Below are 138,282 nucleotides of genomic sequence, written 5' to 3'. Positions count from 1 at the left end.
TTTCTGCACACATTTGCTGTTTCAGGAATCAAAGAAGTTTTCATTAGAAAAAGGAGAATTCTGTTAGACTTCCTTACATTCTTGGGGGAGGGGAGTTAGGTCTCTCAAGGTTTCAATGCAGCCTTTTGGAATGAGATCATGAGTTCATAGTCCTAAGGTGATTCCAAGAGGAAAACAAAACGATCTGGGCAGGCTGGAGGAGACAGCGCCCGCCTTCGGGAGCAGGGGTCGAGTTCGGCTCGGGGAAGGAGCAGGAGCAGCATGGGGAAGAGGAAGGGACCACCCTGCGGTATGAGCCACAAGTCTGGAGGGAATAAGGGGGCTGAAGCTGGGAAAGGAGGGCAACGAAACTGCAGACAGTTTTGAGCTGGAACGATTTGGAATCCTTGTCTGTTTGGTGTCTAATGATCGGAGCTGTGCTTACTATTCCTTCTTCCTTCTGGACCCAGGGCGGAATGAGAGATGCTCTGCTATGGAGAATAAAGGCGATCATCTTCACAGGAGACTGCTACCGTGGACTAAGTCTGGTGTGTTTTTTATGACAAAGGAGAGCATTATAGGCAATATGCCAGTTATTTGTTTCATTGTATTGGTAGGGCTTTTTTTTTTTTTAATCTTCACCCGAGGACATTTTTACATTTATCTTGAGATAGAGAGGAAGGGAAAAAGAGAGGAAGAGAAAGAGAGAGACATCGATGAGAGAGAGACCCACCAACTGGTTGCCACCCACAGGATCCCAACCGGAGCTGGGGACAAACTGCAACCGAGGTCCATGCCAATAGTGGGAACCGAGCTGGGACTCTCCGGGCCACAGGCTGACGCACTAACCACTGAGCAAAACTGGCCAGGGCTTGGGGGGATATTTTTTATACTAACTCAAAGATTCCATATTTTATCCTTCGATTCAGTCAACAACTCTGTCATCTATACCCTCATTTTTTTTTTTTGTTACATATAACATTTTCAGATATCTAAAAAGATTTGATCACTCCAAGGAATTTAGCTGGGAAACAATATTTAAAAGTTATATTTTTGTCGGGAGACATTTTTATAAGTGTATATGATTTCCTATCCATCAAAAAAATGTGAGAAAAAATTCAGAGCTGGTGTTTAACTGCGCTTGATTTCTTTTTCTGGAGAGTGGGAAAAAGAACCTCTTTTTGTTGTGATCATTGCCAAGTCTCCGAGGAGCGCCCCAGCCGCCGAAGAGACCCACTTGCCGGGGACTTGGCAGTGTCAAACAAATGTTCAACTTTTATTCTGACACTTCTTGAAGAATTTGATTGAAACTATATATGTCCAGATAACACTCAGCAAAGTGCCCTTCTTGCATTTGTTTCAAGATATATTTGGAAACAAGAGAGATGACCTTGGACTCTGCTGCTTTTCCAATTTAGGACTTCTCTCGGGTCCACTGAATAATATTCCTCAACGTTGAAAAGTCAACGAAATGGAGAAACATTTTAGTTACTACATGCCATAAGTCCTGTGGTAGAGAGGTTTTTTTTCCCCCTTCAGCAATATGTTCTGCCTCTAAGAAAATGATATATTTAGACCACAAACTCCACATTAGCTTTCTGACCATCTACTCCCAAATACATTCAGGAACACATTTGCTTTTCATCAGAGTGCCTTTTTATAATCTAAATTGAGCTGTCCCTGCTTTTTAAAACATTTTAGCATCTAAGAAATAAAAAAAATAACAAGCACTTAACCCTTCACCTTTGCTTTCTGGCATTCAGAATTTGTTTCCAAGCCAAGGTTCATTGTAGCCTGATGCAAGGTCTAAAAGAAGACTTTGGAGGCCGACAGCCCCGTCTAAGGTTGTTGCCACCTGCCCAGATGACAATAGAAGTCCTCCTAGTCTAACCTCAAGCCTGGAAGCCAAGGTTAGCTTCCAGCTGTATCTACATTTAGCCCATGGAGGTGGATGGTTTTAACTATCATTAAAGTGACATTCTTTCAGTTACCATTTTGCGTACTTTGAAGGGTGTAAGCAGTTCCATTTTTAATTTGTTGTCACAGTCACAGGACAAGGCTTAAGTAACCTTTTTGATAAAGTGACTTTACTTTTCAGCAAATAAGTGACTAAGAATTATAGTCTGGTCATTATCCTACATGGCATATTACTAGGAATAGTAATATTTTCTATTTTCATGTTTCCTAGGATGTTATAATCGATCAGAGCATTGATAAAGGTAATTATGTTGTTGGCAACAGTCTCCAGCATGCGCAATACATTAATTCCCAGTAAAATGTTGTGTTACGTGCACATACCTACGAGCACACGTAGAAATAAAAAAACACCATATTAAAATACTTCAGAGGATAGCTTGTTGTCGAGGATTGGAAGCAAGTGTTACATCAGCTATTAGCAGCAAGGTGAATGATGTCAAACAGGTGGTCAACAGATTTTAAAACTTATTGACGTGCCCTGGCCGGTTTGGCTCAGCAGTTGGAGCGTTGGCCTGTGGACCAGAGTCCCAGGTTTGGTTCCCGCTAAGGGCATGTACCAAAAAAATAAAACTTATTAACTTAATATACTTTTTTTTTTTATCCTCACCTGAGGACATTTTTGCATTTATCTTCAGATAGAGCAGGAGGGAGAGAGGGAGGAAGAGAGAGAGAGAAACATCAATGTGAGAGAGACACATCAAGTGGCTGCCACCCGCACAACCCCAACTGGGGCCGGGGACAAACCGCAACCGAGGTACATGCCCTTAGCGGGAACCGAACCCGGGTCTCTCCGGTCCGCGGGCCGACACTCTAACCGCTGACCCACACCGGCCAGGGCTAACTTAAGATACTTTTATTTGTTTTTTATCCTCACTCGAGGACATTTTTCCATTTTTTGTACAGATAGAGTGGGAGGGAGAGAGAGGAACAGAGAGAGAGAGAAACATCGATGTGAGAGAGACACATCGAGTGGCTGCCACCCGCACGACCAACCAGGGCCGGGGACAAACTGCAACCGAGGTACGTGCCCTTAGCAGGAATCGAACTCAGGTCTCTCAGGACCGCAGGCCGACGCTCTAACCGCTGAGCCACACCAGCCAGGGCTAACTTAAGATACTTTTAAAGGTGAGCTGTCCTAGCAGATAACACTGATCTTAAATTTTTAATTGTGATAAATTATTGCAGCTGCATCACTTTGAAGTTTTCTAATTCAAAGACTGGTGACTTTTATTTTTTAATCTGACATTCACACCTATAGAAAAACAGGTTTTGCATGGGCGTGGCTATCCCTGTACATTCCCATTATTTTACTGATGTCGAACTGGCACAGTTGTCGCCGTCACCACGTTGCCCTAGCACAGGAAAGAGCTCCTCCGGCCCGAGCTGACGGATTTTACAGGCTAAGCAGTGAAGTTTCGTTTTCCTGGTGTCGGGGGCTCCTCCAGCTGCACCACTTTTGAAGTGTGCTTTTTGAAGATGAAAAGGGGAGATAAGGTGACAATGCTACAAACTGTCCCTGAGACCCTTGGTGCTCAAGGAAGATTTTAATGAGGGAATGTCTCAGAGGAAATGTAATTTTACTTTCACACAGATTGTGACCTTTGCTGACTGTTTTCCTAAAACCTTATCTTTCAAATGCATGTTTTCTCATTCTTCTTCTACAAACGTATACAAAACTCTGAGCCAGAGTCAGACTATTTCTGCATAGTTTGTGCTTCAGTTTGTCTACGTTTCCGGAGTCCTTGTCTCTCCCGCTCTCCCTGTCGCCTCGGACGCTCTTACCCAAACCAGCATTATTGATGTCCAGTAAGTAGTCTTTGCTTGAGAACTAGTATCCTCTCTGTCAACCTTCCTAAGACAGGAGATATTTCTAGCAACTACAAAGTAAATATATTTCTCTAAACTCCTTTTATCCGTGTCTTTTGTAGACAGACTTCATATCCAGCTGTCTGCAGATTTATCTGGAATTTGATTTATCCAAATATTTGCAGTAACATCAAATCAAGAGATTTTCTTTTTCTTTTTTTCTTATCATACTCAAGTATCTCACCTTGATCTATTTATTACAAAACCCAGCTGTGCTTATTTAGCAAAAGCAGATCTAAAATGTTCCTAGTTAAAATCCATTTTAACATCTTTGTGTCTTTCTTTCTTTCTTTTTTTTTTTTTTTTGTCTCTGACCTTCTCCATCTTCCTTTTTCCCTTTTTTTCCCCCTCCCTGTTGATGTGTATCATTCTCTTACTGTTCAAACTTTTTCTGGTCATAGCGCATACACACATTCTCTTGCTACTTTTGGAGCATCTCTCAAAAAATGTTTGCCACGTTTCAAATGCACGCTGTGGTGATGACTGCAGAACTCTGTGACTATGCCGAGGGACAGCAGTAATGTGTGAAGGTGGTGGGTGAGCCTGGAGCCCTCTCCAACCTGACTGTCGAATTATTTTTACAGAGCTAGATTCGGCTGCCATTCAAGCTGTAGTCAAGGAGGCCCTACTGTAGGAACTGCCCAAGTGTCATCTTCTTGGTTAACCAAATGGAGAATAAAGTGAATATAATACAGCTTGATAAATAGAAATAATCACCAGTGTATTCTGAAGACTCTGACATTTTAACCACCACCTCATTCTCAGTATTTAAGAGTGTCTTATGTAAATTTAATACTGGAACACCCATTAGGCCTAGGATCAAGTTGATGGAAAATGGATGTTACCATGTCTTTAACACGCACATGCATCTGTACGATTCTTGCTTAGAAACAGGGATAACTTAGGCAAGCACATGGCATATGTACGGAATAGTAGCTCTTCTCAGTTACATGATCATGATGAACATCTGTCCTTTTTGGCTCACCTTGGGTCAAATTGTCAGAGACCATTTTAAGCAGTGGTTCCATTTTGGAGTTAAAATGTGACGAAATAAAAATTTATGAAAGACAATGTATTACGCAAGGTAGTTTCTATGACCTTTAAAGTTTGTTGAAAGAGGAAGCAAGTGTATATTGCAGGACCAGTTAAAATAAGAATACACTTGGGAATATAAAATAGCATCAGTTCATAGATACCTTACCTCGTGGCCCAGGCCCCCAAATTCCAATTTATTGAGAAGTAAGTTTTTATAAAAACTTGAGGTAAGTAGAACTCCTCCTCAGTCTAGTCCTTTGTAATGCCATGCCATAAAAATAACAGCCGAGCACATAAACTTTCCTTTTTTTCTATTTGCGACCAAAAGCATTACATAACCAGGAAGGAACCAGGAAGTAAAAATAATCACAAAATTAAACCAACCGATCTGTTTTCAGGACTCCAGCAGGAATGAAAAGTCAAGACAAAACACAGCCAGCAAGTTTCTTCGTCACTTTGGAACATTCTTTCCATGTCAGTCCTACCTTAATAGAATCTTTATCAAGGCTTTTATTCAACACGGTCCTTCACTTTCTTTTTTTTTTTATTGTCGTGAAAATCACATAATCTAAAATTCGCCATCTTTAAGTGTACAGTTCGGCGGTGTTAATATATTCGCAGGGTTGTGCAACCCGTCTAGGACGTTTTCATCTTGCAAAACTGAAACTCTACCCATTAAACAACTTTCCATTCCCCTCCCCCAGCCCCTGGCAGCCACCATCCTACTTTCTGTCTCCATGGATCTGAGTGTTCCAAGGCCCTCACCTCAGTGGAATCACACAGTATTCACCCTTTTGTGATCGGTGTATTTCATTTAGTCAGTGCCCTGAAGGTTCATCCACGCCGCACATGTGACAGGACTTCCTTCCTTTTTTTAAGGCTGAACTGTCCTTTTTAATATCATTTTTATGGTACGGTCTATTCTACTCTCCAACATTTTGTCAGTACCGTCTATTAAAACGTCCCCGGGGCAGGTTCAAGTGCAGAATGACGGACGAGCAGCAAGCTGAAATGCACGTTTGACCTTCCGAATCCTCTTCTGGAGAAATCAAGAGGTTAGAAAGTAATTCAACCATGTGGGGCTTCCTCGGTGTGAGAAAAACTATTCGATTCTACATGAGGAGTCAGACCTACAAGACCTTTGGCAAGCCCCTCGGATTGAAGGTTTTGAGTTGCTTATCTGGAAATGTATTTGACCTATTACAATTTTTTTTTTAAGTACCTTCTAATATATCTCTACCCTGTGTCAGAATTGCCTTCCTTCCTTTATTCTCTTTTACCACTGAATAATATTCCATCGTATGGACAGACCACATCTTGTTTATCCAGTCATCAGTTGATGGATATTTGCGTTATTTCTACTTCTTGCTTTTTTTATGAATAATGCTGCTATGAACATTCATGTACAAGGGTTTTTTTTTTTTTAAATATGTTTTAATTGATTTTTTTAGAGAGTGGAAGGGAGAGAGAGAAACCTCGATCGGCCGCCTCCTGCACGCCTGCGCTGGGGGTCGAGCCTGCAACCCGGCATGTGCCCTGACCGGGAATCGAACTGGGATGACGCTCCATCCACTGAGCCACACGGGCTGGGCTTTGTACAAGTTTTCTGTAGATATGTTTCCAGCTGTCTTGTGCATAAACCCTGGAGAAGAACTGCCGAGTCATATGGCAACTCGGTTTAACTTTTTATCAAACTGCACGACTTTCTCGAAGCAACGGCGCCACTTTACGTGCCCACCAGCAAGGCGTGACGTCCCCAGTTTCTCCACCTTAGACGCGTCCACTCAACTATTTTTATTGAATCCCAGACACTGTTTCAGGCACGGGGACCCCTTATAGAAAAGACAAAGTCCCCTGCTCTTATAGAGCTTACCTTCTAGTGGGATAAGACACTAACTTATTAAATGAGAAAAAAAAAAGGTGAGATGTTTCTCTCCAGAGAAAGTCTCTCTCTAGATGTGTCATTTAAGCCAAAATACGTCATAAGGAGTCAGCCGTGGACAAATACGTGGGACGAGCATTCCGGATACAGGGAGTGCACTGGTGTGGGGGCCACAATGTGTTTGAGGGCAAACGAGATGGCCCGTGTGGCCAGAACAGAGTCGGGGGGCAGGATACAGATGAAATGGGGGAAATAGAGTCCAGACCATGCTGTGCTTTGAAGTTAGGGTGCGATTGCTTCTTAAAACAGTGAGAAGACCTTGGAAACTGTTGAGCGAGGAAGGAAGTGACGTGATCTGATCTGAACTTTAACAGATCGCTAACTGCTGGGTAGAAAGTGGACTGTTGGGGTTGGGGAAGGGAGGCAGGGATGTCGGTTGAGGAGGGCAGGGTAGTGGCCCAGATGAGAGATGGTGATGGCTGAGATGAGGGTGGCGACAGTGGGCACGGAGAAGAAGAGACAGATCCGGGAGGTGTTTTGGAGGTAGAGTCAGGAAGACTTTCTGCAGGTAGGGGTTCTGGGAAGGGGTGTCAAGGATGACTTTCAGATTTTTGTCACGTGCTGAGTCAGGAAAGATTAAGAGAGTAGCATGATTAGGTAAGTTGGGTCAAATGAAGAGATCTGCTTTGTCCACGTTAAGTCTGAGGTGCCTGTTGGACATACAAGAGAAACTTGTCAGGTAGGAGCTACATGTAGGAGCCTGGTGCAGATACAGATTTGAGAATCAATTTTTTTTTTTTTTTTGGTACGTGCCCTTAGCGGGAACCGAACCCTGGACTCTCTGGTCCACAGGCTGACGCTCCAACCACTGAGCCAAACTGGCCAGGGCGAGAATCAATTCTTATCACCCTTTCCCATCCATTCCTCCATCCAGTTATGCTCTCTGGTTCCCTCAACTGTCTTTCTCAAGTTATTCCCTTAACAGCTTCGTAGGTGCTCCAGACCAGAGGGTTTTCCCCCCTGTTGGCATTCTTTGAAAACCTTTCCATATGGACTGCACACACACACACACACACACACACACACACACACCAGACACACAGAGCAATTCAAAGCTCTGGCTGGAAAATCATTCCACTGGGGCGTTAGGAGCTTGTCTTGTGAGGACAGGCTTCGTGGTTTCACATCTCTGCATTCCACGGAGACCCCCTGCCCAGAGGCCACACCCTACTGACCGGGGTAGCCAGGGCCCAAGCCTAAGCATGAGAATAGGAGGGCAGTGCCCGCCTAGGAGTCAGGAGAGCTGTGCTCTGCGTTGGGCGAGTGGGTCTGACCTGCAGTGTGACTGTCCACGGGGCGTGCTTGCCCTCTCTGTCGCTCAAGGTCCCACGTTATAAAATGGGGCCTTGATGGTTCTCGTCTCCTAGAAATGTCACGAAACAGAGTGAATCGTGATCTTCCTAAGTGCTGATGCTTCCAGGATGCCAGGAACTAGGGAAATCCTGTGTTTTTCTCCTTGTTTTAAAATTGAGACAGGGTCTCCTAAGCTCTCTGATGCAAGCCCTTAGCAGACATTGAATCTGAAAATAGTCTGGAGGAAAAAAGCAAACCTGCTCACCAAAAAGCCTTGCAGTCTCGTAAGTGTTTCCACGCGATTCTTCGGTGGTTTCTGGCTGGCAACCTGGAGTAGGAGGACAGAGGTGATTTATTTGTCTTTCTTCCAGTTTCCCTTTCTGGTCTGATCACTCTCTGAGTGACGGTGGGTGGGGTGGAGCCACAGGTCATGAGAGAAAACAATGTCCTGAGTCTGCCTGTTGTGTAAATACATTGATCAGCTTGCCTGGTCAGTAGGTAGGAACAGGAATAGCCTTTCTATTGATTTGTGTGTATTTGACTGTTTGTTTAAAGGAAGCCATGATACACGGTAACGAGTCAGCCCAGCGGGTTCAGTGCTCTCTGATGGTCTGGTCATCCGTGGTCAAGGAAGGAAATACCTTGGTGTCCCAGCATCTGCCGGCAATACTAGAGAACGGGGTGCCCGAGAACTAGCCATCGGCTTCTTGTGAGAGGGTTTTCCGCTGCTGTATTAGTCTCCTGTTGCTGCTCTCACAAATGACGGCAAACTGAAAACAACACGAAAGTACTTTCCGACATTTCTGGAGGTCAGAGTCTAGGCGGCTAAAATCAAGGCGTGGGCAGGGCTGGTCCCTGCTGGAGGCTCCTCGTCTCTTCCAGCTTCGCGAGGCCGCCCACATCCCTTGGCTTATGGTCCCTTCGCCTGTCTCCCAAGCACATCACTTCAGCCTCGTTTCCATCGTCGCATTTCCAACCCTGACCCTCCTGCTTTCCTGGTACAAGGACGCTGGTGACTGAGTTGGGCCCCAGCCCTCTCCTTTCTTGGGACTTCTCAGGAATAGGCGTCCCTGTCATTGCCAGGGCTGGGAACCAGTGGGAAATACATTGATGAGAGTGTTTGGAACTTTCCCCAGGTCGGGAGGCAGCCCAACATAACAGGCCATGTGAGCCCTACCCCATCCCCCACCCCAAGGTGCTGAGGATAAGAAACTCGGTTAACAAGGGTCAAAGCAGCTTAGCTGACAACATTCTCCTTCACCCCGTGTTGGAATCACTTCACCAGGGCACCACCCTGCTTTCCACCCTTGAATGCCTTTATTTTTAGTTTAGAGTATTTTCTATTGTTTGAAGGTTGCCTTGCAACCCATTTGCCTGGAGCATTCAAACAATATAGAGTTTCTTTGCTGAGCGGCAACAGTAGCCAAGAGAGACCAACCGAATATAAACTTTTAAGTCTCGTTTCTCAGAGTTCGGCCATCAGCGATGGCTTGAAACAGAATGGCTCACCCCCCTGGCCTGCCTCTCCCTCGGGGAGGGGAGAAGGGCCGCCGGCGGAGAACATTTTGTGTTCTCTTATCTTCCATACTGGTGGAAGGGGATAAGCACCAGAATAGGAAAACAAAATATCTGGCTATTAATACACCCTAAGTCCTCTAGCACATGGATTGGGTTTGTTTATTTGTGAAGGACAAAGATGCTTCTCTGTGGCCACGGCCCCGCTGCCAGCTGGAAGGGAACCGGCAGGCCTGTGCCCTCCGTTAGGTGACGGGGACAGGGAACCGGGGCCTAACTCCCTACCTAAGAGAGCAAACCCTCAGACTTGCCGCAGTAAGAGTTGCTCTTCCGGCTTGTCCCGCCTCAAGCTGCAGCAGCAGCATTCAGAGAAATTAAGGAACAAGAAAGGAAGAGGAGGATTTACCATGAAAGAACCAGCGAGTGCCCCTGCTCCCCACCGGACGTGAGTGTCTGTCACCTCCTGTGTCCAACCTGGGCAACCAGGGGACCAGAGAACCTCGCAGAGAGAGAGAGGGAGAGAGGGAGAGGGAGAGAGAGGAGAGAGAGGGGGAGAGAGAGAGAGAGAGAGAGAGAGAGAGAGAGAGAGAGAACACGGGTCCCTTGGGACGACCACTGCATTGGCAGCGAGCAAGGCAGAAACAGGAGGGTTTGCCTCCCCAGAGGACGATCCTTGCAAAGAGGACAGCAACCCAGCCGAGCTCAGATTCAGCCATATTGTCCTTTAATACGTTCCCTTGGACCCCTTAGGATTTGGATGCAGTGCCCCAGAGTAGACAGAGTTTTCTAGAGGGGAAGGTGGCTAGTGAGGAATGATACGCCCTCCAGCTGGGACAAAGCCAGAAGGGAAGAGATTGGGGGTAGGGCGACATGCCAACGACCCCTGAACCTGCCATGCCTCCAACGAGGCTCCGAGTGCCCTTTGACGGCCTGAAGAGGTCTCTTCTTGCCACCTCCAGGGTCAGGCCTCCTCAGGTCCCCGAAAACATGCCGGAGAGAGGCCAGCACGTCGGCAGAGCCCGCCCTCGCCAAGAGCAAACAGGGACAAAGGTTGGTGTACTCAAGGCTGCCTCTCCCAGCTTGCCCGCCGCCTGCCAGGCGAGATGCCCAGGTTGTCCCGGCATTGCCGCATGATGTATGAACTTGTCCTCTCCGCCTGCTGGGTCACCCATTAGCCCAGATCCAGTTCCCGGGCTGGGAAGGTTAGGGCACCTGGGCGGAAGCAAAGCATCGGTACTGACGAGCTTTAAAATCCCAGGCGTGTCTTCGCCTGTTTCTCCCGCCTGTTGTGACGCTACCGTGGAAGCATGTAGGGAGGAAAGCATGTGCGAGCTAGCTCCCCTGCCCGTCTGAAAAGGGGGTGCTCCCTGTGTGAACCACCGCCCTCTGGGCACTTCGAATTGGAATGAACTTCATGATGTTTCTCGCACCGCGTCTCGCTGTCTCCCGAGCACGAGTGAACCGGTCTCTGCTCCAGCAGGTCCGAGTGTCCCCGAGTGTCCCGGGATCCGCTGTGAGAATTGAAACAAGTTGGAGGCCACCGAGGTTGCCAAGCATAACCAGGTCGGGCACGAGTTGGCACGAGAGCCAGCAAGAGGAAGAAGCCCCGTGCGTGATGAAATCACCGAGGCCCTGGCCCACAGCCCTCCTCGCTGGATTAGAATTAGACGTGGTGTTTGGGGGTTTTGTTTTCTTTCCTTCTGTGTACGTGAGAACGGCCTTCGGCCGACAGCCACGGAGGCGCTGTCCTAAGCACGGTCCCTGAACGGTCACCGACAACCTGCACCTCAGACCCTTGAGGTAGACGTGACAGGGTCCCCACAGGGAGGCGAGGATCTGGGCTCAGAGGAGTCGGGCAGCATCCTCCAGGGGTCTGCCATCCTCACCTGCGCCTCCGGCTTGCCAGCACCGTCTTCTGAACGTAGAGGAAGGGAGGACGTGGGGGCGACATTTCTGAGGCCGCAGTTGTGTACAAATGTCTTAGAGGCTGAGCCCTCCCGGTTTATACTCCACGGGGCCATCTGAGGAGGTTGTTTAGCTTCGGAGGTGACAGATGAGGCCGGTCACTCCTGTCTGAAGGGGAAGTCGGGACACCATTCTCCTCTGGCCCACGTCAGGGACTCTGTGGATGCCGTTTCGAAGGCACCAGAACAGGGGCCCTGAGCTCTCCCTTCCTTCAGCCAACGTCCCTGTGGAAAGGGGCCAAGTGGGAGAACTTCCCCAACCATTTCCCCTCCGTGCAGCTGGTACCAGCTTGAAACCTAAGACACGTGACCCGCGGCCGGGAGCCCGCTAGGCCGCGTTTCTTCAGATGCGCGGGAAGCGGTCCCTGGGGCTCAGGGCCCGGCAGGCTCGGCCTCCTTGCTGTGACCACGCGTCAGCTGGCCCACGAAGTCCGCCGTAGGGATGCCGTACACTGGGACTGTCCGCAGCAGCTTATGGAAGAGGGGAGAGGATGCCCAGGATTCGCGTGTTTAATTTGGGGACTCTTCTAGAAGAGTAGCCTGGAAGAGAGGATGGGAGCGTCAATACAATGCCTTGTCCCACCCCAACTAGGAGGCCTCCGGCCGCCTTCAGGGGCATTCACGTCCTTCGTCCTGGCTGATGGAACCCTTCTGTGGCCAGCGGTGTTGGGAGTGAGCCCCTGGCTCTCCTGGCCACCCCCAAAGGTCACAGGACCCTCCAGTGTGATGCTCCAGCACGGGGACCAGCGTCTGGTTCCATCCTGCCGGGCTAGTTCTGTTACGCTGAGGACACCTCCCCTCCCCCCGTTTCTGAATTACACCCCGCGGCTCCCCGCTCCCAGTGTCCTGCCGTCCCCTGGTTAATAAGCAGCTCACATAAAGACACCAAGAGCTGTCGCAAGAGGGGAGAAAGGCTGAGGCTGTCTGGACACGGGCCAGGAAGCCTGGACTTGGCCCAGGAGCTGGGTGGCTGTTTCTGTTCTCTGTCCTTTGGTAGCCTTCCTCGGGTTGCAGGAGGAAAGCGAGCGGCTCCCTGCGCAGTGCAGTGGCCCTAAGGCGGCGGTACTTATTCATCCGCGACGCTCCCGCTGCGGCCTGCCGTCCGGGATGGGTTCTCGCCCGCGGAGGCCCGTCTCGGCCCTGTATTCTTTCCAACCTGATTGAGGAAGCGTCGGAGGCCGCTGTTAACTAAGCACTGATTTCCCGCTTCTCTCTCCTGTCTTTCCGTGCTGCCTGGCTGGCAGCTCCCCTCCACCCCCACCAGACCCCCCATCTCCCGGACCGTTTATCCCCCAGGGTCTGGAGGTGTCCTTGAGATGTCCCTGTGGAAGGAACCAGTGCAGAGTGTGTGCCAGATACCCCTCCCCCCTCACCGCCTTCCCTCATCCCTTGGGTCTGAATCCAACCCCACGAGGGAGCCGGAGCCCTGGGCCTGCCATTGTCAAGGCCCTGGCCACCTTGAAGGCCTCCCACAGGGAGCCCATCGCCAGCCAAGCCTGTGGAGCCTTTCCCGCAGCCCTGCCCGGTGACATTTTCAACTTGGAAATCCCTAGACAAATGTCTCCGTTAATCCTCACCACGCTGGCCCCCGGCAGACACTCTTGGCCACATTGATCAAGTGCCGCCAGGTCCCCCAGCAAATGTGCCCTTCTCTGCAGGCACTGTGTTCAGGGCCGCAAGCTCAGGGCGATCGAGGCAAGGTCCCTGTCCCCAGGGGAGCCGGGGTAAAACAGGCGTCCCTGTCATTCGGACACCTCCTACCCAACGCCCCTTTCCTCCCCCAGGCTCCCCGAGGCCTGCACGCGCGCTCTGACTTCAGCTTAATTGCTTATTCTAAGCCTCAGGTTGCCCATCTGCAAAATGGGGTCATTAATAGTATTTGACCTCATGGAGACATTGTGAAGATTAAACAAAACCACTTAACGCAAGGCACAGAGGGCTAAATAAATGCCGGCTGTTACTCTTTTCCTCCCGAGGATTCCCTTTGTCAGGGAGAATGGCAGAAACTGGCAGAGCTGGACCTGAACCTCAGTTTCCCCACCCGCTAACACTGCCTGCCTACCAGCAAAGTATTCTCTCTGAGCATTGGCTTTAGGGTGGTAATAATTCCCATAATTGGAATGAGTTAGTCCACATCCGTGCAAGTCCCGAACACATAGCTGGAGTTCAACACCTCGACCTCTTGGAACTTCTTGAGGAGCTGAAGACCCTAAGGCTCCAAGAAACCAGAGACGTCTCAGAAAGATGCCAGAGCCTCCTTCAGGAAATGTGCCCCTTCTCCCGGTTAATCGTCAAAGCCTGACCCTCCCTGATTTGCTTTTCATTCTCCCGGAGAGGCGGCAGGGCGGGAGGCGAGCTCCGTGTTCAGCTGTGTCCCCTCCCTCTGTCCTCTGAGCTTCTGTACTAAGTACCTGGAGGCCCTCGGCCTGTCCACACTCAGGCAGCACTCGGCCCGAGATAGCCATTCAGCTGCTGTAATCTTTCCCCGTAACCCAATCTCCCCTCTCCTCACCCCCCACTTCATCCCTTGTTCCCCTAGCTCCTTAATCAAATTAAGGGAAAGAAGAGGATTTAGATAGGGTTACTAAATATATTTCTGTTCAGGGTAGGGAGACAAAGAGAAGAGTTTGGAGGAGGAGGCAGAGTGTGAAATTCTTTAATGGAAGGTGCTTTGAGCGCCTCCTTTCTCTAGAATAAGCCCCAGAATCACCTATCTGGACAGAGTTTTCTCTTTGGCAAAGTGCTTCCATAGACACTATCTCATTACGATACAGGCCCGGGTGGCAGAGTGCCCACCCCCTCGAAAGGTCTGCCGAGGCCACCGTGCCTCATGGGCTGGTCTGACCCTGGTCTGTATATTTCACAGGACACCCTGGCCCCGCAGGGGTGACTCTCGGCTTTCTGTAGAGCATGACACCAACCCAGGGGCCGCTAACAGCTGGAGGTCACAGTTTTCCCTTCTGTGTTCTTCCCACCGCAGAGACGGAATCTTCTGAAAATGTTTACTTTTATTTTGTTTTACTTTTTCATTCCTAACCCAAGGATATTTTTCTATTTATTATCAGATAGAGTGGGAGAGGGAGAGAGAGAGGAGAGAGAAACATCGATGTGATAGAGCCACATCAACCAGTTGCCTCCCGCACGACCCGGCCAGGGCTGGGGACAAACCGCAAATGAGGTGTGTGCCCTTGACAGGAATCAAACCCGAGACTCATTGGTCTGGGGGCCGATGCTCTAACCGCTGAGCAACCGGCCAGGGCTGAAAATGTTTACTTTTTTTTTTTTTATCCGCATCCGAGGACATTTTTCCATTTTTTGTTCAGATAGAGTGGGAGGGAGAGAAGAGAGAGAGAGAGAAACATCGACATGAAAGGGACACATCGAGTGGCTGCCACCCGCACGACCAACCAGGGCCAGGGACAAACTGCAACCAAGGTACACGCCCTTAGTGGGAACCGAACCCGGGTCTCTCTGGACCACAGGCCGATGCTCTCACCACTGAGCCAAACTGACCAGGGCTGAAAATGTTTACTTTTAAAAAACTATAAAATGCTGCCCTGGCTGGCGTGGCTCAGTTGGCTGGGTGTCATCCTGAGCATCGAAAGGTTGCCAATTTGATTCCCGGTCAGGGCACATGCCCTGGTTGTGGGCTCCATCCCTGGTAGGGGGCATGCAAGAGGCAACCGATTGATGTTTCACTCTCACATTGATGTTTCTCTCTCCCTCACTCTTTTCTCTAAAAATAAATAAAATATCTTTTAAAAAACAACCAAACCAAAAACTATAAAGTGCTTATTGTAGAAACCTTTGAAAATATACCAACATATAAATGAGAAAACAAAAATCACCCATAATCCACATTTTAACTACTGGTAATATTTTGAGGTTTCTTTACGTGTTTTTGAAATACATGTTTTTGTATACGTGTGTGTGTTTGCAAAAAGTGGAATTATAGGCACATGTGTTGTTATATTCTGCTTTTATATTTAACATGTTATTTTTGTGATCAAAAATTCTCCTGAAATATTATTTTAAAATAACATGCATTAGTATTCTTTTCCTTTATTAGAAAATTATACATGCCCATTATGAATAATCATTGCTTACATTGATGAAGTCTTATAATAAGTCAGGAACCCTGGTGAGGGTTAAATTATTATCCTTGCCCTGGCCAGTTTGGCTCAGCAGTTAGAGCATCGGCCTGCAGTCCAGAGAGACCCAGGTTCAGTTCTCACTAAGGGCACGTACCTCGGTTGCAGTTTGTCCCCATCCCAGTTGGGGTTGTGTGGGTGGCAACCAGTCGATGTGTCTCTCTCACATCGATGTTTCTTTCTCTCTCTCTCTTCCCTCCTCTCTCCCTCCTGCTCTATCTGAAGATAAATGCAAAAATGTCCTCTGGTGAGGATTAAAAAATAAATCAAATCACCTATGCCATATTTAATAACTACATTATATTCTCCAATATAGATCTATCATGATTGACCATTCTCTTTTGAACATTTAAATTGTTTCCCCCTTTTTTTGCTATTAAAATGAAGCAATGACCATCTTTGCATAAAATCATGTGTTCACATCTCTTGTTATTCCTCTAGAATCATTTCCTAGATGTGAGATGACTGAGTCATCGTTTTTATTTTAATTTTTTTTTTTTTTTTGGTGGTACGTGCCCCTAGTGGGAACCGAACCCGGGACTCTCTGGTCCACAGGCCAACGCTCAACCGCTGAGCCAAACCGGTCAGGGTCTGAGTCATCGTTTTTAAAGTCTTGCTGCTTATTACCAAGTGGCTTTCGAGAGAGCCGACACACACTGCCACCAGCTTGTTCTTTAAGAACAACCCAGTTATGGCAGTAAAAACTGAATCTCTTTGTTTCCATTTCCTTGATTACTAGTGAGTTTGACCTTTCTTTCAAGCATTTATTAGTTGTGGAACCATGAGTAATTGTCACAGATTTCAGTTTGTCATTGCTGCTGGCACACTCTCTCGCTCTCTCTGTCTGTTGATTTTGAGTGTCGGCCTGGACCCACATCACATAGGTGCGTTGGCAAGGGAAAATTCTTTCTTATTTCACATTGGTAGAACTTTGGTCTTGGGGAGGGCTTGTGTCCCCACTTTGCCCCCCTCTCCCTCCTCTCACCAGAGTTCAAGGTTTTCCTTCAGACAATGGGAAGCTCAATCTGCAATCTCAGATTGTCCCAGGGGATCAGTATAGCTGTATTCAGGTAGTAGCTGAGCTATAGCCAGAGGCCCGTGAACTTTGCTCTCTCTTCCCAAGAAACTGCAATTCTGCCCTGGCCGGTTTTGCTCAGTGGTTAGAACATCAGCCTGTGCACCAGAGAGACCCGGGTTCGGTTTCTGCTAAGGGCTCGTACCTCGGTCGCAGTTTGTCCCAGGCCCTGCGGGAGGCAGCCACTCTATGTGTCCCTTTCATGTCGATGTTTCTCTCTCTCTCTCCCACTTTATCTGAACAAAAAATGGAAAAATGTCCTCGGGTGAGGATAAAAAAAAAAACAAGAAACTTCAATTTGTGAGAAAGGGACAGGAGCCAGAAGAAGACACTCAATTTCTCAAGAACCCCCCAGCTGAGGCTGCATGAGTCCTCCTCTCCCCCATCTGCACAGCTTCCTGACAGGGACGCTGTCTCTCTCTCTCTTTTCAATACATTAAAAAAATTTTTTTTCTTTATTGACTTTAGAGAGAGAGAGGAAGAGGGAGAGAGAGAGAGAAACATCCATGAGAGAGAACATCGATTGGCCGCCTCCTGCATGCCCCCCACTGGGGATCAGGCCCACAACCTGGGCATGTACCCTGACCTGGAATCTGAACCGGCGACCTCCTGGTGCAGGGTCGACGCTCAACCACTGAGCCATGCCGGCTGAACAGGGATCCTCTCTTTGAAAAGCCCTGCAATCCTTTGAGCTAGACAGGGATGCACCGTCATCTCTGACGGGTTAGGTAACCCCTTCTTCTGGCTGGAGCACTGGGCGATCCGAAGGTGCTACACGGTTCGTCACGTGCCCCTCCGAGTCCAGAAGGAATCTGCACAGACCTCCCGGCGTTCGGCTCAGCCTGAAGTGCCATCCCGACGAAGTGTGTTCACCTTGGGTGGGGCTCCTCCTGCTGTCACTGGAGAGCTTGGGAATGTCCCTTCTGTGGACTCCTCCCTCCGGCAGGCTCCAGTTTTTAGCCCCTATATCGTCCCTCCACACCTCCACCCAGGATCTTTGGCCCAGGTTGTTGGACGTTCAGTTCTTTCAGGTTTTGCCTGCATGGAGCCAGAGGGAACTTCCAACCTCTGCAGGTCTGGGAAGTGGAGAAAGTAGAAGTGTGGCCTGAGGACTGGACGCGGCCTCACGACATGACTCCTGTGTATTTTCACATCAGAATCATGTCCTTGGCCATGTTGCAAACGGCCCCTTCTGGTAGTCTAGCATATCCGAGCCCCAGAAGGCGGGGGGTGCTCCATGCCATCTCGAGCTCCACACACAACGCTGGCACCTGTGAAGGGACAGAACGATGAGCCGCGAGCGCAGAGCTGAATCGGCAGGATAGAGAGCACGGGTGAAAGGTGGGCCCACCAAACAGGGGGGACAAAGCGGGATGATACAGCCAAGGCCAAAAGGGGGTGGGCACTACCGTTGGTGGGGATGTGAAATGATGCAGCCTCTGTGGAAAACAGTATGGAGGCTCCTACAAAATTAAAAATAGAATTACTGCGTCTGGCCGGTGTGGCTCAGGGCTTGAGCGTCGACCCTGCACCAAGAGGTCGCCAGTTCGATTCCCGGTCAGGGCACATGCCCAGGCTGTGGGCCCGATCCCCAGTGGGGGGCATGCAGGAGGCGGCCAATTGATGTTCTCTCTCATCGATGTTTCCATCTCTCTCTCTCCCTTCCTCCTTCTCTAAAATCAATAAAGAAAAAATATTAAAAAGACAAATACTGCCCTGGCCAGTTTTCTCAGTGGTTAGAGCACTGGCCTGCAGACCGAAGAGTCTCAGGTTTGATTACGGCTAAGGGTACGCACCTCGGTTGTGGGTCATCCCAGCTCTGGTTGGGGTCATGCAGGAGGCAACCAGTCGATGGGTCTCTCTCACGTTGATGTTTTTCTCTCTCTCTTCCTCTCCCCTACTCTATCTGAAGATAAATGGAAAAATATCCTTGGGTGAGGATAAAAAGAAAGAAAAGAAAGAAAGAAAGAAAGAAAGAAAGAAAGAAAGAAAGAAAGAAAGAAAGAAAGAAAGAAAGAAAGAAAGAAATATTTAGGAATCTAAAGTATTTGCACTCTTAGAAACAGAGAGTCGCAGGGTAGTTGGGGAGACAGGAGAGAGGGGAGTTGTTTGTTGTTCAGTGGGGTTGGAGTTTCAGTTTTGCAAGATGAAAACGTTCTAGAGATCTGGTGCACAACAATGTGCATATGGCTAATACCATCCTGCTGTCCACTTAAAGATGGCTAAAATAGTACGTTTTATGTTGTGTGATTTTGACCACAGTAATAATAAGGAGGTGGGTGCTATAAAATCCAGTTACACGTGTGCTGAAGGTTAGCTCACTAATGATTCTTGGGTGGAAGCCTGGCTGCTGAGTGGGTGTACCCCACCCACAGGGCATGGCACACTCCCCTGTCAAACCTCACCGGGCCACCCGGTCCACCCTAGAACCCTCACGAAAGCCACACTTGACCAACTAGAAGCTAGGAACCTGGGTTAAGTCCTTACCAGATGGCTGCACTTTTCTGAATTTGTTTCTCTACAATTTCCAAAAGGTGACCTTTGGAAGACCTGGGATAAGATGGAGCCACGCAGCTGGAAGAACAGAGGCAATCCCAAGTGAAAACACCTAGAGTCTCCTCTGATAGAATCATTAGCCCAAAGTCCGAAGTTTAGGTCTCTTTCCATTTCAGTGCCTACAGGGGCTGATCTTGGCAGACTGGGGGAGCTACCTCCATCTTTTCTTAGATTTCCACTGACTTCTCAGATTTTCATCGCTGCTTACCATGGGCACCTCTTGCTCTATTTCCCTTTTTTTTGTGTGCATACGGTTTTAATTGGGCAATCTTAGAATGCCTTTCTCCTATTATCATTGGTGGAGAAGTGAGTAATTGAAGTCTCCCTTTAAAACTTGGGTAAGATAAGGTCAGCAAGATGTGTGGTATTGAGATGGCACCCCGCAAGGGAAAATGACTCTCCGTGGCTCACATTGTTTTGGGACTGGTTTACGTTGCTGTGCAGTTGTAATGGAAAACGAATAAAAATAAAAATCCTGGGGCCCATTTTGGCCAGCACTTGGGAAGTTAATCCCATTGTCCTGGCCAAATTCCAACTCAGGTCACCGCATTCTGCTGGCGGAAGCCTCCTTGTGCAGTTTTCAGTGGATGTGACTTTCTGTTTTGCCTCTTTCTCAGCTCTGTGTGCAGTGAATTAAACAGCTGTCCCTTCCCCACCCAGGGGAGGCTACAGTTCTGTGGGACTCGGGGTGATCCCCTCCCCTTACCGCAGCAGGAGGAGGAACTGATCTGGGACCAGGAAATTAACCTGGTTCAAGGACCAGCCTGGGAGATGTCAAGATCTACGAGCACCCCCGTGTCATGGAATCACAGACTCCTTGCATTCAAGGTTTTTCAGGAATCTAGTTTGTTTCTAAAACTCTATGTATCTACTCCCTCCATTTGTTCTGTAGCATTTGTTATGCAAACTAAAAATGTTTCTTTATCTGAAACATTTTTATCTGAAGTACTTAGAAATGTATCTCCTTTCCAAACATAAATGCTTTTGTTGCTTCTTTTGTTTTCCAGATTGTTTTCCTAATGTGTAACTCTTTCCTGTATGAAATGTATTGCATTTCATGGTGTGAGGAATGGATCCAGTCTAATTCTTCTCCTTACAATCTATTCTCAACACTTTATTGAATAGGGATTTCTAATTGTTTGACTTCAGCCACTGACAACCTTTCTGAGAACCAACTTTCAGGATCCGTAAACGTAGGAATGATAATGATACCTACCAGACAGGCTTATCCTGAGAGGATGGAGACAACTCGTGAAACGTTCCTAGCACATTGCATGCCTGGCAAATACACGTTTAATGAAGGATGTCTTCCTTTTTGTCTCCTTTTCTGCCTTTTTTATCTGCATCAGCCTTTTTTCTTTTTTTTTTTCCCTAGAGTCCTTTTATGTACCGCTGAAATCAAGCCTCGCTGGAATGATCCAAAGTTGCCTAGCCCAGGTTTTCCATTAGGAAGTTGCCGAGTAGAAAGGTTGGGAGAAGCGTTGGGGCGGGGAAGGCACTTTTCCTGAAAAGACCCTTCCTAACAGCCGAGCACTGTCTTTGCTTGCGGCTGAGCAGGCTGTTTCTGCAGCTCCCTCTCTCCCCAGATCAGAGCATGCTTTGAGAAGCTGTTCTTCTGGGACCTCAGGATGTCCCCCTCCCCAAGCAACCATGTCGGATCTTTGAAGGAAATGTGATTTTGGAGGACAAAGCTCTGCGCGTGGGTTGTTTTATTTTGGGGGTAGGGTGGTGGTAGGAGTTGGCCATCGGTCTGCTGCATTCCAGGAAGAGGGAGGACTCCACTCTCCCCTGATGAGTCATGGAAGAGAAACGTCTAATGTTTGCAAACATCTCCAGCCAAGCCTAGGCTTTCTTGTACTCCACCCATCCCCCACCTATGCAGATTGGACCCACCAGAGAAGATTCCGATGTTAGGCTTGAAGGCTAGAGCACAAGACATGGGTTTGAGATGGAAAGCAGCTGAGAGAAGGGGAGGCTGTCGTCTTAATACCTCTGGACTCCAGCTTGTGAGACACAGGACAGGAGCTCCCAAGGGGTGGATCTGCCTCCCAAGGAGGACATGATCTACATGGTGTGGGAGGACTGAGTAAATGAACAGGGCTGTCCCAAGGGGCTTGCGTGAGAGACCTTCCAGTCAACTCCACTTCTGCAGAGGAGTGGAGAAAGGAGCAGAACAGAAGGCTGGGAAGAGAGAGGAGTCATGCAACCGAGAGAAGCCATGATTCTCCTTCAGGAGAAGACGAAGGCTGAGCAGGTTGGAGAGGGACCAGAGCGGGCAGGGTGAGCGGGACAGGCGGCCATCCCCTCAGCCTCGGCCCAGCCCGATGGCGCTCATGAGTGTTCCTCCCAGATGGAAGGGATCAGGCTTGTGAGACATGCTTCCCTCAGGATACAGTGTCCCCCTTCCTCCCCTCTCCAAAATCAGGAGAGAATCACAAGGTGACTAGGGAGGGCAGCCAACCTCCTGGGACCTTTTGTGAACTATCAGGTAACTACAGCAGGATCGCAGTAGGAGACCTCACAAGCCTCCCCCCCTCCCCCCACCCCCTTTATTTCTATTGTGGGACATCAAGGGAGCGAGCTGGTCAGCTTAGGAACAAAGATCCTATTCTAGGAATCTGTCCACTGCAACCCTATCCACTGTATTCACAGTCCTTGAATTTCTGCCCGAAGGAAACTCTACCTGCTCACTGTGCCACCACGTCGGCGGGAGCAGCGCCCTGGCACCCAGCAGGGAAGGGAGCCTCTGCGGACTCATCGTTCCAAATTAAAATCACATTTAATCACGGTTCAGCTTTCTACCAGGCTCAGGAAGCCCGGCCATCCCTGCATTTTAAGCATTTCACTATTTAAGGTCTGGGCACCCTGTCGCGGGGTGGCGGGTGAGGACGTGCAGTGGTGGGGGAAGACTTTTGAAATCTTCCCACAAAAATCTAAGAACAAACTGACTGGAGAGAAAAACAGCTGCTGTATTTAAACTACATTATCCCACCAGGGAACTATGGTTTTGAAAACCATCCACAGGACTTGAGCACTACTGCATGGGTTTCTTTAGGGTTTTTCTTTTTCTTTTCTTTCTTTCTTTTTTTCTTTTTTTTTTTTATGGCAACATTTATTTTTCCAGAGCAGTAGTTGCAAAGGAACTGAAAGATCTCATTAATTAATTTGGTAGATGTGTACTCAGCACTGGCTACATGCCCCACACTGGGCTGGGCACTGGGAACGCAAAGTAAATAAGGGAAACTCAGTCCTGAAAGCAAATCATTATCACGCATTCATTCATTATTGTGCAACTTCTAAGTGGGTATGACCTCTGTTCTCCTGGAGTTCCTTCCTTCCTTCCTTCCTTCCTTCCTTCCTTCCTTCCTTCCTTCCTTCCTTCCTTCCTCTCTCTCTCTCTCTTTCTTGTTACTCCTCACGGAGTATATTTTTTCCATTGATTTTTAGAGAGGGACGGGTGGGGAGAAAGAAAGGGAAACATTGATAGGTGAGAGACACATTGATTGGCTGCCTCCTGAATGCTGGGGATCAAACCTGAAACCTTGGTGGATTGGGATGATGCTCTAACCAACTGAGCTACCCAGCCAGGGCTGAGCCTTCATCTTTACGGTTGATTAGATCCAAGTAGCAGGAACAGCCTGAGCGAAGGTATAGACTTTCCTCAGTGAGGTGGACATCTCCTGTTTGGCCAACCCAACATTTATTCCCCTCCCTTGGTACCAGCACCATGATTTTCCTTTGGGGCATTATTTTCCTGAATATGTTAACTAGCAGGTTAACATCACCTCGGAACTTGTTAGAAATACACATTCTTGGGCTCCATCCCAGACGTCCTGAATGAGAAGAATTCTGGAGGTAGGGCCCAGCGCCGCCAGGTGATGCTGGTGCATAACAACGTTTGAGGACCACTGCTCCAGGGAATCACTTCCTCCCCAGTCTCAGTCCATGTAATTCAGGGGCTGACTACAACCCATGCTTCAGTGGGGGGCACATGACCCTGAGAAAACATTTGACCTTTCCCTCTGTGGAAATTGCTAAACTTGGTGAACTGTAAGTTGGAGATGCTGAGGGGGTGGGGGGCATGCCTGATACCACCTGGAGAGAGCTCACCTAAGGGCAAAAAGCTAAGGTGAGCAGCAGAGCCCAGAGACAGAGATTCTCAGTGACTTCATTTGAGCACCTGCATCAAGCTGTTCTCAATTTGGAGTCTAGTTCCAATATGTCTCTCTCTCTTTTTTTTTAATCCTCACCCGAGGACATTTTTCCATTTATCTTCAGACAGTGCATGAGGGAGAAAGGGGGGAAGAGAGAGAGAGAAACATCAATGTGAGAGAGACACATTGACTGGTTGCCACCCACATGGCCCCAACCGGGGCTGGGGACAAACTACAACCAAGTTACGTGCCCTTAGCGGGAACCAAACACGGGCATCTCTGGTCCACAGGCCGATGCTCTAACCACTGAGCAAAACCAGCCAGGGCTCAATAAGTCTCTTTTTTTATAAGCATAAGTTAGTTGGCTTTTTGACACTGAGCCATCAAAAGAATGCTTATTGATGGAGGTGGGGAGGCAAATTCCGGAAAAGATATTCTATTAAGTTTGGCAAATTCTTAGATGTTCAAGTTATAGTTTGTGGGCATGTTTGGCTCAGCGGTTAGAGCATCGGCCTGCGGTCCTGAGAGACCCGGGTTCGGTTCCCGCTAAGGGCGCGTACCTCGGTTGCAGTTTGTCCCCGGCCCTGGATGGTTGTGCGGGTGGCAGCCACTCGATGTGTTCCTTTCACGTCGATGTTTCTCTCTCTCTCTCTGTTCCTCTCTCTCCCTCCCACTCTACCTGAACAAAAAATGGAAAAATGTCCTCGGGTGAGGATTAAAAAAAAAAAAAAAAAGAAAGAAAATGTGGTGGTCCGTGGGTGCTGGCATGTGCTTAGTAACACAGCCATGCTGAACTGGACACATTTTTGTGACAAGATGACTGGGCTGTGGACTTGGAGACTGTTGTAGACAATGTATCTACATCTTAGCAACACATTTGCGAATCCTTTCATTAGGTTCTCATAGACAAGTAGAGAAATGTGAGCTAGCTAATACTGCAGTGGACTAACATCCCCTAATCACGTTAGAAGACTTTAATTTACATAACAAAGAATGTATTTTTTTATATAACATGATCCTTAAGTCAAGCTGACTACATTAGGTGTTCATCCAAAAGAAGGGTCTGTTCTAATGTTGTATGATAAAGGAGTATGGGAGATAAGGAGGCAGGGGGATGCCATCAGATTTTCACTTTCCTGACTTTGGAACCTACAGTCAAGTCGAATTATAGCAGTTGAATAACTAAATCCAATTGACCAGTTATTTTCTGATCTGAATGAATGTCTAGAAGTTCTATTGGCTAAGGACATAGAAGTCATAAGTCCTGTTTGTCACATTTGTGTGTAAAGCAAGCTGGGGCCTATAGCTAAAACATCGCTTGAAGATGAGGACTTGAAAAGACCACAACAGACTGCAAAGATGCGCCAAAATGAACACGAGAACATTCCACTATAGTCAGAGTTCAGTGCCTGTATTAAAACAAATCAACAGTTCGAGGACACGATGGGAAGAGTTAACATGACTGCAGCTCATACATACAGAACTCAGTTTTGAGTGGACTGTTAACATAAATCAACAACGTGAGGGGAAAGCATCCAGAACAGAGGTGGACAGTGCGAGACTGTGCCAGACTTTTGTGTTAGTATCGGGTATCTCCAGGATTGGACAATGAGGATGCTGAGGATTTGCAGACCTGCTACAGGAGGAATAGCTCAGGGCCCACGCTGGTCTTTTTAGCCAAGAAAAGAGACTTTTATAAAGCACAATAAATATCTTGAAATACTCAGAGGGATCTCACACAGGGGAGGAATTAAACGTATTCAGAGTTGTTCCAGAGTGCTAAACAAGAACCAATGTATAGGAGAAGCTAGTGGGAGGTGGATTCAGCCCAGAATGAGACTGCTTTAATGATGAGAACTGTCCAAATATGGAACAGACTGCTTTTTGCAATCTCCACGCTTTACAGGAGGGCTATAAAGGGTTGGGAAGTTGGCTCTGGTCTCTTTCGCAAAGTCACTCTTCATACTGGGCCTTTGTCCTGTCCTTTTTGTCTGCCTAGCTTTTAAAACTAGCCTGCTTATTGCCAGCTAATGTCCTCCTCTTGCAATTTCTAGCAATTCCTTTGAGGTTCTTTGATCAAATCATCCATCTTTCTGAATCACAGTTTCTCTTTTTCCTCTCCCTGTCCTCAGTAGAATATAACTGCAATCCTTGATGAAAAAAATGGAGTATTTAGAAAAACCCATTCTTACTTTTGGTTAATCTTGTTAACAAGAAGCATGTGTAGTTCATAAAATAAATGGAGCATCAATTTATTTCTACATAAGAATAACCAGGCCCTGGCCAGTTCGGTTCAGCGGTTAGAGCGTTGGCCCGCGGACCAATGAATTGTGGGTTTGATTCTGGTCAAGGGCACGTACCTTGGTTGCAGTTTGTTCCCGGCCCTGGGCGGGGTCGTGCTGGAGGCAACCAGTCGATGTGTCCCTCTCACATCGATGTTTCTCTCTTCCTCCCTCCCTTCTACTCTATCAGAAAATAAATGGAAAAATATTCTTGGGTGAGGATTAAAAAAAAAAAAAAGAGTAACTAGATCTTTCTGCTTTTCAGAGGCTGGGTTTATGCTCAATTTTGGCAGCTTATAAACAACACGTTTCAGAGACACCAACAGGTTGAGGAACCAAGTGTATGATTGGTATGTGATGTAGAAAGGGGCAACCTCAGGCTAAAAATCACCCTTTTTCAGTTTAAGGGAGTCCAACCTCCAAAAGATACTGCAAAGAACAGTCTAGGAGGGTGATGAAAATGTGCTTATAGCCCCATTGTGAACATACACATTACTTATTTCTGAGAAATTTATAAAGCTCCCTAGCTGTTTTTTTTTTTTTTGCGTGAAATCTAACCTTCACAGCCATTCCCATGAGACAAGTCGTTCAGATTTCATAAATTGGAAATCAATGAACTTGAGTCTAGCAAAAATTTGCTGAGGCCCTCCAATGGCAAGGCCCTTTGCAAATCACTCATAGTCCAGGGATGGCGGGACTCTTTCATTTACTCAAACAGAAGGTGTTCAATAAGATGAGTGTATACCAGGGACTGTACTGCATCCCGAGGTTGGACAAGCTGGACAAGCCCCTGTTCTCACAAAGCTTCTATCCTAGTAGGAAGAGACAGGCAGTAAACAACTAAACAAAAATGTGAAATCAGAAATAAATGCTGTGAGGAAAATAAAACAATAATGTGATAATGAGGAGGAGTGGAGAGGATAACCACTTTTGTCAGCCAAGACATCAGAGATGACACACCAGCTGAGGTCGGAATGAGATGGAACCAGGCACTCAAAAGATCTGGGGAAGAGCATTTAGTACAAAAGCTGAGGTCGGAAACCCCGGAGAAGCTCAGAATCACACCAGAGATGCTACCAGCCCCAAGAGACTGAGCCCTGGAATAGAGACCCAGACAAATGCTCAAGATAATTTCCGGGCTGAGAAAGGTTTACAGTCGTCCTGCCTGCGATTCTTCCATTGATGCTGAAATAGATGAGATGGATTGGTAAGAAGTGGTGTAGACCTAATCTCAGAGGGAAAAGAACCACCAGCTCTCCATTACCACACCATGCAGTCACTGTCCCTCCTGGAGGAGGCTGCAATCCTGTGACCTAACCAGTTTCCACCTTGCTTCTCTTAGTGCATTGCCTTATGCTAGACTTTTGTTTGTTTGTTTCATGTAGGGTTTTGTTGGTCCTTTTCCAAGTATCAATCAAAACTGCACGCCAGCCTCCACTCCTTGGAAATAATTAAATGAGGTGCCCGATTTTCTCAGCTGGGTAATGCACTGTGATTTGCATCTGTTGAAGGCCTTTATCTTAAGTCCTGAGGCTGAGCCATCTGGAACAACTGAGATGATTTTTGCTCTGCTTTGGCACCTGTGGATGATACACTGCATTCCAAACATAAAAGTGGACTAAACGCTTCATTCTGCGACACTCTCCCTTAAGCAAGCTCTTCTTTGTCATGCCGATATGTCCATCCTTTGTTCATGAATTGAACTGCAAACGTCCTTGTGAAGTAGTCTAACTTCTTTATATTGTAAACTTCCCTTTATCTTGCTGTTACCTAGGTTTTGTACCGATTTCAGGGGGTTAAGAATAGGCTTTGAATGAAAGTCCTTTTTTCACCTATCGGGGAGAGTGGGAGGCTAGAAAATAGCCTCGATTTAAAGGCCCCAGCGAGGCACCTTTTAGCACGAATCTTGCCACTTAGCAGCTAACAGAATAACCTGTGTCTTCCACGCACACGTGCGTCAAAGGCCGTGTGGGCTGTTACAAATACAACCTCCTTCCGACTCCCAGAGTGGGATTTCCTCAGTCAGGGCCCAGAGCCCGCCGGGGGAGGGCTGAGTGCGGTGGAGCCCGGGGCTGAGGGTGGGCTGCGGGGTTCCCGAGGCGACAGAGGAGGTGTTGGCCGCGTGGGAAGGGAACCAAGGAAGTCCTCCCCTAGGCTCCCGAGGCGGTGCTCTGGAGGAGACAGGAGACATTAGGAGGCCCCGTGCGGGCCTGGAGGCGGAGGGCGAGAGGGCGAGCCAAGGACACCGACCCGAGCGCCTTCGGGAAGGCCCGCGCGGCCCGAGTTCCCAGGTTCCCTGGCCCCCACCGCGGCACGAGGCCGACCCTGAAGGGCAAGCAGTTCCCATGGAGAAGCGAGTGCAGGGAGCCCGCCGCGAGCCCTCCATCCCCGCCCCGGGTTCCAGTTCCTCGGCGAGTGCGCATCGAGAGCCGCACGAGCGCAGGACGGACAGGGCCGCGGCGCGCCCTCCGCCAGCTCCCCGGCCGCGGCGCGCACAGTGCGGGCGCGGCGCACGGCGGCCCGGATCCGGGTTCCTGGGGGCGGCACGCGGAGGGGGCGGGGCCTGCGTGTCGGCGTGGGCGCGAGGCGCGCCGGAGGGAGGGAGGGAGGGAGCCGGGGAGGGGGCGGGGCGCGCCGCCCGCGCCGCGCTGGGCCCTCTCAGCCAATGAGCGGCGTCCACATGCCGCGGCGGCGGCGAGAGGGGAGGCAGCGGCGGATAAATGCTATTAGAGCAGCCGCCGCGGAGCCGTCCCCGACGCCACCTCCTTCTCCGCCGCCGCAGTTTCCTCCGCCGCTGTCGGGGGTGCGGAGCCGAGGGAACCGGGCGTGCGCGCGGCTCCCCACCCCGCCCGCTTGCAGCCCTTGGTCGGTTCCGCGCTCAGGGTCGTCCAGGCGCCCCCTCCTGTGGTCTGGGCGGGGCCGCGGATCACCTCAGGACCGCGGGGAGGGGGTCGGGGCTGCGGCCTGCGCTCCGGCGGGCGGTTGGAGGCGAGGAAGGGCCTCTCCCGCGGAGGAGAGGGAGGGTCGCGAGCCCCACCGCCCCGCTGAGCCCTTGGCGGGCGCCGCTGGCGCCGGGCAGCGAGAGGGGCGGTTGTCTGCGGGCGGGGGTGCGGGGTGATTCAGCGCCCCGCGAGGCGGAAGCGGCCGGAGGAGGAGGAGGGGGAGACGCCAGTCCGCGCCTGGGCGGCCGGGGCGGCACGAGCCCGCGGTCCGAGTGCGAGGCGGAGGCGAGGAGGCCGCGGGGACGGGAGGCGAGGCCGGCCGGGCCCCCGCAGCCATGGAGAACGCGCACACAAAGACGGTGGAGGAGGTGCTGGGTCACTTCGGTGTCAACGAGAGCACGGGGCTGAGCTTGGAGCAGGTCAAGAAGCTCAAGGAGAGATGGGGCTCCAACGGTAGGTGGCCGGCGCCCGGGCTGCAGGGGCCCCGCGCGGCCCGGCGCGGGCCCGAGCGCCAGGGAAAATGGCTGACCGGGCCGCACCTCGTGGGTCTCGGCTCCGTGCCCGCCGAGGGCTGCGGGCGGCGGGGTCGAGCCCGCGCGCCGGCCCCGGCGGGGAGAGGCTGCAGGCGGGGGGCGCGGGGGTCCGCTCTGCGCCTCCCGTCGACCTCCTCGCCGCTCGAGCCCTTGACCTTCCCGCAGGCAGCCGGGTCCTCGGCTTGTCACCGGCCGCAGGCGGCCCCGGTGGAGGGAGGGACGAGTCTCCTGCAGCTGCTCTGAGCCCTGCGAGACATCTTCTCGTCCCCAGCCCGTTTCTGGGGCGTCATTGTAGCTGCAGATGCCTCTGACCGTTCTTGCACGACCCGAAGTTACACATCTGGCAGGAGTGATGACATAGCTGAAACGACTCCTTGTCTCGGGATCGCTGTTTAGGTGGCGATGGGATTTTATGCTTTGGGGTAGATCTAAGCAAGTGTAGCCTTTTTTTTTTTTTTTTCCCCTTGGGGGACCCTTTTATGGTTTCCATTAAAAAATAGTTGAAAGTACATATATTTAGATATATCTTTCAAAAGCGGATCATTTTTAGCAATTTCTTTTAGAAAAGCAGAATGCTAAAAAAAATTTTATTTTTTTTCCCCTCCTCTTGTCTGACACGTTGCCTGGCGAATTCTACATGCTACAGAGTTACCTGCTGAAGAAGGTAAGTAACCTTACAGTGCCCCCCCCCTTGTGTACTGATGGTAAGATGACATTTACAACAAATATGATGTTTGTTTCTAACAGGAAAAACCTTACTGGAACTTGTGATTGAGCAGTTTGAAGACTTACTAGTCAGAATTTTATTGTTGGCAGCATGTATATCTTTTGTAAGTATAAAGTAATTTGTTTTCGGTCCCAAAAGTTGAGAATGAAAACCCAGGAAATAAATGTCTGTTGGGTGAGAACATTATATTTGGAGGTTTAAGCAGTATCTCCGTGATTTCTAACCTAGGTATTTTTAAAATACAAACAAAACACTTGAAGCCATTTGTGAACAGAAGGAAGTGGATACCTGATATTTACAGTGCAGTTAGAAATTATTCTCAAATATGACAGGGTCTTATACGTTCTTGTGGTTTATCAGCTTTTAATATCAAAAAGTTCTTTATCGGAAGGTCTTTTCTGTTTTGGGCTCTTCCATTGTGTAAGAACATACTGAGATGATGTTGGGTTCTTTATAGTCTGTAAATAGAACTTACAAAAGGAATATTCCAGTTGCTCTCCCATCCTGGTAATGGCAAGGTGACAGTTGTTCCTGACAGTGACAAGAATGATGACGGCAGTGATGGCACCACTGTTGACCAAATTTGGTCACTGACCTTTAGGGTGGCATATTTATCTAAATTGGACCCTTGTCTTGAGTGACTCCTAAGTTAAGAGAACAAGGTTCAGTACAATTGGTTCTAGATCTTAAAAGAAAAAAAAAGAACCGCAGTGTTTTTTCTTGTTCTGTATGTGCTTACCGGCTTGAGTCCTATGTGGTTGCTAAGAAACTGGTGAAATGCAAAGGAAGACAGCAGAAGAAAGGTGATGAGCGTTAGTGAGGTTATTTCTAGGTTATTAACATTTCTTCGGTTCAATGTTAATTTTTTATTGCATTTTTTTTTCTTGAGCAGTGGACTTCTTGGTAGTGTTCCTAAAAATGGTCATGAATAGGACACAGATGTTCCTAATCTTAACAGCATGAGATGCCTTTCTTTTGTTCTTAACTTATGGTATTTTGTTCTTATAAAAACTATGATGGGAAGTTAATTTCACCCAGTGTAGTACTCTTTTCGGTCTCCACAAAATTGATACAGCTTCAGGGTTTCATTTTTGTAGTTTTGTGTGTATGCAAGCCGCAGGGATCTATCTACCTTAGTCTTTATGACAATCATACCGTAGAGGGCTATTTTGAGAACTAAGTAAAGGAAGTAGCGGACATTAATTTAGGTGAAGGGAAAAAATTGGAAAGAGGTGAACTTTCTCTTTGGAGTAATTCTGTGCACAAATTCTGCCATTGAGACTTTAATATATCATGCCACATTAGACAAATTATGTGTAGCCATTAATCAGTCCACTTTTCAGTGATTTTCACTGAATAAAATTAAGTAACATATCAAATCATTCAACATCCTGAATTAATCATCCATATCTCTTACATGCCCATTCTTAATTAATTTAACCCCTCAATTCCCCCCAGCCCCTTGGCTCCTGTTTTAATCAATTAAGATAAAGGAGTAGTGCCTGGGCTGGTGTGGCTCAGTGGGTTGAGCGTCGTAAAGAGTAGATCTGTTTAGTTTTACTATATTGTCATAGGGCAAAAAGTTATATATTTGGGCTAGTGTGATATTTGTATTTAAGTTGGCTACATAATTCTAAAATAGTCTCAGCTTTGTTAGTTAAAGTACTGGGGTTCAATAAGGTCATTAGGGACCCTTTAGAAGTTAATCAACTGGTGTATGCAAGCCAGAGATAAAATACATTTTTATTTTTATAGAGTTATTCTGTGTATGTAATTTAAGGCACTGTGGTAGCATTAGTGGCATTATTTCCAATAAACAAGTTATTGACTGGGTTGTATAGGATCTGTTGAATGGCCAGTTTGAGTGACTATATTAACATTTTGAATTAATGATGTATGTGATATTTACTTTGAAGTAAGTAGTTTATAGTTTCTAGGCATTTTCAAATGAGTTTTAAAATAAGTGCTTTAGTTTTGTTGTAAGGTAGAATGTTGGGTTTTTGTACCTTTATAGAGTTGTGTTTTGAAATTGAAATCTGAGTTACCTTTGGGTAACTACTTGGAGTTATTTCTAAGGAAATGAATCGTGTTGCATTTTTATTTTATGGGTTGCTATACAGAAAAGTAATAAGTGTTTAGGACGTACTGTTGCTTAATTTGCTTTGATTTGTTTGATTAAGAAATTGCGGATATTAAACCTGTTCGTTGATTTTCTTTATGTGTGGTTGGCACTACTGCTATATTGTACTTGACCTTTTCATTCCTCATTTATTTATCTTTCAGAAGAGCACTATGGATGTCATTTTAGTAGGGAAAACTGGTAGAATATTTGTGTTCTTTTGGAGAAGCGAATTTGGTAGTTCCATATATGATAATCATCAGGTCCTGCTCAAGTTAAAAAGAAATATTAGGCTTTAGTGATTTATTTTAAATATCAAACTAGGTAGTAAACTGTTAACCATAGTTAATATTTTGCTGTGGCAGAAACTAGGAAACTGTATTAATGTTTTACATTTGTGACCTGTAGGGATAGTTTAACTTCTAATATTTATCAAAATAGTTTATTTTAAAAGTCACTTAGATTGGAAGAAGTGAGTGATATATCTCCTATTCCATATGAAATAACATTAGAAATTTCTTTTTTTTTTTTTTTTTTTACTGACTTGAGAGACAGAAATATTGATTTGTTGTTTCACTGATTTATGTATTCATTGGTTGATTCTTGTATGTGCTCTGTCTGGGATTGAACCTGCAACCTTGGCATATTGGGACAATGCTCTAATCAATTGAGCTACCTGGCCAGGGCCGAAATTCCTTAATTTTATCATTCAGGACCTTCTGTCCTTTCATTTTGTCTTTCTCTCCTTCGTCACCAACTTTGCCATTTATAGAGCACGTCATATGGTCACTTGCCTGGAATTCTTCTCTTTTCCTCTCTTTCATTAGGTGTTCATTTAACATTTGGTGCATGGCACAGACACTGGGGATTTGATAGCAGACAAAATAGACAAATAGTCTTACCTAGAGCTGACATTCTAGTGGAGACAGATAATAAACAAATAAAATATATAGGAATCTGTTGGACTGTGATAGTGCCGTGAAGAAAAATTAAGTCTGGGGAAGCAGTAAAATAAGGAAGTATTGGGAGGGGAGTACAGTTTTCAAATAAGGTGGTCAGGAGAGGCCTTAAAGAAGGTGACATTTGAGAAAAGACCTGAAGAAGGTGAGCGTAAGGGCCATATTTGTCTCATCTGTCTGAATCATAGCCCTCTGTTGTAACACAATTTGCATAAGTTTCACTACCTTCCATCTTCATTTCCCCACCTCAGCTACTTAGATCAACCCTAAAATACTAGAACTTGCTTAGACCAAGGCCCTTCTCAACTTCTCAATTATATTTGAATATTGACTTTTCTTCCTACTGGACCCTTTAAAGGGATTCTTAATTCCCTTTAGAGCCTAGATTATTGCTTTTGCTATAACTAATATGTATTTGGATGAGTTTGTGTTGGTAGATATGTGAGATCCGTATACTTTGGTTTTCTCAGAACAATATATTTAAGAAGTGTTTGATATTGTATTATGTAGTGACTGGCAGATTTTTTTCTGTATTCTTTTAATTTCTTTAAAGAGATGAAATGGGAGTTTAACTTATTTTAGAGCCTTTCTTTAAAATACGGTTTCAAAGGTGAGTATGCGTGTGGTTCTTTGCTTTTTGAAGAAGCTTATAGTCTCAAATCTGAAAACATTGAGGAGTGTTTTTGCATAAGGTTTGTGTCAGCATGGGAAGAGAATGTAGTCTAATTTATACTTTTCTTTATTTTAAAATTTATTTTTAATTTTAAACATAGGACTTTCTGTAATTTAGGTTGATTTGGTGAATACTTGCACAGCAAATTCCTTCTGAAGTACATACTCATTGCTGGTTTTCAATACATGAAAGGGATTTTTCTTAGAAATTAAAAAATCTCTAGCTTTTAAGTCTTCAAGAAGACTTGAACAGTGTTTTGTTTTGTTTTTAACTCTTGAATTCTGAGTGTGAATGAACTCAAAAAGAGTCTGGAGGCTTTGCTAAATAAATGATTTATTCAAGTGTCTTAGGGTTTGAAAAGTGAAAATACAACTACTCAATACCTAGCGAGTTCTGAAGAAGAAAGAAATTTTAGATTTTTTTGTAGTAAAAAGCACATTCTTGAGAAGATTCAGTCCTACCTTCCAAGCCTCTGGATTTGTCTGATAGGGTAAGCCTCTGGAAGACAGGCGGTCTGGATAATGGACGTCAGGTGGCCTTGATATATGAACATTCTTTCCTTAGTCCTTCAGTGGGTAATGAGAGGATTATCTGGATGTTTGATGTATATCCAGGCATTGACACAGACTGGGATGTTAAAGTTCCAAGGTAGTTAAAACAAGAATAAAATTGTCTCCTTATGCCTCAAGCTACTAGATTTTTAGTAATTAGGCAGCTTGACTATAGTGACTTCGTTTTATTTCTTGATTCTCTTCCTCATGAGCATACTCTAGAAGTCTTCGAAGCCCACCAGAATAGGGGAGACCGAATAGCTCCACTGCAACCAAGAAGCGAGTTCTTAGGCACTTGTCTTTCAACCTAGCAGTGTTTTCAGTACCAGCAATGATGGTTGACATTTATTGCACATGTAATCTTTATTGTTGAAAGTATTACAAATGTCCCCCTAGATTAATAATTTTATTTACTCCCCCATGAGGTTCCAAGGGAAGGTTTTACTACGATTTCTGTAACCATAGAACCAGCTCAAAATGGTCCTGTCCTATTTTAGGATATATAGAGTTGCTTTCAGAGATATCAGAAAAAATGTGCCTAGTTCATACCTTTTTTTTTTTTAAATGGCTGAGAGAATTTTTGTTTCCTATTTCAGAAAATTGCCATAACACTTATTGGTGATACTTTCTATGTTCTTGTGAGGTGTTTTATTAAGTCTTAGAGGGCCCAAAGGCATTGCCAGTTTCTAAGGATACAAGGAGTACAGACCTGTGCCCTCCGTCTGAAAAATGTGCTTATGATCTCCTTCTTTTTGTGGTCTCATTAAGAGCTCAGCACATTATCAGCATGTAAGATAACTGAGTCACAGTACCATAACTGCATCGCAGTTTACACTGGAACATGCCTTTTTACCTTGGATTAAACTTTACTTATTAAACCCTGCTCTCCCGCATCTCTTGGCTCTCCTGTTAGAAGTTATTGTGCTATACAAAGATCAGTCTTACAGATAACAATTCGAAGATGCCCTATCTTACCCTATTTAAGCAGTTTAAATTGTAGTTAATGTTCAGTTAGCAAGTGATTACTTTGAATAGGTTTGGCAGCTTTGAAACTTTGAACTTGCTGGAAAATGTAAGCCCCAGAAGACCTGTAATGTTCCTGTGTTTAAACAGTGCAAAGCAAAGGGAACAATAATTTTTTTATGTTTAAGATTAATCTGCAGTAGCCTTTTCTTCCATTTTCCTTTGATGCTGTTGATGAAGTTGGTTATCTTTTTGCTCTTAATGTTTAAGTTCATATACTGTTGCTTAAGAGACCTATACCTTACAGATTGTATGAGGTTTTGTTTATTTGTGCAGCTATTTAATAAATACATAGTGAGCGTCAACTGTGTATAGAGATTTTCTAGGCCCCTGGGGATACAACAGTGAACAAAAGGTGATACAACTAAATCATCTTTTATGTTCAACCTATTTTCAGTATTTTCCTAAATATTTTCCCCTTCCTTCTGTATAAATATATTTTGTATAACTTCTGGTAAGTCGTAATTATGAACTGGCTGTACTATTATTCTAATAAGGCATCTTGCGTTTCAGTAATAATGTCAGTCATACAATTTCTCTCTTCTCTGCCTTCTTTCTCATCTTACGGAGTCTTTGATGTGTCAGCACTAGTTATACAAGAGAGGTTTTCTTTTCAATAGAACAAAACCATGAAGGATTGAACAATGTGATTTGAACATGATTTGACTGGATTGGTTCTTACCAGTTAATGAAATATGGTTGATCTACATTTTGAGCTGTTGCATTTAATTCTTTGGTTTATTTGTGGTTTTAAAATAGACATTTTTTAAAAGTATTGAGGACATTGTTGGTTGTCAATTTTTAATAGGTTCAGCACCATCCTTCTACCCTAAAAGATTTGCCCATTAGTTTCTTATCAAGCAGTAATTAGTGTATCTGTAGAATTTTAAATAACTATGAATGCCTGTTTCTTACACATAAACATTTAAAATCATTTAGTGGAAGGAAAATACTGCCTTGTATAGATTGGGATTATTATGTTATTGATGGATACCACTTGTGCAGAGGAACTGCACGTTTCGTGAGAAGTGGAGGTTTGCTCTAATGGCTCTGTCACTGCTTGCCCCAGCCTTACCCTTTGCTGCAGCTGCTGTGGGACATTGCTCTCAGTTTGTCCTCGGGCCTGGCTGCCAAGGGGAAATTCATATCCGCTTTAACAAGGTGTGAAGCTTATCTTACAGTTGCAAATGCCTCACTGACCTTTTGGAAAGGTTCTAGTTTCTTTTCAAGCTGATTAATTTTCCTCCCCAAAGAGCTAATTAAGTTTCTTATTTCTAATATACTGTCCTTAGCAAATGTTTGGAAGGCTAGTATCAATGCAGCTGTGATCTTGCATCTATCAAAATTTATAACTTCCTAGATAGAGAAGATTTTATTTTGGCATCAGGCCTGGCTTTAACACCAGGAATGCTCTGTTGAAAGCTTGCAGCAACGTTTATATTCATTCTGGTTTTCTGCCTGCCCTGGTTAACTAGCTGTCAGTGGTGATTGGGCTCTATCAGGACCTGGTCCTGATGTCTCCTGTTTTTTTTCCCCTGCTCAAATTGGTATGTCTTGTTAATTCATCGTTGCCCTCTTTTTTACTTGGCAAAATTTATGTTGGACTTTGCCTTAGTCATCTTTATAGTTGTTTGCTATTTGTGTAAAAGCTCACTTTATAAGCTGGTCTTTTATGTCATTACATTTCACCACTGTTGGTTTCTAGGGATGGTAAGAAAAGAGATTTTGTGTGTTGTAATTCCTTTAGTGCCAGCCACTTTTGTTATAAAGTGGCACTAAGCCTAAAGACACATTACGATTCTAACACTTGCCATTTCTCTTTTAGGTTTTGGCTTGGTTTGAAGAAGGTGAAGAAACAATTACAGCCTTTGTAGAACCCTTTGTAATTTTACTTATATTAGTAGCCAATGCAATTGTGGGTGTATGGCAGGTAAGCACAAAATCTGCACTGCTAAATTTAGTCATTTCTGTGACTTAAACTCTGTTAATATTTCTGTTACCTGTTTTTCCTGATGTATTGACTAAAAATACTTCTGGAATGTCTACATGTGTTTTTTCTTTTGTTCGTTAGTTTAATGACAAAATACTAGATCTCTCATGCATAAATACTTTTTTTTTTTTTTAATCCTCACCCGAGGATATTTTTCCATTTATTTTCAAACAGAGTTTGGGGGGGAGGGGCATTGATGTGAGAGAGACATTGATTGGTTGCCTCCCGCACTACCCCAACCAGGGCTAGGGACCAAACCACAACTGAGGTACATGCCCTTGACCGGAATCGAACCCGTGACTCTTTGGTCCATGGGCCATCGTGCTAACTGCTGAGCCAAACCGGCCAAGGCTCATGCATATATACTTTGTTCATGCATATATGAATTGCTTATCCTTCACGATAGTGTGGAGTTAAGAACAATGGATGACAGAAGCTAATTAAGGAAAACCAGAGACTTTGAGAACCAGTATTTGTCTTTATATTTCCTAGCTGCTTCCTGTGAAAGACTTAATAATGTCATATTTTTACTCCTGGGATTTGTTCATGTATGTGTGGGGGTTAACAATAGCTAAATTTAAAATTTTTTATAAAAATTTTTTAAAAATCTTAACTGTTTTCCTTTCAGAGTATACTCTTGGCTGTTCTCATTCAGTTACTTAAGCCTTTCTTACTCACAGAATGGAAGCTAATTTTACTTCAGAAACAAAATGGGATTTCTTCTCTCTGTTCCCCACCCTCCCAACTCACGTAATTATTCTTCTGCACAGATCTAGTCTGAGGGCTTTAACTTTTCTAGGACTGTTGATCTGTTTTATTTTTTTAAGATATATAAATAAAAACAGACTCTGAAACTGATACTTCAAATTCATTTTAAGTATTGATCTTTTAGGTTTTTGATGGATATAGTCATCCCTTTGAGGACTAAATAGAGCGCATCTGTTATTTTTGTTGTTATTAATCCACACTCAAAGATATTTGTTCCATTGATTTATTTTTTTTTAAGAGAGTGAAGGGGGTTGCGGGGAGAGAGATTGGTTGTCTCCTGTATGTATCCTTGACCGGCATCAAACCCACGGCTCTTTGGTCCATGGGCCGAAGCTTTAATTGCTAAGCCAAACCGGCCAGGGCAAATTGACCTGTTTTTGATGTAACCTGTTTAAATCAATCATAACTAGCTTCCCTTTTCCACCCCATACACTCTAAATGTTCCTTTTTGATCATCTGAGTTGGGGGGGGGGGCTTTTCTAAGTGATTCTTTAAATATTTTTATTTAGACAGGGTCGGGAGACAGACAGAGACATTGATGTGAGAGCAATTGAGCCCAAAACTGGGCCAGGTGCCCTGACCAGGAATTGAACCAGCAACCTTTTGGTGCACGGATGATGCCCAACTAACTGAGCCACACCAGCCAGGGGTCTAAGTTGATTTTAATTGGTGTCCTTGTCCTCGATATCTCACATAATTTATCTTTTAAGCTGATGTTTCTAAGTTGAATGTACCTTTGCTGGTTTTTAGTAGGAGCAAAATATAATGCTCCTGGGATGTCTCCTTAACCTTGAGTGATCCAATTAAACTACCTGACATGACCTGGATGAGGGAGTAAAGGAAATAAAATTGCCACAATTCATAAATTTGGGAAGGGGGGGGGGTGTGGTGAAAGTAGTTTCAAATTTGACTGTAATAGAATTTTAAGTATTGTTGTTGTTCATTTTACAATATCGGTAACACCTGAACTTAATCTGAAGGCCCTTTTACAGTGACATTAGTTAAGGTTAAATATTCTAAAATCTATTAATTATAAAGGGATACAGATATACTTGTTGTTTAAGCAGATCTGATATGGGATTGAAACTATGATGAATTTTCTCCCGGCCCATGTGGCTCAGTGGTTGAACATCAACCCATGCACCAAGAGGTCACCAGTTTGATTCCCAGTCAGGACACATGCCCAGGTTGTGGGGCATGCAGGAGGTAGCCAATCAATGTTCTCTGCCATGGATGTTTCTTCTCTCTCTCTCTCTCCCTCCCTCTTCCTTCCTCCCTCTAAAATCAATAAAGAAAAAATAAAAAATAAATAAAAGAAATTACGAATTTTCAAAATTTAAGGTTGTTTTTCTTAAGGAACTTTCCTGTAGCTTTTTTTTCCCCAAACATGACTCATTTTGATTCTATGTCTTTCGTCTTGAAATTAGGAAAGAAAAACTGTATGACTAAGTCTTGATATGTTCATATATAATATTATGGTCAATATGGTATGCAACTGGCAGTGCTAATATCAGATCCCAACTATTTATTGGCCTTTACAAACACTGAAGATATACTTCTTAGAATTTGTGAGACGTAACAGTTTTTTTAATTCATCACTCATGGCATTAACTCTGCCAAAACACAATCGAAGCATTTTACATACAGCTTGTAAACCCTCGCAATCCTTAAAGTAGAGCTGCTATAAGTGTCCTGGTTTTGTAGGCAGTAAACCTGTGTGTTGTATAAATTATCCGCTATTATGTGGCTATTAAGTGGAAAAGTCTGGATTGAACCCAGGCAGTCAAATCCTAGACCATCACCTTTCATGTAAGACAGGATTGATTGATTTTTTTTTTTAATTTAGTTTTTTAATCTTCACCTGAGGATATTTTTCTGTTTATCTTTAGATAGAGTGGGAGGAAGAGAGAGAGAAAGAGAGAGAGAAACATCAATGTTAGAGGGACACATTGACTGGTTGCCACCCCCGACCAGGGCCAGGAACGAACCACAGCCAAGGTGCGTACCCTTGGCCAGAATTAAACCCATGAATCTGGTCCTTGGGCCAGTGCTCTAACAGCTGAACCAAACTGGCCAGGGCTTCCATTGTTTTTTTTGTTTGTTTTTTGTTTAAGATAGAGTGGAAGGGAGGGAGAAGAGAGAGAGACGTTGATTTGAGAGGAGACAAATCAATTGGTTGCCTCCCACAGGGCCCCCACTAGGGCCAGGCATCAAACCTGCAACCCAGGTACATGCCCTCAACTGGGAATCAAACCCAGCACCCTTCAGTCCGTGGACTGACGCTCTAACTGCTGAGCCAAACCTACTGGGGTGACAGGATTGATATAAGTGGTATAGGTGTGTGTGGCTGGGTGTGAGGTCTGTGTCAGTGTGCTTAGGGACAGCAGACTCATTTTCTGCCTTATGGTTTTATTTCCTTACCCTTCTCAGAGGGCATACTTTTTTTCATCTTTAATACAAACTCTTAAGGGCTTAACATTTGTCATCTTAAATGTGAATCGTTTACTACACCTATCATTAATGTATTTCTCGTGTGTCTTCTCTGGACCGCAGGCCGACACTCTAATTACTGAGCCAAACTGGTCAGGGCTCGTGTGTCTTCTAAGTCTAGATTAGAACTCTAAAATTTGATCCCTTGGGCTAGAAATACTTGCAGTGATAGACATGTGTTCACTACATCTTCTGTTTTCTCTTTTACAGGAAAGAAATGCTGAAAATGCGATTGAAGCCCTTAAGGAATACGAGCCTGAAATGGGCAAAGTGTATCGACAGGACAGAAAGAGTGTACAACGGATTAAAGCTAAAGACATAGTTCCTGGTGATATTGTAGAAATTGCTGGTGAGTTTGTCATTTTTTTATTCTAGATTGTATATCTGAATGCATTCTTTTTCTCAAGGCTCATAATTGTTTTAAAAATTATGCTGATATATCGGTTTTAGTGCCATTCAAACAAGGTTTTCTATAAAATTTTGAAGTGTTTTGGCACCTCCCTTTATGTTACTGATATTTTTTAAACTGATGTTTTGAATTATTTGTGCTTATTTTGGTACGTTGTAGTGTACTAGCGCTAGAACTTAATTTTGATTTGACAGTTGTGCAGTTTGTTAGAATACTAGCTAATGGCTATGTAGTTTTTTCTGTTTTGTGTCTTGGCATAAATGTTAAGTCATATTTGCAACTGTCAGACTAAGTTGATAATTAAGGGTAATTTCATGACTCTAAAAGCTCTGATTAAAAATACTTTTACAGCCCTGGCCGGTTTGGCTCAGTGGTTAGAGTGTCGACCTGCAGTCCGGAAAGTCCCAGGTTTGGTTCCCGCTAAGGGCACGTACCTCGGTTGCAGTTTGTCCCTGGCCCTGGTTGGTCGTGTGGGTGGCAGCCACTCGATGTGTCCCTTTCACGTTGATGTTTCTCTCTCTCTCTCTCTGTTCCTCTCTCTCCCTCCCATTCTACCTGAACAAAAAATGGAAAAATGTCCTCTAGTGAGGATTAAAAAAAAAAAAAAAACTTTTACAGAGTCAGGGGTCTTAACCTGGGCTTTATAGGAGGGCTTCAGAGAGCTCTCCACAGATCTCAAAGGGGTCTGTTTCATCAGTGCCATGTTTTTAGAAAGCTCAGAATGCCCCTGGAACCAGTCAGAACAGACTAGTTTTTTGTTGTTGTTGGAGGAGAGTTTTACATTGGATTCAAATTATCATGGTTTTCACACCTTTCTTAGTTCAGAAAACTTGTTACTTGGTTTCATTTTGTGAATCATTTTATAGTAACACTTTTACACTGTGGGGAAGGTGTGCTTTGTCCTTATTGTCTTACTCATTTTAATAAAGAATTCGATGAGCTACATCTGTTGATCTATGCTGTACAGTTTTGGCATCTAAAAGGAAATTGCCTTGTCATAGATACTCTGATCCATAATTACCATTCTTATTTCAGAAAAACAATAGTGTTTCCTGTATACCAACATGTTGATTACACGGGACAGCAGTGTGTGTGTAAATGACTTAATAGTTTACTTGGTAGTGTTAACAAAAGAACAACTCAGAATGAATGTTTGGCCATTGGTTTTTTAAAAAATTTATTTAGACATAATTACAGATCTAAAAGTTACAAGAATAGAATTCCCATATAGCCTTTACTCAAGATTCTCCAGATGTTAATATCTTAATCACATTTACATTATCCTTTCAGTCTCACACATTTTTTTGTCTGAACTATTTGAGAATAAGTTGCAGGCTCAATGCCCCTTTACTCCTAAATACCTGAGTGTTTATTTTTTAAAATACTTTTTAAAATTTATTTTTCGAAAGAGAGGAAGGGAGAGGGAGAGAAACACCAATGTGAGAGAGAAACATTGATCGGCTGCCTCCTGCATGGGCCCTGACTAGGAATCAATCCAGCAACCTTTTGGTGCACAGGATGCTCAACCAGTTGAGCGACACCAGCCAGGGCTTTAGTGTTTACTTTATAAAATTGAGGGCATTCTCTTAATATGACTTCAGTATGATTATCAAAATCAGGAAGTTGATAAAATACTAGAATCTAATCTACAGATCATATTCAGATTTTACCATTTGTCACAATGTTTTGTTTTGTTTTTATCCTCACCCGAGGACATTTTTTCCATATTTTGTTCAGACAGAGTGGGAGGGAGGGAGGGAGAGAGAGAAACATCGATATGAAAGGGACACATCGAGTGGTTACCACCCGCACAACCCAACCAGGGCTGGGGACAAACTGCAACTGAGGTATGTGCCCTTAGCGGGAACCAAACCCAGGTCTCTCTGGACCACAGGCTGATGCTCTAACCGCTGAGCCGAACCAGCCAGGGCGTCACAATGGATTTTATTATAAAAAATATGAATTGAGGCCCTGACCAGTTTGGCTCAGCAGTTAGAGCATCGGCCCACAGACCAGAGAGACCCAGGTTCAGTTCCCGCTAAGGGCACGTACTTCAGTTGCAGTTTGTCCCTGGCCCTGGTTGGGGTCGTGTGGGTGGCAACCACTCGATGTGTCTCTTTCACATCAATGTTACTCTCTCTCTCTCTTCCTCCCTATCTGAAGATATATGCAAAATGTCCTCGGTGAGGATTTAAAAAAAAAAAAGAGGAATTCTAGCAGTAATGAAGAAAGTAGGTCAGAATGGCCCTTTCCAGGTCCGTTGGTTGGAGCGTCATCCCAGTGCACCAGCGTTGCAGGTTCAATCCTTGGTCAAGGCACATACAAGGAGCAACCAGTGAGTGCATGAATGTATTGATTTTTTTTTTTTTTTAGAGAGGAAGGGGGAGAGAGAGAGAGAGAGAGAGAACGAGAACATCAATTAACTGCCTCTCATGTGCACCCCAACCAAGGATCAAAACTGCAGCCCTGGATATGTGCCCTGTCTGTGAATCAAATCAGAGACCTTTCAGTGTATGGGACAGTGATCCAACCAACTGAGCCACTGGCCAGGGTTTCATGTGTCTGTTTTTCAGCAGTATATTATCTTTGCAAAAATGTCTATTTAAATCCTTTGCCCATTTTAATTGGGTTGTCTTTGGGGGAGGTTGTCTTTGTGTTTTTTATTTATTTAAATGTGTACTTTATTTATTTATTTATTTATTTATTTTAGAGAGGAAGGGAGAAAGAGAAACATTAGTGTGAGAGAGAAACATCAGTTGGCTGCTTCCTGCACACTCCATACTGGGGGTCGAGCCTGCAGCCTGGGCATGTGCCCTGACTGGGAATCAAACCATTGACCTCTCGGTGCATGGGATGATGCTCAGCCACTGAGCACACCAGCTGGGCCAGAGGTTGGGTTGTAAGAGTTCTTTGTTCTTTTTAAATAATTTTTTCTTGCCCTGGCCAGTTTGGCTCAGCAGTTGGAGCATCGGCCTGCGGACCAGAGAGACCCAGGTTCAGTTCCTGCTAAGGGCGCGTACCTCGATTGCAGTTTGTCCCCGGCCCTGGTTGGTCATGCAGGTGGCAGCCACTCGATGTGTCTCTTTCACGTCAATGTTTCTCTCTCTCTCCCTTCCTCTCCCTCCCACTCGATCTGAACAAAAAATGGAAAAATGTCCTCGGTGAGGATAAAAAAAAAGAAAGAGAACATTGATTGGTCGCCTCCAGCATACCCCCCAACTGGGAATTTGGCCCACAATCTGAGCATGTGCCCTGGCTGGGAATCGGAGCCAAAGGGTGTGTAGCCTCATCAGTGTTCATGATCATAGGCCTTTGGATTGCTTCATCTCTAAGAACTGGAGCTAGAGTTGTAAATGGGCAGTCTTGGTGCATGGGTCGATGCTCAACCACTGAGCCACGTCGGCCAGGTGAGTTGTAAGAGTTCTTTATGTGTGCTGGTTTATCAGATATAGTTTACAGAAATCTTTCCCATTTTTTAGGTTTCCTTTTTACTTTCTTAATGGTGTCCTTTGTAGCATAAACGTTTTTAATTTTGATTAATTCCCATTTGTCTATTTTGTTTTTGTTGTTGCTTGCATTTTCAATGTCATAGCTAAGAAACTGTTTTCTAATCAGGTAACAGGTTTTGTTTATGGCATAAAGTAGGTGTCCAGTTTCATTCTGTTGCACTTTGTTTTCCAGTTTTCTCAACCATTTGTTTTTTTTGCTTTGTTTTTTTTTATCCTCACCTGAGGATATTTTTACATTTATCTTCAGATCAGGAGGAAGAGAGAGAGAAACATCAATGTGAGAGAGACACATTGATTGGTTCCCACCCGTACAACCCCAACCAGGGCCGGGGACAAACCACAACTGGAGTACGTGCCCTTGGCTGGAATAGAACCAGGGACTCTGGTCCATAGGCCAGGGCTCAGAACCATTTGTTGAAAAGACTATTGAATCATCATGGCACCCTTGTCAAAGTCAGTTGACTACATTTTTCACCACAAATTGACTATTATTCCATTGATCTATATGTTTGTCCTCATACCAGTACCGTGCTGTCTTGGTTACTGTAGCTTTGTAGTAAGTTTTGAAATCATTGAGTCCTACAGCTTTGCTGTTTTTATTTTTATTAGAATATTTTGGATATTCTTGGTACCTTGAATTATTTTCATGTAAAATTTTAAGATTTGCCCAGCCAGTGTGGCTCAGTGGTTGAGCATTGATCCATGCACTAAGGTTGCCAGTTCGATTCCTGGTCAGGGCACATGCCCAGGTTGTGGGCCACATCCCCAGTGGGGGGCATGCAGGATGCAACCCATCAGTGTTCTCTCTCATTGATTTCTTATTTCTCTCTTCCTCTCCCTTTCTCTCTCTCTAAAATCAATAAAGAAAAAAAAATTTTTTAATAACATTTTAAGATTAGCTCATTAATTTCTGCATAAAGCCTGCTGGGATTTTGTTAACAATTATGTTGATTCTATAGATCAGTTTGGGGAATATGGCCATCATAACCTCATATAATCTAATCCACGACCATGGGGTGTCTTTCTGTTTATTTAGGGTCTTTCATTTCTTTTAACACTGTTGTTTTCAGTGTATAAGTCTTGTATTTCTTTTGTTATGTTTATTCCTAAGTATTGTATTAGTTTTTGGGATGCTATTTGTGATTGGACTTGTTTTTGTTTTCAGATTGTCTTTTGTTAGTATATAGAAATAAAATTGATTTTTTAATATTAGTCTTGTACCTTGGACTCTTGCCTGGACTCTTTTCCAGTAGCTTTTCAGGGGTTTCTTAAGATTTTCTATGTAGAAGTTCAAGTCATGTGCAAATAAATATATATTTTTTTATATCTTTCCAGTCAAAGTGCCTTTTCTCATTGTTGTCTAAGAGCTCTGGCTAAAATCTCCAGTAGAATGTTGAATAAAAGTGGCAAGAGGTAGACATCCTTGTCTTGTTTTTGATTGTAGGGAAAAAGCATTCTGTCTTCTACTATATGAAGTATGATGTGGGCTGTGGTTTCGTAGATGCCCTTTATCATGTCGAAGAAGGCTGGTCATAATTTTAATTTTTAGGTTGTCAGTATACTCTTATTTGGTCTCTTTTGGTGACTTTTTGGTGATTGTATATTTATATCCAAGTTGGAAATGCTAGGTTTGTTGGATTACTAGGCCTAGTAGGTCACTGAATTGGGTAAGATGCAATCCTAAAGCACTTACAGTGAATTATATGGAACATTTTAGAAAAACATATTGTGAGGTGTTTATTTTATGAAGATGTTAAGACTATACATGTTGAGGGGTTTTTTTGTCTTTGTTTTTGTTTTTTATCCTCATCTGAGAACATTTTTGTATTTATCTTCAGATACAGTGGGAAGGAAAGAAAGTAGGAAGAGAGAGAGAAACATCGATGTGAGAGACATCGACTCGTTGCCACCCACACGACCCAGCAGGGGCCGGGAACGAGCTGCAACTGAGGTACATGCCCTTAGCGGCAACCGAACCCGAGACTCTCTGGTACGCAGGCTGACTAACCATTGAGCCAAACCAGCCAGGCATGTTGAGGTTTTTTAACCTTCTATTTTTATTAGGATTAGTAATCTAATTGACCGTGCAATTTGGCATTTAGCTCAATAATTCAGTTCTGTGAAACTATAGAAATGAACTTCAATTCTAATTTTTTTTTAATCCTCACCTGATGTTTTTGTTTGTTTGTTTTTCCCCCAGATGTAGTGGGAGGGAGGAGAGAGAGAGAGAGAGAGAGAGAGAAACAATCAATTCGAGAGAGACACATTGATGGTTGCCTCCCACAGGGTCCTCCACCAGGACCGGGGATCGAACTGGCAACCGAGGTACATGCCCTTGACTGGGAATCAAACCCAAGACTTTGATCTGCAGGCTGATGCTCTTATCTGCGGAGCCAAAATGGCTAGGGTTAAGTTATTTCTTGTCAACGTTTTACTCTACATAGCCTGAAGGGATAAGTGGCATGAATTGTGCTTTTAGACATGGTAACTTATATTTTTATTTAAACTATGACATTGAGTGTGGTGTGTTCTTTGATGAATTGAAAAACTGGAAAATAATGTGAACTATTTTGAAGATGAAAGCAAGTATGGAGCTGCTATTTTGATACTTGCAGAAAGAAACCTTTTTGTGGTAATTTTTGGATGTAAGGACCATTTCCTAACTTCAGGTAATAAAGTTCTTTATTTGAGCTTTAGGAAAACATCTGATAAGATGGTTCCAGGTTCTGCTGAACTTTCTGAAGGCTAGACTGAATTAGATGGTGTTTTGAGGAGGAGAGGTAGGGAGTTAAGGAAATTAAATTTTAGCAACAAACTTTTGTGTAAGCATGTATAGCAGATACCTAGGTAAACCTTAGAAATATCTGGAATATAAGAGCCAAATAAAATTGATTTGGCAAGTAAAATTGATGTGGGAGAAAGTTACCCACATTTTTGTCTTATGAAGCCACAGTAATTTTGCATTATCTTAATGCCAGGCAACTATTTCTCTGGATGGGTGGAAACCATAGTAATAAAATCAGGTGTAATTTTTTGAGAAATGAGTATCAATGGGTTTTTTTGTTTGTTTTAGAGAAAGTGGAAGGGAGGTCGGAGGAAGAAAGAGTGAGAGAAATATCGATGTGAGAGAGAGATATGTATTGATTACTTCCCACACCCGCCCCAATTGGGGCCAGGGATCCAAACCTTTGACCTTTCATTGTGGGTTATCACTTGAACCACTGTGCTGCACTGACCAGGGCTGAATATCAGTGTTTTTAAGCCTTTCTGTATTATCTGCTAGTATCATTAAAGTAAATCAAGTTTATGATATTATAAAAGTCTTAAATTTAGAATTTTTGGAGGTTTTCGTATATACCCTGGGGAGTAGGAGGTTATTTATTGACTTTTCAAAACCACTATTTTCAGAATTGTTTAAAACAAACTTCATGTATCTTGGTAACCCAGAGTTGACGAATAACACAAATACATAAATATTCTCATGACTTCTGTCCTGTTGTGTACTCTGGAGCAAATCATATTTTAAGATTATGAAAGTGATAGAAATGGCACAATCTTAACATAAAATTGAATTTGCTTTAGCTTTAAAAGAAATATAGCCCTGGCCGGTTTGGCTCAGCGGTTAGAGTGTCGCCCTGCGGTCCAGAGAGACCCGGGTTCAGTTCCCACTAAGGGCACATACCTCCATTGCAGTTTGTCCCCGGCCCTGGTTGGGTCATGTGGGTGGCAGCCACTCGATGTGTCCCTTTCACGTCAATGTTTCTCTCTCTCTCTCTCTCTCTCTCTCTCTCTCTCCCCCACTCTATCTGAACAAAGAAAAAGGAAAAATGTCCTCGGGTAAGGATTAAAAAAAACAAAAACAGACCACTCAATGTGTCGTCCCTTTCACATCGATGTTTATCGCCCTCCCTCCCACTCTATCTGAACAAAATATGGAAAAATGTCCTTGGGTGAGGATTTTTTTTAAAAAAAAGAAAGAAAGAAATGTAAATGTTTGCCCTGGCCGGTTTTGCTCAGTGGTTGGAGCATTGGCCTGCGGACCAGAGAGTCCCGGGTTTGGTTCCCACTAGGGGCATGTACCAAAAAAATAAAATACATTAAAAAAAAAAGGAGAAGATGAAAGAAATGTAAATGTTTAGCAGTAATGCCAGCAATTTCCGAATTTATTCAATTAAAATTTTTTTCTTTATTAATATTAGAGGGAGGGAGAGAGACATTAATGAGAGAGAACATCGATTGGCCTCCTCCTGCATGCCCCTCACTGGGGATCGGGCCCACAACCAGGGCATGTGTGCTGACCGGAAATTGAACTGGCAACCTCTTGATGCATGGGTCAACACTCAACCAATGAGCCACACCGGCAGGGCTATAGACTTTAAAAATGTAAAAATCATTCTTGGATCAAGGGGTGTTTTTGTTTTGTTTTTTCTTTTTCCTTTATTGATTTTACAGATAGAGGAAGTGAGAGAGAGAGAGAGAGAGAGAGAGAGAGAGAGAGAGAAACATTGATGAGAGAGAACATCAATTGGCCACCTCCGGCATGTCCCCCACTGGAGATCAGGCCCACAACCTGGGCATGTATCCTGACTGGGAATTAAACCGGTGACCTCTTGGTGTATGGATCAACGCTCAACCACTGAGCCACACCGGCTTGACTCAAGGGGTGTTTTTAAAACAAAATAAAAACAGGCCTTCAGATTTGTCCAGCTACTACTTACAGCAGTGTTTCTCTAACTTCATGTGTATAGGGATTTTGTTCAAGTATAGATATTTTTGTTGTTAATCCTCACCCGAGGATATTTTCCCATCGATTTTTTTTTTTTTTTTAGATAGAGTGGAAGGGAAGGAGGAGAGAGAGAGATAGAGTGAGAGAAACACATCAATTGGTTTCCTCCTGCATGACCCCAACCAGGGTCGGGGACTGAACTGCAACCAAGGTATGTGCCCTTGACTGGAATCAGACGCGAGACTCTTTGGTCTGCGGTGATAACGCTCTTACCCCTGAGCCAAAATGGCCAGGGTATGAGGGTAGATCTTGAAAATTCTTGTCACAAGGGGAAGAAATTGTAACTATGTGAGGTGATGGATATTAACTAATAGCAGTACAGTAAGTTCTCAGTGTCATTGATAGATTCTTGGAAACTGCTATTTTAAGCAAAATGACATACAACAACCAGTTTTACCATAAGTGATATAAACAAAAGTTAATTTCCTGTAGCATATTTCTGCTTACAGAAACGTGACCAAACTTCTAAATCAAGACCCAAAACACTTTTAATATGAAACATTGAAATAAATGGTGAGCTAGGTATACATTTAGGAAAGATTAATAGCCCTGGTCAGTTTAGCTCAGTGGTTACAGTGTCAGCCCTCGGTTGCAGGTTCAATCCTGGCCCTCTCTCTCCGTCTCCCTCCCTTTCACTCTATCTAAAAACCAATGGAAAAATATCCTTGGATGAGAATTAACAAAAAAAGAAATAACGAATGATTAATAAAAACAAGTGATCATTATTTTCTAACCCACTTATTCCAGTTTAGGTTTGAATGGTGGCTGGAAACTATCCTGGCATCTCAGGGTGCAAGGGGGAAACCAGTCTTTGACAGGAGGCCTTCCATCACAGAGCACACTCACACCCACATCCTCACAGGCTGGGACAGTTTAGGTAGACCAGTTTACCTAATGTGTGCGTCTTTGGGATGCGGGAGGAAACCAGAGTACAGAAAACCCCTGCAGGCAAGGAGGAATGTGTAAGCTCCACACAGACAGTGGCCCTGGCCAGGAATCAATTTTTTTCTTACCATGTTACAACGAAACGGTGTTGAAAAAACCATTATTTGAGGACCAGCTGTAATCATTTTGAAATGTATACATATATCAAATCATTATGTTGTATACCTTAAACTTACATAATGTTATGTATTGTTTTTATATCTCAATAAAACTGGGAAATGAAATAGTTAAATAGTGTAATTAAGTAAAATATAGTCTGGTTAAGCACTTTAGTGTTGTTGGAACATTGTAAACACTTTTTACTGGTTCCTAAAATGATAACACATTGATCAGAGAATTAGAAGCAAAGGTGTATGGCCAAAGAAGGCGGTGAGCTGGTTTGTTCTCTTTTGCCTTTTCCCCATATGGAGTTATTTCACAATAAGAAGGATGGAAGAACAGGGCTTGTTAGAGATACAGATCTGCACCATCTGTATCTAAATGACAGAGAAATCATTGTTTACTTGTTCCTGTAAGTTATATCTGTTTTACAAAGAGATGTAAGTTCTTGATCTTAAGAATTTGTATATAAGCACAAGAGCCAATGGTCTAAAACAGAAATCAGTGTAGCCATATTAGAAGCAGAGAGTTTTGAGAACTTCATTCAGCACTGTCAGTGTAGCTAAGAAATTAATAACCATGAGGAAACTCGGGCAGGAAGGTCTCTTCGACCATGAGATCGTGATGTGGTTGACTGAGTTGATCTTAAAGCCTGACCTGAATTTCATGCCGCTGGCGTTTCCTGATTTCCTGTAATCCCCTCCTCCCTACTCCCTATGACTCGGTGGTTGTCACAGTACCACTTAAGTGTCCGCCTTTCCATCCTTTCCACTGTGATTAAGATTTTGGAAAAATTAGAAGGAACATAGGGAACACGTTTCCTGAGTGTTATACAAGGTACCAGATTCAACTGTGTAAAAATGTATGACAACTTTTATTTTGAAGATGATAAAAGAATTTTGAAAAATAAAGTGCTTGGTGTTACCTATGCTCAGAAAATATGGGGAAATGGCAGGGATAGAAATTTTGTGAAAGTGTACATTTGTAGGAAGATTCTACTCCTATGAATCTATCCTCTAGAAGTAATCTAAGTGCATACAAATGTTCACCGTACAACATTAAGTAGGAAAAATTAGAAACTCCTTAGATGGCCATGAAAAAAAAATGGTGACTGATTTAGTCTATAGTATGGCTATGAAATATTGACCATGAGCAAGTTTGTTTTCTGTGCCTCATTTTTCTCTTGTAAACTGGGAATGAAGATAATCACGCCTTAGAGTTGTGAAGATTAAGAGTAACCTGTAAAGCTCTTACAGCAGTGCTTGGTGTAGAATACATATTCTCCAGATTTTAGTGTGTATTTCCATTATTACTCTGCAGTAATTAAAAACAATGAGATAGGTAAGCATATACCGATGTAAAAGGTTTTTTTGTTGGTTTTTATTTACTTTAGGATATACTGTGATTTTTATTTCAGTTACGTTTTAATAAGTGTTACCCATAGACAGGTCTAGAAGACAAATACTGTTAACAGTTTATTTGTTGGATGTTTATTCGTTTATTAGGGAGTGATGGATGAGTTTTCACCTTTAAAAAAAAAATTTTTTTTTCTTTATTGATTTTAAAGAGGGAGAGAGAGAGAGAGAGAAACATCGATGAGAGAGAACATCGATTGGCCGCCTCCTGCATGTCCCCCACTGGGGATCTGGCCCACAACCTGAGCATGTGCCCTGACCAGGAATTGAACCAGTGACCTCTTGGTGCATGAGTCAACACTCAACCACTGAGCCACACTGGCCAGGCAGGGTTTTCACCTTTTAAAAGCATGCTTTATTTTTGTAATAAAGAGAAATTACATTGGTGGCTATGCCAGATGTTGTATACTCTGACTTTGCTTAGTGATGGGTTGCCTCTACAGCATCTAATGAGTGGTTATCTTACACCTCTAGTAACTGGAAACTTGCCTGCTTAGGACCAGCTATGCCATTTTTAGTTATTTTTATTATAAAATATTCTATATAAGGGGCTAAAATATACTTGTCTGTTTTATACATTAGTTTTTCGCTTTGGAGCCACATAGAAGTCTGATTCCTCTTCCTATGATGGCTTGTTTGGTAGTTGAAGGTAAATTCATCACCCTTTATTTCCAAGTTAGTCATAGCTCTTTTAATTTTTTGTGTAATTTTCAAACCCTTTAGTATTTTGATAGCTTTCTTTGGTGCCCAGACTTGAATGCAATTATGTAAATGGAGTCTGGTTGATATTCTGGACACTTTTCTTCTGCTCTTAAGGCCTCAGCCTAAGGATATTTCTTTGGCAACCTTAATTGTCCTTCCAGCTAAAACCCGAGTCTTTTCTTACATCTGCTCTTTCTCCCTTCATCTCTAATCCTCTACTAGCATATATATGTTTTTTGTTTTTGGTCTAAATATAGAATTTAAGCAACAATCACTTTTAAACTTCAGTTTATCCGAGTCTGAAATCTCTTTGGTTCCTGTGTTTTTGTGTATGTGTTTTTTTTCCCCCATGTCCCTAGCTTTGTGACATTCTTCAAATTGATCATTAGCATAAGTCTCCGATGCTTGTTTATTTAAAGAAATAATGTTTGTGAGTATATACTTCATTTATTGACAAATATTCTATTTGATGTCTACTGTGTGCCAGCACAGTACCAGGGGTAGGAAGTCAGTGGTGACTGAGTGACTGCCTTCATGGAACTTTTGGTCCATTGAGGAAGACACATCAGACATGTGTTTGGAAACGAAAGGATGGCTCTCTGAAGGCACATTGTAAGGGATACCAACCTAACCTTGAAATTCATGGAAAGCTTTGCTATTTGGAGGAGGAGAAGTTACGTGAACACTCAGAAAGAACTCTGAGGAACTGAAGACCATTGTGTTTGAAGCTTAGAGGGGAAGGTGGGGTAAGAAGTAAGCAGCAATTGGGTTGTGAGGGTGTTATAAACCATGGTTAAGATACTAAACTTCAGCTGGGCATGGTGGCATGTGCCTGTAGTCCCAGCTACTCAGGCGTGCTGAGGCAAGAGGAGCACTTGAGCCCAGGAGTTACGGGTTGTAGTGCACTCTGCCAGTTGGGTGTCCACACTAAGTTCAGCATTAATATGGTGACCTAGAGCAGGGGACCACCAGGTTGCCTAAGGAGGGGTGAACCGGGCCCAGTTCAGAAACAGAGCAGGTCAAGATATTAAACTTTATTTCAAGTCTAGTAAGAAGAAGCTATTGAGAACTTTTAAACAAGATTATAATATCACATTGTGTTTTTAAAAGATGAGTTGCATCGTAGATAATATTCCCCAACCCTCATAGAAAACCCAGATTGAGAGCAAACATAATATACTATGGCAGTTTGTAATGTTCCTTCCCTGCTCTCATGGAGGCCTGGAAATAGTTTTAAGTAGGCAAGTAGGGCTTCTCAAGTGTGAAGAATTTCATTCACTCTGCCTGTCGGCAAAATTTATGACTCAAATAGGAAATACAGTGAAAATGTTTTAGTCACTGTTAAATGTTTAAGTAATTTAGGTTAATTAATTCTATTATGGCTTGCTTTTCCTGGGAACCATTTAAACCAAAAACAATAATGGTATTTAGAAGGCAATTTCTAATCTTATATGTAGTTTTCTTTTAGAAAAGATTTGAATAACTTTGGTGGAATTTGCCACAATAAATTAGATTTCTTTTCTTACATAAAGCCAATTTATAAAAAGGCTTTTTTAAAATTGATTTTAATCATCAGTATTTATTTTTGACATAGTTGTAAAAACAGTGTTTAAGTATCATGACTTATAAACACTCTAGAGTTTAAGATAAAGAAAGATTGTGTTGAATTCCAAAATATGGCAAATGAATACTTTCCTTTAACTTTTACTTGCATTCTTGGTAACCTAGCATAATGTATACACTGAAGATTTTGTCCAGAGTAGAACTCTCTATTGCAGCGGTTCTCAATCTATGGGTCGTGACCCCTTTGGGGGTCGAACGACCTTTTCACCGGGATTGTCTAAGACATAACAGTAGCAAAATTAGTTATGAAGTAGCAATGAAAATTATTTTATGGTTGGGGGTCACCACAACATGAGGGTCATGGCATTAGGAAGGTTGAGGACCACTGCTATTGTGATAAGTTTAAAAGATCTAAGGACTTAAGGGGAGCCAAGAGCTGAATTTGAAAAGTGTCAAATGATAAACAAATGGAAGTTTATAACAGAATTTATTATTTTATTACACTGCTGAACCCAACAGAGAAGAAAAGTTTCGGATGAAAATAATTGCAGAACATCTCCTTGGCAAGAGTAAAAATTTTCCACTACCACTTGCCCTAAGGACATTGACATGTCCCATCAGGGAAATAGCACTGGATGTAGTCATCAGAACAGCACTGTCTACTCCTTAGCACAAAACGCTCTGTCTGAAATTCACAGAAGCCTGCAGACAAAGGAAAATTATGTCTTAGTTTGAAAAGTATTCATTGAATATTTACTTTCATGCATCTTTTACTTCCTTAGAGAACCTGCTTCCTGATAGATTGAAACCTAACTTGACTCTTACAAAAACCATGAAGCAGAGTCACACAGCAAGTTAAAGGAAGTCTTCCATTAATTGAGGTTCCCTAGGCAAAACTCCTTTTACTTCTTAACTTTAGTTTCCTGTCCAGACCAAGGACATGTGTTGGTCAAGATGATGTGAGGTTTTTTTTCTAGCTAAGAGTATACTAGAATACAACAGGTTTTTATGACCAGTTTGGATTTATGGTTCTTTAGTACCTTTCCACAAAGAGATCAGTTTCTAATGGAATGAGAAATATAAATAAAACTGTAAGGTAGTACATGTTTCAAGTGTTGGGAGACTTGATTTGGGGTCTTCTTGTCCTAGAGCTGGAATACTTGGCACATGAAAAACAGAGCGTAGTATAAAGGTTGTTCTAAACAAGTGTTTCACAGGATCTATGACCTCAGTTGTGCTTGGTTTTGTTTTCTTGTATTAATCTTTTAGAGTGTTTGGAAATTTTTTTAAAATGTGGATTCTTGTACCTTACCACAAAATGCATTGAACCCCAGACTCTTGAAAAGGAAGTCCTGAAATCCTGTGGCTTATAAAGGGCCCCCAGATCATCTTTTCTTTTAATTCTTAAATATTTAACTGCCTCTCAATTAGAAGGGCTGTTGTAGAATAGAAGAAGTGTCTAGAAGAACTTGAGGTCAGTTTCTAAGGGCTTCCTAGGTCATTTGTTTCACTAGCATTTGACATTTGAGGTGTTTCTGAATATTTGGCCGGTATATCAATACAATTTCTGTACAGCAAAGAGACAGCCTTCATTTTATTAAAATGGACCTTTAGGGGAAAAGTAGCCGGTTTCTTTATAATACCTGTATAAATATAATTTTTAATGCTCTACCTGTATAGTATTGATTCCATCTTAAAATAATACCTAACGTATTGTCTATGTTACCCAAAAAAGAAATTTAACCTTGGAATTTATTGCCTTAAAAATATGTTTTCCATCTATTTCATATTCTCAGCTTCTACTGAAACACAGCAAAATAAATGCTGAGAAACTACTTTTGAGTCCTGTTGTAGTTTATCCTCAATTTGAATATTAGATTTGCCGGCTTTAAATGTGGCAGGTATATGAAAGTAAGAGCTAGGGCTTATCTGTGGAATTGTTTACATAGAAAAAGGGATTAAGCTTTCAGTATAAATGGAAACATTCTGCTACTTTTTGATTGCTGGTATATATTTAGCTGTTAACAGTGCAGACGTGTGATAATGCTTATTGACAGGACCTCTGTGCCACCTTAGAGAGTAGAGAGAAGTTTTCTGCTCCTGTAGGATTGTGGCATAAATTGCCACAGACATCAAAAGAGCATTTTCAAGTAAATTTCCATTTAGGGTCACATGCTCATTATTGAACTTGTATTCTTTCATGTTCAGGGTTATGTGTGATAAAATTATGACAACCAGAAATAATACAACAAAAAATAGTTTTATGTTGGTTTAAAATTTTTCATCTTGATAGGGCATGCCTAGCTGTTGGAAATCACTAAAGTTTGGGATGTGGTTACTTTATATTGTAGTAGGAATAGAAATGTATTAAAACAAAGTGTTCTGGTTTATTCAGTCTGAATATTGCTATTTGTTGCATAAGCATTTCCAGCAGTAATTTTACCTGAACTTAGTGTGTCCCTGCAGTCAAATGCAAGGATAATCTTTGCCTCTCGAGAGTATATGTTGGCAGTCTCTCTGCTGCCTTGTGACCACAATTTCTACTTGGCCCATAGGGTTATTTTATGACTGGAGTTCAAAAAGCAAACCATACTCTGAATTTAAAAGCTCTGACATTGGGGGGGGGGGGGGGAGACACAACTAAATTGAAGGTTTAACAAATGAAATAAATCTACTTCTTGGACAGAGAGCTATTTTGCCTATAACCAGTGATGGTTACAATTCAGTGTGGGAGGTAAATGTGGAAAACGCTTCTTCAACTGAAAAATAAGATATGCAGCCCTGGCCGGTTTGGCTCAGTGGACCAAAGAGTGTGAGTTCGATTCCAGTCAAGGGCATGTTACCTCAGTTGCAGTTCAGTCCCTGGCCCTGGTTGGGGTTGTGCAGGAGGCAACCAGTTGATGTTGCTCGCTCGCTCCCTCTCCCTCCCTCCAACCCACTCTCCCACTCTATCTGAAGATAAGTGGGAAAATATCCTCGAGTGAGGATTTGAAAAAAACAACCACCATATACAATTCTAAGGAGACTACTTACTATTCTAATTGTTTTGTTATAGTCTGTGCACAAGACTTCCGAAACTACCTCAGTTACCTTTCAGAAAGTCTGGGAAAACTGTTTGGTTTTTTGTTTTTGTTTTTTTAATCCTCACCCGAGGATATTCTTCCATTTTTTTGTTCAGATAGAGTGGGGGAGAGAGAGGAAGAGAGAGAGAGAGAGAAACATCGACGTGAAAGGGATACATCGAGTGGTTGCCACCCGCATGACCCAACCAGGACCGGGGACAAACTGCAGCCGAGGTACATGCCCTTAGCAGGAACCGAACCCGAGTCTCTTGGGACCACAGGCCAATGCTCTAACCACCGAGCCAAACCGGCCAGGGCTGTTTGGTTTTTTTTATGATTCAGTTGCTTTGGTGCTGATGTGCACTCATTCAGTACTTTAAACACAGTGCTGCACAGTTTATTCTTTTCCTTTCTATGTAATTCAAATCTTATATCTATCAGCAAGAGAATTTTAATTACCGTAGGGTAACTTAATTATCTTGCTTAACAGATTTGTGTATATTTGTGTTGTATACAGGCTATTTATTTTCTTTAAAAATTGTGTTTAAAGACAAATTTATCTCTATGTAACATGATTGCAAAAGTTGCTTATTTTAGCTGCCCTTTTTCTCTTCAATTAGTTGGTGACAAAGTTCCTGCTGATATAAGATTAACTTCTATCAAATCTACTACTCTAAGAGTCGACCAGTCAATTCTCACAGGTAAGTTATGTATTGGAAGGTCATTGAATTACTGAAGTCAGCCTCAGATCCCGTGCTTAATAGACTCAACTCTTACCCCACTGTCCTATGATAATCCTATCTTTTTTTTTTTAATCCTCATCAGAGGACATTTTATCCATTTTTTGTTCCGATAGAGTGGGAGGGAGAGAGAGAGAGAGAAAAACATCAATGTGAAAGGGACACACTGAGTGGCTGCCTCCTGCACAACCCCAACCAGGGCCAGGGACAAACTGCAACTGAGGTCTGTGCCCTTAGCGGGAACCAAACCTGGGTCTCTCTGGACCGCAGGCGGATGCTCTAACTGCTGAGCATAACTGGCCAGGGCTGATAATCCTCTCTTAATTCTCTCTAAGGTATTTATTTCTTAAGTCTTTATTATTAGACTTTTTGCCAACATATGGGGTTTTAAGATATTTTTTAAAAATTAACGTGGATTCCATCTCATAAGATCTCTATTTATCTTTAAATTTTTGATAAAATTAGTTTTCACCAAAAATCACCATATGTTTTTACCATTTTTAAAAGGTTACAAATTCTTTCATTAATAGAGGTTAATCTTACAGGAGTGTGTTGTCTGTTTTGTGGAAAGTGAATCAATTAGTTATTTTAGTCTTTTTCCAGGCTGAAAAAAGGGCTCTAGGGCTGTAATTTTTTTCGTTAGGTGAGTGCTAATCTCACATCTAACATACTTTGCAATAATCAAATGTACAGTTACCAAAAGTTAGCACTCCCAAAATGATGAATGTTTTACAGCCTAAAGTTTGCACACTCAGATTTGGGATTGTTTGGAACATTTCCCCGTTTTTGTTTAATAAAGGCACAGAGTAGGGTGGAGGGTTCATAGTAACCGGAAGTAAGGTGGTTAGAAGATTGACTTAAACACAATGCTAACCTGAGTTAAATAGAAAATAAACATAAAATCCAAAAATTATCAAGATTTATCTGATTATCAGTTTTGAAAAGCAACTGATGTCATAGAGGTGGTAATGTAGTAACCTCGGTTCTTTATTTTTTGTTTCTTTATGAACTGCTTATCTACTAAAACTCTCATTAGCAGCAACAAGCTGAAAGCTGATTAAGCCATAAAATGTTGGGAAATTAGGTTGTATATACGAAATTCTCATAGTATACCTACAGAAATAATTACCATTTTAAAACTTACACTTTCTTGAATGTCATTTTTTTTGTTGTTGTTAATCCTCACCCGAGGACATTTTTCCATTTTTTGTACAGATAGAGTGGGAGGGAGAGAGAGGAAGAGAGAGAGAGAAACATCGATGTGAAAGGGACACATCGAGTGGCTGCCACCCACACGACCAACCAGAGCCGGGGACAAACTGCAACCGAGGTACATGCCCTTAGCGGGAACCGAACCCGGGTCTCTCTGGACCACAGGCGGATGCTCTAACCGCTGAGCCAAACCGGCCAGGGCTTGAATGTCATTTTTTGATGAATAATTATACTCTAGTTTTAGGCTAGGTTGAGGAACCAGATTCTTTTTTGTCAAATATCGAAGTGCTGTAAAGTAAAGTTGGAACTAAATTCAGCGAGACATTGTAAAACTTTTAAGAAGTAGTCCTTTCTACCATATGCTCTTTTTAGTGCAGTTGCTGATTGCTATTTTTCAGTTTTGTTTTATTGAAATAGAACAGTCTGGTTAGTACACGCAAATATTTTCTAAAACAGTGTTTTCATTTATCATCTTTTACATTATTGAACAAAAACAGGCTTCCCAGTGGATGATCCTCACTATTCATGTAATGTATCTACAGTTTGTTCAGTTCACTGAAAGTAAATATACTTTTACCTTTATTTAAAAAGTATTGGAGTGTGTGTGTGTATATAGTTACTCCAGAAAATAAAGGTAATTGGCTGGGATTTTACTTCAAATTAATTTCCTTTATTTTGAAATTGTATTAATTTTAATCCTGAATTGCTCTGAAATTAGTTTCCATTACTCGATTTTACTAGTTTACCTCCTTTGAATGAATTGGACCTTTTGATCCCTTTTCTTGAGAGAGGCAGTGGCATGAGAGGATGAGGGTTCCCAGGCTCTGGGTGGGGATTGCACAGACCTAACCATCCCTGTCTCTCACCTGCTTAGGTGAATCTGTCTCTGTCATCAAGCACACTGACCCTGTCCCTGACCCACGAGCTGTCAACCAAGATAAGAAGAACATGCTCTTTTCTGTAAGTACTTAATTTAAAACAATTTTTTTTAAGACATTCTCAGAGTTTTAAGTCTGCAGATGCCCCCCCCCCTTCCTTCAGTGGTCAGCTTTTAGAAAATGTTGGCTATTATTCCAAAGGACATTCATAATCTTCATGGTCAATCTCAGCTGTCAGAAAACATCAGGAACATGTAATAGTGGAATATGTGACCTAGATATCTTGTATTAATTGGCACATTGTTTTTTTTAAATCCTCACTCGAGCGTATGTTTTTCATTGATTCTAGAGAAAGAGGGAGGGAGAGGACATCAATCTGTTGCCTCCCAGATGTTCCTCGACCTAGGACCAAAACTGAAACCTTACCCCTGACCTGGAATCAACCCTCCGTGCAAGGGATGATGCTTTAACCAACTGAGCCACACTGGCCAGGGCTCAATTGGCAAGTTTTTGAGGATTAAAATTTAAAAATTGGCCTGCCAGTGTGGCTCATCCCATGGACTAAGAGGTCCTGTTTCGATTTCCCATCAGGGCACATGCCCAGGTTGTGGGCTTGATCCCCAGAGTGGGGTGTGCAGGAGACAGCCAATCAGTGTTTCACATTGGTGTTTCTCTCTCCCCCTCTGCCATCCTCTCTATCTAAAAATCAATAAAGCCTTGACCATTTTGTCTTAGCAGTTAGAGCATCGGCCTGCAGACCAGAGTCCCAGGTTCAGTTGCCCTTGCGGTTTGTCCCAGACCCCGGTTGGGGTTGTGTGGGTGGCAACCACTCGATGTGTGTTTCTCACATCGATCTTTCTCTCTCTCTTTATCCCTCCCTCCTTCCCTCCCTCTCTCCCGCTCTGTCTGAAAATGGGTGCAAAAGTGTCCTCGAGTGAGGATTTAAAAAAAAAAAAATCAGCCCTGGCCTGTTTGGCTCAGCGGTTAGAGCATCAGCCTGCGCTTCCGAGAGACCCGGCTTCGGTTCCCGCTAAGGGCACATACCTCGGTTGCGGTTTGTCCCCAGCCCTGGTTGGTCGTGTGGGTGGCAGCCACTCAATGTGTCCCTTTCATGTTGATGTTTCTCTCTCTCTCTCTCTCCCTCCCTCCCACTCTGCCTGAACAAAAAATGGAAAAATGTCCTTGGGTGAGGATAAAAAAAAAATCAATAAAAACATATTTAAATTTTTTTTTAACAAATCAGGTCAAACATCTTTAAACTATCTGTAAATGTAGTAGAAAAGTAGATTTATTTGGAAAAGGCTTAGACTATAAAGGGTGTTTTTTAAATTGATGTGGGTGTTATCTGTATGAGTTCACAATAAAAAGGTGTGTGTTCAGACAGGACAAATGTGGCAAACCATTAATAATTGGTGAGTCTGGGTGAAAAGTCAAATGACTATTGTACTATTTCAATTTTCTGTTTAATTTTTTCAAAATAAAAAGTTAGGAATTTATAGATTTTGTTTGTTTGGAATTTAAAATATTTCAAGTGGTGGGATTTTATGGGTTAGTATGGAGCCTAAACACCCACAGTAAGTACAGTACTATCAAGTTACAATGAAAATAACAAAGCCATGTCGTGCCAACACTGGTAATTGAAGTGAGGTATGGAGAGAACTCTCTTGAGTTCATTGATTTTGGATTGCCAGTGCTTGAGTGGAGGTGGTCAAGGGAGCCCATGGTGCTGGTTGCCTTTCTTATTAGTGATGAAAGTAGAGGGGAGGTTGATTTGGAGCCAGAGGTAGAGAATGTTTAGGGTTTAGAGCTGTATAGAGTTCGAAAAAATTGAGAACGCAAAGGGGTTAGAGCCAGCCCTGCTCCAGCCCAAAGCTAGTCTGAGAGCCAGGTTCAGTGTTGTGAATAGAGATCCAGGTGGGTCAGTGTAGAGCTGCTCTGGGGAGAGTAGGTACCACATGAAATGAGTATCAGGGAGAGATGTATCACACAGCCTGCATGAGTTATTGCTCGTTATCAAAATTGGATGGCTGGTTCTCTAGTAAAGATCCACATGAGTCTGAGTTTACTAGTCAGTATTTAAGTTGGGAATGGTGTTCATTTGTAACCGATTCTCCTGTTTCTGTACTAGGGTACAAACATTGCTGCTGGCAAAGCCATGGGAGTGGTGGTGGCAACTGGAGTTAACACTGAAATTGGCAAGATCCGGGATGAAATGGTTGCAACAGAACAGGAGAGAACACCCCTCCAGCAAAAACTAGATGAGTTTGGGGAACAGCTTTCCAAAGTCATCTCCCTTATTTGCATCGCAGTCTGGATCATAAACATTGGGCACTTCAATGATCCAGTTCATGGAGGCTCCTGGATCAGAGGTGCTATTTACTACTTTAAGATTGCAGTGGCCCTGGCTGTAGCAGCCATTCCTGAAGGTCTGCCTGCTGTCATCACCACCTGCCTGGCCCTTGGAACTCGTAGAATGGCAAAGAAAAATGCCATTGTTCGAAGCCTCCCTTCCGTGGAAACCCTTGGTTGTACTTCTGTTATCTGCTCAGACAAGACTGGTACACTTACAACGAACCAGATGTCTGCCTGCAGGGTAAGTGGGAGTAATTTAAGAATTCTGTTGGTTGTTTATTGATCCTAAAATATGCCCTTGTGCCATCAAAATCTTTGATTTATAGTTTGATACGTTTTTCTAGAACTAAAGCAATAGAATGAGCCCTGGCCGTTTGGCTCAGCGGTTAGAGCATCGGCCTGCGGTCCGGAGAGACCCGGGTTCGGTTCCCGCTAAGGGCACGTACCTCGGTTGCAGTTTGTCCCCGGCCCTGGTTGGTCGTGCGGTGGCAGCCACTCGATGTGTCCCTTCACATCGATGTTTCTCTCTCTGTGTCTCTTCCTCTCTCTCCCTCCCGCTCTATCTGTACAAAAAATGGAAAAATGTCCTCGGGTGAGGATAAAAAAAAAAAAAAAGAAAGAAAGAAATAGAATGATACAGCTGAGTTAAGTTTTTTCATATAATTTAGTTCTTATAAATTTTATGTAAACAATTTTGTAGAAGTCAAAATATAATTTTCCAACAGCTATACTACTCGTACAAATATTTAGTGGACACATGTCAAAGATTCTGTCTGGCTCAATAATTAATGAGGGAATCAGTAAGATGGCCAGACTGCTGGTTACAAAAGCATTTGAGGAAGTGCTCAATATTAGAATTGCTGTTAGATTGCAAAACCTGGTTAATATCCTATGGGGCAATAAAACTAGGTTGTCTTTTCAATAGGACACAAATCCACCAGCCCTTAATTAGTAAATAGCTTAGTGAAACACTGTTTCATTTTTCCAGAACACTAAATCTTTGAGTGGGCCTGTTAGGTAATGCTGAGCAACACTGAAAGGACATGCAGCCGTCTGCTTGGTCTTCTTGTCTCCAAGTTTGGGAAAACGATTTTTTTAGCTTTGGAAATTGTTTTTGTTTTAATACAGTTAAACCCTCTGAATCTTTCTTTTAATATATATATTTTTATTGTTGACAGTATTACAGATGTCCCCTTTTACCCACCCATCCCTTCACCCAAACCCTCTGAATCTTTATCTTGCCAAATTTAAATTCATAATGTTTAAATACAAATACCCCCAACTCTTTATGGTGTTCAAACCCAGATTTAGAATAAATGGACAGGTGTTTATTTTGGGGAGAGAAAAGAAATTTCATGTTACCTATTTAGTATTCCCCCAACAAACTTCTTAAACTTAGCCTGAAAGTTTTTAATTCCTCGGAATAGACCTTTCTATCCATGAAAGTAAGCAGTGTGTGCAGTTGTAACCTTTAAAATTTTTAATTTCAAAGTTTTAGTAGCAAATCAGATTTCAAAGTATAAAATAGAGGCTATAATAAAATTTGTTTTGTTCTTATATTTTTCCTTAAATTGTTTAAAATGTTTTCTTCTATTAAAGAAACAATCTGTCTCTCTGTTCTGTTTCACCTCAGCACAGAAAGCTGACGGTAATCAGTATTCTATAGGAGTTTCTTGCAGTGGATTGCATAACTGCCCTTGACCTAGGAATACTTTCATCATGCGGTTCCTAAGTGGTTTACTTGCTTACAATCTAAAATGCCAAAGGGCATTCAGATTTAGTTAACGTGCAGCAGAATTCTGAATGTCTTAAATATTTTGGACTCTGTTATAGACCCAAAGAGTTTGACTGTCTATAAATAGTATTAAAGAAATGGCATGGTGTTTAATAATAATACTGCCAACTTGGTTTGCTGTTAGTGCAGTTAATTTGTTTTTCCCTTGCGACTTTATTTGAATAACATGGGAATCCTGCTCAAGAGGTTAGAAAATGAAGGCTCTGAGAAGCTGTGACGTGTCTGAGGGTCACACAACTTGTTATTTTTTTTTTTCTTTTAATCCTCACCCAAGGATATTTTTCTATTTATCTTCAGATAGAGTAGGAGGGAGAGAAAGGGAGAGAGAGAGAAACATCGACGTGAGAAGGACATCGAATGGTTGCCTCCTGCATGACCCCAACCAGGGCTGGGGACGAACCACAACCAAGGTATGTGCCCTTGGCCGGAATCGAACCCATGACTCTTTGGTCTGCAGGCCAACACTCTAACCACTGAACCAAACTGGCCAGAGCTAAAAATTTCTTTTTTGATAGAGTGGGAGGGAGGGAGGGGGAGACATACACAAACATACCCTATCTACCTATCTACCTACCTACCTACCTAGGCACTAGGGATCGACCTGCAAGCCAGGTAGGTGCTCTTGACCAGGAGTCAGACCTGAGACCCTTCAGTCTGAGTCCATCTCTCTAACCGCTGAGCCAAGCCGGCCAGGGAAGTGTCACACAACTTTTAATACAAGGGTTAAGTTGGGTTTTCTTGTAGGAAACACTGGTAGTTAAACCTGATCCTCTTTCTTCCACTCAGTTGTATAACCTTGAGCATATTCTTTAATCAAACTGGTCCTTTGTTTCCTCTTCTTTAAAATGTCAAACATCTTTGGAAAGAGCCTTATGACAAGCCTCCTTTTTTAGGTATTTTATATATTTTTAAAAAATTGTAGGAGTCGGTAAACTTGTACATGTTACCTTGGAAATTAGACTTTTCTTCATTTGACATGCTGATATATGTGTTTGAACTAGAAGTTTTAAATCCAATTATATACTTTGATTTAAAACAAAAAACAAAAATATTTTGGCCCTAGCCAGTCTGACTCAGTGGTTAGAGCATCGGCCCACGGACCGAAGGGTCACAGATTCGATTCCAGTCAAGGACATGTGCCTGGGTTTCAGGGTTCTCTTTCTGGCCCTGGTTGGGATTGTGCAGGAGGTAACATATAGATATGTCTCTCTCACATCGATGTTTCTTTCTCTTTCTCTCTCTCCCACTCTCTCTGAAGATAAATGTAAAACTATCCTCAGGTGAGGGTTAAAAAAGTATAAAATCAGTGAAAATTTTTTTATAAGTATGTGCTATATAACAAGCAAATCTTAAGAGACAAAATTATTTTAAAATAAAGATGAGCCTGGCTGGTGTGGTTCACTGGTTGAGCATCAACTCATGTACCAAGAGGTCGCCAGTTCAATTCCCAGTCAGGGCACATGCCCAGGTTGTGGGCCCAATCCCCAGTGGGGGGCATGCAGGAGATGGCCGATCAATGTCTCCATCTCTCTCTTCCTCTACTTTCCTCTCTAAAATCAGTGAAGGAAAAATATTTTAAAATGAGTTTATTTTCTTTTTCTTTTTAATCCTCACTCGAGGACATTTTTTCATTTTTTGTTCAGATAGAGTGGGAGGGAGAGAGAGAGAGAAACATCGACGTGAAAGGGACACATCAAGTGGTTGCCACCTGCACGACCCAACCAGGGCCGGGGACAAACTGCAACCAAGATATGTGCCCTTAGCAGGAACTGAACCCGGGTTTCTCTGGACCGCAGGCCGACGCTCTAACCACTGAGAAAAACTGGCCGGGGCATGAGTTGATTTTCTTATTGAATATGAGTTGGGATTCTCTGAAAAAATGTTTTAAAAGCATGATGTGGTTCTGTTTTCCATGAGTTTTAAATTCCTTATTGTAAAGTGGTTTGATCATATTCTTGCTCATATTTGAGAGAGATTTGGGTATGATAGAATATAGTTGAAGTGTCACTATGTGTTTGTTTGTGCCCCGCCCCTTAAGAGGTTTTACAGTTTCTATTTGCAATGAAAACAAAAATCTAAATGTCAATTTTTCTGTCATCCCATGCACCAAAAGGCTGCTGGTTCAATTCCTGGTCAGGGTACAGGCCCAGGTTGTGCACTCAGTCCTGGTGGGGGGCCGTGCAGGAGGCTGCAGATTGATATTTCAATGTTTCTCTTTCTCCCTCTCTCTTCCTCTAAAAATCAGTAAAAATATTTTTTTAAAAAGGAAGAAATTAGCTTTGTCACCTTACTAACTTATAAAATTAAGAATTCTTTAAGTAAGCTTCCACCTGTATTATCTTGCTAACATCAGTCTATTCGGTTCTGCAGGCTCTTTACTGTATACATATAGTTAGGTACCTTTGCGGAAAATTGGCTATTGCCATGATGAAAATAAGTGGAAAGGACAAGAGAAGCATTTTGTCTTACTTTACTCAGGGAATGTTGATGCAACTCTGAAATGTGAGTTTATTCTTCAGAAGCTTTTACTCTTAGCTCACAGGCAGGACTACCTAATACACGCCTTCTCAGCCAGCCATTTGAAATTTGGAATGCTGAGCATTCTAGAGCACTGCTTTGACCCATGGTCCTCCTAGCTCGGGTTTCATATGGATTGTCTTCGTCTTTGGTGCCACTGCTGTTTTTGTTTGTTTGTTAATGGTTACTTAGGTTATTGTATATACATACAGGAGAGTCTTTTTTTTTAATCCTCACCTGAGGACATTTTTGCATTTCTCTTTCTTTAGAGTGGGAAGGAGGAAGAGAGAGAGAAACATCGATGTGAGAGAGACACATCAAATGGCTGCCACCCACATGACCCCAACTGGGGCCGAGGTACATGCCCTTAGTGGAAACTGAACCCAGATCTCTCTGGTCCGCGGGCCAATGCTCTAACCGCTGAGCCAAACCGGCCAGGGCTGCTACTTATTTTTTTATTCAGCACCTCAGTGATGCTGTTTCTCAAATTGTTAGGTGAAGAAGGGAAGCAATCTTAAATGGTCTCTAGTTGGAATAAGGGAGAGTTCTGATGCTGAGCTTCAGTTAATGTCATTAAAATTGTTTTTCTTAAATAAGAAAGACTTTTTGTCTTAGCAGAGACTGTATTTTTTTTCCTCTAGCATATTTTTTGTACCTTTTCAATACTTAATGGTTTTTTTCTTTCTGTAGATGTTCATTCTGGACAAAGTTGAAGGTGATACTTGTGCCCTGAATGAATTTACCATAAGTGGATCAACATATGCACCTGTTGGAGAAGTGTGAGTAAACCCTCCTATCATTTAAAGGATTCATTATGCCAGTTTGGTACTTATATAGACTTCCAGTGTGTCTAGAAAAGTTAAGACAGCTTTCTGAATGTGGCTTATGGCATCAGTTATTAGAGTAGTAAGTTTTGGTACACTTCTTAAATATATATATACCTTTACCTACTTTTTCTTTTTTTTTTTTATCCTCACCCGAGGACATTTTTTGTACAGATAGAGTGGGAGGAAGGGAGGGAGGGAGGGAGGGAGAGAGAGAGAGAGAGAGAGAGAAGACATCGACGTGAAAGGGACACATCGAGTGGCTACCACCCGCACGACCAACCAGAGCTGGGGACAAACTGCAACTGAGGTACATGCCCTTAGTGGGAACCGAACCTGGGTCTCTCCGGACCGCAGGCCGACGCTCTAATCGCTGAGCCAAACCGGCCAGGGCTACTTTTTCTTTTTTAATTTTTTTTTTCTTTATGATTTTAGACAGAGAGAGGAAGATGAGAGGGAGGGAGGGAGAAACATTGATGAGAGAAAACATTGATTGGCCGCCTCCTGCATGCCCTCCACTGGGGATCAGGCCCACAATCTGGGCTTGTGCCCTGACCAGGAATTGAACCAGCGACTTTTTGGTGCCTGGGTCTACACTAAAACACTGAGCCACACTGGCTGGGCCACTTTTTCTTTTTAGAACGAGGGAAACATTGATTTGTTATTCCACTTATTTGCACATTCATTGCATGCTTCTTTTGTGTTTCCTGACCATGGATTGAACCCACAACCTTGGTGTATGGGATGATGCTCTAACCAACAGAGCTACCCAGCCAGGGCAATTTTTGTACATCTGAAAGGGAAAGCACAAGTTATAAGCCAATGACCTTTTTCATCTTATTGAGCTCCCATTTGAAGCATGCATTTTTAAGGGGGGTTTCCATTTGTCTTTATTGATACCAGTGGTGGAGGAATTTTATGAACTAAGGGTTTCTGGTCTTTACCAATTGATTCTTGATGTCAGAGACGCAGTCTGTTGTCTCCAGCATCAGCTTTCTAATAGCCATCACTCAAATTCTTTTGAATATTTTCCAGTCTGTTGTCCACAAAATTCTATTTATATTATTAAATAATTAAATAAAGGTCAACAGAGATAACCACACTGTGCTTTAAGAGTGTTTTTCCTTTTGATAGGTATAAAGATGATAAACCAGTGAAATGTCATCAATATGATGGTCTTGTAGAATTGGCAACAATTTGTGCTCTTTGTAATGACTCTGCTTTGGATTACAATGAGGTAAGGCTCCTCAGAAATGAGCAACTAGACCCGACTGTTCCTAATCAAGGGTGGGGTGGGTAGGAGAAAATTCAGCCTTCCTTCCTCCCTTTTGAAAGTAAGGGTTCCTGATTTTATTTCCCCTTTCCATTCAAGATTCTATCTCTATAAGAGTCAGCACGACAGAGCCAAAGAAAGCTGAGAGCCTTTCATATGTCCTGCGACTGAGCATTGCAGTTAACTAAGAGTTGTAGGGTACAAGATGTTCTCATCTGTTTATAGTTCGTTACTATAAATGAACAAAACCCAGGATAGAAAATGTTTTCCTGAATGTATAGGGTATTGATGTTGATTTTTAAGATGGGTTATCTTATATCTTTGAGGGCAATCTGAGGCTTAGAGGATTGTTTTAATGACATTGAAGATAAAATAATAAAATTTAACTAGCAGAAAACTTTTTTACTTTCTTTTTTATTATAAACAGTGAGGTAAGTCCTTTGATTTCTAAAAGGCAATCCAGCCTCCATCAGAAACAGAATGTAAACCATGTAGATAAATAATGACATGGAATTATAGATACTGTTTGGAAACTTTATATGAATACTGTGATTAGTAGCTTCTTACAGTTAAGGGAAATAAAAAACCTAATTATTAGAATAAGATGAGATGCATACCTGTGCTTTGAGTATATTTTTATCTGGATTATGTGCTCCAGAGTAGGAAAAAAAAGGCAGCCCACAGAATATTGATGTGTAGTGGAGGACAGGTTGTCCTCCTATGGAAGTCTCTATTAAAGACAAGTGTACTTGTTTACTACTTTTCCCTTTTTGCACTTTGTGTCCTTGACCAATATAGGCAAAGGGTGTGTATGAGAAAGTTGGAGAAGCTACAGAGACCGCTCTCACTTGCCTGGTAGAGAAGATGAATGTATTTGATACTGAATTGAAGGGTCTTTCTAAAATAGAACGAGCGAACGCCTGCAACTCGGTCAGTATTAGAACTTGGTATATTATTCATACTGCCCCTCATTCGTACCACATATTTACTTTCTTGCTATCTTAGACAACCAATTATCTCCCTCATCTCCTCAAACTTGCAGTGTCTTCTTTCCCATATTCACTGTCAGGTAAAATGATCCAGCTGTGTATCTGAAGAAAATAAATCAGTAAATAATTTCCACATGCAGCCATCTTTTCCCTTGGTGCTGTGAAGGACTGTCCTGCTCCTAGCAGAAGCCCCAACATCTCTCCTGCGTTACCAATTTTCCATCTGCTGGATCTTCTTCAGCATGGGAGAAATAATAGTACAATTTTTAGCATAAAGCTTTCTTTTGACTTTATTTCCCTCTTCAGCACCCTAATTCTAATAGTACATCTAAAGTACATGGCCCTGGCCGGTTTGGCTCAGCGGTTAGAGCGTCCGCCTGCGGTCCGGAGAGACCCGGGTTCGGTTCCCGCTAAGGGCACGTACCTCGGTTGCAGTTTGTCCCCGGCCCTGGTTGGTCGTGCGAGTGGCAGCCACTCGATGTGTCCCTTTCACATCGATGTTTGCCTCTCTCTCTCTTCCTCTCTCTCCCTCCCACTCTGTCTGTACAAAAAAGGAAAAATGTCCTCGGATGAGGATTAAAAAATAAATAAATAAATAAAGTACATGAAGCAGCGCTGGCCGGTTTGGCTCAGCGGTTAGAGCGTCAGCCCCCCGATCAGAGAGACCCGTTCAGTTCCCGCTAAGGGCACGTACCTCTGTTGCAGTTTGTCTCAGGCCTTGGATGAGGTCGTGTGGGTGGCAAGCAGTCAGTGTGTCTCTCTCACATTGATGTTTCTTTCTCTCTTCCTCCCTCTCTCCCTCCTGCTCTATCTGAAGATAAATGCAAAAATGTCCTCCGGTGAGGATTACAAAAAAAGGACGTGAAGCAAAAACTGACAAAAATAAGAGGAAAAGTAGACAAATCCACAGTTAGAGTTTGAAACTTTAATACACCTCTCTTAATAATTGATAGAAGAAGCAGGTGAAAATATCAGTAAGGATATGGAAGATTTGAACAACACTGTAAATACTTCACATAATTCTTATTATGCTACTTGTAATGTGCACTTTAAATACATAAGGGGAACATTCACCAGAATAAACCGTATAGCTGGTCCATGAAACAAGACTTAACAAATTATGCAGACAGTTGCTGACCACAGTAAAATTAAATTAGAAATCAATAACAAAGATAACAAGCAAATTCCCCAAATATTTTGAAGCTAAACAACACTTTTTTAAACTTTTTTTTAAAATCCTCACCCGAGGATATTTTTCCATCTATTTTCAGACTGGGGGGTAGAAACATCAATATGTCACATCAATTGGTTGCCTCCCCCATGACCAGGGGACCAAGGCCAGAACCACAACCGAGGTATATGCCCTTGACCAGAATCAAACTTGAGACTCTTCATTCAGTCCATGGGCCGAGGCTCTAACCAGTAAGCCAAACTAACTGGGCTAACCAACACTTTTAAAAATAATCCTGGGTAAAAGAAGAAACCATGGTGGAAATTAGAAAATACTTTGAACTGAACAATATTGAAAACACACCATATGAAAGTTTGGAGGATGCAGTCAAAACATTGTTTTAAGGGAAAGGTATAGCTTTAAGTGTACATATTAGAAAAAAAGGTTAAAAATCAATAAATATAAGCTATCTGAAGAAAGAAACAGCAGGATCAGGAAACTATTATGAACAATTCTATGCAGATAATTTTTTTTTTTTTTTTTTTTTATCCTCACCCGAGGACACTTTTTCATTCTTTGTTCAGATAGAGCAGGAGGGAGAGAGAGAGAGAAACATCGATGTGAAAGGGACACATCGAGTGGCTGCCACCCGCACGACCAACCAGGGCCGGGGACAAACTGCAACCGAGGTACATGCCCTTAGCGGGAACCGAACCCGGGTCTCTCCGGACCGCAGGCCAACGCTCTAACCGCTGAGCCAAACCGGCCAGGGCTCTATGCAGATAATTTGACAAACCCCTTCACAACTTTCTAAACTAATAAGAAAAGTGAAATAATCCTGAATCTGTTAAGTTAATTGAATATAATTCAAATTCTACCCTCACAAAAATTCTCCATGCTAAAATAAATAGGTACTAGGGATGCCATGTATAATATGATGACTACAGCTAATATTGATCTATGATATATAGAAAATTTATTGAGAGTAAACCCTAAGAGTTCTCACAAGGAGAAAAAATTTACTTTTTTCTTCTTTCTCTTTTATTGAATCTATGAGTTGATGGATATTAGCAGAACATATTGTGGTAATCATTTCACATATATGTAAATCAAACCATTGTGCTATATACCTTACCCTTACATAGTAATGTATGTCAATTATTAATAAAACTGGAAAAAAAATTGAACAGAGTATTTGAAGAGCTACAGGATAATATCAAATAGGTTAACATATATGGTACTGAAATCCTAGAAGGAGAAGAGAAAAAGAGGAAGCAGAATAAATGTTTATTAAAAAAACAGCCCTGGCCGGTTTGGTTCAGTGATTGGAGCGTCGGCCTGCGGTCCCGAGAGACCCGGGTTTGGTTCCCGCTAGGGGTGCGTGCCTCGGTTGCAGTTTGTCCCCGGCCCTGGTCGGTTGTGCGGGTGGCAGCCACTCGATGTGTCCCTTTCACGTCGATGTTTCTCTCTCTCTCTCTCTTCCTCTCTCTCCCTCCCACTCTACCTGAACAAAAAAAAATGGAAAAATGTCCTCGGGTGAGGATAAAAAAATAAAATAAAAAAATTCTCCATGCTAAATTCTGCCAAACACTTACGAAATAGTTTTACACAGACTATGAGAAAAAGTAAAATGATAACCTCATTTGATGAAGCCACAGGTAGCAAAACCTCACCTGGACATGATTTTTTAAAAAGGAAGCTATAAACTAATATATAATTTTAAAAAATATTTATTGCCCTAACTGGTTTGGCCCAGTGGTTAGAGTATCGGCCCACAGACCAAAGAGTAGCAGGTTCAGTTCCAGTCAAGGTCACATACCTTGGTTTTGGTTCGGTCTCCAACCCTGGTTGGGTCGTGTGGGAGGCAACCAATCAATGTATCTCTCTTGCATCGATGTTTTTCCACTCTCTCTCTTGCTCTTGCTCTTTCCCTCCCTCCCTCTCTTACACTTGATCTAAAGATAAATGGAAAAAATCTCCTCGGGTGAGAATTTTAAAAATAATAAATTTATTGATTAATTTTAGAGAAACATCGATTTGTTATTCCACTTATTCATTGCATTCATTGATTGATTCTTGTTTGTACCCTGACCAGAAATCAAATCCACAACCTTTGGCTTATCGGGACAACACTCTAACCAACTGACCTACCTGGCCAGGGCCCAAACTAATATTTTTAATAGAGATGTAAAGAGTCTCAACACAACATTCTCAGATCAAATCTAATCATATATTAGATCTGTAACATGTTGCCCTAGCTGGCGTAGTTCAGTGGTTAGAGCACTGGCCCATACACCAAAGGGTCACAGGTTTAATTTCTGGACAAGGGCACATACCTGGGTTGCAGGTTCCATCCCTGGTCCTGAGGTGTATGGGGGAGGCAACCAATAGATATATATGTCTTTCACGTTGATGGTTTTCTCTCTCTCCTTCCGCTCCCCCCCTGAAAATCAATGGAAAAAATATCCTTGAGTGAGGATTAACAACAACAAAAACTGTAACATGTTGTTTAAGCAGAATTACAACTGCAAGGCTAGCTTAACATTCAAAGGTGAATCAGTGTCGTGGCAATGGTGGATGGTACTAAGCCACTTTGTCTGCCAGATCTGTGGTTCGTTGGTGTGATTAAATCACTTGGCTTGAAGACAGCTTCACAAAGACTGACATTTAGAATTGTTTGATTCCAGACCTGTAACTACCTAACAAAGGGAAACAAGTAGCATCATAGAGCTCAGAAGTGCGTTGACTATAATGACCACCACAAATAAGGACAGGACTGTATATTTTGTTTTGACAATTGTCTGTTACTATATCCCCATTGCCTGTCATATAATAGGTACTGAGTGAATATTTGTTGAACAAGTGAAAGATTTACAGAATCATCATCCAATAGTATTCTATATACGTTCTCTTCATAGGTCATTAAACAGTTGATGAAAAAAGAATTTACTCTAGAGTTTTCACGCGATAGAAAATCAATGTCGGTTTATTGCACACCAAACAAGCCAAGCCGGACATCGATGAGCAAGATGTTTGTGAAGGCAAGTACATCAGATTGCAATTGGGATGTTCTTGCCAGGGTTAGGATCCTGGATGAGCCAGTAAATAAAATTGTTGACCTAAATCTGTAACATTTCCAGGGTGCTCCTGAAGGTGTCATTGAGAGGTGTACCCACATTCGAGTTGGAAGTACTAAAGTCGCTATGACCCCTGGAGTCAAGCAGAAGATCATGTCTGTCATTAGGGAATGGGGTAGTGGCAGCGACACACTGCGATGCCTGGCTCTGGCCACTCATGACAACCCACTGAGAAGAGAAGAAATGAACCTTGAGGACTCTGCCAACTTTATTAAATACGAGGTTAGCTCATGAAAAGTTTCTTTCCCCACACCCTGTACATTCATTGTGTTTAAACAGCACTCCTTCGGTAAAAGGTCAAATGAGTCTTGCTTTTGCCAACAAAGAGGTGTGGTTATATTTCTGCAGGCCAAATGCAACACCGTTATAATCTAGGTTACTGCTTCAAACATATAGTTAACAATTTAAAACAAGTGTATTACTTTCAAAGTAAAATTACCAAGACTTGAGCTAAATTTGTAAAACCTGTTTTGCAACATGAAAATTAAGATATTTTAAAAATTGGGAATATTTTTAAAACGTTTATTAGTTATCAAAGGTTAAAATATCCAGGTTGAAAGACTACTTTCCGCTCGTAGTAGAATTCTGTCATATTAGTTATGTGACTTCCTGATGCATTGAATGGAAGGAACAAGGAACAAATTACGGTACTATGGAGCACTAAAGGGGCTTATATCAAAATGCTCTTTATTCCTCAGAATGGTTTTTCTCGTTTCAGAATATTATCATCGTGAAAGTTAAAGTGATTTGATAACAAGAATGTAGCGATGTTTTTAATCGTTTCCTATTTATTGGAATTAATACTATTCATTAGATTTCAATCTTGTGTGTATATAAATCTTAGATAAAAGAGTCAGAGTTAACAAAATCTAGCATAAGAAAATGCAGAAACCTTAGTTCTTAATGTATAATTAGCCTTGTTTTACACTAGGGGAAAAACCTGAATTTCCTGTTTTAAGATAAGGTGATTCTTTTGTGCAGACCAATTTGACTTTCGTTGGCTGTGTGGGCATGCTCGACCCTCCAAGAATTGAAGTTGCCTCTTCTGTGAAGTTGTGCCGGCAGGCAGGCATCCGGGTCATCATGATCACAGGAGACAACAAGGGCACTGCTGTGGCCATTTGTCGCCGCATTGGGATCTTTGGGCAGGACGAGGATGTGACGTCAAAGGCTTTTACAGGTCGGGAATTTGATGAGCTCAATCCTTCAGCCCAAAGAGATGCCTGCTTGAATGCCCGCTGTTTTGCTCGAGTTGAACCTTCCCACAAGTCTAAAATTGTAGAATTTCTTCAGTCTTTTGATGAGATTACAGCTATGGTGAGTATCTTTGGACATGTACAGATTTTGACCATTAAATTTTTAGTGATAGCTCCCAGATTTGTAGTTTCTGGGCTATTTCTCTAGGACTTTGTTGGCCAGTAGTTAGCATGCTGTGTTGCATGCAGGGAGTATTCTAGAGAAGTTTAAGAACTAGCAGTACCTGCTGAATCTGTCACAGGGGAAGTACTTAGCAGAATTGGGTTCCCTTTCAGACTGGGGATGGTGTGAACGACGCCCCTGCTCTGAAGAAAGCCGAGATCGGCATTGCCATGGGCTCTGGCACCGCAGTGGCTAAAACTGCCTCTGAGATGGTCCTGGCCGATGACAACTTCTCCACCATTGTGGCTGCCGTGGAGGAGGGGCGGGCCATCTACAACAACATGAAGCAGTTCATCCGCTACCTCATCTCCTCCAACGTGGGAGAAGTTGTCTGGTGGGTCCCTAAGACAAGTCATTGGTATTTCTTTAATTAAAATCAGTTTGTGGTAGCCAGTTTTCCAGATTTGTTCTTCCTATGGCAGCAGCTTTGGTCTCTGGGCACGAGGTGGGAGGGAAGATGAAGGAATCCCTTGTGAAGGAAGAGGGCTATCTGTGGCTACCTTTATTTTTTTTTTTTTATCCTCACCCGAGGACATTTTTTCTATTTTTTGTTCAGATAGAGTGTGGGAGGGAGAGAGAGAGAGAGAAACATCGACGTGAAAGGGACACATCGAGTGGTTGCCACCCACACGACCCAACCATGGCCGGAGACAAACTGCAACCGAGGTACATGCCCTTAGCGGGAACCGAACCCGGGTCTCTCAGGACCGCAGGCCGACGCTCTAACCGCTGAGCCAAACCGGCCAGGGCTGTGGCTACCTTTAACAAATATTTTGAAGCTAAATAACACTTTTAAACTTTTTTTTTTAATCCTTACCCGAGGATTTTTTTTATCTATTTTCAGACTGAGTTTAAATTAACTATATAAAATAACATGAAGTTCTTGGCCTTCTAAAAATTAACTGTAATTTGAAATTTGGTATAATATTTTATGATTGCCAAAAAATGTTATTTCAAGTATCAGTTGTTGCTTCCATTCATTTTTGTTGTTCTTTCTATGGCTGAGGAGGGCATAGTGATGCTATCTGAAAAATTGCCAAAAATAACGTGGGGTCTTCTCTTCTTTCCTTGGGTGGAAACAGTATTTTCCTGACAGCAGCCCTTGGATTTCCTGAGGCTTTAATTCCTGTCCAGCTGCTCTGGGTCAATCTAGTGACAGATGGCCTGCCCGCCACCGCATTGGGGTTCAACCCTCCTGATCTGGACATCATGAATAAGCCACCCCGGAACCCAAAGGAACCCCTGATCAGTGGGTGGCTCTTTTTCCGTTACCTGGCAATTGGCTGTGAGTAGTGTTTTTTTAAATATTGTTGATTTAGAAACAAATTTTTTGTGATCCAAGATTTTGTAAATTCATCTTTTAAAAAGCACAATTTGTTACCAATATTAGGGCAAAAAAATGGAGGCTTTTACAGTTTAATGAACTAACTGCATACCCAATTTACAGTAAAGTCAGGTCCCTGTTTTAAGCATCATCTTTCCTTGGACCTTCATTCACAGAGGTTTTCAGATTGAACCTATGGGCAAAGGGATTCAGGGACGACACAGGCCTTATATCACTAAAATATAAAAACAAAATTCCTTTTCCCTCCGCAAGAAAAGGGACCGACCTTTGTGCTCATCAGCAGTCGTTGGTAAATGCATGGAGCCCGGCCACAGGTCAGACTCTTCTACAGATGTCTCCTTTGTAGACCTCACCACATGCTTCTGACACGGGTGCTGGTTCTCTTCTCCGTTTCATAGGTTAGGAAAGTGAGTTCTGAAGAGGTTAAATAACTTCCCTAGGAGTCCATAGAAAGGTGACTTAAAATGCAGAAAGCACACCCTGGCCTAAGGTGGGCAGACTCTCAGCCAGTCAGTTCCCCTCCAGTGGCAACAGTTTGTCACGTGCCCTTCCAGAGCAGTTCTGGCAAACGGATTTTTATGTCTTTATTTTCTCAAGTGATGGCATGCTGCACAGCCCTGTGTGCTGAACTTCATTTTTTTGTATTTCTCCCTGTTTGGGTGGGGGGTAATTTCCATATCAGTACTTGTAGAGCTAGCTGCCTCTTCCCTGGGCACCAGCGGCCTGCTGCTTTGTGTAATAACTGGGTGAGAGGATGTATGCACTTGTGTCTTTTGGTGGATGCTACCACAGCGAAACATTCGCTGATTCTCAAGTCCCCGTGTTCTCCACTACCCCTTGTTGCTCCTTTGTAATAAATTTACTGAATTAAAAAGTAATGAGGTTGGGGTGAGGATTCCAGAATTACCCTCAGGTATTGCCATGTTGCTCCGTGTTCTACTAACGGCTCCAACAGCCTTTCCAAATAAAGGTTCTGCCAAGGCCTTTGATGAAGCAAATAAACTAGCGTACATCCGATGGTATCAGTTTGCCTAAAAGTCATGGATGGTGTGATGTGGTCCTACCAACGTGGCCTGGCCTTTTGTGGAGGACACATACCTGCAGCCTTAATATGTTTTGGCTGTGGACTAGAGAAGGGCATGGCTAGGGTAAATGTCCTACAAACCCAGCAGGACCAAGTTCTCAAATTCTGGAGCAAAAGTTGCCTGGATCTTCTGCACCACAGACCCTTCTCCTTGCGGAAGTCCTCAGTTCAGCTGTCTTTGCATAGGTGGCTCAGTTACCATTGACATACCTTGTCTTTCCTCTGTCCTGGTGAAGGGCCCACGAGGCACAGCTGCAGTGAATGAAGGCTGCAGGCTGTAGATCCTGTGTGTATCAGCACTGTGATGTTTTTCCCAGGTTATGTGGGCGCTGCTACTGTGGGCGCTGCTGCCTGGTGGTTCATTGCTGCAGACGGCGGTCCAAGAGTGTCGTTCTACCAGCTGGTACGTAAACGCCTTCCTTTCGGTGCCTTGGGTGCGTAGTGTTGTAAGCCCCTCCCAACGGTGTGGTTTGGGTGCCTGTCAGATAATCTTAAGGCTCGGACAATCTGCAGTTACATCAAATACTATTGTGGCCCTGGCCGGTTTGGCTCAGCGGTTAGAGCGTCGGCCTGCGGTACAGGGAGACCCGGGTTCGGTTCCCGCTAAGGGCATGTACCTCTGTTGCAGTTTGTCCCCGGCCCTGGTTGGTCATGCAGGTAGCAGCCACTCGATGTGTCCCTTTCACGTCGATGTTTCTCTCTCTCTCTTCCTCTCCCTCCCGCTCTATCTGAACAAAAATGGAAAAATGTCCTTGGGTGAGGATAAAAAAAAATACTATTGTGAGGGATGCGGCTCTCTGGAAAATGGGGTGAGGTCTTGTGTGGGTCTGTGTTCTGGGCTTAGTGTGGAATTGGTACCTGGACTTGGGAAATGTACTTGACTGATCAGGAACTTGATTGGGCTTTGTTGCAGAGTCATTTCCTACAGTGTAAAGAGGACAACCCGGACTTTGAAGGAGTGGATTGTGCAATCTTTGAATCCCCGTACCCGATGACAATGGCACTCTCTGTTCTAGTAACCATAGAGATGTGTAACGCCCTCAATAGGTCAGTGAGTCTTCTCGGCAAGCTGAGGGAGTCTCCGACAACCAGGGCTCTGGGATTGTGTGTGTGGTGTCATGGTTGGTTGAGGATCACAGGAGAAAAAGGAGAACAAGCACACTGTCTTCTAAAGCGTGAGCGTCGTCATCTCCAGGAAGTGGTGGGAGTGCTTGCCAGGTGTTCCTTAAGAGACAGTGGGGAACAAAAATAGGGACTTTAGTACCCCTGTGTGACATTGCCCACAGGGAAGGAGTTTTTTTCCTTTAGCATTGCCACAAATGGTATCCAATTAAGCCAGTGACAAAAATGGAAATTTCAGAAAGAGCTTAAGTATCAAGGGCAATTGAGCAGCTTTGAGCTCAATGAAATGGAATCTGCTGTGCCGAAGCCTAGATTTAAAATTGGAAGCTTGTCCTATATCTGAACATCTTCCTCAACTTTGCCACAGTAGAAACTTTAGTCAGTATAATTAGGTCAGTGGGTAATACCAAGTTAGCTGCTGCTTATTGAAGCATAGTTCTGAACAGTCTTTGTCACTTGTGACACATGACTCTGTGTCAGGCCTATTTCATGTACCTCTCTCTGCCTTGTGCAGCTTGTCTGAAAACCAGTCTCTGCTGAGGATGCCCCCTTGGGAGAACATCTGGCTCGTGGGCTCCATCTGCCTCTCCATGTCACTCCACTTCCTGATCCTCTACGTGGAGCCCTTGCCAGTAAGCTATGGTGGGGTCTGGGCCGGGGCCTGGCTGCCTCTCCAAGGCTGGGAGCTTGACAAGGCTTCTCTGTTTCAGCTTATCTTCCAGATCACACCGCTGAATTTGACCCAGTGGCTGATGGTGCTGAAAATCTCCTTGCCTGTGATTCTAATGGACGAGACACTCAAGTTTGTGGCCCGCAACTACCTGGAACCTGGTAAAGAGTGTGTGCAGCCCGCCACCAAATCCTGCTCGTTCTCGGCATGCACCGATGGGATTTCCTGGCCGTTTGTGCTGTTCATAATGCCCTTGGTGATCTGGGTGTATAGCACAGACACTAACTTTAGTGATATGTTCTGGTCTTGACTGACAGTTTTACATAAAAGAAGATGTTTAACTTAATCAATTAATTTTTTATTGTTTAAAGCAACTGTCTATTTCTGCTGAATTTTCACATGAACATATTGGCTGGTGAAGGAGGTTTCATACTCTAGATTTTGTTTTTGCTTTTTCTGACTCCAGTGGGGCAAGATTTTCCTTTTTTATACACATAATTAAAGTGTCCATTGACATGTACAGAGAACTAACACTATTTTATGCAAATATTTTTTTGTAGATGAAAAAGCATGTACAGTGTTCTGTTTAATACTCATCCTTGTATAAAAAAAAAAAGTTGAGCCAGCAGACATTGTCAGCAAATTAATTGGCAGCAGATTTTAGGAAATGAATGTGTGTGTGGTTTTTTTTTTTTTTTTTTTTTTTTTCTAAAATGAAATAGCATGTATTGTGTCTTTTGCATGATCATCTGGATTTAATCTGAGATCACAGTCTAATTTTTATTCATAAGCCAATTTTTCTGCACTGGGCAGAGTACTGCTACCTCAGTCAGTATTTTTTGGTTTGCCACTCCCTCACCCCTCTTGGTTCACCCCCACCCCTGCTCGGCTGCTTCTGTAGGATTTCGATGGTTCTGTTTACATCAGTCTTAACAAGAGGTATGCCTGTTCTCGCTTGTGCAGAAAACATCGTTTCAGATTTGATTGACTGGGTTCGTGTCCCCTCACATAGTTTTTAAGGTTATTTATTTAAATGTCTAGTATATTTTATTGTAACAGACATTGTTTTGCCAACATTGCCTATTTCAGTGGCACTTCACAATCTAGCTTAAAAAAATAAAACATTTTAAATGGACAGAAAAATAACTGCCTTGTTTTTAACTCTTAAGTGGCCTAGCTTGAACTATCAACTTTCTCAAGTTCTTAGCTCAGACCTTTAGTTTTACTGTGCTCATGGGGAAGAAGGATCCTGTTCTGCTGCATAGGTAGTTGTAGGAATTTAATTTTTTAATGTATAGGCACTGTCATCTGTGACTCATTTTATGCAAGTTTTCTGCTGGCCTGTTTTAGCCTAGTATAGAGAACATAAGGGCAGGTGTGTGTGTGTGTATGTGCGTGTATGTGTTTTGTAAAATCTGTAAATAGCACATGACCGAATGACATACTGTATAGAACTATTTTTATCTGAATGTGGCCCTAACCACCACCGTCGTACTATGGTGAATGTCTGCGCATGTTCCAGATCAGCCTTACCAACCGTGTATGAGTCATTAACAGTCCTAACTGTGGTGTTTTCCTCCAATGCCTTCCAACATCCATCAACTAATGTGAGTATTCCCTGGAATTCGGATACTTCAGCCTGAAGGTGACTGCCACCAAGTGGCTAGCTGTATGGCACTAACGAGTAAGCCCCTTGTGTCAGGCACTGCTGTGCTGAGGCTGTCCCTGAGAGCAGTGGGCATATGATGTGTGCTACCTGTGCACACGCGGGCCAGGTAGTGCCTAGGACAGGGGCATGGCCAGATGTTGGTCGGGAGGCCTGGAGGAAGAGGAGCTGTTCTGATTTGGTCAGACTGAGGCCGAGGGAGCTGTGCCTTTGCTAGTGCTGCGGTGAGGGTTCACACAAAGTGGTTCTTTCGGTCTTTGTAGCTGCAAGGACTCATCCCAGAACCTTGGTTCATTAAAAAGCAAAAAGCTAGTGAAAGCAAGTAACTGAATCAGTCAACTTACAAATCTGTAGGTACCTTTCTTCACCTTCGGGGTCACATCCTTTGCAGCTGAGACTTGTCTTCTCTCTACAGGGGACATTAAAGCAGTTAGTAGGGCATGGGCTCTGCTTGGCCAGCAGCCAGCCACCCTTGGCGTTAGCCAGGGAGAAGGAGGCATAGGCAGCTATGTATTTGGTGAGCTGGCAGCTTCCTCCCTGTGAAGCCCATGTTCTTGTAAAGGTACTTGGACCCTGGTTGCTGGGCCAGAGGATGTGTTGTAAATGCTGGCAGTTTGGAGAAAGTTAACAGGTATCAGGCAGGACGAGGTGCTGCTGCCAAATCTAAGTGTAAAGAGGCAGAAGTGGACTGTGGAGACTGAGTACAGAGCCCTGCCTGGCTCACTGAGGCCTCTCAGGAAAGGAGGTTGGTTTGCTCGACAGAGGATATAGGGGAGTAGGTTTTGCCAATTTCAGCATCACGAGGGGTAAAAAGAAAAGGCTGGATAAAATGCAAAGTGTGCATCTTGGCTACAAACCAAAACAGGATGTCTGAGCTTGTTGGGTAGTGTGCTGTTCAGTGGAAACCAAACTAAATAGTCAACTTTTCCTGACTCAGTTCCTTGATTTAGTGGCTTTTACAAAATAAGTGGAGCGCTGCGGGCTGCTGGAGGAGACGAGGAGAACCCCAGATGGCCCTGGGCTGGCGCTGCCTTGTGGCTTCTCGGCTTCATGCCCATCCAGCCCACAGAGGCAGTTCGGGCACCCACTTCCCTCAGCCCAGACAGCTGGGAGCGGGGAGGACCCACTGCTGCCTCCAGCAGAGTCCTCGTGTCCACTCCGCGTCAGCCTTTGCCTCTGAAACACGTCTGTTTCAGTGCATCCTCAGTGGTTGTGTTGCTGTGGGCACATCCCTAGCCTCGGGTCTCCCACTCCCCCAACAGGAAGGCACTGCTGGCCTCTGCTGTAGCCACTCTCAGTGACTGGATGGCGCAGCGTCTTCCTCAGGCGCACCCTGCAGTTCTTGCCTGAAGCACTTCCCCTGTGGGCCTGCAGCCTGTCCCATCAGAGTGTCTGCGTCTTGGATGGCGGTCTCTGTCCATCCCCTCCCACTCCGGCAGTTCACTCCGCATTTGCAGTACAGGTGACGTGTCCGGTTAGAGCTGCGTGAGCTCACGGACAAGGCATCTGCCAGCCTCCCTCAAACTGGGGCCTCAGCCCTCTGGATGTCTGTGTGGTGGGCATTCCTGAGCAGTATGAGGCCACAAGTGTTAGCTCAGTGTCTGCCAAGCACCTACCCACAGCCCAGAGCCTGCTGTGTCTGCAGAGCTAAGTCGGCCGTTGCCTTTTAAATTTAACCACCAAATCCTGTCAAAGCCACCACCCTGCAGTTAACAATAAGGGTAACCTCCAGCCTTCTCTCTTGAAACGAGGTATAGCTGTTTCCCAGTCTGGGCAGGGCTAGGCCTCTGCAGCAGGGGCTGCCCCTGGGGAAGGGTGGGGAGGAGGGAGCTAGAAGCTTGGTGCTGACTGCACACTGCTCACTCTGCTTCGTCTCCCTGCACTGCTAACCAGAACTGTCCCTTCTCTTGCTCATCGCACTCCTGTTAGACCTGAAGCCATTAGGGGTTTGCCTGGTGGGGTTCTCCTGGGAGCCAGGAGGCCGGGCTTCGCTCTGTAGCCAGATGGCAGCAGGGATCTGCGTGGCCGAGCCAGTGCTTCAGCTGCCGCCCTGTGTGGGCAGTGCCTCGGGGACAGTTCGTCAGACATGCTGGTCTCGAGATCTTAAAAGATCAAAGTGCATACATATACCCTTTCACCTGTCACTAGTCTTAGTAGTTATTCAAACATTTCCTCCCCGTATTTCATAAAGCTGATTTCCTCTTTCTTTCCTTTACAGCAATACTGGAGTAACCGCTTCCTAAGCCATTTTGCAGAAATGTAAGGGTGTTTCGGTTGCGTGCATGTGCGTTTTTAGCAACACATCTACCAGCCCTCTGCATGAATGAAGTTGGGGTGGGGGGAGAAAAGTAGAAAAAAAGCCCCCAACTCATTGTGTGTTACGTGGAGGAAATGTGTATTACCAATGGGGTTTTTAGCTTTTAAATCAAAATAATGATTAAAGATGTACAATTTAGCTTAATGAAATCAGAAAGCCTCTCCAGAGAATTTTGGTTTCTTTGCTGCAAGAAGAATGAGGTTCTGAAACTTTATCCAAGAACTTAGATGCCATCAGCCAAGTCTCCATACTTCTCTGTGCAAAATGTCATAGCTTATATAAATGTACAATATTCGGTTGTAATGCATGCCTTCAATTGTAAGTAGCCAGATTTCTCTACGGTGTCATTGAAACATGCTACTTTTTAATTGGCCCTGTACAGTTTTGCTTATTTATAAATTTATTGAAAACACTACAGGTGTTGAATGGTTAAAATGTAGGCCTCCAGTTCATAACTTGTTATTTTTTGAGTGTGCAAACAGCTATTTTGCACTGTACTAAGTGTAACTTATTTAATGAAATCAGAAGCAGTAGACAGATATTGGTGCAATACAAATATTGTGATGCATTTATCTTAATAAAATGCTAAATGTCAATTTATCACAACGCATGTTTGACTTTAGACTGTAAATAGAGATCAGTTTATTTCTGTGCTGATACGCATTGCACAGATATGGTTTCAGGTAAATAAATCTATTCTACGATAACGTCACAGTGTGGTGTTGACTGTTCTGTGGGAGGGGGCAGGTGATGTGCACTGGGGGCCTGCAGCCTTGCCCTCGTGTGGAGGGGCAGGGTAGAGGGTAAGTTCTTGGACTTGACTTTCTGGGTAGGAGAGCAGAGTGGTAGAAGGTCTGCTTGTGTGAGAAGATTTATAAAATATTTCTGCTGGCTCTACTGTCACCCCTGAAGTATGGGGAAAGCTAAATATGTCATTAGTGGGGTTTTTCAGAGATAATTAACATAATTTAAAAGTCTGCAGCTTGGAGGACTGTAGCCATAAAGATGATTCTAATGTTGTTCAGATGCAAAATGTAAAATTCTACCTTCCTATTGTTAATATAGAAAATAGAACGGAGTGTGGCTCAGTGGTTGAGGGCCAACCCATGAATCAAGAGGTCGCCGGTTCAATTCCTGGTCAGGGCACATGTCCAGGTTGTAGGCCAAATCCCGGGGGGGGGGGGGTGCAGGAGGCGGCCAATCAATGTTCCTGTCTCTCCCTCCCTCCCCCTAAAAATCAATAAAGAAAAAAATTTTTAGAAAATAGGACTGAAGTAGGTCCTGAAACACATTCCTTGGGTGGTTATTTGGTGATTATCTGCCATGGGTGGGTATTCATGGAGCGCTTCTCTAATTTTTAAATTCCCTAAGATGATTCTTTTCATCACTTAAAAAAAAATCAGGGACGCAAGGATAGTTGGATGATTCTAGAAACCTAATAAATACAAGCCCTACAGATACGGAAAAAACATTTAATAAAATTTAACATCCATTCTTAAAGAAAAAAAAACTCACAGTATATCTCCCATTTTATAACATGATGGAAAATAAGCTAGAAGTGGTGAAACGCCAGAATTACCATCTGCCGTTGTCCACTACTTAGCACTGTTTCGGAGAGTTGTGGCCATCAGACGGGGGAATGCGTAGGAGTAAACAAGCAAGGGTCATGTGGGACCATCTGGTTCTTAGGAAGGTTTAATAATTCAAGGAGAACTGGCATCTTAATGTGAAGGATATATCATTCATATGTTAATGATACATAAAAATACCAATAGGGCCCTGGCCGGTTTGGCTCAGTGGTTAGCGTGTCGGCCTGCGGACCAGAGAGTCCTGGGTTCGGTTCCCACTAAGGGCACGTATCTCGGTTGCAGTTTATCCCCGGCCCCGTTGGGGTCGTGTGGGTGGCAGCCACTTGGTGTGTCTCTCGCATGGATGTTTCTCTCTCTCTCTCTCCCCCTCCCTCTCTCCTTCCCGTTCTATCTGAAGATAAATGCAAAAAAAGGTCCTCATGGGAGGATAAAAGAAAAAAAAATACCAATAGGTATTTTAATCAAATAGAAAGGTGGTATTTCAGCTTAGTAGGTAAAAGTTGGGTTATTCATTATGCCAGTGGTCATCTTTTAAAAAAAAAAAGGAAAGAAAGCTGGCCTGGCCAGTATGGCTCACTGGTTGAGCAGCAACCATGCACCAAGGGGTCGCCAGTTTGATTCCGGGTCAGGGCAGATGCCCAGGTTGCGGGCCCGATCCCCAGTGGGGGACATGCAGGAGGTGGCCAGTTGATGTTCTCTCTCATTGACGTTCCTCTCCTTTCCTCTCTCTCTCAAAGCAATAGAAAAAAAGTTTTTAATTAAAGTGTGTATCCCCTATACCCAATCAATTACAAATTATCAAAAGACTTGAAAAATGAAACTATATCCCCAAAAGAAAAATGTCTAAATGATATAAACAAAAGAAAACTTGGTTTGCAAATAAAAGATACTCATCCCTCCTGGCAAATTGAAATCAATGAAATAATGCCCAGCCAGCGTGGCTCAGCGGGTTGAGCCTTGCCTCATGGACGGAGATCCCAGTTCGATGCCCCCGTTCCGGGCTCGATCCCCAGTAGGGGGCGCACAGGAGGCTGCCGATCGATATTTCTCTCGCACATCAATGTTTCTATCCCTTCGTCTCTCTCAAAAAAAAATCAATAAAAACTTTTTGTTTTTTAATGAATGAGTTTGGCCTTGCGTGGGGCGAGGCCTGGGAGCCCTGGGACTCGGCTTCCAGGAGCAGCTCCGTCAGCACCAGGGCTGGGCTGAGGCGCTGCAGTATCAGGAGGCACCAGTGTTTAAGCGATGGCATCTAAAACCCACTGTTAAAACGTGGGGCTTTTGTAATGATATTGAGGATCATTCCATTGACCTTCCAAGAAAAAGGATCTCTAATTTCACTAGTAAGAACATGAAGGAGGTTAAGAAGTCTCCAAAACGCCCTGGCCAGTTTGGCTCAGCGGTTAGCGTGTCAGCCTGCAGTCCAGAGAGACCCGGGTTCGGTTCCCACTAAGGGCACGTACCTTGGTTGTAGTTTGTCCCCGGCCCTGGTTGGTCATGCGGGTGGCAGCCACTCGATGTGTCCCTTTCACATTGATGTTTCTCTCTCTCCCTCCCGCTCTATCTGAACAATGCCCTCGGGTGGATTAAAAAAACAGTCCCCTAGGAGTGGGGGCTGTGACATGGCAAATAAGAAAATGAGCTGAGGTGTGCAGGCCCCCTGCCGGGAAGTTGCACCGTGACAGTGGAACATACTTGCTTAACTCAGTGATGCTGGTTCTTCACAGGCAGAAAGTGCAGCATCAAAATCCAGCGGGTTCTTTTCCGATTTCGTTCAGGAATTTGAGATTGAATGTAGCTTAACTTTCTGAAGGAAAAAGTGTAAGAACTTGTAGCTTTTTTGGTGAGGATAGAAGTCCGTGGAGTGGTGGTCGATTGTCTTCCTGTGCTTCCCAACAGTTCACAGGAAGACAAGCAATACAACTCACTCAGCCGCTGTGTAGACTTGTCTCTTGTACTTAAAGCAAATCTGAAGAATATATAATGGTTTAAACTGGCTTCAAGCAGTCATAAAAAGGTGGTGGTCCGAACTATCATCCAAAACAAATTATAAATGATGGCAATACTCAGATTTTATTTTATTTTTTGGGAGGGGGGTTCAAATTAAGAAAGCTTTATTAGCCGTGCGGTGACTGTCCCATCCTGCGCAGAGGAGAGAGTAGCCCAGATTTTAAAACAATAAAATTGTGGATTGTGGAAACAACAAAACCATCTCACTTTTGTTCCACTATATACTGGTAACACAGCTAAGAATGTAGATGCTTATTTATTACCATTATATTGAAAGACTTCATTTACTGAAGAGTAATTGGTTATTCAAAACACCCCTGGACCAAATGATTTCCATCAACCCAACAAGTCTCGGTGGAGAACTGTGAACCGGAAGAAATCAAAATAGTTTTTTTAAGCCACATAATGAAACCCTAACAATCTACTTCCCATTTGAGTGGGAAAATTATCCGCAAGGAGCAGCTTTGACTTCAGTAAGTGAAAGTGCTCATGAGATTGTTCACCTTTGCTGCATTTGGGATTCATACGGTTATTTGGTAACATCGTTTAAGAACTACTGGATCGTATTGCAATCCTGCATAAGAATATACTTTCTACTATGTGAAAAAATAAGGCAGAACTTATTTCTAGAAACTGCAAAGATCAATCATCATTACTTTTTTTTTCTTTTTTTATTTTTTTGTTACAGATATTTTAACTTTTAATCATCATTACTTTTCTTAAGATTGTGTTTTATTTAAAAAAAACTCAAATGTGTGCAGCTATTTTTAATAGGATTATTTTATTATTTATTATTATTTTTTTTAATCCTCACGAGGACATTTTCCCATTTTTTGTTCAGATGGGGGGGGAGACATCGACGTGAAAGGGACACATCGAGTGGCCACCACCCGCACAACCAACCAGGGCCAGGGACAAACTGCAACCGAGGTACATGCCCTTAGCGGGAACCGAACCTGGGTCTCTCCGGACCGCAGGCCGACGCTCTAACCACTGACCCAAACCGGCCAGGGCAAATAGGATTATTTTAAATATTTTTCTTTGTTGATATTTAGAGAGAGAAACATTGATGAGAGAGAACATCGATTGCCACCTCCTGCATGCTGCCCCCACTGGGGATTTGGCCCACAACCTGGGCATGTGCCCTGACCAGGAACCGAACCAGCGACCTCTTGATTCATGGGTTGACAATCACTGAGCCACACCTGCCAGGCACTATTTTGTTATATTAAAAGACTTTAAACGTTTAAAACAACAATGAGGTATCACCCCACACCTGTCAGAATGACCACCATCAACAAATCATCAAACAAGTGCTGGTAAGAGTGTGGAGAAAAGGGGACTCTAGTACACTGCTGGTGGGAATGCAGACTGGTGCAGCCACTGTGGAAAATAATATGGTGTTACCTCAAAAATTAAAAATTGAACTGCTATTTGACCCAGTGATCCCGCTTCTAGGAATATACCCTAAGAAGCCTGAAACACCAATCAGAAAGAATATATGTACCCCCATGTTCATAGCAGCACTATTTACAATATCTGGAAACAGCCCAAGTGTCCATTAATAGATGAGTGGATAAAAAACCTGTGGTACAGCCCTGGCTGGTTTGGCTCAGCAGTTAGAACATCGGCCTGCGGTCCAGAGAGACCCGGTTCAGTTCTCGCTAAGGGCACGTACCTCGGTTGCAGTTTGTCCTCAGCCCTGGTTGAGTTGTGCGGGTGGCAACCACTCCATGTGTCCCTTTCACGTCGATGTTTCTCTCTCTCTCTTCCTCTCTCTCACTCCCACTCTATCTGAACAAAAAGAAAATGGAAAAATGTCCTTGGGTGAGGATTAAAAAAAAAAGCTGTGGTACATATACACAATGGAATACTATGCAGGTGTAAGAAAGATCTCTTACCCTTTGGGAAGACATGGAGGGACCTGGAGAGTATTATCCTAAGCAAAACAAGCCAAGCAGAGAAAGACAAATATCACATGATCTCACTTATTTGTGGAATATAATGAACTAAACAAACTGATGAACAAATTAGACCCACAGACATAGAAGTAGGGTACAGACTGACAGACCTCAAGAGGGAGTGGCCGGGGGGAGAGATAAACCACAGAACTTATATGTATGTTTGCATAACCAATGGACAGAGACAACAAAGCTGGGGACGGGCAGGGAGGGTGTCAATGGGAGAAAAAGAAACATCTGTAACAAAAATTAATAACAATAATTTTAAAAAATGTTTTTAAAAAGACAAAGTTTAAAACATCAGAGCAGCCCTAGCCAGTTTGGCTCAGTGGTTAGAGCGTCAGCCTGCGGTCCAGAGAGACCCGGGTTCGGTTCCCGCTAAGGGCACGTACCTCGGTTGCAGTTTGTCCCCGGCCCTGGTTGGTCATGTGGGTGGCAGCCACCCGACGTGTCCCTTCACATTGATGTTTCTTTCTCTCTCTTTCTCTCTCTCCCACTCTTTCTGAACAAAAAATGGAAAAATGTCCTCAGGTGAGGACAAAAAAATTTAAAAGAAAACACATCAGAGTAAATAATCATTAAAGGGTTTTTGTGCACATGACATACTGTTTACACAAAATGCCTTAATTATTAAGCCAATGTATATAATACTGATATCTGGGGGGGGAGGGTTTGTTTTGTTTCTGTTTTTCATTTTTTTTCCTTTATTGATTTTAGAGAGAGAGGAAGGAAGAAGGAGAAAGAGATAGAAACATTGATGAGAGAGAACATTGATTGGCCGCCTCCTGCATGCCCCCCACTGGGGATCGGGCCCACACTTGGGCATGTGTCCTGACCAGGAATCAAACTGGCGACCTCTTGGTACTTGGGTCAATGCTCAACCACTGAGCCACACCGGCCGGACCCAATATCTGTTTTAAAAAATTAAAACCAATCATGCATGCTTCTGGCATGAAAATTACGGAATTTTTGTCCTCACCTGAGGACACTTGCATTTATCTTCAGATAGAGCAAGAGGGAGAGAGAGAGAGAGAGAGAGAGAGAAACATCGATGTGAAAGAGACACATGGACCGCAGCCACCCACACAACCCCAACCAGGGCCGGGGACAAACCGCAACCAAGGTACGTGCTCTTAGCAGAAACCAAACCCAGGACTCTCTGGTCCATGGACTGATACTCTAACCGCTGAGCCAAACCGGCCGGGGGGAAATTATGGAATTAAATCAGGGGTTTCCATTAAAAAAAAAAATCAATGAGATACCATTTTGCACCCATCAACTGATCAAAAAATGAGTCTTCCAAATACCAAGGGTGTGGAGAATGGGCCCTCCTTGTTACAGAACAGCTGGGTATCATCTAGTAAATTTACAGACGATCTTATAAAAGTTTTGGAAACAAGCTAAATGACCAACAGCAGAAGGAAAATGGATAAGTACATTTGAGGCACATTGAAATCACACTGCGTCAATGAAAAGGAATAAATGAGGTATCAACAGGAATATTTCCCTACACAGTGAAACCAAGTGCAGTGTATATTAGGTTCAGAATATGCAAAGTAGGGCCACAGAACGGTCTGTAACCTGGCCCCGGGCCACTGCCCGTCTGTGCTAAGGCACTGGGGCGCTCATCAGTGCACAACTTCCTTCATGAGAAAGTTTTGTTCACAAATAAAAAAAGGTCCGCTAAACGGAGCCACAGGTGACTTTACATCCGAGTGTAAACTCCTCAGTAACAAATTCAGAGGCACTAGCCATAGGGAGGTGACAGAATAGTGGTTAGTTCCAGAAAGAAGAGAGGTGGGAGGCGGGAGGGTGGGTAGGGCTTCACTTGCATCAGTGAAGCTTTGGTGCTATGTGTGTAGGTATTCATTGTGCCTGTCCGCATGTCTGAGATTTAAAAAGCAAACCACGAGCCCTGGCCAGTTTGGCTCAGCGGTTGGAGCATCGGCCTGCAGATCAGAGAGTCCTGGGTTTGGTTCCTGCTAGGGGCACATACCAAAAACAAAACAAAAAAACACGAAAGTACCAGGAGAAAACATGAAAAAAGACAAGCCTTTCTAGGCACGACACAAAGTCTTGGAAGAAGACTGATAAACTGACTTTATAAAAATGTAAAACTCTACCCTGGCCTGTTTGGCTCAGTGGTTAGAACATCAACCTGAGGACCAGAGAGTCCCGGGTTCGGTTCCTGCTAAGGGCACGTACCTTGGTTGTGGTTTGTCCCCGGCCCTGGTTGGGGTTGTGTAGGTGGCAACCAGTCGATGTGTCTCTCTCACGTTGATATTTCTCTCTCTCTTCCTCCCTCTCTCCCTTCCGTTGTATCTGAAGATAAATGCAAAAATGTCCTGGGGTGAGGATAAAAAAAAAAAAAAAAGTAAAATTCCGGAATGGAATATACCTCTCCGGAGTTAGGAAAACAGATTTGCTATGCGTGACGAAGAGGAATTCCCTCCCCACGTGACTGGCAAAGATCAAGGTTTGCTACTGAGCTCTCCCCGGTGCAGCTGGCATCAGGAGACAAGTACTCACGCTGCTGGTGAGAACAGAATCTGCGGAGGGTGATGTGACAGCGTCCTCGACATTTTTAAACATCCATAACCTTAGGTCAAGCACTTCCCTGTAGTGAAGTCCTCACGCAGGTTCACAAAACCAAAAATAATCCTGCTGCACTATTGCAGCAAAAGATTGGAAATAACCGGGATGCCCAGCACACACATGCCGTGGAATAGTATACAGTCCTCAAAATCAAGGCAGGTAGGTCTGTGTGAGCCAGCAAAGACTGATGTCCAATATATGTTGTCTGTCCAGCAACATACTCAAGTGTGGAGCAGTGTGTTCAATCTTCTGTGGTTTGTTTTAAAAAGGAGGGAGGTAGCAGTTTCCAGCAAGGACGCTGAGAATACTGGGAAAGTCTGTGGTGCAGATGGCAGATGGAGAGCCAGGGCTCGAGGAGTGGGAGCTTACAAATGAGCAAGGGAGAAGGGGAGAATGGTCCGTGCGGTAATGAATCACAGTTGGAGACACCAGGACAAACTCATGTTTAGCTCGATACAGATGATTTCACACAGGCCTATTTCTAGCTTCGTGTATATGAACATATGTGTCCTTGCGCTGTCGCCTGAGGGGTGAGAAGCAAAGAGACTCCAGTAGTTCTAGGTTTTTAACATCATTCTCCGATAAAAGGAATCAAGTCTCCGTGGAGCAAGGGCTGATTCTGGGTCTGGGCTGAAAACTGACAACCTATGCCTACAGAACACTCGTGCCAGAGAGTAAGCAAGTGTCCAAAATCCAACACGGCGATCAGTGATGGGGTTGTGTCCAGGGGATACAGGAGCCAAACGAGAAAACTGTGAATGGCCAAGGCTAGAACAACCTGAGAAACAAGGTGGCCCTGGATTATAATCCAAAGAATAAATTAATGTCCATGAGTCCATACTGATCTAAATAAACGAGAGACCAGAAATCTCCCCTCCCGGAGATCCACACAGGCACTCCGCCCTCGAGAGGTGAAGCACACCTCTGCTCCTGAGGTGCGAGTTGTACCTACAGTGTGCACAGGAAAAGTAGCCCGCAGTGGAGAACCCGGACAGACGCCACCTCCGCCAAATGAGGTCACCTCGAGAGCACGTCCCTTCGGTCTGAAGTCACAAGAATGGCATCTTGCCTGTGACCTTCCACTTCCCCGAAGCAGATAACCTCAGTGGAATCAAAGGCAAAATATCTCACAAGTCCAAAAAGACATTCTGCCACATACCTGACTGGTATTCCTGAAAGACTGTCCAGGTCCTCAAAGCAGGAAAACTTGGGGAACCCCCAGCCCGGAGGAGCCTCCGGACATGGCGACTGAATGTAACACGTCCTTCGGGCTGGGACCCTAGAACAGAAAAAAGCAAAAACTGAAGAAATCCGAATAAACGATGGCCTTTAGTTAATGACACCATATAAATATTGGTCCACGATAACGTATAAGAATTGTGACAAATGTACCACGTTGCTGTCAAATAATAATAGAGGATACTGAGTCTGCAGCATATGGGAACCTTCTGTATGATCGCAATTTTTCCATAAGTTTAAACGTATTCTCAAATGTTTATTTGAAAACGCTGAGATAAATATATATTTTTAAATCCTCATAGAAGCGTCGAAAAACTAAGATAATACAGGATTTCCGGGGCACATCCAAGAGAAAGCAAGAGAGAGTCAGGACAGCCAAGGTCACGCTCCCTGTGGCATCCCCCTCTCCAAACGAGCTAGGCTGTGGGCACAAGCAGGGTTGGGGAGCTCACGGAGTGAAAGGGGCGCAGTCAGAATCCAGTGCCCCCAGGAGCTGGAAGTCTTACAGGACGTGAGGCTGTGACCCGGAAGGACGGACACTGCGCGGGAAGAGCACAGTGGGAGTGGACCTGCCCTTTCTTCCCCCAACTCAAAGCCTGTGGGCAGCCCACTGCCGAGAGCGGCAATACTGCGACTGGGGACGGGCAGCCCAGACTCCACCCGGGGGTCTGTGGGACCAAAGCACCAAGCAGGAATAGGTGTGAACCCCTCTAGAGGACAGCACCGCACTTCATGCCTCGGGAGACCCGCACACTCTTGTCTCCGAGCAGCCCTCGGTAAGAGGGACCCGGGGCACGAGGCACCCTGAGTGAAGCCAGCGGAAGCACCCATCACAGACCCACCCAGACTTCACATATTGGAAGTAGTAGCTACAGACCGTACGACATCCGGTTTCCAGCAGACCTCTTATCCACGGGGATCCTGGAAAAAGAAAAGCTGGAAAATATGGAAGAGAAGTTAAAATACTCGGACGAGAGACTGAAAATAGTGACAAAATCAAACATACATGTGTCATAGTTTCAGAAGACAAGAGTATGGGAGCCCGGCCGGTGTGGCTCAGTGGTTGAGCGTTGACCCTGCACCAAGAGGTCGCCAGTTCGATTCCCGGTCAGGGCACAAGCCCAGGTTGTGGGCTTAATCTCCAGTTGTGGGGGTGGTGTGGGAGGTGGCTGATCCATGTGTCTCTCTCACATCAATGTTTCTATCTCTCCCTTCCTCTCTCTAAAAAAAAAAAAAAATCAATAAAAACATTTAAAAAAAAATAAAATGTATTTTGTGCCCTGGTTGGGTGGCTCAATTGGAGTGTCCTCCTGTAGACTGAAAAGTGGCCGGTTCAACTCCTGATCATGGCACACGCCCAGGTTGCAGGCTGGATCCCCAGTAGGGGGCGTGCAGGAGGCAGCCCATTGATGTTTCTCTCTCTCTCCCCCTTTCTCTCTCTCTAAAAACAAAAAATCAATACAATATATCCTTTGGTGAGGATTATAAGTAAGTAAATAAATAAAATGTATTTTGTAACTTTGGAAACTACTCAAAATGCCTTGATTCAGGAGTAGAAATGTACAAAGTTTAACACTTATATCTCTTGGATATTTATAAATCATAACCTAGTAAGAAATAGATTTCATTGGAAACAGAGTTTACATTTTACATAAACTCCGCTGACAAACTGTAACTACAAAAAGGGGTGTGGTAGATACATACAAACTGATGCAATTTCAGGTTATCTCTGGAAAAATACACAAGAAAGTAGTAAGTATGGCTGCTTCTGGGGAAGGAACTGGGATGGGCAAATTTCACCATATGCCCTTTTGAAATTGTGTATCTAACTTAAAAAATATATTAAACCATCGGAAGCTAATAATTTTATGGAAATACAAAGGGCTAAGAAGAGCCAAAACACTGTTAAAAATAAGGTCATGAGCCTGGCTGGTGTGGCTCAGTGGTTGAGCGTCGACCCTGCACCAAGAGGTCGCTGGTTCGATTCCTGGTCAGGGCACATGCCCAGGTTGTGGGCCCGATCCCCAGTGGGGGGCATGCAGGAGGCAGCCAATCGATGTTCTCTCTCATCGATGTTTCTCTCTCTTTCTCTCCCTCTCCCTAAAAATCAATAAAGAAAAAAAATTTTTTGCCCTGGCCGGTTTGGCTCAGCGGTTAGAGCATCAGCCTGCAGTCCTGAGAGACCCGGGTTCGGTTCCCACTAAGGGCATGTACCTTGGTTGCAGTTTGTCCCCGGCCCTGGTCGGTCGTGTGGGTGGCAGCCACTTGATGTGTCCCTTTCACATTGATGTTTCTCTCTCTCTCTCTCTCTTCCTCTCTCTCCCTCCCACTCTACCTGAACAAAAAATGTCCTCGGGTGAGGATAAAAAATAAATAAAAAAGAAAAAGAAAAAATTTTTTTTAATTAAAATAATAATAATAATAATAATGTCATAGGGTCTTGCTCTTCGGCATAGCAATAATTTGTATAAAGCTATAGTGATGAAGACAGTACAGTGAGGTGTGGACAGGAAAACTGACCAGTAGTGGGAAAGAGCTCAGCAACAGGCGTCACTTGGGGACACCTGAGGGGTGACTGAGGTGGCATCACAGCTCAGCAGGAAAGTGAGTACTTTTGCAATAACTGGTGGTGATGCATGTTAAACAAACAAACAAAAAATTTAAATCAATGAAATTGGATCCTTACACACATTGTGAGAATATATTTTAAAAAATTTTAAATATGTTTTTATTGATTTTTTTTTAGAGAGAGGAAGGGAAAGAGAGATAAGAACATCAATATGAGAAACATCGATCGGCTGCCTCCAGCCAGCCCCCCACCAGGGATCGAACCTGAAACCTGGGCACGTGCCCTGACCAGGAATTGAACTGAGACTTCTCAGTCCATGGGATGATGCTCAATCCACTGAGCCACACTGGCCGGGTGAGAATACATTTTTAACTTGAGATAAGGATTTTGTAAGAATTAGAAAATACAACCATAAAGGAAGATTGCTAAAATTCAACTACATTAGAATGAAAGCCCCTGGCCCTGGCCGGTTTGGCTCAGCGGTTACAGCGTTGGCCCGCAGTTCAGAGAGACTGGGGTTCGGTTCCCGCTAAGGGCACGTACCTCGGTTGCAGTTTGTCCCCGGCCCTGGTTGGGTTGTGCGGGTGGCAGCCACTCGATGTGTCCCTTTCGCGTCGATGTTTCTCTCTCTCTCTCTCTGTCTCTCTCTCCCTCCCACTTTATCTGAACAAGAAATAGAAAAATGTCTTCGGGTGAGGATAAAAAAAAAAAGATATAAAGGCAAGCCATGAACTGTAAGAAGATATTTGCAACTCATATTCTGAACTATATTTAGGGTATATAAAGAACTGTGAATAAGAAAACCCAACAGAAAAGTGGGCAAAAAAGGAATTTCACAGAAAAGGAAGCACACATAGTTCCCAAACATATGAAATGATGTTCAACCTTGTTATAAAACAGAAAAATGTAAATTAAAATCACTATGTCATCTCATACTGTGCTGGATAAAATTAAGGTTTGATAACAGATGCTGGTGAAGAAGTGGAAGAAAGAACCGCAGGTATACATATACATTTGTACAGCTTCTTTGGAAAACATTTGACAACATCTGGTAAAATTGAGCATGCACATACCATGCACCCATCAATTCCTCCTCGGGGTATAACCCTGTGCCAATGTGTGCTTATGCACACTAGAAGACATACAAAAATATATAGAGCATCAGGTTTGAAAACAAAATATAAACAAATGAAGGATCCATCAATGGCAGAATTAATAAGATGGGGGTTATAGCTGCACGGTGGAATATTATTTAGCAATAAAAAATGAGCCCTGGCCGGTTTGGCTCAAGCCCTGGCCGGTTTGGCTCAGCGGTTAGAGCGTCGGCCTGCGGTCCCGAGAGACCCGGGTTCGGTTCCCGCTAAGGGCACGTACCTCGGTTGCAGTTTGTCCCCGGCCCTGGTTGGTCGTGCGGGTGGCAGCCACTCGATGTGTCCCTTTCACATCGATGTTTATCTCTCTCTTCATCTCTCCCCCTCCCACTCTACCTGAACAAAAAATAGAAAAATGTCCTCAGGTGAGGATAAAAAAAAATGAATAAGGTAGCCTAAAAATACCCTACCAGCCCTCCTCAAAATTGTCAAGGTCATCAAAAACAAGGAAGGTCTGAGAAATTTTCACAACCACAAGGAGCCTAAGGAGACATAATGACTTGAAGTAATGTGCTATTCTGGACGGGATCCTGAGACAGAAAAAGGACAATAGGTAAAAAAAAAAGAAAATTTGAATAAACTATGGATATATACATAAATAATTTTTTAATCCTCACATGAGGATATTTTTTCATTGATTTTCAGATAGAGTGGGAGGGAGGGTGGGAGGAAGAGAGAGAGAAACATTGATATGAGACAGAGACACTCATCAATTGGTTGCCTCCCCACAACCCCTACCAGAGCTGGGGATCAAACCGCAACCAAGGCCCTGGCCAGTTTGGCTCAGCAGTTAGAGTGTAGGCCCGTGGACCAGAGAGTCCCGGGTTCGGTTCCCCAAAGAGCACGTACCTTGGTTGCAGTTTGTCCCTGGCCCTGGTTGGGGTCATGTGGGTGGCAACCACTCAATGTGTCTCTCTCACATCGATGTTTCTCTCTCTCTCTCTTCCTTCCTCTCTCCTTCCCACTCTACCTGAAGATAAATGCAAAAGTATCCTCGGGTGAGGATTAAAAAAAAACACCAAAAAACCGAACCAAGGTACGTGTCCTCGACCAGAATCAAACCTGAGACTCTTCGGAACACAGGCTGATCTCCAGCCACAGGGTCACACTGGCCAGGGCAACTATGAACTTATATTAATAATGTACATCCCGGCCAGTGTGGCTCAGTGGTTGAGAGTCGACCCATGTACCAAGAGGTCGCCAGTTCGATTCCTGGTCAGGGCACATGCCCAGGTTGTGGGCCAGATCTCCACGGGGGGCATGCGGCACATGCAGGAGGCGGCCAATCAATGTTCTCTCTCATCAGTGTTTCTCTCTCTCTCCTTCTCCCTTCCTCTCTCGCTAAAATTAATGAAGGGGAAAAAATTACAACTAAACTAAAGAACAAACATCACTCAAAACCACCTGGAATCAAGTTGAATGGAAGTCCTACAACTATGGAATTAAAGAAGCAGCCTCATCGAGACTGGTAGGAGGGGCAGAGGTGCAGGTGGGCTGGTCCCCACACTCAGGTGTGTTGGATAAAAACCAGGAGGGAAACCTTGGCTGGGAAGGTCCTCCCTGAGAAGGGAGAGGTCCGTCCCACACCAGGCTCCCAGCTCAGGGTTCCGGTGCCAGGAAGAGAAGTCCCCATAACTCCTGGCTGCAAAAACCAGTGGGAATTGAGGCTGAAGGAGTCTGAGGCTGCTGGAGCCCCAGGCAGACCCTCTTAAAGGGTCTTTACTCGGACTCACATCCTTCCATAAGACTGTCAAGGGGGCTCCCATAACACTGTCAGCTGATTTCTCAAAAGAAACTTTGCAGGCCAGAAGGGAGGGGCAAGAAATATTCAAAATGATGAAAAGCAAGAACCTACAACCAAGATTACTCGATCCTGCATAGCTATCATTTAGAATTGATGGACATATAGTTTCCCAAATAAGAAAAAGCTAAAGGAGTTCATCACCACCAAACCTGTATTATATGAAATGTTGAAGAGTCTTCTTGAAGAAAAAGAAGATAAAAAATATGAATAAAATGGCAATAAATACATATCAACAACTGAACCTATGAACAAAATGAAGAAGCAGAACGGAAACAGACTCATAGATAGAACTTTTTGTTGGTTGCCAGATGGGAGGGGGGTTGGGGGAATGGGTGGAAAAGGTGAAGGGATTAAGAAGTGCAAATTGGTTGTTAGGCTGACAAAGCCCAAAGGGAAGCGGAGAGAGGGGAAGAGATAAACCAAAGCACTTATATGCATATATGCTTCACCAATGGACACAGACAACAGTGTGGGGAGGCAGGAGAGGGGTGGGAGCTGAGGAGGGGTCAATGGGGGAAAAAGGAGGGACATCTGTAATGTATTCAACAGTAAAGGCAAGTCTTAATTTTAAAAAACGTCTATTATGCCCTGGCCGGTTTGGTTCAGCAGTTAGAGCATCGGCCTGCGGTCCTGAGAGACCCAGGTTCGGTTCCCGCTAAGGGCACGTACCTCAGTTGCAGTTTGTCCCCGGCCCTGGTTGGGTCGTGCAGGTGGCAACCACTCGATGTGTTTCTTTCACGTCGATGTTTCTCTCTCTCTCTCCCCCTCTCAGTCTATCTGAACAAAAAATGGAAAAATGTCCTCAGGTGAGGATAAAAACATAAAATAAAAAACGCCTATTACTAAAAATAAAACAAGTTATAACAGCATTAACATGTATCAATTTTTAAAATAATGTTAAGCAAAAGATATGCAGAAGTACAGACAAAATGACTGTATATTAAGTTCAAGAACAAGCAAATAAAAATGTTTAGAATAAAAAAACATGGTAAAACTAAAACTAGAACAACAGTATTATTTTATAGGTGAGAAAAATGAGCTCACTATTTGTATAAGGTTCACAGAACTTCCAGGGTCAGAAAATAAAGGAAGTATAAAAACAAAATACATGCCCTGGCCGGTTTGGCTCAGCGGCTGGAGCGTCGGCCTGCGGACCAGAGACTCCTGGGTTCGGTTCCCGCTAGGGGCACGTACCAAAAAACAAAATACAGAATAATAGTTATCTCTGGCAGGGTAGGGGGCAGAGGAGGGTGGAAGGAGAGAGGAAATGGGATGTGATCTGGTTTGAGCACACAGTGGGCTTCTGGGATTGTAGAAATGTTCTATTTCTTATCCTGGGTGGAGGGTACACGTGTTTTTTGTTAAAAAAAATTTTTTTTCTTTATTGATTTTAGAGAGAGTGCAAGGGAGAGGAAGAGATAGAAACATTGATGACAGAGAACATCGACTGGTTGCCTCCTGCATGCCTCCCATGGAGGATCTGGCCCACAACCTGGGCATGTGCCCTGATCGGGAATCGAACTGGCCACCTCTTGGGGCAGGGGTCGACGCTCAACCACTGAGCCACACCAGCCGAGACTGTACACGTGTTTTATGTGATTCTTTAAACATTACGTATATTGTCATATACTTCTGTATGTATCCTATGTTTCACAAATTTTACATTTTTATTAAAAAATAAAAACTACTCCTCTGGCCTCTGCTCAGGCTGTCTGGCCCTGGTCCACTGGCAGGATTACTGTGAGGAAGGCCACTCCCATGGCTCTCGGGGATCTCAACATGGCCTTGACCTCCAAGGTGGCTCCCCATGGCCTCACCTAAGCTGATGGAAGGAAGATGCCCTCCTGGTCCACACCTGGCTGCTTGAATATATGCCTATCAGACCAGAAAAAGCTCCTGATCGGGGCCGTGCATAATGGTCATCTGTGTCCCTTCCCATGACACACCGTCAGGCCCAGCCTGGGCTGTCGGGGTCTTGGGAGTCAGTCAGCTGGTTCGGCCCATCAGGGATGGGGCTTCAGTCTGGGCACCACCAAGGCTGGAGGACAGAGGCGTCTCAGGACAGATCCCTGGTCACTGGCTCTGGGCTAGGAATTCCTACTCAATTCCTAGACAAAGTCCCCACTGCCCCAAGGGACCGACAAGGGAGATGGGCCAGCAGCCAAGCGGGATGGAATCATGGGTGAAAGATGATTAAAAACTTAAAAAATAATTTCCCCAGACCAGAGGCCCATGCAGGACTAGTCCTGGCACTGAGAAGGCTCAGGGCAAATCTGCTGATCCAGTGCCAAGGAGGGCCCAGCCCATGAGCCACAGAACAAGGCTTTGACCCAAAGGGACCAAGATTTAGCCCTGGGAGGGCCAATTCCCTCCCATACAGTCTACCCCATAACTTGAGTGTCCCCATGTCTGACAACAGGGGAAGGGGACCTGACTCTGAATAGTTTCCCAAAGGAACATGGAGGCACAGACTGGCTATGGGAGCTGCCCACAGCCACACAGCCAGTGGCAGGTCTTGAACCCGAGGCTCAGCCCTGGTGGCGGGAGAGGCCCTAGCTCCGAGGCTCAGCCCTGGTGGCGGGAGAGGCCCTAGCTCCGAGGCTCAGCCCTGGTGGCGGGAGAGGCCCTAGCTCCCAGGCTCAGCCCTGGTGGCGGGAGAGGCCCTAGCTCCGAGGCTCAGCCCTGGTGGCGGGAGAGGCCCTAGCTCCGAGGCTCAGCCCTGGTGGCGGGAGAGGCCCTAGCTCCGAGGCTCAGCCCTGGTGGCGGGAGAGGCCCTAGCTCCAGGATGCTCAGCCCTGGTGGCGGGGAGAGGCCCTAGCTCCGAGGCTCAGCCCTGGTGGCGGGGAGAGGCCCTAGCTCCAGGAGGCTCAGCCCTGGTGGCGGGAGAGGCCCTAGCTCCAGGAGGCTCAGCCCTGGTGGCAGGGAGAGGCCCTAGCTCCGAGGCTCAGCCCTGGTGGCGGGAGAGGCCCTAGCTCCGAGGCTCAGCCCTGGTGGCGGGAGAGGCCCTAGCTCCAGGATGCTCAGCCCTGGTGGCGGGGAGAGGCCCTAGCTCCGAGGCTCAGCCCTGGTGGCGGGAGAGGCCCTAGCTCCAGGAGGCTCAGCCCTGGTGGCGGGAGAGGCCCTAGCTCCAGGAGGCTCAGCCCTGGTGGCGGGAGAGGCCCTAGCTCCGAGGCTCAGCCCTGGTGGCGGGAGAGGCCCTAGCTCCGAGGCTCAGCCCTGGTGGCGGGAGAGGCCCTAGCTCCAGGAGGCTCAGCCCTGGTGGCGGGAGAGGCCCTAGCTCCGAGGCTCAGCCCTGGTGGCGGGAGAGGCCCTAGCTCCGAGGCTCAGCCCTGGTGGCGGGAGAGGCCCTAGCTCCGAGGCTCAGCCCTGGTGGCGGGAGAGGCCCTAGCTCCAGGAGGCTCAGTCCTGGTGGCGGGAGAGGCCCTAGCTCCGAGGCTCAGTCCTGGTGGTGGGAGAGGCCCTAGCTCCGAGGCTCAGTCCTGGTGGTGGGAGAGGCCCTAGCTCCGAGGCTCAGCCCTGGTGGCGGGGAGAGGCCCTAGCTCCGAGGCTCAGTCCTGGTGGCGGGGAGAGGCCCTAGCTCCAGGAGGCTCAGCCCTGGTGGCGGGGAGAGGCCCTAGCTCCAGGAGGCTCAGCCCTGGTGGCGGGGAGAGGCCCTAGCTCCCAGGCTCAGCCCTGGTGGCGGGAGAGGCCCTAGCTCCAGGAGGCTCAGCCCTGGTGGCGGGGAGAGGCCCTAGCTCCGAGGCTCAGCCCTTCTAGTTGGGAGCGTAGATCCCTCCAATGGGGTCCTGAAGGAAGGATAGGAGAGAGGGCACAAGCAGCCAGCAACCACCCCCCTCCAACATAGTAACCCTAATCAAGCATACAGTTACCCTCAGCCCTAAAGCAGGCAAGATCTAGCCTCAGTCCAGAAAACACTCCCCAGCCCAGAGCCAGCAAGAGCTGTCCTATGGGGTAAGGGACCCCAAATCCCAAAGGCCCAGGAAAGTGACGGCAGGGTCCACCACAAGCTCACAGCTCCAGCAAGAGGAAGTGAAGGGGAAGTTCCAGGTCTGGGGGCTCCTGGCTTCCCCTAACCTAAAACCAAAGGACTCCTTGGGTAGACTTGGGCAGCTGGGGGAGGCAACAGGCAGCCTGGGCTCACCCATCCACTGCAGAGAGAGGACCAGCCAGCTCCCTTGAAAGTTCCAAAAAAAGACCATTATACCCTTTCATTCTGAAATCCCCCTCCTGGGAATTTACCCAAAGAAGGAAAAAGCTGTGCGCACAAAGGTAACCAGAGCGTTGTTTATAAAGAGACAACTGGGGGACTTAAATGGCCAGTGAGAGCCGTGTCCTGATGGTGCTGCCCTTGCCAGGCGGATTGGCAGCCTCTAAACCAGCAAGCCTGAGGACACAGACCTGGGCTCAGAGCGGCTGTTTTCCCTTGAACAGACTATAAAATTGTGTCGAGATCAGTTAAGAGCATACTGAAACTCCAGGGGAAGAAACTCTGGACAGATGAAAACAGCCAACACGTCCGAGACTATTTGCTCATCTATAAAATGGGGCTAATTCTACCCATGCTTCAGGGGCGTGAGACTACGGATGTGACCACACAGGCAAAGGGCTGGCCTCATGGCTTGACCCTGATGAGTGTTCAAGAAATAGCAGCTCAAGCAAATCAAAGTGACGGCCCATTTATCACATCTAAGACTGGGAGAAACACGGATGCTGAGGACATCGACGTTGGAGAGGCTGTAGGGGACAAGCACTCCCATGTCTTGTTGGGGAGCAATCTGAGACCCAGAAATTTCACTACAAGGAATTTGACCTCTGCGTGTCTTTGGGAATATTATGCCAACATATGTTTGTGATAGTGCAAACTAATGATCGTGTACCAACAAAACTGGAAACAAATGCCCACCAAAGCGGACGGGTTATAGGAACTGTGCCATCCACGGCATGAGATTCTGTGAAACTGTCAAAACAAACAAGGAAGAACACGTTGATACCTCGGGCAGGAAATTTCTGTGTACAGCGTGACCACTTTAATATACTTTACATATACATATCCTTAGTTCAAAGTGCAATACCATTTTTCTAAAGATAGTAGCAGAGCCCTGGCCGGTTTGGCTCAGCGGTTGGAGCGTTGGCCTGCGGTCCAGAGAGACCCGGGTTCGGTTCCCGCTAAGGGCACGTACCTCGGTTGCAGTTTGTCCCCGGCCCTGGTTGGGTCGTGCGGGTGGCAACCACTCGATGTGTCCCTTTCAAGTCGATGTTTCTTTCTGTCTCTTTCCCTCCCACTCTATCTGAACAAAAAATGGAAAAAACTGAGATGCTGCCCAGTTCCTGAATTGCTTAATAAAGCCAATTAGATCTTCAAATTTACTCAGTTGAATTTTAACAGTTTATATAATATATATATTACAAATACTTGTGTTAATAGGGTTGAGTGGCAGAATTACAAGCCATTTATTTACTGTGGGTTTTTTTTTAAAAGGTTTTTAAAGTATACATGACAAAATTTACCATCTTAACCATTTATTTATTTATTTTTATTTTTATTTTTTTAGCCCCAAGCCCCGGCCCAAGCCCCACCCTCCGCCTTAGGCCACCATCTTAACCATTTTTAAGTGTAGCTCAGTGGCATTAAGTACATTCATTGTTGTCATCATCACCACTCATCTCGAGAACTTTTTCAATATTCCAAATGGAAACTGTCCCATTAAACACTAACTCCCCATTTATCCCTCCCCTTCCAGCCCCTACTTCATGTCTATGAATTTGACTCCTCTAGGGATCTCATATAAGTGGAATCATATAGTATTTGTCCTTCTATAACTGGCTTATTTCACTTAGCATAATGTCCTTAAGGTTCATCCATGTTGTAGCATGTGACAGGATTTCCATCTTTAAGACTGAATCACATTTCATTGTATGGATATGTTGCATCTTGCTTATCCATTCATTCGTCCAGCAGTGGGCCCTTGGGTTGTTTTTACCACTGGGCTATTATGAATGATGCTGTGAACATGGGTGTGCAGATCTGTTCATGACCCCACCTCAATGCCTTTGGACATATACCCAGAAGTGGAATTGCTAGATCATATGGTAATTGTTTATATTTTTGAAGAACTGCCAGACTATTTTCCACAGTGGCTGTATCATTTTACATCCCCACCAGCAATGCACGAGTACTCTATTTTAAAGTTTTATTTTAACAGCTGTTAAGGAGACTGATGTGAGGCTTTGGGCTTATTCCTGGTGTTGCTACTCCGTGCTCTCTAAAACACATGGCATGTTCTGTGCTGGCAACAACTGAGAGCAATCTGGGGAAGCCCCACACACCGAGGCCCCACCTGGTGGTGGCCTAGGTGCAAGCAGGGCCAAGTTAGAAGACAGAAGCCCACCCTGTCGTCCTTGCTGCTGCCCCTGGGTGGAGGCTCCCGAGGAAAGCGGAACACCTTCCAGGGCGCTCATCTTTACAGGCCCTCAGTGTCAGGAGTTCCTGGAGGCCAAGGTGAGGTGCTTGTCCACTCAGGCCTCCCTGCCTGTTACAGGGAGCACACAGTGCCTGCAGCTTGGGAGCTGGCCAAGCAGACCTGGGCATGGGCTCGAGATCTGGTCATGGAAGTTGGTCCCACCCATATGCAGCTAGAGTGGGGCCCCCAAGGACCCTTGGAGGTCAGGCCTGCAGCTTCCGGGACCCTCAAACCCTCTCCCCTAGTTTCTCAATATTTGTGCCAGGGAATACCTGTATTGGAAAGGTCGGTGTGGGAGTGATAGAAGATACGGTTCCTGGGCCCAGGTCCTGGATTCGGGTTAAGTTTTGGCACTGGTTCTGGAAATCCGCATCACTGAAAAGCATGCTCGCTTGAGAAGTGGATCAGGGAAAGACCTGGTCTTACCCTCAGGAAGGGAGGCAGGGGTGTGGCCTGCGACCTAAGGCGGGCGAGGAAAGCTCCTGACATTAGCCCTGTAGAGGTCACGCCTGCCACACAGAAGGGGTTCTGAGCTGGGGTATGAAGGACCAGGCCGGAGGGCAGGGAGCACCTCTAGGACCCTGCTTCCCTGCTCAGCCGAGGGACCTCACGGAGAAAAGGCCAAGGTTTCAGTGATACCACCAGTCTCCAATACCCCAGGGAAGGGTCAGCGGTCTGGCATTTACCGAATAGTGATGGCATTCACAACGGGCGTCATGCTGAACTCCATACTGGCTTTATTCAGTCCTCAGACCAGACAGATGTGGTGGCCCAGGCCACAGAGGCTAACTACTCAGCCTGACTGACCCTCAGCGCTGACAGTGGGCGAGCTGGGACTTTTAGAACCCAGTCAGTCTGATTCCAAACCTGTACTACAAACAATGGGGTGAGGGGAAAAATGATAGGAATCAGTTAAAATATCCCCATATTGGCTGTGTGAAACTCCAGGCAAGGACCTGTGGTGACTGTGGGTACCTGGGAGGCCACTCCTTGTCAGACTGCTTGGTCTCCTATCAGGTGGTTCAGTGGGACAGCCATAGAGTAGGCAGCCTGATTCTGTCCCTGCCTCCTGGGGCTCCCTGCCCTCAGGACCTTTTTCTGTTTGTGAGAACAAGTGGTAGTGGTAGTACCAGTTGAGATTTTCAGCACCTTCCAAGTCAAGCTCTTCCCATTCTTTGATGTGGACCAAGAGTGTTTTACAATTCTCTGTTAAGTGCTCTAAAAACGTAGCCGTCAGCCTAGCCAGTGTGGCTCAGTGGATTGAGTGTCGTTCCATGGACTAAGAGGTCCTGGTTCGATTCCTGGTCAGGGCACATGCCGGGGTTGCAGGCTCGATCCCCAGTAGGGGGCTTGTGGGGGTTGCAGGCTCGATCCCCAGTAGGGGGCTTGTGGGAGGCAGAGATCGTTTCTCTCTCTCCCTCCCTCCCTCCAAAAAATAAAAACATATAAAAAATAAACTTTTAAAAAATGGAGCTTCATTTGTCTCTCCCACCCAGAACCTGTCAGGGTGGAAAGCTAAAGCTGTAGGTGGGAGGGGCCTAAGGGATCTAACCTGGGGTGATGCTGGGATGGAGGGGCCTGGAATGGACAGACTGATCCAAGGGCTCCCAGCAGAGCAGAGGGCCAGCCCAGGAAAGGGGAGAACACATGGGTGCTGATGGAAAGTGTGCACAGGGCCTGGGCTCTGAGGCACATCCTGACCCCAAGGGAATCTCAGGGGTCAAGGTGATGAGCCTGACAAGCAGAAATTAAGATAGAGAGGGTGGGGTTGGCTCCCTCCCAGCGTCAGGTGAATGGCAAAGAGGTTTCACCTTTTCTCCCAATGCACTGACTGGTAATGGCTGCTCAGAAGCGAGCTGAGGAAAGACATGAGGCTGCATCCTGGAGTGCACACTAAGGTCAATGAGCAGCGTCTTCTCCAGGCCACATGGTCATCCGCCATGACCCCAACTGCTTGCTGTGCTCTTTAGAAACTGCTCCATCAAATGATGCTGCCCAGGTGTTGGTTCTCATACTGAAAGATACTTTAACAGTAACTTTTTGTCCATTTAAAATTGCAGTTATCAGATGTTCTGAGCTCCCAAACTATTATACACTTCCATTGTTTTTATGCTATAGAACTTCCATTTATATCAAAATCACATTTTGTACACTTTGACTAATTTTGTTTTAATGAGAATTTGGGGTTGGCTGTGCCACTCCCCCCACACCCAGTTGACTTCCTGGTTAACTATATTATTAAAAGCATCACCTCTTAAACAAGGGAGAGTTCGATAGCATCCAAGCCCAGGGAATGAACCCCCTGATGGCTCCACAGCAGATGCCATAAACCAAACACCAACCTCAGAGCTCCTGACAGCCAGACAGAAATAGTCTAAAATCTGGCCAAAGACTCTCCCCCAGGGAAATTTACCAATCAAAAAATGCAAATGGATGAACCAGCTCAGTGTTACCTGAGGTTCCCAACCCTATTGGTTCCCAACACTCTGGGAAGAAAGGGAGTCTATTTATGGCACACACACACACACACACACAGATCTATAAAGGGCTTCCATTCTGATCAACCCAACACCATTACTGTACAAAAAACAGTTTTATTAGTTAATTACCCCAGATGTACCTCTGTTCATGCTCTAGGTCACACCTGTTTCTCAGATCCAGCCCAGGCTCACAGCAAGTAACCAGATTTAGCAAATAGGAAAATTGTTCTGCAAATTAGCAACTGTCAGCTTAAGGCATTACTAACATTGCAGAAGGAAGCAAGGTTACTAGGGAAGTTTAGACAGCCCAGGACGATGATTTCTGGGACAACAAACCCTCTCTGAAAGGGCCAATCTGTGCTGCTGTCCACCTCGGGAGTTGACACTTGCTCTGGGTGACAGGTCCCTCCTTTTAAACCCATCCACAACATCACAGACAAACACTGTCTATTCCTTGAGCTTTCAGATTTAGAAATTAGTTATATAAAAAGTACTCTGTCCCAGAAGTCCCAGCACATCTGTGGGCCTCCCAGAGGGCTCACTCGGTCCTCCCTGGCTGGAGCAGGGGAGGATGGAGATATATGGAAGGTTGGTCAGGCTCAGTTTTATAAAATAAAGTCACTACTAGAAATATGGAGCCAGGGGCAGAAACCCCTGCTGCAATCACATGCTGAATCATTGTCCTCCCAGAGCGGGCTCCTATGGGTTCTTTCAGTCCACGGAAGTGCTCAGAGCAGGGCAGGCCAGTGTGGCCATGGAGCTGCCGCCTGCCTCACTGCATGCCGAACCACTGCTCCTGGTCAGCCCACTGGGCCGCCTCACTGTCGCTGCCCTCCAGGTCCCCTTCTTCCCCACTCCCTTCCATGTCGTCCACATCCTCCTCCTGAGTGGCATCCGTGGGACTCTCCTCCTTCTCCATCTTCTGCATCCCCTCTAGAGACTTCTGGTCATTGGGGTCCAAACTAGGGGACAACAAAACAAAGGAGAGGCCTGAATCTCTGCCTTGCTTCTTGCTGGCTGATGTGTCATCTCCCTGGCACAGCAGTGAAATGACCACCCAGTCACAGAGAAACTGCTAACGCCTGGCCTCTCCGAATAATTCCAGTTCCACAGGCAGGATCAAGGGAGTCCACCACTAGAAGTGAAAAAAGGCATCTTGTCCTAATTTTTAGAATCCTCAATTTGCGTTTTTCTCCACTTATTTCTTAAACCTTTTCACACATTACCCCTAGCATTATGCTAGAGGAAGCTATCAGATAACACAAATGAAAAAGTAGTAAACAATCATTAACAGAAAAATTCAAATGTAATTTCTTAACAATATTGGGTTTTTAAGCTACAGGGTTACAAAATTTCTTCTGAGAGTAAAATTGTTCCATGTTCTTATGATTTAATTAAACATGTCAGCACTTTAGTTTATTAACCAAAATCATGCTTACTATGGAACAGATCTGTCAACTCCTAGGTTAGACCCCAGGACCCAAAGCAACCCCTACCTGAACATTCAAGTTTAGCAGCTAAGAGCCAATTAATTACACGTGCAAAAGCCCCCAAAGTTCAGAAACTCAAGAACATTTATTTACTTGGCTCCTAAGCAAATCTTTCATCTTTTCTCTGTGACCATCACCCAGGCCAGCAGGTGTCCAATCTCTAACAAATCCCACCTCTAATTAAAGTCTGGCATTTTATTTTCTCACTTGCTTCTGGGCTTCCAAAAAGCAGACAAAACCCATGTGGAAATCCTGTTCCTATTTATATAACTGTGGATTGATTTGTATCTCTTCTCTAAAACCTTCCATACAGCTCTCACCCACACCCAGGGCTCCCCATCCTCTGCACTCCCACCTTGTCTTCTAGAGACTGCTATGAAAGCACTTAGCACGTGGCATCCATCAGTCTGCACGTCTGAGACTGAGCAACTGGAACTGCAGCATCCCCAGTGGCTACTGAGATGCCAGGCACAGGAGTGGTGCTCAACTGCTGAACAAGTAAATGAATGTGATCAGACTCAATTAAAGACAGGCCTTCACCATGACCTTACAGACACACAGACAACCCTCAAAAAAATCACTTCTGTATTAAGCAGTAAGAATACCACTATTTATTTAGTATTTACTATGTACCAGGCACAGTGCTAAGAGCTTTACATGGAATAATCATTTAATCCTCATTTAATCATTTAAGACCTAATAAAGTAGGTAGATATAGACAAGGAAATGTTAGTAACTCGCCCAAGATTAACAGGTGGTGAAGGTAGTATCCAAACTTCAGAGTGTAGTTCTTAACTACTACAGTAGGTAGAAACATGGGAAAGTACTTACAATACTTTGATTTGAAAAAGCAGAATATAAAATATATACTACATATAACCCTATAAAAATATGTATATGTGTGGTCAAGGCCAGGAATATGATTCACAGAAATGAAAATAGATGTTATAGTGGTGTAAGCTGGTTATGAGTGAAACGATTCTTTAATGTTGTTAATATACTTTAGAAAAAATTTTTAGAAGTCATGAATTCACAAATTCCTCTTCGTATTACTGTTTTCAGTTGTGAGCACAATGTGTGTGTTTCCAGAATTCCTGTGACACAGTTCCCTGCCTTCTCTACCCCTCACCAACCTTCCCCCCACGGGAGGCTAAGTGCCTACCTTAGTGCTATACTATACTGGTCCATTGCTTCCTGATACTCATTGACAGCTACAAGGAAATCTCCTAGGATCCGATGCAGAACACAGTCACTCTGATTAGCTAGTGCGTTCCTCAGCAAAGCAATTCCATCTTCGTATTTCTGCTCTCTGCCTGAAAAGAAAAAAAAAAAGGACCCTCATTTGCCTACTTACACAACATTTTGAAAATATATTTTCATCTCAAGTCTTATACACAAAATCATAACACTGATCACAATCTGACCATCTATTTGCAGATGACTTCAAGAAAACAGTGGTGTGTCAGGAAGTGAGAACAAGCTCATCTGAATTCCTATTCCATTAAGAAATCTGCAGTTTGGGTTCTGCCCCCCCCCCTCCCCGCCCCTTATTGATTTGAGAGAGGAAGGGAGAGGGAGAGAGAGAGAGAAACATTGATGAGAGAGAACATCGATTGGCTGCCTCCTGCATGCCCTCACACTGGGGATTTGGTCACAACCTGGGCATGTGCCCTGACCAGGAATCAAACTGGCGACCTCTTGGTGCATGGGTGGATGCTCAGCCACTGAGCCACACCAGCCGGGTGGGTTCTGTTTTCTTTTAAAGGTACTATTTTTTATTATTATTATTTTGTTTTTCAATTCTTTTTTCTTTATTTTTATTTTTTTAATTTTATTTTTGTTACAGATGTTTCTCCTTTTTTATCCCATTGACACCCTCCTCCCTATCCCCCCCGCCCTGTCTCCAGCTTTGTAACCATGTCCATTGGTTATGTGTATAAAGATACTATTAAACAAACAAAACCAAAGCTAGCCCTGGCCGGTGTGGTTCAGTTGGTTGGAGTGCTGGTTGTCCAATACACTGGTTTGATTGGGTTTGATTCCTGGTCAGGGCACATACCCAGGTTTCAGGTTTGATCCTGGTCGAGGCATGTGTGGGAGGCAACAGATCAATGTTTCTCTCCCTTCCAAATCAATAAAAACATGTCCTTGGGTAAGGATTAAAAAAAAGTAAAACAAAAAAATTAAACAAGGCTAAAAGGGAAATCATAAGACAATCCAGATGGGTCAAAACAGCTTCAGTTGGCTCAAACCAGTTATATTCAGCCCAAACTGGTTAAGGACAACTAAAACTGGATTAAAGTGAGCTGAACAAGTAACCAAATATAGCTCCATAACAGCTGGTCACCACCAATGCAAGCAGGTCTAAGCCGGCTATACTTGGCTATGTTCAACTAATTCACCTGGGCTCAGACCTACAGCCAAAGGAACACACCTGTAACCAGCGGGTCTGGGGAAACCAATTGAGATAAGGTTTCACACAATGAAGATGAACAGGAAAGTAAATAAAATACTTACTAAGTAGTTCTGCTTTTTTCACCACAGCCTTAATGTAATCTGGCCTTTGGTTCAGGGCTTTATCTAATAATGTTTTGGCTTTTTCCTGTGTCACTGGGTCTTCGAGACAAACAGTAGCTAAAAGGGTAAGGGTCTGTGCATTTGCTCCTAGAGTTTTGTAAACGTTGTTAGCCATTACCATTGCTTCACGAATACTGTTGGAGGCTAAGTAACATTCGATGAGACCTGAAAAAATAAAACGCAGAAAGACCAGCCATATTACCATTCCAAGTCATGGTTCCACTCTGACAGTCTTCCAAATTACAAACCTTCAAAGTTGCAGACAAGGGACAGCCAGGGGGAAACTTTGATGATGAGATTAGACAAGAGAATGTGTTGATGAAATAACTAAAAAGTGCTCTTCCCCAGAGCACTTGACAGATATGGAAAAAGCCTGCACTGCAAAGGCACCTTCAGTTAGTGAAGGAAATGAACATGCCTAAGTAAACCAAAGCATGCATGCAGCCCAGCTAAATGTTAGAGGAACAAATGTGACACGAATCATTAGTTGAAATAGTGACAGATGTTTCTAACAAAACCCGAGGTTTCACTGCCTCTTAACAAACTGTTAATTCCCAGCTGTGTTCCATCACCTTTAGTCCTAGTTTTAGACTCCTATAGTCCAAATCAAATGTCCAGTTCTACAAACTAAAGGCCCTCGGGAGCAACCCAAGGAGAAAGGAGGACTTTTTCACTTGAAACATAAAGTTATCTCCAAAACCATTTGCTGTGGACTTCCCTAAACTAGATGGAAAGCACTTCATCAGATGGATGGAATATATCGAGATTGGCAGCTCCTGCCTCTTTTCATACCCACAGCAAGACAGATGCCCTATGGGGACACTTCAAGTAGAGTCAACTCTTAACTTCTCGTGCCAAGGAGAACAGAGGAAGTTGGCACAAAGAACTCATCAAAACAGAAAAACTGCTTAAACCCCAAACCCACACAATCCCTGGCAGATTTTCTCTGCATACTCCTCCAACCTAGAAGCATTTATAACATTTGTGCACATTCCACCACACACTATGGTTACTTAACCAGAAATTACCTAACTCTTAAAGGCAACGTGCTGGAGTCAGAATCTGGTTGTTTGCAACAATTTACTGAGAAGCTATACTTCCCTGCTAAAGCCCCACTGAAATGCCAGAAGGAAATGGAAAGAATGCATGTCAGTACTCCAGGACTGCCACCAGTAAAAGAAGCTGGGCTGGAGGTTGCAAGAAGCAACCCAGAGTCACCCTGATCCAGTCTCCAAATGGTAGCTTGAGTGAAGGCAGCCCACGAAGCCTCACTGGCCAGCCAGCTAGAGAACCACCTCTGCCCCCAACCACTCTAACCAGCCTGTGCCCAAACACTGTGGTAGTGGAGCCATTCAACTGCATTCCTGAGCTCTGGTGAACCAGGCTAACAGCACAAAGGAATCTGCATAATAAAAGCAATTGAGGGGAAAAAGCAGCTGGGAGGTAGGGAAGTTATAGTTTCAGGATTAAAAATTTAATTTGAAACCAAAAGCTTGGTTTGCTGGGGTTTAAGAACAAATCCAAAATAGGCATAGCTCTCTGACTATCTAAGCAGATTTGTTCTTTATCCCAACTTTCACATTTTATTTTTCAAATTTGAACTCATCTTCCTGTTAACAGCAAATCACTCTTAGACTCCTGGGTTTATTTTTAAATTCTTATAAAAATATGCTTTGGAGGAACTGCATCTTGTAAGATCTATTTTAAAGTCTGTGACTGAGTCACCAAATATTGCTGAAGCTGGCCCAGCTCCTTTGAACTCCTAGGGTCAGTTCACATGAACTTAAAATAGTACATAACAAAACAAAATTTGACCCTGATCATGCCCACTCTGGAGGTCACAATGAACCAACCAATTCCCACAACCAACACCATCATATGAATATGGAGTTACCCTATGAGTAATATTTCTGGCTCAAGGTAAGACAACTGTGAAAAAGAATAAAGACATATATAATAACCAAGTGATTCATCACAGTGCCGGCACAGAGATTCATGTTACTGGGTGGACCATGTTTGAGAAACAAAAAAAGAAAAGGACCAAAAAAACTACCTCAACTACTTACTCCTTCACCAAAAACAAAAAAAGGAGAAAATGGATTCTAAAAGTATGAAGTGAAAAGTCTAATGAAAGTCCTAAAGTAATTTAAAATGTCAAATTTGTCTGCACATTAACATTACCTGGGATCCTCAAAAAATACTGATGCTTATCTCCCACCCCCAAATATTGATTCAAATGGTATTGGAGTGACCTGGCATCAGGACTTTTAAAAGTTCCTCCAGCAGACTCTAATGTACAATAAAGTTTGGGAATTGCTAGCCTAACAAAACCTTCCATCTGAGTGCTATTGCCACACCTACAGATTCACATTGCCATCTATAATTTTTATCTTACCTTCATAACAGTCTAAGCGACAAGGTGCAAGTCGTATGGCCTCCCGAAAGTGGATTATTGCTTCTTGGACTCTGCCCATGTTCCTGAGTGCTGCTCCCTTAAGTAGCAAAGCTTGAACACTATTACTGTTTAGCTGAATGGCCTTGGCTCCTAAATAGAGGGCCCGAGAGTAGCGTTTGCTATAGAAGCTATGACACCTGAAGAAAAGAACCATCAAAAGTTATCTGAAAGAAGACTACAGACATATCACATTTTATTGTGCTTTGTTGTTCTTCACAGATGTTGCATTTTTTGCAAATTGAAGGCAAGATCCTCCACCAACAAAAATATCATGACTCGTTTTATTGCAGCAGTTGGAACCAAACCCACAGTATCTCTGAGGTATGCCTATATAAAGAAATTTTATCCAGCCTGGCTGGTGTGGCTCAGTGGCTGAGCGTACACCCATGCACCAAGATGTTGCCGGTTTGATTCCCAGTCAGGGTACAAGCCCAGGTTGTAAGCCCGATCCCCAGTGGGGGCATGCAGGAGGCGGCCAATCGATGTTCTCTCTCATTGATGTTTCCATCTCTCTTTCCCTCTCCCTTCCTCAAATCAATAAATAAAATAAAAAATAAAGAAATTTTATCCAAAAGTCAAAGAGAAGACCACCTACATGATCCTTATTACAAACGACACTTAACCTAAGATATTTGTGAAAAGAACAGAACAAAAAAACCTAAATGTTTATTTTTAAGGGGGAAATCTTGATTGGAAGGAGAAACTTATGGGAAAGACCTGATGATCTGGATATGCTATCAGATTAAAAATGTTCAGAAAATTTATAAAGCCAGGTCAATAACAAAGTAGCAGCTCTTGTGCTGACCACCATGCTTACACTATCTCAGTTAAGACTTACCCCATGAAGCAGGGGTATTATCTTCATCTCCAAAGGAGAAAAGAGACTCAGGTAAATCACAGGTCCAAAGTCAAAGACCATGATTTGCATCCAAGTCTGATTATCTCTTAAACCTGCATTTTCAAGCTATATTCTATTCAAGAAGAACCACAATTTCCTAAAGAATCTGCTGGAAAATGGAGAGAAAAGGGAGTGCATAAACATACCCAGAGACCACCCAGGGTTCTGCATGCTGATCAGAAATATTGAAAAGACGGCAGCCAAGATTCTCCACATCCTCCAGGCGCCCTTCTCGTGCCAGGAGGTAGCCATATACATCCATTCCTAGAAAGGAAGAGGCTCTTTAAACAAAGCAGCAGGGGTCCTTTACAAAGGAGCAGCACCATCCTCACAGCTCACAATGAGGCCCCAGCTCCTTCAGGGTCTGAGTCCTTTTCACCATCATTAGCTCCTTCCATCAGCATTCCCAGTTCCCAAAAAAATGACTTATTAAAAGAAAAAAAACAACACACACACACATCAAAAACTACCTCACAATTTCAAAGCCTGTTATTTTTCAGTAATTGTTTGTCCCTATATCCTATGGTGTGATTTACAGCTATCCTAACTCATGACTAGAAAGACCCAAAAAAGGTATCAAGTAAGTTCTCTCTTCCAAGAAGTCTAGGCAGTCAGGAATATACACTTAATATGCCAGTTAGTCTTGGGAAAATGTTACCCTATTCCAGAAAAAGCATCTAGTTCTTTCTGGAGTCTAGTTCATGCAGAATCAGCTCCCCCACACATACTTTATCCTCTCGTGTTCTATAAAAAGAGCATCACGCTTGCTGTCACTCATCTCTTACCACCATTCCTCTCCATTCTTTGTAATCCCTTCAGATTCCCAGGAAAATGCGTCTCAAGCCAAGATCACTGCCACACTCCCTGACTCTGGTCTGAGCTTCTAACTCCAAGATACTGACTCCTGCCAGACTAGTATTTCTAAAACACCATTTTCATCATGGACAGAGGTAGCTTGGAGAAGAGAAATAAGAAGAGGGAGACCTGGCTTAAGCAAATAAATTAATCTTTCTGAATCTGTTTCCTCTTATTCCCACTCTGTCCTTCTTGTAGCTTAAGTGTCTACAAGACTGTTTATTGTAATAAGGTCATTCTGATAGCCTTTTTTGGGCCTTTGCCAGCAGACTTCAGCCTTTCTACTTGACCTTATTTCCCACTGCTATTCCTGAGCACACACCCTTCACTTACTGCAAGTCACCCAACAGTCATCATTTAGAAGTCCCCGTGGCTTACCCCTTCAACTGCTATCTTCTTTCAAATAAAAAAAAAATTGTTGTTATTTACTCCTAATTACATCCTTCAATTGCCTTATCCCCCCCCTTTTTAATATCCTCACCCAAGGATATTTTCCCCTTTATCTCAGATAGAGTGGGAGGGAGGGAGAAAGAGAGAAACATTGACATGAGAGGGACACATCGACTGGTTGCTTCCTGCACGACCCCGACCAAGGCCAGGGGCTAACCGCAACCAAGGTTCATGCCATTTACTGGAATTGAACCCTCAACTCTTTGGTCCTCGAATTGACGTTCTAACTGCTGAGCCAAACCAGCCAGGGCCTTATCCCTTTCTTAATATCTGTTCATTTACTCCCTTTTAACTATACAAAGGACACAGTAAAGCTAAATACCCTAAAAAGGATATTATGGTTCTGGGGATGCCATCCAAACTCTCAGTCAGGCACATCATAATCTATAAATCATAAGGAGAGGCTATGACTCTGTACCGAAAAAAAAGCTAAATAATGACCTGTGGTGAGACGACACTTGAATGAAGCAAAAACAACTGCTCAAACGGAATTACCCAAGTGTTAGAGACATGTCAGGACCTAAAGAATGGTAAAAGGGCCCTGGCCGGTTTGGCTCAGCGGTTGGAGCGTCGGCCTGCGGACCTAAGGGGTTCAGTTCCCGCTAAGGGCACATACTGAAAAAAAAAAAAAAAAAAAGGTAAAAAGCTGCTGTAGTAAATCTTACAAACTATTTCCATGAAAATGGTATCAGAAAATCATGCTATGTTTTCTCCCTATCTTTTCTGATCTGTCCCTCTACGCCACTTCCACCCTGCCCCAAGAATTACTTACCTTTTATCAGGTAAGGATCCAACATTTGTGCTTGTTCAAATTTGAGGACAGAGTTTTTATTGTCTCCAGCTCTGAAGTATAGATCTGCTAAGCTTCCCAGTAGGTCCACATTATCTCGCAGTAACGACTTTTTCTCTAGAGAACTTTAAGATATTAAACAGTGAACCTTAAAATCTGTTATAAATCCTCTTAGTTGTTGAATCTGGGTGACAGGCACATGCATACTATTTTCTTTTATGTATGTATGAAAATCTTCATAACAAAAAATTTTACAAACAAACTGTACGCTAGATTTTCTTATTCTGAGTTTATGATTAAAAATAAAATTTATATTGAATAAGATAGCAAAATATAAAGACTAAAGCAGAAATCTCATTACCTAGAAAGAATTTTCTGGTTGCAGTTTTTCAGTGGACAAAATATACTATATGGTGTTAAATGTAATGTTATTTACACGTGACAGCTACTTACTACTCAACCAACACAACACAGATCCCAGTCTCTTTTCCTTGGACTTGACCTGACTGGAAAGAAAATCCCAATCCTAGGGACACAACCCAGATCAGATGCTGCAATAAACTATGCTTCTGTGGTATGCAAAAAGATGTCTTTCAGGTTCAGACATGACACACTAAGGCAGTGTGCTTTGCAAAGTTTACTACTTTTGCAAGTACAGAGCTAAACTTGATACAAGTTATTTAACAGGTGCTCAGCAGAGATTATTACATTTGGGACCATTAGGTACATTAAGAAACTAACAAAGTGCAGGGACAACTGGCTGCAACACCAAGGGATAAGCATCTAATTTTTCTGTTCTGCTAATTTAGATACATCAAACCTCCTTACAAGGAAATGGCCTCAAGAATACTGAATTAATTTTGTGGCTCTCACCAGATGGTATTGATTGCTCTCGAGTTGTCACCAGTATGCACAAAAGCATATGCCTTGATCCACACAGAGAGCCAGTCCAAGTTAGGCACGGTCTGGATCACGTTCATTGTCATTGATGCCACCTCTGCACCTTTTACAGATAGGGACAGCAAACCTAACCCAACAGAAATCAGGAGAAAGAAGGTGAGGGATAGTATCTCTCTTCTACAATGCAAGAAGCAACAGGTCACCCTTTCCACAGGCTATAAAGCAACCTTTTCCCTGTTTGAATCAAGATGCATATAACAGAACAAACGTAACTTAGTATTTTTCCTTTTTTTTTTTAATATGTTTTTATTATTTTTTTAAACTATGTCTTTATTGATTTTTTTTTTGAGAGAGAGAGAGGGGAATGGAGAGAGAGACAGAACCATCAATGTGAGAGAGAAACATCGATCGGCTGCCTCCTTCCATGCTGGGGATCAAGCCTACAACCCTGGCATGTGCCTCGACTAGGAGTTGAACTGGGACCTCTCAGTCCATAAGCCGACGCTCAATCCACTGAACCACACTGGTTGGGCGAATTAGTATTTCTTGATCAGTGAAATACATGACAACGATAATCTATTAAATCACTCTCTACAGGTGAAACTTTTAAAAAAATAAAGCTATCCTAATGCACATCCAAGATTGAGAACTACTACATTAGAGAGTAAACACTCCATGAATAGAGGCAGAGAATGATCCGTACCTAGAATGGCATCAAGGGCTAATGGGCACTGCCTCAGCACTTCCTTATAGCTGGTGACTGAAGGGCGCTCCTGACCAGCCTTCTTGTACAAGTTTGCCAGCATCATGTTTATCTGTAATAAATAAAGACAGAAGACAGTTAGATTAAGTGTATATTGCAAAGAAAATATTTCACTATCCATTTAAGTCTTAATTTTTATTACTAGCTATTTTACTTTTTATTGGAAAATCTACCAACAGCCCCGTGGAAATAAACAAAGACCAACCTCATTTTTCAAACCAAACAGAAAATTACCACCTTTGTTTTTCCTATGTATTCCCATTTCTAAAAAGAAAATCAAATTCCTTTCACTTACCCAAGCAAAAGGTCCAATAATATCTGGACCAAAGATGCTGCCTCTGGAAATGGAAGTAACATTCATTTGAGAAATGTTACACAATTCTAATTACCTTGATTCTTTCTTGATCTTAAGACAGAGGATGAACTACCCTAGAAGTGCTCAAGTTTACATATTTTAAATGCAATTAACATTAAGGCATAGAAAGTGAGAAATTCTTAATATAGCTAGTTAAGAAAGATCAGATGAATTTTCCCCAAAAAGGAAACGACAGACACAAAAGCAGATACTTGGCTTCTCTCTGACAATTAGTCTAGCGGCTAGACTCTAGCCTTTCTCATACGTAAAGCTTTGACCAATTGCTACTATCTGACTCATCAAAGTTATGCTACAAAAACCAAAATCTAACTGACCTTTGGAGGTGACAATGATCCAAAGATTAGTTACACTATTTAAATAGCACAATTCAAATATGTAACTAACTCCGTAAGGCTCTATTAAAATAACCCTTCAAAAAATGCAACAGGGAAAATTTGAGAAAACCTAAAAGTTCCAAAGAATGTAGAAGTTACAGGGAAGGTATAAATGATCTTAAAAGTCCAAAGAGAAAAACACAACATTCCAATTTAAAATTAATAGATCATAACACAAAACAGAGTTTGCCAGATTATTAACCTAAGGAAGCAGTCAACATCAGGGCACAAAGAAAATAAGCCAATCTCAATCTCTTCAATTATCTGTAGCTTTGTACACCAGGTATTTTGCAAGACTGGCTCTGAAGATGAAGACCATCTGTTCCAATTACAGTCTATAAAACAATCTAGTATGGCACAAATCCATACTGATTTAAACAATGAAATAATGAAATATTAGAAATAAAACTATTTTTTATTTGGCCTCAGATTTTTCCATTTTAGGCTATGTTGAAAATGCAAAAGAAGGTACTTAAAGGAAAATTCCAGTATTAGTCTCAATACTTAAAAAAAAATAAGAGGTTTAAATTTAAGAACCTTTCTTGACTGCTTGTTATTAACAAACCATGACTGATGGGCCAACAAATATTAAAATTCCCTTTATACTAATTGGCACTTCAAAAGAATGAGTTTTGAGTACTACCTAGTGAGAAAGTCAATTCTTTTTAAAATAAATCCTTGGGAACATCACAAAAGCCACATTCCATCAGTTATAAACATAAGCAGTTATCATTTTCTAAAAACTGAGAAATTGTATGTTGGTATGTTTGATCTTAAAAGTTGAAGATTTACCAAAATATAATAATCTTACACTGGAATTTTCCTTTAACATGTGAAGGAATGTGTGGTGCTGTTTACCATACATTAACAGACGTTCATTTAGACGTATTTTGACTCACTTCCTTGTCCTGTACACAGACTGAGAAGCCAGTTAACTCCCTAACGGACAAGAAAGAAAAACTGTAAATATTATAGGTTTATGTTTGAGGCACACATCTTTGTTGTTTGCTTCTGGCTATAACAGCTCTACAGAATGAAGACTGTGTACTCCTAATAACTGCAGATTGCTCTAGTCCCTTTTAAAATGACAGCAGTAAACACCAAAGTGCTAGATACTACAAAACTAAACTTCTTTGTCATTACTCATTGTCCCCAAACTCCTTGAAGTCATTGAGGAAATAATGGGGCATTTCCAATAAGAAAATGAATAGGTATAATTTAAAGTTTATAATCAAAACAGCATCTTCCAAGAGGAAGATTTTCTTCATATATGCAAAACATTATTCTTTGGGCAAGTCTTTCATAGAGTACCAGAACACAATTTAGTATATAAGCATTCAAGCTAATTATGAGACAGGATAGTCTATAATGTGCTTCCAAATGTTTTTAATAGCAGCCACCACCATAAAATATACTGGGGAAATAGCTTAATGGTAAAAAACTCAGGAAATTGTAAATACAGTCTCATTATGAGGAGATACTTAAACCCATTCTCATCAAATTTGATTGGTTACTTTTAAAACTCAGCAACATTTAGGTGAAAAAACACTAACTAAATATATTAGGTCCTTACTGCTTAGATTCCTTTTCTTTTAAGAGCAGGAGGATGAACACAAACATCTTACAGATAAAATTCCTCACTGTTAAGCACAAGTTACACAGAACAGTTTTGCAATGAAGTGAGGGAGACAGGTGACATGAGTATATGGTAGAATATTAAATACTGATGTGAATTCAATCCTAAGAACAAAGATTTTCATTGTTCTTCTAAACTGGACTTAAAACAAACAAAAAACTGTAATCAAAGATGCCTAATACAATACCCCTTAATATTATAACCAATGTAATACTCCTTACAGAACAGTACTTTAAAAAGTATTCTCACATACATGAACTTTAGTTTTTACAAAAGTAGAAAAGTATTTTTATCCTCCTTTTATAAATAAGGAAAAAAAATTCAGATTGTCAACATGCCCAAGTACACACTACACACAACTTGTATGCCCAAAACTCAGACAAGACACCAGATCTTTTTATTTCATTCGATGGTGTTCTATTCATTATATGTTGCCACATCAAACATAAATACATATCTCACACACAAATAAGTACACAAGTCTCTGGTAGAGTTGATTTTGAAAATGAAGGGATTAATCATACGACTCACATATCAAATGGGTACACATACAGAATGTAAAAAATGAGGTTCTAAAATAGTATTGTTGTCATCTGGAAGTGTACTGCAAATCATTCTTTTCTACAGTAAGAAAAACCAAAGAATAAGCACTTACAGTATTCTCCAGCTACCATTTTCATCAGCTGAATTTTCAAGGTCTCTTAAGAAAGGCACTCCTCTACCTCTCTGAACCTCTAACTCCATTAACAAGTGAACAAAGTGAAAATTAGAGGCAAGAGTAAAATGTTCAGATGGACTCCCTATGTATAGAGAAAACATGGAGGAAGAGTGGTGGAAGGGATGGGGAGCTGAAAATGTTATAATAAATTGTTAAGTCAACTTACTTTGGGAGTTCTTTGTCTTGAAGGGATTCCATCAAGTATAGCAATTGCATCTTTATCTTGTTTTAGCATGGTGTAACATTCAGCCATTTTGTATTTCACTTCAATTTCAGATGGAAGACACTAAAAGGGAATGAAAACATCTCTTCAAAATGTTATATAAATATTATGGCAGTTCTTCAATGTGTTAAATATAGGGTTACCATATCACCCAGCAATTCTGTTCCTACATATACAGCCAAGAGAATTGAAAACATGTATCCACATAAAAACCTACACACAAATGTTTATAACAGCATTAATTATAAACAAAAAGTAGAAACAACCCAAATGTACAACAGATAAAATAGGCATATCCATGCAATGGAATATTTTTTGGCAATAAAAAGGATCAACCTTAAAAAATATTATGCTAAATAAAAGAAGCCAGACACAAAAGGCCACATATTGTATGATCCCATTCATGATATGTCAATAGGTAAATCCAGCCCTGGCCAGTTTGGCTCAGCGGTTGAGCGTCGGCCTGCAGACCAGAGACTCCTGGATTTGGTTCCCGCTAGGGGCACGTACCACGAAAAAAAAAAAAAAAAAAAGACTAGGTAAATCCAGAGACACAAAAAGGTTAGTGATTCCCAGGAGCTGGGGAGAAAATGGGCACTGGGTTTTTCTAGAGTGATGAAAATATTTTGGAATTAGATCATAGTGATGGTTGCACAATTTTGTAAATATACTAAAACTCACTGATGTGTGAATTTTATGAAGTGAATTATATGTCTCACTTTTTAAGAAAGTTCTTAATTAAATGTAGCTAATTCATATAAAAGATTTAACATGGTGTTTGGCATACTGAATGATAAAAAAGTTGGCTACTGCCTGGCCAGTGTGGCTCAGTGGTTGAGCAACGACCCATGCACCAAGAGGTCGTTGGTTCGATTACCGGTCAGGGCACATGCCCAGGTTGTGGGCCAAATCCCTAGTGGGGGGCATGCAGGAGGTGGTCAATCCATGTTCTCTCTCATCGATGTTTCTATCTCTCTCTTCCTCTCTCTCTAAAATCAATAAAGAAAAAAAAAGTTGGCTACTTATATGAATGATCCTATGTGAATGATTATGACTTCCATTCAGTGTCAGAACACAGAAAATCCTGGCAATCAGCTCTTTAATAACAAAAAACAAAGGTTTTACACAAAGAGACATAAAACAAGATCTATAGGCTTATAAAAAAAAGCAAATACATGAATTTGTCTTTTTCAATGTGAAAAAATAAAAAGCAGAAAAAAATGAGACAATTTCACTCCCAGTTCATTCTGACATTCCTTTTAAGTTGCATGTATAATTTAAATTTAAAGACATGTTCAGCCCCGACCAGTTTGGTTCAATGGTTAGAGCGTCGGCCCACGGACCAGAGATTCGAAGGTTCGATTCTTGGTCAAGGGCACATACGTTGGTTGCAGGTTAAATCCCCAGCCCCAGTAGGGGTCATGTGGGAGGCAGCCAATCAATGTGTCTGTCTCAAGTCAATGTTTTTCTCTCTTTCTCCCTCCTTCCTACTCTGTCGAAAAAATATATCCTCGGGTGAGGATTAAAAAAATAAAAATGAAAATAAAAAATAAAGACAGGTTCAAATTGAAAAGTAAAAGTTCCCCTCTCCCTAAAGCTTTCCACCACTAAATTTATTTCCTTCAAATGCAAAATCTTTTATGCGTATTACATATATTTTAGGCATATACAAGAATATATTTATATATCTATAAACCATCCCCCTTTAAACAAAGAGTACTGAACACATTGCTTCAAATCTTATTTTCTTTACTTATATATAGTTCTTTCCAAATCAGCATTCAGACTTCTATCTCATTTTTCATTTAATAGTTCCATCATATTCCATCTTATGGCTATACTAGAATTTAACTAGAACTAATAAACACTTTTGCTTCCAGTTTCTTTACCATCATAAACTATGCTGCTATAAGCAGCCTTAATTACATATCCTGTAAATCTTTTGTGAGTCTATTATTAGGGTTAATTTCTAGCAATGGAATGGCTCTATCAAATGGTGAAATTACAATCCCTCCCCGATTTATTTATTAAGCAACTAACCATCAAAAATTGGTAGGAATTCTTAGATTTCCCATGTATTTCCACAGGTACTCACAGTCGTAAAATTTGAGTTACATTTTAAAGTTGTACCTTCATTAACATTATAAAAACACTTTAGATTTTGAGTTCTGTCTGTATAAAAGGGAGGAACAATGAATGCATGACTTTGGTTAGAATCCAGATAATTCATGGTTAATTCCACTTTTAGATTCATCCAGAGTGAATTCTGCTTTTTAGTCCTTAATGCTTGGATGGATATATTCTTTCATTTAAGTGGTTCTTCATCTTTGTTTCTCCAGTCAAGTCCCCTTTTAAAAATCACATTTTATTTTACCATTTTCTACATCTAATTATCAGTCTTGTAAATTCTTTCAGTCTCTCTCACTCCCCTCCACCCCCTCAAAATCATTTCTTATCGCCAGTTACCTGATTTTGTGGAGTGGATGCAGAATTGCCAGTTGAAGGTCTCACTTTTGAAGTTTTACTTAGGGCTTTCTTCTGTTGTAAAGCCATGGTATACTTACTCACAGCATTCCGATATTCCTTATCATGAAACAGAGAATCTGCGTGATACACCAAAAGCTGGTACTTCTGAGATGGGGAGAATAATTCACTAGAAAACAAAGAAAGTATACCCTCTACATGGGTTGTTTTGAAATGTTAGAAAGTACATGCCCACCCTTAGTGTCCCTTCTTAGTGTCCAAGCCTGAGCACAAAGCCTTATGCAATGACAGTTTACAAAAAAGTAAATGTACCTTAAGTGCTAATGCCTAAAATTAGAGGGATGAGAGCATGTAATACATGCTAATATAGTCAACACATCTAGGAAATTGCCTTAAATTATTGTTTTAATATGTTTCCTGAATGGTGAGGCTCAGTGGATTGAGCATTGGACCAAGAGGGCCCTGTTCGATTCCCGGTCAGGGCACATGCTGGGTTGCGGGCTCAACCCCCAGTAGGGGGCAGGCAGGAGGTAGCCAGAAGGATGTTTCTCACACTATCTTTCTCTCTCCCTTCCTCTCTCTCTAAAAATCAATAAAAACAGCCCTGGCCGGTTTGGCTCACCAGTTAGAGCGTTGGCCTGTGGTCCAGAGAGATCCAGGTTCGGTTCCAGCTAAGGGCACATACCTCAGTTGCAGTTTGTCCCCGGCCCCGGTTGGTGGTGTGGGTGGCAGCCACTTGATGTGTCCCTTTCACATCAATGTTTCTCTCTGTCTCTCTCTCTGTTCCTTTCTCTCCCTCCTACTCTATCTGAACAAAAAATGGAAAAATATCCTCGGGTAAGAGTAAAAAAAATAAAAAATCAATAAATCAATAAAAACCAATCAATAAATAAAAATCAATAAAAACATACTCTCAGGCAAGGAGTTAAAAAAAAAAGGTACTGCCTTGGCTGGTTTGGCTCAGCAGTTAAGAGCCTCGGCCTGCAGACCCAAGAGTTGTGGGTTCAATTCCGGTCAAGGGCACATACCTAGGTTGTGGTTTGGTCCCAGCCCTGGTCAGGGTCGTGTGGGAGACAACTAGTGGATGTGTGTGTGTGTATCTGTCTCTCTCTCCCTCCCACTCTATCTGAAGATAAATGGAAAAATATCATAAGGTAAGGATTAAAAAAAAAGGTACCATAGATTAGTGGTTGCCAGGGACCCGAAGGAAGAAGGATTGGAGAGTGACTACTAATAGATAAGGAAGAGGTTTCTTTTCTAGGTAATGAAAATGTTTTGGAATAGACAACAATGATGGTTGTACAACTCTGTGAATATGTTTAAAACCACAGACATGTATTACGTAAAAGAGCAAATTCTAAGGTATGTAAATTTTATCTTAATAAAAACTTAAAAAAAAAAAGGGTCCAGCCGGTGTGACTCAGTGGTCGAGCATCGACCCATGCACCAAGAGGTTGCTGGTTCGATTCCCAGTCAGGACACATGCCCAGGTTGTGGGCCTGATCCCTAGTGTGGGGCATGCAGGAGGCAACCAATGGATGTTCTCTCTCATCGATGTTTCTATCTCTCTCTCCCTCTCCTTTCTTCTCTCTCTAAAATCAATAAAGAAGAAGAATTAAAAAAAAAAAAAAAAAAAAAAAGGACAGAAAGTTTAAACACAGGATATAAAGTTACAAAGGAAATTCAAGGGCTGAAAGGTTGAAAGTTATAGTCCAGATAGTTTAGATCTCTTCCAATTCTGAGATTCTATGTATTTAATAAGAAATGATTTGATAGAAAATGTTACTATACTCAGCATTCAGATATGTATATATTGTAACATACCTGCCTACCTATGCACACAAAAGTTATATCTGGAATGATACATGAGAAACAATGGTTGTTTGCCTCTGGAGAAGGAAAATGGTGCAGTGAGGTTCAAGACTCAGGGACAGACACTTATCTGCAGACCCTTTCTGCTCTGTTTGAACTTTTTTTTACTACGCTGTATTGCCAACTCAGTAAAACATTTTAAAATGTAAATGACAAGTCAGAATTTAAATGCCTTCTGACGCTAAGAAACTGCTAGTTTACCTAATGTGAATAAGTATAGTCTAGTGAGAGAATCAAACTGTCTTGTAACATCTTCAAGAACCAAGAACAATGTCGAACTGGTGCATAAATTCCCAATGGTGGAAACTGTGCCTTGACAAATCACCAGAACCAAGTGAAAGGCTCCAGAATAAACACAGAAGGTTGACAAAGACCAGGGCTCCTCCCTGTCAACACTAAATGGATGGTGGCAAAATGATGGGTGCGCACAGTGAGGTCCAAAAGCATGGTAATGGAAATGAAATAGGGAGCAGCAGCTGCACTGCGGGCACTTAAGAGGCGTTTCTTTTCTGCCTCAGACAGCTTCAAGAGCAAGCCAATGCAAATGGGTCCTCCCTGTGTAGAAGATTCCATTATAATGCCATTTAGAGGCAGAAGGCTATGGTAGGTCAGAATGGAGACCTGAAGAGTCAAAAGGACCAAAATCCAGACATCATGGCTCCTCCACTTATTAAATATGTGAACTTGGACAAGGTATTTCATATCCTTAAGGTTGTATGTGCACTTCTTTAGCACATTCAATGTGTGAATGAATGCTTACTGTACACAGGCACTGAGCTGACTTCATTAGGAATTAAGAGTGATGCAGAATTTAGTCTTAAAAGTTCTCACTAGAAGAGGAAAAAAAAATCGTTAACTACGTGTAGTGATGGAGTTTTTTATTTATCCTCACCCGAGGACATTTTTCCATTTTTTGTTCAGGTAGAGTGGGAGGGAGAGAGAGGAAGAGAGAGAGAGAGAGAAACATCGATGTGAAAGGGACACATCGAGTGGCTGCCACCCGCACGACCAACCAGGGCCGGGGACAAACTGCAACCAGGTATGTGCCCTTAGCAGGAACCGAACCCGGGTCTCTCTGGACCACAGGCTCCAACCGCTGAGCCAAACCGGCCAGGGCTAGTGATGAATTTTAACTAGACTTATCGTGGTGATCATTTCTGCAATATATACAAAAATGGAATCATTACGTTGTACACCTGAAACTAATGTACTGTTACACCCCAATTACATCTCAATTTAAAAAAACAAAGTGATGCAGAATATAGAACAGGGCAACGGGATAGAACAGTGAGGATAGGGGACAATTCTGATGGCAGAGCTCTCAAGAAGGAATATCTGAATTGAAATGTGTAAGGAGGCAGGTCGGGGGTAAGAACTCTAAGCAGAAGAGCAAATGCACAAGCCCTGAGCTGACAACCAGCTTGGTGTGTCGCAGGATCAGAAAGGACGGACGGGGAGGGGGGCCGGAGTCCCGTGAGCAGAGTCTAGGCGTTGAAGCTGGGGAGAAAGATGCTCAGCCCCTTGGCCGTGGGAAGGAACTTCGATTTCAGCACGATGGAGAAATTCGAGCCGGGGAACGACGCGCATTCAAGGCTGGAAAGACCCCTGCGCTTCTTTCGTCCTAACACTCAGTCCACGGCGGCTCTGAAAACAGGAAAAGGCGCCACTCCCACCCGTCGAGGGTGTGCCCGTTTTCAGGGGTTTGCGGAGGCGAGAAGGTGAACCCTAATGCACTCAAGGGGGAAACATCCGTCTCAGATGTGAGACGAAGGTATAAAGCCGGGGGAATGGGCCTCTGAGCGCCGGCGAGGAGGGAGCTGGGAGGGCAGGAGTTAGCCCAGCGATGTGACAGTCGCTATGCCCGGTGACAGGTGACTCAGGAAACCCTTCGCCCCCCACCTTCGGGGAACCCTCGCCAGGGTCGTCCTCAGAGCCCCCCGCCTTGCGTTTCTCGAAGCCGCCGCCGCTCGACACCGCCCCGCAGGGAGCTCATCCTAGCGCCGGGCACAACGCTGGCGCCCAGGGGTCTCACTTGCGTTCCTAAGTCGGTCCCGCCCGACGAGGCCCTCCCTGACCCCGGAGCCTCGGCGGAGGCCCGCGGTCGCACCATCCCGCCAGTCCCCGGGCCCCCGCAGCCCCCGCTCCCAAACAGGCGCCGCTTTCTCCTCAGCCCCAGGCCGCTCCCCGCCTCAACTCACGGGTTGTTATTACTCATTGTGAGTAACAAGCTGCTGAGGAGCCGCACGTTGGAGTGCAGCCCCGCGGCCGCCATGTCTCGCACGTGGTCTATCACATTCATCCTGCCCGGCAAGGCCGCGGGGAGCGGTGGCAGCGGCACGAAAAGCCGGTAGGAGTTTCTTAGAGAAGACTCCAAAATGGCGGCCTCGCCGGGGTCCATCGGGTCCACTTGTGGCACCGCCCCCAGGAAAATAGGCAACTATTGAAGTGCCTGGGTGAAAAACAAAACCAAACCCTCAATTTCTTCCCCACCCCCTTGCGGGTGGAATGATTTGGTTTGGGGGTTTTTGTTTATTTTGTTTTGTTTTAGCAAAAGCCACATCATCATTCTAAGCAGCTCACTTTATTGAGGACTCACAATGCGCTGGGGACAAAAGGCACTTTGGTGTGTATACATGCTCAATGGAAATGAGTCTGAGAGGAATTTGAGTCTCAGAAATTAATAAACGTGTATGAACATTTATCATAAGTAAAAGTTAATATAGTAGGTTGTGTGTGGGAGGGGAATCCTTAACGGCTGTATTTAAATATTTTAATCAGGCGCCAGGGGCAGTCTTAACTGCTGGTCCAGTCACGCCTGCGCACCAGGCAGAGCGCGCCACGCCCCCTCCTCTGAGGTGTGTGTACCTGCTGGAGCCGGGCTTCGTTCACCCTTGGGTGGGTAGACGCCTTGGGTGTAAAAGGGCTTAGCTTTGCCCTGTGAAATGACTCACTAGCTCAGAGTGAATTAAGGTTAGGTTGAGCTGTGGCCATCCTCACATGTGTTGTTTTCATTTTCAAGTCCCTGATGACATCGGATGTTGAGGGTCTTTTCAAATGCCTCGTCCATCTGTGTATCTTCCTTCTTTGGTGAGGTTTCCCTTGAGAGCTTTCTCTGACCTTTCACTCAGGTTGTGGTCTTTACTGCTGAGTTTAAAGGGTTCTTTGTATATTTTGGATGCCTGTTTTGTAATCCTCACCTGAGGATATTTTTCTGTTTATCTTCAGATAGAGTGGGAGGGAGGGAGAGAGAAGGAAAGAGACAGAACCATTGACCGGAGAGGGACACATCAACCGGTTGCCTCTGGCACAACCCGACCAGGGCTGGGGATGAACCACAATCGGAGTGTGAGCCCTTGACCGGAATCAAACTTGGGACTCTTTGGTCCGTGCCCGACACTCGAACCACTGAGCTAAATCGGCCAGGGCTGTTTGTTTGTATTGTTTTTTTAATCCTCACCCGAGGACATTTTTTGATATTTTGTTCAGATAGAGTGGGAGGGAGAGAGAGAGAGAAACATCGATGTGAAAGGGACACATCGAGTAGTTGCCACCCGCACAACCCAACCAGGGCCGAGGACAAACTGCAACCGAGGTACATGCCCTTAGTGGGAACTGAACCCGGGTCTCTCCGGACTGCAGGCCGTCGCTCTAACCGCTGAACCAAACTGGCCAGGGCTGTTTGTTTGTTTTTTATCAGATACATGTTTTGCAAATAATTTCTACCAGTCTGTGACTTGTCTTCGAATTCTCTTGGCCACCCCTCTTTTTTACAATAATAATAATTTTTAAAAAGCAACACAAAAAAACTTTCAGTAATAATCCTGAAATGATGACTAATAATGGCCAGAAAGAAACAGTGAAAATATTATTTAACTTCATCTAAGTAATGATGCCAGTACAATTTTAATGAAAAATAAAGCTGGTATTACAGTACAAAAGGAAATGGATTAATATTTTTAATGACATTAACGTATTTAAGAAAGACTTTTATCCTACATAATGGATTAGCAAGAAAATGAATAATATACAGTTTCTGTTTTTGGTCCTTAAATTCTGCAAGTTTGCCAATTAACTGTCAAAACTCTCTTTGTATATAATGTTTAATTAGCACTATAGACAATTGAAGCACAGATTTGATGTTCCATGAAAAGACATGGAAGGAACTTAAATGCACGGAAAGGAGCCAACCAGAAAAGGCTACATACTGTATGATTCCAACTATATGATGTTCTGGAAAACATGAAACAGTAAACAGATAATTGGTTGCCAGGGTTTAGGGGGGAGGGAGGAATAGGTGGAGTATAAGGGATTTTTATGGCAGTGAAACTATATGATACTATAATGGTAGACACATGTCATTATATGTTTGTCAAAACTCACAGAATGTACAACATAAATTGTGAGCTTTGGCAGGTTCATCCGTTGTTACGTATGTACCACCCTGGTGCTGGATGTTGCTAGTGGGGGAGGCTGAGCATATGTGACACAGCAGGGGCTAAGTGGCTATTTGGGAACTCTCTCCTTTCCACTCAGTCTTGCTATGAACCTAAAACTGTTCTAAAAAATAAAGTGAAGAGCCCTGGCCGGTTTGGCTCAGCGGTTAGAGCGTCCGCCTGTGGTCCGGAGAGACCTGGGTTCGGTTCCCGCTAAGGGCATGTACCTCGGTTGCAGTTTGTCCCCGGCCCTGGTTGGTTGTGCGGGTGGCGGCCACTCGATGTGTCCCTTTCACATCGATGTTTCCCCTCTCTCTCTCTTCCTATCTCTCCCTCCCACTCTATCTGTACAAAAAATGGAAAAACGTCCTCGGGTGAGGATAAAAAAAATAAAAAATAAAAAAATAAAGTGAAGAGAGGGGTGTGTGTGTGTGTGTGTGTGTGTGTGTAAAAATTTACCTGCTCTGTGTGTCAAATAGTCTAGGTACACCACCATATCTAATACACTTAGAACAATGTCTGATACACAGTAAACACTACAAATGCTTGCTACTGTACATTTTTCTACATTTGAAATATTTCATAGTAAAAAATCACATCAGGACTGTGCAACAGGCAACCAATGTGTCACTCTCACATCTGTGTTTCTCTCTCCCTCCCTCCCTTCCACTCTCTAAAAAATCAATTGAAAAAATATCCTCAGTGGGCTCAGTGGTTGAGTGTCAACCCATGCACCAAGAGGTCACCAGATCGATTCCCAGTCAGGGCACATGCCCAGGTAGTGGGCCTGATCCCCGGTTGGGGGAATGCAGGAGGCAGCCAATCGATGTTCTCTCTCATCGATGTTTCTCTCTCTCCCTCTCCATCCTCTCTTTCTAAAAATCAATAAAGAAAAAAATTTTTAAAAAAATTGTTGGGTGAGGATTAATAGATAAATAATTATTAAAAATTTAAATACACCTGGGAGTGGAGGAGATAGATGAAACAAAATTAGCACAATATTGTATCAACTGAAATTAAGTAACAGATACATAGGAGTTCATTATGCTATTCTTTCAACTTTTGTGTATAAGTTTGGTTTTTTGGGGAGAGGAGAGGAAGGGAGAGAGAAACCTGGATTTGTTGTTCCACTTATTTATGTATTTATTGGTTGATTCTTGTCTGCCCTGACCGTGGATTGATCCCGAAATCTTAGCATATTAGGACAACACTCTAACCTACTGAGCTATCTGGCCAGGGCTATATTTACATTTTTCATAATTTTTCTTCTTTTTTTGTTAATCCTCACCTGGGGAAATTTAAATTTATAAAATTAAATATCGAATCCAAAACATCAAAAGTTGAGAAGCCCTGTTGTACAGAGAAGGAGAACATGAGTGGTATCGAGTGGCAGAAGTAGAGAGGATTTTTTTGTTGTTGCAATTTTTATTGATTTATTTTTGTTACAGATGTTTCTCCTGGAATTTTTTTTTTTTTAAGATGGGAGAAATAACATGTTTATATGCTGGTGGGAATGAAGGAGAACACATGGCAGGAGAAGAGTTGATAATCTCTATAAAGAAATAGAACTAAAACACACCTCCAAAAAACACACCCCCCCCCCCGCCCCCCAAGAATGCATGAAGCAAAATATTTACAGAGAAAAAAGAGGCAAAGGAGAATCCACCTTCTCCGGAAATGTTTTTTGCAATCCTCTTTAAAATTAATTACCCCAAAGTAGAATGGATTCCAAGGTTAAGTTCCACTAACCTAATGTAAGTCAGATCATGCTGATTTGAATGTTATCCAGAGGATATGTATAGCGACAAACTGACTTGGAACACACAGAGATATATCCGGGGGACAAGGCCTTCATTTTCTCATGGAATTGTCTTCTAAAATGATAACTTTGGAACTGGAGGGGACTTTATTTTTTGTTATTTAAATTTTTTCTTAATTGGTTTTAGAGAGAGAGGAAGTGAGAGGGAGAGATAGAAACATCAATGAGAGAGAACATCCATTGGCTGCCTCCTGCATGCCCCCCACTGGGGATCAGGCCCACAATCTGGACATGTGTCCTGACCGGGAATCGAACCAGCGACCTCTTAGCGCATGGGTCGATGCTCAACCACTGAGCCACACTGGCCGGACTGGAGGGGACTTTAGAAGTCATCTCACTTTCAGTCTTCCTTTTATGGGTGAGGAAAGTGAGGCCCGTAATTGACATGGGTAGACACACAGTTGACATGGGTAGACACACAGTTGGCTGTGAACCTTTAGGTCAGCCACTTTAACAGATGCAGAATGACATGGATACCGTGGAGTATTGAATCAGATACATTAGAGGAACAATTTATTAATGTAAATGTTCTGCTCCACTGAAGTTCATTTCTGAATGTCCAGTAGCCTCCTAAAAATGAAAATCTTTCCCAGCTGCATTAGACTTTTTCTTAGCTCTGTCTTTTGTACCAGGGGAAAAACACAACACTTGTAAATTGCTCTAAGGGAAACATTACTTAACATCCCTTAAGTGTCTCCTGGCAGTGTTAGCCTTCCTTTCAGTGGAAAGGAACTTCAGGACAAAGAATTTGCCAGAACAACTGGAGGGAATACATACGACCATCTTTCCAAATGATTTGCCCTCTTTGCAGTAAAAGTGGCTGGCAAGGCAACATATTCTGGAGTTCTAAGAGGTCCAGCTTGGCATTTTGTTTATGAGATGGTCAAACAAGTAAGTCTGGGGCAACTAACTCATTCATGTAAAGCCAAGAGGGCTTGCCCCAGTCATAGTTCAATTGCAATAAAATAGTTTTCTGGAGATTTTAATACTAGTAACAACTCCAAGAAATTCCTTTCTCCGAGTCCCATATTTTACTGATTAACCTCTTATTCTGATTCTTGGCTGATTCCTTCCTTTTTTCTTCACCGTCTCAGGGATCAGATTATATCTGAGTTCCACTAGAACCTCCTATTTCAAGCCTCTGATTCTATTCCTGATCTTTCACGTGTATTTCCATTTCCCTGCTGGGTAGCATGCCAATATCAGCTGCCCCCTCAAACTCAGTGTGCTTCAGAATTAAACTCATTTCCCACGCCCCTTCCAAAGGACTCCAAGCCCGACCACCTATTTCCTGAAGTTTCCGGGGACAATCCAGTTTATGTTTGCTGTTCCAGAATTAATCATAGCATACTCTTTTTTTTTTCTCAAGACTTGGATGGCAAATTATATTGTCATCCAAACTATTATCACCCAAGGCATCGGAATTTCCATTCCAAGTCAACTAGACTCAAAATCTCTAAACCTAACTCAGCTGCTAAATCCAGTGCAATGGTATCTTCTTTTAGAATGTCTCTCAAATTCCCCTTTATTTTTGTTAATCCTCACCCGAGGATATTTTTCCACTGATTTTTTAGATAGAGTAGAAGGGAGGAAGGGGGAGAGTGAGAGACAAACATTGGTGTAGGAGAGACATATTGACTGGTTGTCTCCCGCACGGCCCCCACTGGGGCGGGGGATCGATCCTGCAACCCAGGTATGTGCCCTTGACCAGGAATTAAACCCGAGACCCTTCAGTCCTCGGATTAATGCTCTAACCACGGAGCAAACCAGCCAGGGCTCCCCTTATTTTTACATTCCCAGTAACACTCGCTAAGCCCTTACAGTGGGACCACTAATAAAGCTTCTTACTCCCTGGATCTCTCCCTCCCGTCTTTCTATTCTCTAATATAATGTACATATTTCTCATCAGATGGTTAAGGTCCTGGACAGCAGAGTTCACATGTACATTTCTTTCAACAGCTGGCATAGCACAAGGAACAGAGCAATCTCCTGATCCTGTTGCCTGAATGTGTTACTAAAAATAGCAATGTAGCAAAGTGACCATTTTATAATGGCAGACAGGGACATCCCTGGATTCAGAAAGACCTGGCTTTAATCACCATTTCTGCCAACTTCCAGGTGTGTGATATAATGTCATATTAATTATAGCACGTTATTATTAATTTCCGTAGGCCTCAGCTTCTTTACCTGGAAAAGGGTAGTACTTTTATCTGCCACAAAGGTTCTTACAAGGGTTAAACAGGATTACATTGTGAAGTTTTTTAGCACACTGCCAGATCACCTATAAATCAGAGCTGCAGTGTTAAAGCAAAGTGGAAAATCATGATCGATGTTTTATCTCAAATTCAACACAGAACAGATGTGGCCTTAACATTACACTCTCCTAATGGAATGGTCTTTCAAACTTCTATAAACACAATGAAGGGGAAACAAACCAAATGGCTTTTGGTGTAATAGTAGTACATCCCTTTCTGGACACAGCTCCAAACTTTATATTAAAGTCTTCAGTCCTGGTAATTGTAGAGAAAAGGAAAATGCAGAATAAAAGAATTCTCATCAATCTTGTTTGAGTATTTCCATGTACTGTAGTCTTTCAACACATGACAGTAATTAGTGGTATATTAAAATGATAAATATAAACAGGATGCTTAAGAAAAAAGAACAAGGTGACTGTTGTCCACAGCCTGTTTTGGCTTATAAATTTTTTTCTAAAATTTGATTTTTTGTCTACCTTTTGTAAAAAGTTTTTTCCCCAGTAATGAAGGTCACACATATCTTACTGAATTATATATAGTATGTATGACTTAGAACATACAAGTCTTTGTAATTGTTCCTGCCTTCCCCAAAATCACTGTTACCAGTATGATGTATATACTCCCATGATTTTTCCTGGAGTACAATTAAATGAACAAGGATGGAATCATATTAAAAGTCCTCAACTTTTTTTTTTTTATCCTCACCCGAGGACATTTTTCCATTTTTTGTTCAGATAGAGCGGGAGGGAGAGAGAGGAAGAGAGAGAGAGAGAAACATTGACGTGAAAGGGACACATCGAGTGGCTGCCACCCGCACGACCAACCAGGGCCGGGGACAAACTGCAACCGAGGTACGTGCCCTTAGCGGGAACTGAACCCAGGTCTCTCTGTACCGCAGGCTGACGCTCCAACCGCTGAGCCAAACCGGCCAGGGCTCAACTTTTTTTTTTATAATGTATTTTTCCACAACAGGACAGATAGAGCCCCTTATTCTTTTTTAATGACTGTATATTTCATTTTATGGATGTACCATGACTTATTCTTCCAATTCTCTATTAAAAACCACTAAATTGTCCTGGCCAGTTTGGCTCAGCGGTTAGAGCGTCAGCCTGCGGTCCACAGAGACCCGGGTTCGGTTCCCGCTAAGGGCATGTACCTTGGCTGCAGTTTGTCCCCGGCCCTGGTTGGGTCGTGTGGGTGGCGGCCACTCGATGTGTCCCTTTCACATCGATGTTTCTCTCTCTCTCCTTCCCGCTCTATCTGAGTAAAAGATGGAAAAATGTCCTCGGGTGAGGATAAAAAAAAAACAAAAAAACACTAAATTATTTCCAGGTGTATGTGTGTGTGCACGTGTGTTAGAATTCAACAATGCTTGAACTGAAGTTGCTGGATCAAAGAGAATGAGCATTTAAAAATGTAACACAATTTGCCCTGACAGTTTGGCTAAGCGGTTAGAGCGCTGGCCCACGGACCAGTGAGTCTCAGGTTTGATTCCGGCCACGGGCATGTACCTCAGTTGCGGTTTGTCCCCAGCCCTGGTTGGGGTCTTGTGGGAGGCAACTTGTCAATGTGTCCCTCTCACGTTGATGTTTTTCTCTCTCTCCCTCCCTCCCTCCCACTATATCTGAAGATAAATAGAAAAAAAAAATCCTCTGGTGAGGATTAAAAAAATAAAAATGAATAAATAAAAATGTGGCACAATTTAAAAAGTACCAAAGAAAAACCTCAGAACAAATAAAAATAAGTCTTATAATTATTACTAACTTGCCTTCCTTAAAATGTCATACCTTGTGCCCTGTCCGGCTTGGCTCAGTTGGGCATCATCCTGTGCACCAAAGGGTTGTGGGTTCAATTCCCAGTCAGGGCACATCCCTGGGTTTTGGCTCCATCCCTGCTGGGGGATGTTCAGGAGGCAGCTGAGGGATGTTTCTCTTTCTCTAAAAATTAGTTTTTAAAAAATCTTTAAAAGATAAAGAAAGCAGGGATGAATAAATATGAGCATGGGTCCGGCCAGTGTGTCTCAGTGGTTGAGCATCGACCCATGCACCATGAGGTCGCCAGTTTGATTCCTGGTCAGGACACATGCTCAGGTTGTGGGCCTGATCTGTAGCGGGGTGCGTGCAGAAAGCGGCCAATCGATGTTCTCTCTCACTGATGTTTCTATCGCTCTCTCCCTCGCACTTCTTCTCTCTCTAAAAAATCAATAAAGGAAAAGAAATTAAAAAAAAATTTTTTTTTAATCCTCATCCAAGGACATTTTTCCATTTTTTGTTCAGATAGAGTGGGAGGGAGAGGAAGAGAGAGAGAGAAACATCTATGTGAAAGGGACACATCGAGTGGCTGCTTCCCGCACGACCCAACCAGATCCGGGGACAAACTGCAACCGAGGTACATGCCCTTAGTGGGAGCCGAACCCGGGTCTCTCCAGACTGCAGGCCAATGCTCCAACCACTGAACCACACCGGTCAGGGCAAAATTTTTTTTTTTTAGATAAACATATAAGCATGGGCCTGGCTGGTGTGGCTCAGCAGATTGAGAGTTGTCTCATGGACTGAGAGGTCCCTGTTCGATTCCTGGTCAGGGCACATGCCAGGGTTTCAGGCTGGATCCCCAGTGGGGGGCGTACAAAGCTGGTCGATGTTTCTCTCTCACATCAATGTTTCTATCTCTCTCCCTTCCTCTCTCTCTTAAAAAAAATTAATAAAAACATACTTAAAAAGTAAAAAAAAAATATGAGCGTGAGTATAATGTTGAGCCAAATATCTTGAAAAAAAAAAAAGTCCTACCTTGTAACAACCTTCTTTTAACATCAGCATTGCATGTTGATTAAAGCTGTACTTTTAAATCCATTATGTTATACTTATTGTATAATTTATTCTACATCTTTTGGAAACTGTTCTTTCAAGTGCATTAAAAAACAGAACAAAACACATTACAGAGCACCAACCAGAAATGTTCTAGAAGCCAGGTTTTTGGCTCTTGTCTGTGCTCCCCCTGCTGGCACTAATGGAACCGGCACCACAGAGAGTTGGTTTTTATCACAAAGGTTTTACAATTAAAAAAAAAAAAAAGAACACGTTAGAAACAAACCTTTATTGTTTATGGGTCACTGTGGCTTTCTTTCTGACATTTTTCAAGGGTCTTTAACAGAAGTTCCAACTCAGACACCCAGAATCTGATTGTAGAGAAGAATTTAAATTATAAAACAATGCCCTGGCCGGTTTGACTCAACGGTTAGAGTGTTGGATCATAGACCAATGAGTTGCGGGTTCGATTCCGGCCAAGGGCATGTACCTCAGTTGCAGTTTGTCCCCGCCCTGGTTGGGTCCTGTGGGAGGCAGCCACTCGATGTGTCACTTTCACGTGGATGTTTCTTTCTCTCTCCCTTCCTCTCCCTCCCTCCCACTCTATCTGTACAAAAAATGGAACCAAGAGAAATGGAAACCAAGAGATATGTCCACACAAAAATGGGTACATGAATGTTCTTGCC

At 43.5% G+C, this 138,282-nt stretch overlaps 2 protein-coding genes and 1 pseudogene across 7 annotated transcripts; 2 read left to right on the top strand and 1 right to left on the bottom strand.

The window, feature by feature from the left end:
* The first annotated feature begins 28,514 nt into the window (after positions 1–28,514).
* Positions 28,515–84,277, top strand: ATP2A2 (ATPase sarcoplasmic/endoplasmic reticulum Ca2+ transporting 2). 4 transcript variants are annotated; one of them, XM_036276787.1, is made up of 21 exons: positions 28,515–29,184; positions 29,911–29,928; positions 30,012–30,094; positions 37,142–37,246; positions 40,775–40,913; positions 57,675–57,755; positions 59,881–59,966; positions 62,013–62,477; positions 67,239–67,327; positions 68,507–68,609; positions 69,444–69,575; positions 73,724–73,846; positions 73,946–74,164; positions 74,924–75,259; positions 75,475–75,695; positions 76,444–76,646; positions 78,108–78,193; positions 78,704–78,837; positions 79,427–79,544; positions 79,623–79,743; positions 83,467–84,277. In XM_036276787.1, exons 1-21 carry the CDS (start codon positions 29,067–29,069, stop codon positions 83,478–83,480), a joined length of 2,994 nt encoding a protein of 997 aa, XP_036132680.1. In that variant the 5' UTR covers positions 28,515–29,066; the 3' UTR covers positions 83,481–84,277. The 4 variants fall into 4 exon arrangements, 3 of the variants coding, with proteins under 3 accessions (XP_036132680.1, XP_036132679.1, XP_036132681.1); XR_004961322.1 differs by having other exon boundaries at positions 28,908–29,184; positions 79,623–81,189; XM_036276786.1 differs by having other exon boundaries at positions 28,908–29,184; positions 79,623–84,277.
* Positions 78,969–128,683, bottom strand: ANAPC7 (anaphase promoting complex subunit 7). 3 transcript variants are annotated; one of them, XM_036276790.1, is made up of 13 exons: positions 124,396–124,607; positions 121,873–121,992; positions 118,543–118,654; positions 117,813–117,966; positions 116,922–117,064; positions 114,991–115,108; positions 113,887–114,083; positions 111,432–111,656; positions 110,077–110,227; positions 93,837–93,895; positions 92,880–92,999; positions 81,593–81,657; positions 78,969–79,014 (listed from the first exon to the last, which is right to left on the bottom strand). In XM_036276790.1, the coding sequence occupies exons 1-13, from the start codon at positions 124,480–124,482 to the stop codon at positions 78,976–78,978; spliced, it is 1,590 nt and encodes a 529-aa protein (XP_036132683.1). In that variant the 5' UTR covers positions 124,483–124,607; the 3' UTR covers positions 78,969–78,975. The 3 variants fall into 3 exon arrangements, with proteins under 3 accessions (XP_036132683.1, XP_036132685.1, XP_036132684.1); XM_036276792.1 differs by lacking the exons at positions 78,969–79,014; positions 81,593–81,657; positions 92,880–92,999; positions 93,837–93,895 and adding exons at positions 107,519–108,386; positions 128,484–128,683 and having other exon boundaries at positions 124,396–124,582; XM_036276791.1 differs by lacking the exons at positions 78,969–79,014; positions 81,593–81,657; positions 92,880–92,999; ... (1 more) ...; positions 121,873–121,992; positions 124,396–124,607 and adding exons at positions 107,519–108,386; positions 120,252–120,309.
* On the top strand, positions 86,726–87,438 carry LOC118640302 (annotated as a pseudogene).
* Positions 128,684–138,282: the final 9,599 nt, after the last annotated feature.

This window comes from Molossus molossus, unplaced genomic scaffold, assembly GCF_014108415.1.
Source record: "Molossus molossus isolate mMolMol1 unplaced genomic scaffold, mMolMol1.p scaffold_m16_p_22, whole genome shotgun sequence".
In the NCBI taxonomy this organism is placed as follows: Eukaryota; Metazoa; Chordata; class Mammalia; order Chiroptera; family Molossidae; genus Molossus; species Molossus molossus.
Note: the sequence above shows the minus strand (reverse complement) of the source record. Positions and strands in the feature narration are given on the sequence as shown.

Bases quoted from the DNA above. Each gene is read 5' to 3' on its own strand.
- ATP2A2 (XM_036276786.1), top strand. From the start codon at position 29,067: ATGGAGAACGCGCACACAAAGACGGTGGAGGAGGTGCTGGGTCACTTC. The intron at 57,756-59,880 runs GTAAGTTATGTA...TCACCTGCTTAG, and splicing joins CGACCAGTCAATTCTCACAG to GTGAATCTGTCTCTGTCATC. The intron at 78,194-78,703 runs GTACGTAAACGC...GCTTTGTTGCAG, and splicing joins GAGTGTCGTTCTACCAGCTG to AGTCATTTCCTACAGTGTAA.
- ANAPC7 (XM_036276792.1), bottom strand. From the start codon at position 128,683: ATGGACCCCGGCGAGGCCGCCATTTTGGAGTCTTCTCTAAGAAACTCC. The intron at 111,657-113,886 runs GTAAGATAAAAA...TTATTTTTTCAG, and splicing joins TCGCTTAGACTGTTATGAAG to GTCTCATCGAATGTTACTTA. The intron at 108,387-110,076 runs GTAGGCACTTAG...GTTGTCCCCTAG, and splicing joins CAGTATAGTATAGCACTAAG to TTTGGACCCCAATGACCAGA.